The 144,179-nt window shown below is 27.7% G+C and overlaps 1 protein-coding gene across 2 annotated transcripts; it reads right to left on the minus strand.

The window, feature by feature from the left end:
* Positions 1–4,220: 4,220 nt before the first annotated feature.
* LOC129967094 (ras association domain-containing protein 10-like) lies at positions 4,221–88,404 on the minus strand. Of its 2 annotated transcripts, XM_056081760.1 has the most exons (3): positions 87,543–88,404; positions 29,907–29,957; positions 4,222–5,765 (listed from the first exon to the last, which is right to left on the minus strand). In XM_056081760.1, exon 3 carries the CDS (start codon positions 5,735–5,737, stop codon positions 4,478–4,480), a length of 1,260 nt encoding a protein of 419 aa, XP_055937735.1. In that variant the 5' UTR covers positions 5,738–5,765; positions 29,907–29,957; positions 87,543–88,404; the 3' UTR covers positions 4,222–4,477. The 2 variants fall into 2 exon arrangements, with proteins under 2 accessions (XP_055937736.1, XP_055937735.1); XM_056081761.1 differs by lacking the exon at positions 29,907–29,957 and having other exon boundaries at positions 4,221–5,765.
* Positions 88,405–144,179: the final 55,775 nt, after the last annotated feature.

Here is a 144,179-nt window from a genome sequence, read left to right on the forward strand (position 1 = left end):
TTTACTCTACTTAGAAACTCTTGTCAACTGCTGATCAAGAAGTAATTTATTGTGACATTTTGTAATTATTGTTGCAATGAATAGAAATCCAAAACCTTGTAGAGTGCTTTGTACGTATTTTAATTACTCTTATTAATTCATACAATTTACAGATGTTACATCAGTTTTAACATTATTATGCTAACAGAAGATTAAATTTATGAATTAAACAGTTATTTCCTCGGTCATATATTTAAGTGAAATCTCAAGGCTGTTTGCATTCAGATGATACATTTTTATAACTATATTTAAAAAAAAAAATGTATTTTTAAAACTTTTTTCGCTTGATAGAAATGTTAGACAGCATAAACTTAATTCACGAGCTCTTTATTTTTTAAAAATTATTTTATTATAAATAATGAAATATTTTTATTAATAATAATTTATTTTATTATTATTTAAATGTTATATTATTTATTATTATTATTTTATTATTATTTTTCAGTTATTTTACATGCAGGATAGGAAATATTACAAGCTTTATATAAATTTAGATGGAAGATACCTGGCCTAAAGTTAATATTTGATGTTTATAATTTTAGATTAAAAATTTTGTATTTCTTTCATCGCTTTTCTCGAACTTTAGTAGGTAATATTTAAGTAAAATTAAACATTATAATAATCGTGTTTTTTCAAAAGGAAATGGTTCTTCATTTTGGAAGGGTTTTTAAATGTTTTGTTAGGAGACCGTTCCAATTGTTCTTTTCAAGAAATAGTTTTTTTAGAACCTTCACGTTTGCTTACTTCTACATATTAAAAATAACATTAAATTTTAATCTAGAGCTATTTGGGTTGGATATTGCAATATATTTGTATTTGCTAAAACTGCTTTGCAGAACAAATTTGGCATAAATGTTATCTGATTTATCGCACATTCTTGTTGCTTTTGGGTAGATACAATATTTTTTTTAAATGCTACAATTTTATTTCCAATTATATATATATACAAGGGGTGTTCAAATTAAAAGGTACGGAACGACACTGTGGATATAAATGAAGACTTTATTCAAAATATACACCATAGCCTGAGCACAACGATCCCATTGATTAGCTGCCACATGAATACTGGGAACAGGGAATCCTACGGCTCGTTCCGTACCTTTTCATTTGAGCACCCCTTTCAGCTTTACTACCACTTGTAACCCTTTTTAGCATCAATTTCATTGTATTTGTAGTTGCAATCTTACTATGAATGAAAGTCATTGTGGCTATGCATGTATGTATGCTCCATATCTCTTCCTAAACTAATGAGTAGAATTGAAACATATTTTGTCCATTTATTACTTAAGACAAAAAGAAAAGTACTATCAAATTTTCAAAGTATAGCAAATAATTAAACATTCAAATAAATAGAAATTTTTCCAGCAATAAGATAGAAGGATATAATGCCAGAAAAAAAATATTTTTACACCATCTTAAAATAAAATTTTTGCTTTTTCTATAATAAAGATTTCGATTCTGCACAATTTTTTTCTTCATTTGCTGTTAGTTTTCTTTAAAACTAAGCACTTGGTTTTGATATAAAGATAATATATAGGCTGTACAGGTATTTCTTTGCTAAGCAAGGACAAGAATTAACGATTCTACCATTATCTTTTCAAAATTTCTCTTTTATTTCAATACATATCTATTATTATCGTTTTTGTTGGTTTCAAAATAGTGATTTATCGGTGTCGGAAAGCAAGCATATATCAATTGTTAAAATTCAAACAAAAGCAAAAAATAATAATAATAATAATAACACATAGGAAAACTATGTTAGATTGCTTCATGTTATGATAAATTAGCCAAATTCTTGCCTTTTTTCATAATAACTTCGGGAAAAATTGTCTTACGAATTTTTTTATCCTTTCTTAAATTTCAAAATTTTATCTATTAAACGATACTACTTGCATTTCTGTGCAAATTTTCATTCAATTGTTATTATTTTTTTAAAATCAACACAGAGGAGTTTAAAATGATGAAATTTATACATATTCTTTTGTTATGTAATATTAAGATTATTTTATCTACTATATTATTTACTTTTATTAATTCCTTTTTCTTTTATTTAAGTACTTATCTTTTGACAATGTTTTTGTTGGTTTTAAATGAAGTAATAAACTCAAAGGCAAGTCCATCACAACAATTCAAAGGAAGACAAAAAAAAAGTTTTTGTGAATAATTGAAGTTTTTTTTTTTTCTTTTCTATTTTTGAAAAATGAGAATACACAAAAAGATATATTGCCAGAACACATTAGTAAAACACTAAAAAAACATTTTTGAGGTAGCCAACAATTTCTAGGTGAAAGAAAATGTTTATTTGGATTTTTAAAGATTTTTCTAATAAAATGTAACAATTTAATTCATTGTTTCAAAAAGAACTTTAAAGCCTTTCAGCATTTGTAAACAAAATTTATAATTTTAATATGGAAAATATTGAAGAATGGTGGGAACAAATTATCTTCGGTATTTTAAAACTCCTCTGGATCATTGATATTCTATTCATTATCAAAAAACATTTCAGGTGTCGAAAAGAATTTTGTATATAATTCTACAGAAAAAGTGTTTTTTTTCTTGCGTTCAAAATATATCATATCAAAAGATTATTATCACAAGCCACAGTGGGTATAACAAATGGTTCTTATCTTTAATTGTAATAAAGATGAACGTGTAATGTATATAAATGAAGTTTCTATTTTTAACCAATTTTTAAGAAATCATATTAGGCATATTTTACAGCAATTTATTTCACGCACATACAAAAAAAAAAAAAAAAAAAAAAAAAAAATGCACGAGAACGCTAAGCATGCATGGGGGAAAAATTTAGATTTTATCAACGCGTTTCCATCATGTTAACAAAAGCCCAAATTAAAATTCTTACTGAAAACTATAATTTTCATCACGTGTCTATAAACATGAAATTAATATAAAAAGATTTTTTTCTGCAAAAATAAGCTTAAGAAAAAAACGTTTATGTGAATTTTTAAAATATTTGTATTATTAATTCAATAATTCCATGGTATTTAAGACGAACATATATATATATATATATATATATATATATATATATATGAAATTTTAAACGAATTTAGGAAATCTTACATCAATATACCTAAAATATTATTGTATAAAAATAAATTTTAGATTGTTTTAATTTAAATAAAATCTCTTTTTTAATGATATCAACTTGATAGTCATGCGAGTTTTTCCGAAATACAAGAAATTTTTTTAAATATTTTTTAATCTAATTCCAAACAACAGATTAATCGTTTCTCTGAAGTTCAAACAGTTTTCATTATATCATTAAGTATTGAATCGTAAATTTCCTTCCATTGTTGAAAGCTGAAGAAGAATGTTTATGTTTAATATTTCTGTGCTTTACAAAAACGGTAAAAAAGTGATGATATGTAAAATGTTTTAAATAGATAGGCAAGAAATTTAGGTTTTTAGGTCTATGATGTTATGGCAGTAGTTAATGTATACAATTAAAATATGTTATATGAACCATGGATAATTTACATTTAATGAGAATATGGGAAAATTGTTAAAAAAGCAATAAATTCACAAGACAAACTGTCAAGTTTATTTCAAAAATTGACATCATGTATAATAGATACACACATATACATTTGTGGTAAACATACATTTTCAAATCATTGGTAAAATGTATTGGTTTTGAACAAATTGAGAAATATTTACAAACATTAAGATATTTTGCCATAGAATTTGTATGTTTATATACACTAATATATGGCAAATACTCTGCAATGCATAATAACAATATAATGTGTTTATTGATTTCATAATTTTTCTTCAAGTATTGCATGAAGCAAATTTACAGACTAGAAATAAAAATATAAATACATACAATTTCAAAAAGGTACAAATGAATTTTTTCCTAAAAATTAAGAATTAATTTCCTAGAATCTGTTTATTAAGATTTTTTTAAAAAATTATAGAAACTAAATATTTAATTTAAGATTTTGTATATACAAAAATCTTATTAATGGAAACTTTAGATATTATTTACTTGTACATTTTTGAAAACAAATGTAAGTAATGAAACCTATAAAATGCCTTTACAAATGAATATATAATCACAAAATAAATGCAAAATGTGCAAATACGCATTAAAATTAAAATTCTGATTTCTATTAATAAATAAACCTGTGAAGAACTGAAGATTTAAATTGACATGGAAATTCTATTGTTTATTCCCAGAAACTAAAAAAAACTATAAAAGACTTCTAAATAAAAGTGTAAGAATAAGCTCAACTTCTACTTATTGTAGATATATATTTAATGTTTGAATTCTTAAATAAAATATATCTATTTATTAAGCGTTAAAAATAACCACACTTCTTTTAATAGAGTTTCTGTAAAATACTTGAAGAAATTACAACGCATACATATATCTGCATAGAAACAAGAAGCTTTTCTGATGTTTATCAAGTGGTTATACTAATGTATCCAATACATTAGCACCATCATCACTACTGCTATGAAGTGAGCTTAAGCCAGTGTCAGAGTTGCTATCACCATTTTCAGGAGCATCACATGTGCCACTTCGATCAACAGATATCACTTGTATTGCAGAAAATTCTTCTTGCAAACGTAGGTTGTCTTTGTCGAGCCTGTCCAAATCCAGTTTTAAATGCTGCAAATAATAATGTTTATCTTCTATTATTTTAGCGCAGTCCACGAGTGTCTTTTCATTTTGTTGTATTGTTAGCTGCTGAGTCTGATTGATCCTTAAAAGTCTTTCGATATCGAGCCTGGTTCTGTTGAGAATCTCCTCTAGTCTTTCAGGACTTGCAAATGCAAGTTCTGGATCGTCACCTATTAAAAGCTTGCAACCGTTTTCTTTGTCTTTCATCTGGAGACTCTGCTGAATTTTAAAAGTCAACTCTTTGATTGTCAGCTCTTCCTGATGGACCTGGTCACAAATCTGCAGAACTTTCTCGTACAGTTCAATACAATGATCGAAAATATCACAGGTAACATTGTTTGATTTTGAGTTCATCCCATCATCAGTAGCAGCTGTTGCAGTTCCATTTTGGACACCACTGGAATTGCTTGAATCACCTTCACTAGACTCCGCCAAGTAAGTGTCCAGAACATAATTGGCACCAATTTGGTGCATTCTTTGAGTATGGATCTCATTCTCGATCTGTTCAATTTCTTCATCCTTGGCGTGAAGTTTCTTTAGCTGTGATGCAATGGCGTCACTTTGGGATGATATAAGATTCCTGAGTTGTTCCTCGGTTGCCGGAAACTGGTCATCATCATCAAGACAACAGCCAACACTGCCATCATCTTCAGATTCAGACCTCAACTTCCTAGGGTGCCATGTTTTGGCAGATTTTGTACTGACTTTCCGCCTATGGGATTTGATATCACGAGGTGTCGAACCTGAGGTTTGGGCATGGTGTGCCCTTTTGAGTAGAAACCGGACATTGCACTGCTCCAGACCCCAAGTGTTCCACACTTTGAGGAGTCGGGAGCGCGGATCCAAAGGTTTTTCCACTTTGTGCCAACGTTCAACTATGATATAATTTTTATGATCCCGCTGTGTTTTTGTCCCGTTTTTGTGGTAATGGTAGTTTTCGTTTGCTGATAGCACTGCTTTGATGACTTCCTCACAGGTAGTTTGTTTCGTGACTCCAGTCACCCACTTTTGAAGACCGCCTATCCAGAGCGGGATCTCTGTGCCCATTCCTTTTTATCAGCATCCAGAATTGTACCTATTAAAGAAGAAAACCAGAAATGAATAAAGGCATGTAAAGAGAGTTTGTCACTTTTAAATATAGCATTTACCTTCTTTTGAGTTTTACATTCATGTATTAATTTTAATATATGAGTTAATGTATTAATGTTGAAAAAAGAATTAACCATTTAAAGATGAGTACCGATAAAATTCATAATTGTTGAATCCCATATAACAATTTATTAATGGATTCCTCCACATGGAAATTGAAATTTCACCGTTATAGATTATTTTAGAATTTTTTTTTTTGCCTTACACATTTTACACTTTTGGAGGTATTGGATAGATGAATTGAACAATCATTCATAAATCATTGTATAATAATAAGAGAGATTATGATTTAAAGCCAAAACTACCAAAAATGAAGTTTTGTATGCAACCTTCTTCAACAGTTTATGTTATCAAAAAATATAAATTGCACTCTTTTCATTTTTTAATATAACGAATTTTATAAACTATAATATTACATTTATATTATGCTTAACACATAGTATTACATTTATATAATTTTTAGCTGTTTTAAAAATATATAAAAAAACTGTAAAAATGAATTGTAAAAACTAAAGCTAAATAGCTGTAAAAACCAATTGTATAAACGCTTTATTTTGTAGTTCAAATAGTTTTAGATTTCATAATCTATAGCATTCTTAAAATTAATTTAATTGTTCTGTATAATTTCTGTTTTTGATTTCTCAATATTTGATCTTTTTATTTACTTTCCATACATGCAGAAATTCATTAATATTTAATACTGAATATATTTTGTACCGTTATCTTCCAAATATATTCCCAAAATATATATTCCAAATATATTCCCAAAATACATATTCCCAAAATTGTATAAATATACAATTTTGGGAATTGTATCTTGTGAGAATATTTCCAATACTTTTCAAAAATTTTCAAGATTAATTCAAAGCTCTCTTTCCCTATGCATTTTTATGTTAAAGATCTTTATCTGTTTTCAGTAAATTAAACATAAATTTAAAAAAAAAATCAATAGATTTCATACGGATAAAATTGCAAAAACTCTATGGCGGCTATAAATATGTAGAACACCATAAATACAAGAAATTTTATATCTAAATGTGTCATGTTGGTGCAAAATTCAGATAAAAATCTCAAAATGATGGATTCATTGTTCTCATATCTTTTAAGTCCAATAAAAAAATATATTTTTTGCAAATCAAATTGCAAATCAAACGTTGTTATATGCGTAAATATGTCACAAATTCAATGTTCAGCAAAATTCAGATGGAAATCTGAAAATGACTGATTTATTGCTCTTACATCGTTTATGTTGACCCGGAAACTTGGTTAAAATCAAATACCTTGCCAATACAAACAATATACCATGCCAATCACTTCAAACATTTTTTTATAACGTATAATTGATCTGTAACACGCTATTGCATTTACCAAAGGAGTAGGGCACATTTTAGATATCGACTCGGAAGGTTGGTAGCTTTAATATAACCTACTTTAGATTCCAGATGTGTATAGACTCACGAGCCAATCGCTGTTCGACAAACCATTCGTCTTGTTCGTTGAAAAGTTCATTGCTCCTGATCTCGCCCCGTGGAAACAATAGTTTCAGAACAAAATGTAGAGTTAGAAAACAAAAGGACGTTTGAGAATGCCCAATACAGGAGCTATAAAAAAGATTGATGGATGGGAAGTTAAGAGGGAAATGAATTTTTTAAAAGATATATCGATCGAAAGAAAAAAAAACCCTTGTTATTTATTTTTTGGTTTATCATGTCTTGTTTTATAATGATTATAAAAAAATCAAACTTTCTGTTATTGTAAAAATTATGTAATAAAAGTCATAAAACTCAAAAGAATAAAAACTACAAAACTTTGTTTATGAGGGTTTTGAGAATTCGTGTGTTGACAGGCGACCCTATTTATGACCATAAAGTAGATTTTCTAATACCTATATATTTAGATTGAAAGCTTTTTTTTTTTTTTAAATACCTGCCTAAAATCTGATGTATGAAATGATTTTTAGCTTAAGGGTACTCAATACCTAAACAAAAAAAAATGTGAAACATTTTTATATTCATTTTACGATTCGAATTCATTTTTTATACGCAGTTTTTCTTAAATTTATAACAGAGATAATAACTGAACTATGAATGAATGTCATCTGCTAAATTTTTTATAAACCATATTATATGAATTTACTTTTATATATTTAAGAATAAATGAAATCCCATATACAATTATTCAAATTAATATAAATAGCATTGTGTCATTAGTAATGTCTAATTAAAAACAATGATACAAAAAAAAATCTTTAAAAATAATTTTTAAACTAAATTTTACATTTCGGCGAGCGCATACACACACACATGCACGCATGCTAATTTCATTCATAACTATATAGTCTGGAATAAAACATGCTTTTGTGTATTTAGTTACAGGTATTTAAAGACTTTATCTAAAATTACATCTTTAAATATAAAATTGGGCAAATTACTAACCATTCCGGTAGCCTATTTAGTTATAATTAAATAGCTAGTTTTTGAAAAACGCAGCATTAGAAATTTTTCTGTATTTTCTTGTTCCACAAATATAAGTATTTCAGATGTTTTTCTAGTTCCATATATATATAAGTCTTGTTCCACAAATATAAGTATTTCAGATGTTTTTCTAGTTCCATATATATATAAGTGTTTCAGAAGTTTTTATTTGAGTGAAAAAGTCTATTTGTCATTTGAAAAATAAAATTCTAAATAAATGTTGAGAATCTTATATAATAATGTTGAGAATTTTATATAATAAAAAAAATGGACTATGCTATCTAGTTTTAATTGTTATTTCTAAATATTTTAAAGAAATATAGTATACTCTGATTTTTTGGATATCATGATAAAAAATAATTTTAAACAATTATTAAAAAAAATAATTCAACCATGAAATAAAAAATGATTTTAGCAGGTAAACAGCATTTTGCTGTCATGTAAATGAAATATAATGACAAATGAAGTAGAATCAATTTAAGAGAATAAAAAAATATATAAAATAAAAAAAAATCTTTTTAAATTTTGTAAGCAACTGACGCCATAATTCAGCAAAATAATAAACTGCTTCTTAAATAAAGCACTCCGGCAAGGAAGTCGCAATATCCAATTTTTTTTGTTGTTGTTTATAAATTATATACATTTATGTATATAGTTAATAAATTGTTAAAATGTTGATTTTATTAAATATATACATCTGACAAGTCAGGTGTAATCACCGTAGGAGAAATGAGTTGTGAAGTCAAAACAATCTTTTTGTTATATTCTAAATCATGCGTGGTCGGCTCCAAAGAAAAACTCTAAAACCTCGAAAACCATATCGGCCGATTGCTTTCGTATTCCAACCACCAACTCCTTCACCGATAGCCATCAGCATGGAAGGTGCGATGAGCGCGTGATTGCTTCTTAAATAGCGGCGGTATCGGCTATTTTTGTCGGTCAAATTGAGAGATGTTATCATTGACTCCAACCATCGGAATGCTTTAAGTGTCGCTAATACGGCGACAGTGCAGTCACGATTGAGCAACGCCCGAGACACTCATTTCACGACTGATTCACCACTTAATAATTCGGTGAATTCAGATGCCAATGCTCGGAGGTGTATTACGTTGAGTATCTCTAAGGAATTGCTGATAAGTTGGGAGAAGATAAGAAGATATAAAAAAAATTTCAGGACTGAAATTTAGAAACTTTTAGGATGCGATTTCAAATATAGTTTGAATATATCATTTAAATTATAGACGCTATTAATTCTGTAAATTTAGATTCCAATGCCAAACGATATTTAATTCTCTTTGAGGGATTGTACTTAAGATTTCCATATTCGAAAAAAGACTGGAAGATATAAACATTTTCAGGAATGAAATTTAGAAAATGTATAGGATGTAATTTCAAATATAGTTTGACGATGTCGTTTAATTTGTTGTTATTAAATTATCATTATCGACATAACGTTTAAATTATCGTTATCGACGATATTAAATCTGTAAATTTAGATTCAAAAACTAAACGGTATTTAGATTCTTTTTGAGGGATTGTTTCTTAAGTTGAAAAAAACGCACACATACTTTATTATTTTGAGCCTGTAAAAATCCCGCTTAGTAGGTGTTTAACCACAGGTCACAGTATCAGCCAACCATATAAAATACATTGTAGGGTCGTTCAGTACAATGCGACATGGATATGAAGACATGATATGATATGTGTGCGACGTCGTCCACTGGGAAATGTTACTGTTGTTGATTTTCAAGTTGAAAAAAAATTGGAATATAAAATAAATTTTAATGAATAAAATTTAGAAAATTTGTAAGCTGCATTTTATAACGCTGTTTAGGGAACTTCGCTAAATTATATCATTTAATAATTCAGTGAATTTTGATTCAGTTTTCAGCTATATTTAGATTATACTTGAAGGATTGCCATTGTGATAATGTTGGGATACGTATAAATTTCGGTGCTTCTCCAGAAAAATATTTATTAAATTTATGATAAAGAATAAATATTGATTTAATTAAGAGTTTTCGCCTCATATTTTTAAATATTTCGAAATTTGAGCCAATTACTTGGGCTAAATAATTAAAAAAAATGTATTAATGGACAGTTCAACACATTGTGCGCCACAGTCAACTGTAATAATATTTCCTCAGACTTTTGTTTTTGTAATTCACATACATTTGATATCAAATAGGTTGAGTGATGTATGTTTCAGTTTTATCAGTTGTTAGCGCATTTTGATGACGCTCACATACGAGTGACGTAGCGCACACATACTTTATTATTTTACGTCTGTAAAAATCCCGCTTAGTAGGTGTTTACCCACAGGTCACAGTATCATCCAACCATATAAAATACATTGTAGGGTCGTTTAGTACAATGCGACATGGATATAAAGACATGATATGATATGTGTGCGACGTTGTCCACTGGGAAATGTTACTGTTGTTTTATCTGCACGATGTGATAAATATTACCTCAATTAATTTAAAAGTGAATTATTTGTAAAATTTGATTATGTAATGGTTTGGCATCAAAACTTAATAAATTAATGTTAATGTTGCCCAATATACTTGAAACTTTCTTCTCAAGTAGATAAATTAGAAGACAATTGGAAAAACTAAAAAAAACAACTTAAAAATAAAATTGAGTAAAATACTGTTAATATAAATTAGTTATACACATTACTAAAATTTTAGCCATAAATATATGATTCTATGCAATATATAAATCATTATATTTTATATAAAACAATATATATTGTAAATCAGTTTATTAGCATATTGTATAAATCAATATACAATATATATGATTCTATACAATTAGAAATCTTGAAGTTTGTAAGAAATTGAAAAAGAAAAAAAAGGTCAGTGGGTTATATCAAATTTCTTGGTGGTGATGTCACGGCTACAGAGTAGAATTATTCCAAGTTTAAAACTTTATTCCATTTTGTATGTGGACACGATTCATGTTAAATCTGACAATAATGATCAACTGTTCCTCTCATTCTCGAGAATGTGATGCAGAAATTCGTAAAGAAAAATGCTGGCTGAAATATTTCACCATTTAAAAATATTTTAACTTGCATGGTTCGTCCAAAAATGGCTTTCGTTTTGGCTTATAGCATTTAAATTATTGCTCTATTTTAGGATTTTTAGAGTTTAAATCTAGAATTTTAATTACTTGTTAAATTTTTCCGAAGGAAAGTAAATGTATAACTACTAGAATGATATATTCTGGAGAACAATGCAAATATAGATATGAAACTACGAAGAAAAAACAATAAATGATAATAAATCGATATATTTGCTGGTAGGAAGAAAATATTCATCACAAATATCTTATCTTAAACTAGATGGATGACATTATTCTTTTGTGATGTAAAATCCAATTAAGGGCTGATTAAATTCTACCAGAATCAAAGGTAAAATATTTATTTTCTTTTTTACGAATTTTAGGCAATTATTGACTGAATATTAAAGCAATTGCCTCATTATTTAATCCTAAAATCAAGATTGCGACTGTGCAAGTTAATAACTATTATTTTATTTCTATAGATCACGATGGTTTATATTAAAAATAACAAGTTTTTCTTTGTTCTTTTGTCTAACCTAATTTAAATTTATTTAATTGATAAATCAACTGAAACTAACACCGAAAATTCTATAGAAAAGGCAGTAAAGAATTTTTAAAATCAAATATAATAAACACATGTGCATTGATAATACATTAATTTTCAATCAATAAAATGTTTGTTCTGTAAATCAAATTTCCTTGATGACAATTTTGTTTTCCACATACGTATAATATGCAATTAAAAAATAGATATCTCACGAATTTTCAAATTATTATTATTATTTAATAATCAGTTTTGATCGAAATCATTTTTCTATTTTCATAACTTCTCTTTACTCTAACTGGACTTTATCTAGAATTCATGGAAGGTGTTGCCCATTTTGAAGCCGAATAAGTAGTTACTTCCAACCTCTCGACATGCATCACAGAAGCAGCGATTTATTAGCCAATCTGCAAAAGAACTCGTGGTATGTGATAAACGCATGTTATTGACGATTATTTGGCTAACTGCATGTTAAACTTTAGACCAGATGTCATTGGCGAACATTTGGCTGACTGCATACCATTGCCAAACTTTAGGCTGCATATCATTGACGGACATATACATTAAACTAACATGAATCATTGGCGAATTTTCTAGGCAATTAATCTTTTTAATGCGTTTCATATGCATACATCGAACTCGTCATTATTATGTTATGCGTTTTCTTTCAAAATAAATTATTAAAAACTTATATGTACCGATCAAATTTTATTATTATTAATTTACGAAACTACACATCTTTTTTTTCAGTATTACCTAGAAAGTAAAAAGCAGATACGATTAAGAGGTATCACGTATTTCATATGGTCTCTTTTCCGTTGTGTTATAGGTAAAAAGTGGCATACAGAAAATTTGAAACATGAATATTTCTTGAAGCGTGCTTCCCAATTTATATCTACTGAAACCATATTCATAATGTAAATAGCCGTAAAAATGAATATTCAGGGAACATAGACAGAACCCTTTTCAATACAATAAATACTATGATATACATAAATTCTTTAAATTATTCGAAATATCGCATTGAATTTGATAATTACAGCTTTGTGAAGAATTTACAGGAAAGCATAAAAAAATGCGAATCAAAAGCCTTGCAGTTTTGTTTTTTTGCATCAATGGTTATTTCCCTTTCTAAGAGACGTTTTCAGAATTAGTAACTATATAATCTTTTTACTCAGCTCGCGGACGCAAATTAATAAAATAAGGAAGTCGGGGGAAAAAAATTAAAAAATTAGAAAAAAATGGCCTAATATGTTGGAACAAAGACGAAATAGATTTTAAAGAATAGAAAAAAATTCATTAAAAAAATAAGTTTTTTGTAAAAAAATATCAAAAATAACTGAAACTGAAATTATTATATCTGATATGAAAATTACGGTTCTAAATGAAACTGTAAACACTGAAATTCACTACGTAGTTTAACAATAGAAACAAAATTCCTATCTGTTGTTAAAAAGTTATTTGAACAGCATGAATGCTATCTTTTATTTAAGAATGAATCATTCTCAATTAATATTTCCAAAATAAATAGTAGTAGCTATTAAGCTGTTGTTATCAGTTTTATTACCACGCTCTATTTGCCAAGATCCGTGCTTCATTCACTTTTATCAAGACAATGAGTCCCTTTTTGTTAGCTGAACAAATTAAATGTGCATAATGAAATGAGTCAAATACAATGGCTCTTATTAATAGAATGCATCATACTACAGGTATCAAGATGTAGATATATAATTTGAGATTGAAGCCAATATTCTAGGTAAAATCTGATATGTTTTAAATTTAGAGAAAGGTATATTTGATGAGTACATATCAAGAAGATAACGAAATGCGCTCTAAAGAAGTGTTCTTTAGTAGTAAGATAAATCAGACACTGTACATAACACAACATCCACACTGTACACTCACTATACGTGACATCACTGTACGTATTATAACATTTTGCTATTCTTTTGCTGTCCATTATAAGAAAAAAAAATCATATGTAAAAAGAAATGTAATTCTGCCTTCATGAATTGATCCATCAAATATTAGAAAGCCGCTTACATGAAATATTTATCTTGTCTATTGAAAAAGCTTTAAAAGATGGCAATTGATTTGGATGTAAATCCGATTGCATTGTTTGTAACTTTGACAGACATTTCAACATGTTAATAATATTGTTACATTCTGCATGGAGGTCTTCAGTTTCGCACGCTTTGAAATCTTCTTAGTGAGGTCAGTATTCTATGATGATGTTAATAAAACGCTTTTAGGTTGCAAATAAACGAGATTAATTTCTTTTAGTTATACGAGTTAGAAATAAAGTAAGTACGAAACGTATAAGCATTAGTTCATAAATTCACATTTGGAAGAGAATTTCAAACTTTAAAAACAAACAAAGAATTAAAAGGACTAAAATTAACATTGTTTGAAAAATATGAACATAATTTTATTTTAAGTAAATTAATTATAAACGTCATTTTATTTTTAACAAATAAGATACTAAAAATATTAGAATTAATTCAGAAAAAATTGATTCAACTATTTCACGATTATAATAAAAATCAAAACGAAAGTTGGTATAGTAAATGCACACATTGTTGTATTTGGAAAAAAAGGTACAGAGCATTCAAATATTGCTGAAAAAATAAAATTTGAAATCCCCAAAACAAATAAAATAATTAAATACGACTCGTTAGATTTGAAAAATAAATATGAGATTTCAACAACTTAAATTTATTATCAGAAGAAACACAGTAGAAAGAAAATTAAATCAAATATAATGGTAAATATTAGTATTTATATAAAGGTAAATATTAGTATTTAGTATAAATATAATTCTAATTAATATATTTAATTAGAATTATATGTTATTATTATGTTATTTGAACTAAACGAAGATTTTATGAGAAAATAATAAATTCACATGAAAATGCATAAAACTCAGTTGAAATTACAAAATTTATTTAAACATACTTCAAGCATATCTCTGAAATAGGCTTATTTCAGAGATATACATGCTCAGCTTCATCAAAAATTCACTACTTAGAAAAAATAAGTGCTTGCTGAATTTATTGAATATAACAGCAAGTCTTCTGTTTCTAAATGATAAATTAAAGCAAGTTGCTATAATATGTAATGTATTATTGAAATCGAATCTTTTTAGTACTTAGCTTAATGATTGAGGTGCTTGAAATTAAAAGAGAAATTTCAAATTCTACGTTAATAATAAGCTACAGTTTTATGGCACTTATATTTTACTAAAATAGAAGCTTCACAAGCAGAACTGTTAGAATTTCTATTTTTTACTGAAAATCACTTAGATTTTTATCTGTGCGTAGGATAACAGTGATAATATTTTTTTATAACAGCACAGTTTCTATATAAATGTTCGATTGAGCATAATATTTAAAAATCGTCAGTGATGGAAAAGGAGTAATGCTTTTAGGATACATTCATCAACATACCGATTCGAAATTACTTTGAACATTATGTATGGAAAGAAGGGTTTTTCATGCATTTATTCGTGTGTTATGATCACTAAATTGCGTTATATTAACTCATTGTGTATTTTATATACAATTTTTAGCAATGAGGCGCTTTGCATTTATTACGTAAAAAAAGAGTATGAAATTCAACATTTTCACTAACATTTATATGAACTTATTGGCTCCTTTTTGAATAACAGTTTATTAAACATATATTTGAATCTAAAATATACTTGACTTTAGGAATGATTAGAAAAAGGTAATAATGTGATATTAGATAATAAAGTATGATAAATGGGAAAAAGAATAATAAATAGTTAAGATTAAAAAGAATGATTAAAAAATAAATAAATAAAAATGGAAGAATAATAAATTTTAAATATAATTTCACTGAAATAAAAGAACTTTTTATTTTTTGAATTAGGGATTGATCTAATTAAATTAACTAATATGAATACAAATAAATGCATTAAATTTATCACGCTCATAAAATAATAAATAACTCAACGTTTTATAGATGATTCATTTCTGAAATTTCAGCATGAAATGTAATCTTTGATCTACATAAAGAACAAAAGCAACATGTATGATAAATAAAATTTGATAAGCATATATTCCTTTACTATTTCATGACCATCAAAATATAATTGTTTTTAATTTGATTTTCTTCAATAATCTGATTTTCTTGAACAACAAATGCCCTTGAATTTTATAAGAATTTTCGTTAAAGTTGAAATGGTTTCTCATTATTTAAAATAGCCAATTATTTTATTAAAAAAAGTTAATACATGAACCTTAAACAATAGCAAGTGGTAGAAAATGCACGAAATAAGAATCAATAGTTATTTCAGATCGATTACGAATTCAACGACTTTTCTCATGATTCTCAGATTAAAATAAAAAGGTTCAAAGAATCAGAAGTATTAAAGAAGACCAAAATCTATCATAAATTTGAAATCATATGTTATTGTGCATCCGTGTGCAGACGTGGAAATTGTTAAGAAGCCTCAATTAGATCAATTGGGAATTCTTTCACGTTGTCAAGAACAAGAGTTTACTGGATAAAGCGCGTCCAAAAAAGCGGAAATATTACGCTTGAATAAGTAAAAGAAGTTCATATCTGATAATTGGAACGCGCCTATTTTTCCTGGCGTTTATGTGGGCTTCCAAATCTTCCGAGAAGAGAGTTGGGTTTTTTTTAAGTGGTAAGTATAGGAAGAAAATCGGTTCCGTGAACAAGTTTAATAGCAGTATTCCAAGACGTTAGGGGTTCAGCTGTAAGATACTTAAAATTCTTGAGACACTCATGAAACGTTGTTGCAGGTTTCATTTTAGTGACTTCAATGATAAAATTGTTTTTGAAGCTTTAGTTTTTTCCCAACTAAGTCACGGAGAAATAAAACGATTCATTTATAACGCTAAGCCAGATTAACCGATAAAATGGTAAGGGATTGTTCCAGGCTATTGGTAGGCAAAGGCTGTCGATTTGTTGCCACATTTTGGCTAAGAACATAAACAACGGTAACGAATAACTGCCAAATTTATACGAAACATAATTGAAATTTTTCGAAATATATTATTATCGTCTGCAATTTGAAACAACTTAATCTAATCGATGCTATTAGGATGGCATCACTGAAATATTATATATTCCATAGAATCTCCGCAAATATCTTATAAAAAAGGAAATTTCTTTATAAAGTTATTCGAATACACGTAAAATTTAAAATAATTTTCTTGATATATATATATATATATATATATATATATATATATATATATATAAATTTCCATTTTTATATAAGATATTTGCGGAGATTATATGGAATATATAATATTTCAGTGATGCCATCCTAATAGCATCGATTAGATTAATATATATATATATATATATATATATATATATATATATATATATATATATATATATATTAAAATTTTATCTCATTTCGGGATCCAATTTCACTTTCTCTACTTAATTAATTCAAGAGTAGTTTTGTAAAATTGCTGAATCGGCTAAAAGCCTAAGTTTTCCACACTCTGCGTGAAGGGACAAATACCGCTGACGAGAGAAATTCTTTTTTAAACTCTCCCTGTGTTTCCCTGCCCTATCGAAATCTATTATCGAATCCCTATCGAATTATATTAGCACTATGAAGTAATATTTTCTTTATCAAATCTCAGGTTATATAAGACGAGGGATAATTTATTTCGGCCTCTTCCCCACTTCTGCCTTTATGCCGCGCTCTGCTTGTAAATAATTATGCTTCCCCGGAATGGAAATTAAAATTAATTTTAAAATGTAAAAAGTTTTTTCACTGTCTTCGAAACTGCATTATATATATATATATATATATATATATATATATATATATATATATATATATATATATATATATATATATATATATATATATATATATATATATATATATATATATATAAGTAACCAATCTAAAGTAAGAAATAGTTTGAAAACGAAACAAAACAGTTTCGAAATCGCAACTAAAATTTATTACCTATTTAAACTAAAACCAAAAAAGAACTTTATAGTATTTAGAGAGCGCATTTGCAGCTACTTCTAAAACACAGATGAATTGATACAAAAGTATTAGAATCAAGTTAAAAAGAAAATCAAAAAATCAAATAAAAATTAAACCAAAAAAATTATAAAAAAAGAATCCAGCCTGAAGACTTTTTCAAGGGTCACCCTCAGGCAGGAATTTAAAGAAAGGGATTTTTTCTGTGAGGAAATACAGACATTTGTCTAATAATGATTCCTCGTGACCCGAAAATTCCTTGAAATTATGTTCAAGAGATATACCATTTTAACAGAAAGGAAATACAAAACAACAAATTAGAAGAAAATAACCACTACAAAGTAAAAATACAATAACAAAAATAACAGTAAAAACAAAAATTAGCACTAAAATTAAAAACGAAATGCCAGTACATACCATCAACAGTCAAGGAAATTTTAAGCTATCGATTGTGATTCCCGCTTTTTAAAAAACTAACGGTAAATTATGTAAACAGATGTAGGCTCCCAGTGCCATCTATTGAGTGATCCAATATGCAAGGAAAGTTCTATTTTCATTTAAGCCAAAGGATTAATCCCAGGAAGTGTTATTTTGAAAAAGAAATTATTAAGTCAATTCATTATGTTCAAGGGAAAGACACTAAAAATATGACTTAAATAATTAATACTGACAAAAATATATTAAAAACGTTTCTAGCAATGTTATAATTCTAAGTATGCTGGGTATCACTGAAATCTAATGAAAACTCATTGCTAAATATGCATTATTTGCAAATAAATTTATATTCTACATCATTTGAGATTTACAAAGGTATTAACAAATACATGTTTAATGGAATACCTAGGGGATTTTTTAAATTTTGTTTTTTATTTCAAAAACGGATAGTATCCTTTTTATTCTCTTAAATTTACTGGTAATGAGTCTAAAAATTATAAATATTATTATTTTTTTTATTTTTTCGAGACACTTGTAATTCACATTGTGCATATCTGTATTTTTATATTAAGTTCATTAAAGAAATTTTATCACGTGACATTACTTAAATATGAAAATATTAGCTCGATTTTTTTTAAGGAATTCGCTTTGATCCAGTACATTATATACTCGGAATTCCGATAAAACCACAAGGCGTGATACCCAATCAGTTGAATGCATGTAGATCAAAGGTTGTAACCACAAGCTTATTTTTTTCTTTTTAAAATATCAAAAGCAAAAGAAAATGTCAGGAAAGTAACCAATAAGAAACCTAGCTTTAAAAATATCAAAAATACATTGCTACAACAATTCATGATATTCATCTATGAATATATGGATTTTTCACTTCATTCTTCATTGAAATAAAATAAAATGAAAACGAACGAATATAATGGAAGGCAAAGTTGAAGGACTTACCAGAATATTATAATAGATTTAAGTGTAAAACTGCTTACTTTTGCATGCTTTTTTATTTATTCTAAATTTGTGTTATTTTTTATCAAATAACTTAGTAAAACTGAAATATGTTTATTAATTCTACAAGAAGATCTATCGGATTAATATCATTTCAATATTATGTCTATTATAAACATAGACTAAAATGTAAATGCCATTTCATACAAATTACTTAGCAATTTTAAATGCATTGTTACTATCGTCTCTTTTATTTTCTCATTATTCGCTTTTATACATTGGCTATTTACATTTACGTCTATACCCAACTAAGCCCACGGGGTCACTCCAAGATGAAAAACCTTAGAAACATTGAATAAAAGAAGTGGACGATTAATCTTTCACCAACTTATTCAATGGATACAATTCCAGCAATTTTTTTTAAAGCCTACAAATAAACACAATGTGTGTGGGCACTTCAATATAATAATGCATAATATCCCACTCTATGAAAGGCTTAATTCATATGAAAATGCTTATATTATGATGAACAGTGAAGTACGAGGTATCAAACGGTGACCGCGATTTCCAGGTTAATTCGAGAACAATTGATATCCATTTTTCCTCACTCCGTCGATGGTATCAGCACGAGGAACAATGAATAAATTAGTCGGACAATGGACTTGTACGTTAATCGCCTGTGCATCTGCCGACGTCATGATATCCGGATGGTAACTGAAAAGGTTACGGCTGATCACCATTTGCATAAGAATTACGACAGAATTCCTGCGCCTGGGGATAGACTAGGAGGGGGTTGTGATTACCAAGAAATCGATCAGGCGTCGCGTGTTGCACGTTTTGATCTTGTTCAATTTTCGTGAAACTACCCCCCTCCCCGGTTGCGACTGCAACTGAGATTGCTTTGTTGGAACAACTCGGGCACGAGAAGATCTGCCTCGTTGAAACTGATTTTATATCGTTGGTAGTTTCATCGGATCATGTCTGGGAATGCATTATATAAATAATTATTAATAAAAGTTTGAATGTAGGATAAAATTTATCTACAAGTGGCGCATCAAATTTATATTCATTCATTCAACGTTTATTACGAGGATAAAGTAAAGCTGCCTTGTTGCAACTAGTTTTAAATCGGCGATAGTTTTTGTGTATCATGCTTGAGATTAATTAATACAAATAATTATTTATAAAATTATAAATAAAGAAAAATATTTTTCTATAAATGAAATGTTTTATCAGAAATTGCATAAAATATATAAAGTTTGGAAACACTATAAATGAAGCATAAAATTTCAAATAAAAATTATGATTCAAGATTTATGTGGTAATTAATTATTAATAATTCATCATGTATTAATGTATAAGTAGTTAAAGAAATAACAAGTTTTTCATCCTTAGAATCAGTCGGAGTGGTTACAATGCATTGTCAGTAATTTTATTCTTCAAATGTGCGCATACACTAATAAACGCAACTTTTTAAAATAAGTTTTGCCTTAAAAAGATTGTATATAATTTTATTTATTCGAAAGGAAAATTAAAATTCTGAAAAAATTGAATGTCTTACTAAAAAATATGAGTAAAACAAAGATAAAAATGAAGCGCATTTTAACAAAAATTTTTTATGCCGAGTTTTGATTCAATTCATTGATTTTTAATATTTTCTAAAATTTTTGATAAATTTTAATATGTTTTTTGTCAAAGAAAAATGTTATTATCACCAAATAAAATTAAATTGCCAAGCAATTTAAAAATGAATACTAAAAAAATTATTATTTCAAGAAATGTAATTTTCTTCGACTTTAATATCGAATTTATCTTAACATTTTATCATAGTTTTACTATTGATTTTTTTTTTTATTGAGGATAAAAATTTTAAATTTCAAGTTGAATGTAATTTGGAAAGTAAATATACTTCAGAAACTTCAATATAAGAAACTATAATTGTCATATAACTAATTAAGCATGGATTGATTTCTCTGTTTTGACGAGAAGGACAAAAATTATAAATATTTTGAAATGCCAAAAATAATAGGACCTATTTATTTTATAGAGAAAACATTAAAGTAAAAGTTATATCCTATTTCTTTTTTTATAAATCCGGGGTTATTTTTGTTTTTTAATGCTTTCATTTTTGCCAAAATTCTTGTAGAAAGATTTTTTATCAGGTCATTTATACGAACTAAATGAGGGCTGCGGTGGCCTGGTGGTAAGGTCTCGGCTTGTGAGCCGTAGGGTTTCAGGTTCGAGACCCGATTTCTCCGAAGAACCGTCGTGTAAGGGGGTCTGTTGCACGTTAAATCCGTCATGCCAAACGTCCTCCCGCTGGTGTGGTGTGGAGAGGGGATGCCAGCTCAGGTGTCGTCCTCGTCATCTGACCGCGGTTCAAAATTACGAAGTCCGTCCCAAAATAGCCCTAGTGTTGCTTTACAACGGGACGTTAATATAACTAAACGAAATAGACATTTCTGTTCTCATTCTCTTAGAGGACTTGACTATGTATCTATATAAGATATATTTGGCATAATTGAATGATAATGTTGATTGGTTAATTTAAAATTAGGCTCAAAGAATAAAGGAAAGAAAGCGTTTCACTGACAGAGAGAAGAAGAAAGTTCATGTAAGCTAAAATTGAACTTTTCATTCCTCTTTATTTATATCTTGGATGCCCCTTTTTTAACGGCTCTGTTTATTTTTCCGAATATAACCAGTAATAAAATATGAAAAAGGTTACAGCAAAAGCAGGCAAAATCTAAATGCGAGCGATAATTCAGAGCTACTTGAACTAAGTTACATCATCTGGCTAATGTTCTTAATTACGGAATCTGAACCATCCCTGCAGAATAGAATTCTTAACAGGTGTGACGCAGAAAAACTCACTAACAGCCGTAATTAATCTTTTTATATGGAGAGGACCCTTTGAAGACCACCCACTAGAAATGGGGGAGGGCGGTATAAAAATAATAAAAGGCATGACGTCATTTTCTAGTTCCTCACCTAAGTATCACAAGGATAATGGCCTTTCAGTAGGAAGGCCAAGGTTGTAGCGAAGAGATTGCGGAAGTCTCAAGCACTGGTCAGCTGACCACACCCAACAGTTGGTCTTGCGGTTTTTAATCATTTACTACTACTTTACTTTGTTTCAGAAGTGTGAGATGATGTGTTTGTTGGTGCCTTCGTCATTACCATTGTTTCGGGTTTGTGCTGATTTGTTGAAGCAGTGCGTGGACGGGTGCGAAATACTAAATAGAGTCGGGCACATTTTTAAAGGGTGGGATCCAGGTGAGATTGGTATGAAATATCTGTTTTGCAGGCATCCACCCTAGACCTTGAACTTTCAATTAGGTTTAATGTTAAAGGTATGCTCTTTGAAATGAGGAAATAACAATTGCAATAAACATTAGAAAAAAAATATGTTATTATTTCACAGCATGGAATATCTGCTTACTTTAACAGTTAAATTACCTGGAAGCCTGAGAGAATGCACATATTTTTTATATGAGATTAAAAAAAATCAGAAAAAGTATATATATATATATATATATATATATATATATATATATATATATATATATATATATATATTAATAAAATTCATCACAATAATTTTTTTATTTAAATAGATTAATAAATTTATATTATTATACATATTTTTAAAAAATTTTTTATATAAAAATTATTTTTTATAAATGAATTATTTAAAAAAAATGAAATATTTTAAGAGATTTAGATTAAAATATTACATTTAAAATGCAATATTTTGAAGCCCCGTTTCTTAAAACATTAACAAAAGCTTTTAATTAGAGTTAAAATACAATTTAATTTAGCTTAAATTTTGAAAAAATTTTCCATTCATAACATTTTTAGATTTTCAGATAATCCAGAATTACACTTATGGAAGAAATTGAGTTTTCTTTACTACGCAAATATAACTTTCTTAAAAGTAAAACAAAATGAAAGGAAACAATCTATATTAAGGAATAATTATAGATTGATATACGAAAAGAAATTCATTTTCATGCTTTTATTTAAAAATATTAATGTAATTCGAATAAAGATGATCCAGAACTCCTGCCAATGTTGATGAAATTTCACCAAGAGATTTCTCTGCAAATATTTTGATTGTTAAAAAATTTATTCATGCAAGAAAAAAATCCATAATAAAAAAAACTTTTAAACAAAATTTTTATTAAAAAAAAGGTAAAAATTTATATTTTATATCGTATAAAAAAAGTCTTCATTTAGTATTCAATTTCATGCCTTCAAAATAAATAATATATGGCAAAAAAATAAAAGAGAATAGAGGATCTATTTAATTTACTGCATGAAGATAAAAGAAAATTTTAATGTCGAAAAAATTACATAAAATATTATTATATTTTATCAGTTAATTTACTATACTTTAAAAAATTGTAATAAACTAACATAATTATTTGAATATCCATCCATGATTGGTTACATTAAAAGTACTATCATATTTCGCTGAAATTAGAAGGAAAATCTGAAATCTTCATTATGATGAAATTAAGTTGTGTTAATATGCTCGAAATAGGTATGGAAATAGGAAATTGAATAGGACGATTGTAAATAGTAATACATATTTTTTAGAAAAAAAACAATATTTCAAAATCATATTTTAAGAAGATAATTTAATATTCATAATTAATTATGGTTTTGATAATACTGTTTACCGAAAATATTCCTTTCAAGGTAATAGTCGCAGTACAAAAAGTTTATCAGAAAAATATATGATTAATCCATTTGACATTTCAGAAATAACGTGTTTTATTTGCCACAATTTTCAAGATTTTAACAATTTATAAAACTTTTGAAAAGAAAGAAGATCTTGAAAAGAAAATAATTGAAAATAATTTTTTATTTTTCCTTCGTGAAATGAACTTTTGTTTCAAATGTGTGTGTGTGAGTGAAAAATTCTTTTCAAAAAGTATTCTTAATATTGAATCATTATATATTTTTGTCATATCATATATTTACTAAATTTCTCTTGAAAAAAAATATCTCTCTCTTCTTTTGGTTTCTTAATAAACCTCGTTAAATCGCTCGCGTTAATCCCTAATTATATGTTTGATAATTTCTTTCTGCAGTGTACCTTCTAAATAAATTCTAATTCAAGTACCTTCGAAGGTGATGCATTAATTAAAGTTCCCAAAGTCTAGCACCTTTAAAAGTAATGATTATGAATCATTTAATTTTTTTAAAGAGTTTATGAATCTTCTAAAAAGAATACGCATTTTTTTAAATATAAAACAGCATTTTTTGCTGCACATTTTCAGGTCTTTTTAACCCAGGATCATAAAATTTGAACTAGAATCTTTAAATCTGAATATTTTATAGAAGCATAGCAAATAATGCTAAGCTGATTGGCAGATATATCATGGATTTAGAGCCTATCTGATAAAAAACATGATTATTAATTGTATGATGGTAATGTTTTACAATTTTGTAATATATGAGTTAAACGAGATTTAAAAAACTCACAAAATTTTACATAATCCAAAGGTGCGTGATTGTTTAGAAACATTTTGAGAAGCACGCGCTTTACATTTTAATGGGTTACATGTTGGGCGTATTTTTATAAGGGCGAGGCCATAAATGAGATCAAGATGATATATCTTCTTTTGGGTCATCCACCCTTGACCTTCAAATTTAAATCAGCTAAATATAACAAGCTCTGCATCAATATAATAAAACTAAGAATTTACAATAAAGAAATAAATGTTGTCTCACATTTTGAACAAAATTATGAATACTTGAAGAATGAGAGAAAAAATTATGATTTAAACGTTAAGCAATTGGAAAACATCTTAGGAACATACCATCTTAGCTTTTAAAAGAGATATTCTTATAAGTAAGATATTTTATTTTTACATTGCTTTAAAATAGATCATAAATTATAAATTAAACATATAAAATAGTTAGGATAAAAGAGAAAAGATATTTGACATGAAATGTCTGTGATAAATGTCAGCTCAGCCATCAAACTGATTTTTAGCATGGAAAGACTTTATAAATTTTTATTCTTAAAATAGAATGAATAACTGTTACTAATTTCCTCACTTGTTTTAATCAAGTTTAAAATCCAAAGACTAAATGTAGTCCTAGATGAATATGCGCAAACCTATCCAGTTTGGCTGACAAATAAATTTTTCGTGCTAATAATTATGTCACTACTAAATCATAAACTTCAATTTGTAAATTATAAATTATAATCTTCTGAATTTCTAATGAAGAAACTGTAAATCTTAAGGCATGGAAATATAATCAAAATATGATGAAAAGAACATTACAAACTATATATATGTTTAACTATACAAATGTGAGATTTATCGAATTAAGCACATTCTAAAGCCTTTTGTTCCAGAAAAAGTGGAATCTGTATTCGTTTCATATATCTTCTTTATTTATTAATTTAGAATGGACTTTTAAATTAAACTGTTTATCAAGCCCAGATAATAAATTTTATGCATTAAAAATATGGATTTTTAATAATTAAAATTCGATTCTTATGTCAACTGGATAGCACAGATTTTATACAAAATTCTAACAAATTTTCAGAATTTCTTCAAAATATTATAGGCATTTTCTTAAAATTAAAAAAAAAATGCTTGCTCCTGGTGTAATAAGGACTGAAAAAAGGAATATTTTCTTATTAAGAAAATAATAACATAATATTTTATATATCAATTATTATTTTCGTATACCTTTCATATAAAATTGTTTCCCTGAACGAGTATTGAAAGATAGAGGCTTAATGAACAAATTTAACATGTAAAGATGCATGTGTGCTTTAAAAAGTGAAAACTTTTCGTATTTACTTAACTTGGGAAATTTTAAGAATCAAATGTGTATGCTATTATTTATGTTTGAAATTTAAATAGAATTTTTATAGCTTTTTTCGCTTAGACAAAGGAGATTTTTTTTTATAAAAATGATGATACGAAAGGATATTATGCGTTTTAATCTTGGTAACATATTTCTGAAATATTTTAATAAGACTTTAATAACGTACGTATTTTTTTTTTAGCTTTAGGTTAGGTCTCTATGCAGAATAATACATCTTGGTTTTCCTTAAAGTCACTTAAATGATTTCAATACCCCTTTATTGAAAATTCACTAAAATATTAATGAAAATATAAAATGTGTCCTTGTTCCTAAAACATTTAAAATATTACAGATTGCGGCTTGAAATACCTTCCAAAACATGTATACTCTGGAAACAATGAGCGAACATCTTACAATATCGAGAAAAACTCTTCATGAAATTAATATATAAAAATAAAATCTTCATACTGTTCAAACTCATTAAATGTCAGGAAAAGAAAAAAAATGAATATGGCTCCATTTATAACGGATATTTGCATATGCAATATGATGTAATAGACTGCAAGAGACTACTTAAGCTCCAAGATTGATAGAACTAGCTTCTAGAATAGAAACGCGGGCAAGTGTGTTGGGTGTGACACAACCCAAATGTAAAAATAGCAATTTGAATGCAAATTATCTCGGTTATTTTTCCAACCAACACGCGTGAGGGGTGACAAAATATGATTGGATAAATAAATATCAGCAAAAGAAGTTACATCTGCTTGAAAGAGTTAATGTGCGTGAAAATGGACCTTGATATTAAAAAGACATAGAGTTGTCAAAAGTACTAAAGTGAAATCTTAACAAAATCTATAGATATGGAAGTATAAATATCCTATATTTATATTTGAATGGTTTTTAGACATTGCCCAACTTTTCTTAAAGCAATGAGTCTTAGTCTTTTCAAATATATGCATACGTTGAGACTCTGCTTTTGCAAATCAAATTATTTTGACGTATGTTCTGCTTTGCTTTATACGTTTATACGTTTTCAGAATTTAAATTAATAATAAAAACAATTACTTTTTAATGTATATTTAAATCGGATTATATGACGTTATTGAAATGTTTTCATAATCTGAGTGTACATATCCAATTAAGTTCGTAAACTATTTCTAATTAATATTTAACCATTTGTCAAGTTATGCAGAGCATTGTTTCTCAAAAATCAGTTCCTTTTATATACTGGTTCAGAGAGGTGATCTAAGCTAAAAGGATATAAGAAATAATAGATTTGTTGTTGGAATGTTGTTGGAATTTTAGAAGTAATGGATTCGGATATTCTTTTTATATGGGTTGTTTCCTACAAAAGTTGAAATTCATTTTCAGATAGAAAAAGTAATTCTTCTAAAGAGTTTTATGCATCTTTATACAAATATGTTTCCCTTTATGATCCTTCTGAGATATACTTTCTTATTGAGTACTTATAAGTCAATTGAAAATCTGTAAAATATTTAGACCATGCAACGAGTCGAAATTCTTCTAAAAATGCATTTTGAAAAACATTTAATATTATCATTGTTAACTTGTTATACTCACTCATAGTTTTAAACAAGTAAAAATTTATGAGAAGATGTAATTTCTTGGTAAGGCACTTATGTAACATTTACTCACTTTAACATCCGTTGACCACATATTATTTTCTTTCTTATATTATTCATATCTCGTTTCATATACCTTTGCCGTAAAATAATAATAAAATATTTTTTTATAATAATAAAGCATTTTTGTAATAAATAATAAAATATTTTTCTGAGTATGATGTTTTAATTTAATATAGGGAGAGAACATTAAAAAGGAATTTTTCAAAAGGATTTATTTTGAGTTCTTGAGTTTTAATCTCTTGTTTTGTAAAAAATGTTTAGGCCTTTATGAAAAGAAAATTCCAAGAAAAGATTTAAACAATTATTCTTTTTTTTCAGGAATTATTTTTCTATCTAAAGAACATCAAAAATATATCGATATTTTAAGCACTATTACAATGTATTATTTTTTTACATCAAAATTATAAATTTCCCTAAGAATAACATTATAAATTTTGCAAAGTGACTAGAAAATCGTATCTAATATCGTATAAAAATCCAGTTTTCTTACAGAGAAATATTATTTCTAAAAAACTGCATTGTGCCTTTAATGCTAACTGACAACTATGACATGTCAATAAAATACTCAAGCATATGTGACTGATTATTCGAATATTGTACAGTAATGGAATTCAAGGAATGAATAACCATTCATTTAATTTGACTGATTCAGATGAAACGAGAAAAAAAAACTGATTACATAAAGGAAAGAAAAGAAAAGAAAAAGATATCTCGGTATGCCACACAAAGATATTTTTCACAGTGATTGAGGTGACATTAAATGGGCAAATGATGCAAATTAATAGCAAAATGATGAGTTAGCAAATGATGAAATATGGATATTAGCAAATGATGCAAATTGATGTGTTACAAATGATGTAAAATGATGAGACAATTAATAGCAAAGTGATGTTGTTCAATTAAATTTACTTATATGTTATTTTTTTAAATTTTATATTGTTATTTTTATTATGCGATATCTTTTACTCAAATTGGACGACATTGATTTCAACTAAAAAATGAAATTATGTCCTTAATCTTAACTGAAATCTATGGCATGCTAGAAATATTCTTTAATCTTAACTGAAATCTATGGCATGCTAGAAACATTCTTTAATCTTAACTGAAATCTATGGCATGCTAGAAATATTCTTTAATCTTAACTGAAATCTATGGCATGCTAGAAATATTCATGCATATGTGAATAATTCTTCAAATATTGCACAGCAATTTTTATAGTTGTTAAGAGATAAAAAGACTTTTTGATGTTTCAAAGTAATTTTTAATGGAATTCAAGGAATGAATAACTATTAATTTAATTTGACTGATTTAGATCAAAAAGTAAAAGAAAAAAAAACTGATTACATAAATAAAATAAAATAAAAAGGATATATCGGTATGCCACATAAAGATATTTTTCACAGTGATTGCAGTAACATTAAATGGGCAAATGATGCAAATTAATAGGAAAATGATGTGTTAGCAAATGATGAAAAATGGATGTTAGCAAATGATGCAAATTGATGTGTTAGCAAATGATGAAAAATGGATGTTAGCAAATGATGCAAATTGATGTGTTACAAATGATGTAAAATGATGAGACAATTAATAGCAAAGTGATGTTGTTCAATTAAATTTACTTATATTTTATTTTTTAAAATTTTATATTGTTATTTTTACTATGCGATATCTTTTACTCAAATTGGACGAGCTTGATTTCAACTAAAAACTGCATTATGTCTTTAATCTTAACTGAAATCTATGGCATGCTAGAAATATTCATGCATATGTGAGTGATTCTTCGAATATTGCACAACAATTTTTAGAGTCGATAAGAGATAAAAATCATTTTTGATGTTTCAAAGAATTTTTAATGGAATTCAAGGAATGAATATCCATTAACTTAATTTGACTCTAAGAATCAGCGTGACGGATTCAGATCAAACAGAAAAAAAAAACTGAGTGCATAAAGAAAATAAAATTTTAAAAATATATCTCGGTATACCATACAAAGACATCTTTCACAGTGATTACAGTGACATTAAATAGGTGGAATTTATTCACTGTGGTTACAAATTAATACAAAATTACATGACAATTTCTAAGAAACGTAAGGTTATACCTTTCCCGTCGTGATGAGCCAATTTTCATGCTTTTCCTTAGATAATCATACCTAGAAAAGGAGAAAAAAATGAATGCAATTACAATCACATCAGTTTACTTCTCAACAATCTGGTTAGGTAATCAGAATGAACAAAGGATTGAAAGAAATAGCATCCATCGCGGCGGTGACATATGATTGATATGTAGCAAGGCACTTGGGAGAGATCTGCACAAAGAAAATCAAAACTTCAAACAGCTCTCCCTCAGGCTACAGTAGGTCAGATTAATTTTTAGCCCTATTGACCTGGCTATTAAAAAGAAAAAGAAAAAAGCACACAGCTGTGAACAAACCAAACAACATATTCTGCGTCTGAAACAAATCAACCTAGATAAAGTAAGAATGCCGCGTACGTTTAGGGAGTCGAAGATTGCTTATCAAGACAGCAAGCAGTAAGGGAAAAGAAGGTTGATGACTGCATTACCTTTCAGCAGGAATGCAGGGTCTTTTTTTTATTCGTACGCTCTTTTTTCTTAATTTTTTTTTTCCTTTTCAAGAGATTTTTAAAAAGTATTTCTTGTTTTTCGACCCATATAATCACCTGAGGTTTTATTTTTTCTTTGCTTTGTTGCTGGAGAAGAATCCATTACGCAACATATTCAGCATAGAAGAGAATGAATAAAGAAGGAACTTCGTCATCATTACACTTCCGCCATCATTATATAGGATAGGAGGATAAGCAAAAGGAAAGTTTTTCTCTATATCTCTCTCATTGTGTTCACTCTTTCTTTCAATTGCTGAATGCGCTATTAGAAAACTTAGAAAAGTGGATTAGAAACGCCCATTTGATTATGGATTTTCTCATTAAATGCAAATAGGAATGGAAAATCTTGATTAAAAGATGTATGTCAGGTGTCTGTTTTAGGAGATCTAAGTGTCTGGCTGATTAATTGTAAAATAGATTTCCATAAATAATTATATGTTATTTTGAACTCGTATTGAAATTACATTTCAGCACACTTTCTATAAGTCATTATTTTTGTAGATACATTATACATATATTCAAAATTGTATTTATTTGTGGGAGAGGTAAAAATATGCATTCAAAGTATAGGGATAAACATATAAATGCATTTAAAAGCAAAATGATGTTGTTGAATGAAATTTACCCATATAGCCAGAATATTTTAAAGTTTTATATTTTCATTTTTAGCATGAAATATATTTTATTCAAATTTGACAACGGTTGATTTCAGTTGTTTAAATCACATAGAATAAAATTACATACGTTCTTCTAACTGCTTAAAAAGCTATGAATACAATTAATTTCTAACTTATGATGTATCCATAAAACAACGTTTTTAAATTTGTAGAATAAAGAGAAACATGTATATAACTTTAAAAAAAAATTAAAATCAATTAGATTAACATAAATCAGTAAACAGAAAAAAATTTACAATTTCTCAGAAATTTTTTAGTTATTTTAATGTGCACAGTTGGTAAAACAGTGTGAATAGATTTCATTTTTTAAAATGTATTAATCTCAATGAATTATAACCATTATTCGAAAATCTTTGTTTAGCGCCTGCACAATACCTTGTAACTTCTTTTGTCAAAAGCATTTGAAAGCAAACAGGATTAAATCATTCTTTTTCAATTTAAAAAGTCAAAACAATTTAAAATAATGTCTCTCAAAGCACTGTATAAAGCTCTTACATTTCAACAGAATTATATCCCAAAATGGAAATGCATATAAACAAAGTAATTTTTTAAGACTTCCCACACAAATCGACAAAAAGTAAAATACAATGTCTTAAGCAATTTAAACTTTGTTTTTAACATATCCGTATCGTTCTTTTTTAAATTCATCCAGTATTGTTAATCACATGAAATAACCCAATTCATTTGTAGTAATATGCAAATCTCTTATTTATAAAACAATATTGCACATCCCATTGATGATGAATAATTTCGCACAAAAACACATGATTGATGATTCAGAGCACACACTTCAACATACCCTCAACCCATTTGTGTTGACACTATATTAAGAAGGTTCCAGGGGATGGTAACAGGCCAAGCCTTTGAAAAGGCTTGGCAAACTGGTCACCCACGAGCGCGTGTCACAGGAATTACTAAACGCAGTGAGCAAAAAGAAATACAGGAAGAGTACTTACTCCCTATGCTGTGACTCTCAATGCTATCAAGAAATTTAAATATTCCAAACTGTGATTTATATAACACAGAGTTATTTCAAAAGAAGATGCAGATTTAAAATATTTATTTCTACGGTTCAACAATAAATATGATATATCACTTGGTAGAGGGATGTTTAAAATTTTATTCTGCGCATTCAACATTAGTTCGTCTTGTTATGTGACAAAAATCAATTCGGAAGTTCAATTCTAACTCTTGTGAGCCAACTGGTCCCTGATTGTTGAACTCTCTTCTCTAAAAAGTCGATCCTACAGATTCTGTAAGATATCAGGCATATAGTTGTTGGTATTATGGTTGAGAAATTCCAAGTTCTCCGCTTCCTCTGCTTATGAATTTCCGATAGTTACTTTTGAAGTAATTCATATGCATTCAACATTTTTATCTGCCATTGATAATGGACGATGCTTTTATCTTTGCATACGTAATTATCTTCTATGCCGGCATAGGGGTAGAGCGTCTTCCCCGTGATCTGGGCATCCCGGGTTCGTGTCCCGGTTTGAGCATGGTTGTTCTTCCGCTGTTCCATCTGTGAGATGTGTGAATGTGCCCTCCCGTAAAAAGGGGTTGTGCAAGTGATGCGTGAGTAGCAAAGGCCTAGTTGGCGATATTAAAAAAACAAGAGACGCTCCCCCTCTGGCTTAAATTGCTGTCTTCGTAACAGCAGGCTTGTCCGTGGTAAGTTCCATAAGAAACAACAACACAACAGATTATTTTCCATGAATTCTTTTTGTACCAATTGGAAATTGGTTTATGATAAGGTAGTACAAGGTATGCAATCAAGAAATTTGAATATTCCGAATTGCAATTCAAAAGACAGAGAGTTATTGAAAAAGATGATGGAGATTTTAAATTTTTTTTTTTGCAATGAACGACAAGAGATAAAAACACAGATGATTTATCATTTGATGGAGGGAAATTTAAAATCTGCGCATTCAACATTAGTTACATTTGTTATGTGACATAAATCAAATTAGAACTTAATTTTTAGCTCTTGTGAGCCAACCGTTCCCTGATTATTGAACTCACTTCTCTAACAATTCGATGCTGTGGATATTGATAGATATCAGGCATATGTTTTATTCGGAAAAAGTATTATTTATTGAGAAATTCCAAATTATCCGTTTTTTCTGCTTGTTAATTGTTCATAGTTGCTTTTGAGCTACAGATACTGCTTCTTTCTGTAGTGGCAAGGCGGCCGGCTGTCATAAATTACTTCTGAAGTAGTTCTGGCGCGAAGTTGAAATTTTTATCTGGTATGCGACAATAGCCAGTGCCTTTTACCTTGCACATGCAAATATTTTCTATGAATTTTTTGTGTCAACTGTAAATCGGTTTATGTTAAAGCGGTACTTTGATAAACGAAATACATGCCGCAAAATCACAATAGATTTTCTCTTTGCAAACTAAAGCATTACTTTTCCTGAAGCATTACCATAATCTACTTGTACCGTATTATCCAAATGCAAAAGAAAAAAAAAACCTTGTTTTTCTTTCCTGATTTTAGCGATGTATTTTATGTGTCTCTATCTCTTGACATTCATTAGAAATGAATATTTTAATGCAGCTCTTTCTTTTTGAATAACCTTAAAAGAAAAAAAAATGATTGACAGAAATAATTCGAAATATTTACGTAATTTAAAGTTTCCTTATTTTTGCAGTACTTTGAAAGCATCCACAAATATAATAACGCTTATTTATCCTGTTTATAATTTATTGTAATAAATATTAAATACTGCATTTTTAATGTATATTTTCATATGATAGAAATTGTATACGTTAGATACGCTGTGAATCACGCCGAAATTTCCTGTTAAATTCAGGGAAATGGAGGTTGATTGTAAAAACAGCGATGAACAATTTGGATGCAATTCTTAATACGTAATTGAAAGTTCACGGTTATGTTATTATTCTGGTAGTACACTGTTTAAATACTATATCATTCAAATGAAAGGAATTAAAGGTATTTATTCCAAACTATGAAATTTATTAAAAACATGTTTTTACTATGCGCTTTGAATCTTGCATCTAAAACAAAAAGATACTTACTCCAAATCGTATAGAAAAAATAACACATAATGGATTTTGAGTAAATGAGATTGCTTCTCAAATCAAAAACTTACACAGCATACATTTAAACTAATGTCTAATTAAAAAACATGAAATGCATTACATCTCTTTTTAACAAAATGATTAAATATTATGGATTCACTTATTGCCTGTTATAAAAAATAAAAAATGGCCAAATTAAAACTTGACGACGCATTAACTTTGAAGTCTTGCCGTGAAAAACATGATATCAGCAATATCCGGTCTTGAAAAGAACGAGGCTTCAAGCGTTTTATTATTTTTTCCCTCTTTTTTTTATTACTTCCCGTTACGACCTACATTGATAGCTCAGGCATAAGATTCTCCCCTAATGATATACTTAAGCCTTAAAGATTTTAATTCAGGACGGCACATACTTCTTTCATTAAATTCTACGCACGTTAAGGCGTAAAAGAATGAAACAAAATTTAAAGAAAAACAACGTCCATGTCAATCGCTAGCTATCGCCTCCAAAGTACGATTTCCACCTGCCAATAGGTGTAGTACTTGCTAAAAAGAAGGGTCAAAATGGTGAAAAAAAAATATCTCCTCATTTGCATCTGTTAAAAAAAGGATTGCGTTGATAAAAAGCGCGTGGGACAGAAAAGAGGATGAAATGTAATTTCGAAAGCCGGCACAAAAGCCAATTAGGAGGTTCAACATGAATGGTCAGTTTCAAACCGAGTCTCGAGGATGGGATTGTTGACACCTCATTTATAAATTGGAAAGAATGTATCTATTTTAATTAATTCCGAACTAATCTGAATAATTGCTATTAGCAATTTGCATTCATCACTTGGTATCCTGCTTCCTGTTTTGAGTAATGAAAACTCATTTGCAACTTCGATGTCTTTATAGAGTGATGTAAACAGTATAGATACGAAGAAAAACCTAATAAAATAATGCTAATTACAATAATAACATAACTATTAACTATCTACAGCAGCAAAACAGCTTAATTAGTGATAAACAGTTCTTAACCATTCATAAATTCATTTTCAATTTCACTAATCAGATACTAAAAGAAAAAAAAATTCTAGATAAAATACCTTCTATCAATTTCTATCCATACAAATTTTATTATTATATTCAGCAGAATTCCTAAATTATTACCCATAAACTGGAGAATTATTAAATAATAGTTCTAAATTGCATTTTTGACTTTCCCTAAAGTGTTTAAATCTATTCCTCGAAAATTAAGATTTATAGAAGGTGTTATAGCTAAAAAGCGTATACAGATCATGAAACTTATCTAGAGTTCTGAATAATCTCTTTAACCCTTTCTAGGGCCGTGGGAAGTATGCTTCCCACCAAATTTATCAATCTTTGTATGAAATTTTGTAGGTTGGCATAAGTTCTGACAAACAGATACTTCAGTTCTTTTACTCACACAAAATGATGTGTCTTGATTTGTACTTAATTATTAATTAACCAAATTAAATTTATCTAATAAGCTAAATGAATCCCTTTTCTTATTCTAATTTCAAGTCTCAAAATATTTTAACATAATATGACTAGAAAAAAATGACCTTTTACAGGGTTAACTGAATATATATTTCCTGAAATAAAATCGAATCTATTTGAATTATAATTCAGTAGAAGCATTAAATAGATTTAAAATATAGTTAATCACAAGGAGTGAATCGTTTAGTAAAATAAAGAATACTAAAGGAATTGTGGTCAGATTTACAATGTCTTAATAACGTTGCTTTTAAAATAAACCTTCCAGAAAAAAAATGAAATTAAACAAATCTAAAGAGAACATAATAAAGAGAGAAATTAAAATTGTAGATGAATCAAAATTGAGAGTATGAATATTTTTACCTAACCAGGAATCAATTTCAAAAAGAATTAATGTAAGAAGAAATATGTTTGAATTTCGTAATGTCAGTCATGTTAACTTCTCAGCATCTGTTTGCTACTTGAGCGCAGTCATATGCTGTCCATTGATTTCATGTGATTTCCACCTTTATAGAAATATAAAATACAGAAATATCTGCGTAGTCTGCTTGACATCAATCATGTTACTACATAAATTACCTTCATTGTCAGTGGGTTGTATCAAATATCTTGATATTAAAAAATCATGCATTACTTCGAATTAAAAATAAATGTTTTATAAACATGTAATATCACACATAATTAATTTATTTTTACAAGATAATTATATGTTTTCTCTTGAGCTATTAGGGGCCGCAAAGAACCTAAGTGGAATGATATGAAGAAATGAAATAAAACTAATTGAGGTATTTTTTTATGTTCTTACAATCAGTGTAATTAAACGTTTAAAATTTTATTTTCATTATTTTTAATTTTTCATTGTTAAAATTATCACTCTTTTCTCAAATTCACTACTAGGTGAACTTTTGGATTAAACAAAATCTAATTTAACAATTAATTGGCTATGCAGCTTTAAGAATATTAAAGTAGAATTTTGTTATCCAGAACATATAAGTGTTTAAATTTCAAAACAATAGGGCATTAGAAAATGAGTGTCGATTCGATCTCAAAATTACATTTTTACAATCATTTAGCAAATCAACATAAAATGTACAAAAATACAGTTATTCAGCAATATAATATGTAAAAGTAAAGGAAATACACAAATGTCAAAAATAAATTATGTATCGTGATTTCCTGAGAAAGGACTACAATTATTATACAAATGGATTGTATGTTATTACTATAACAAACAATTTTGAAGTTATTAACCTATTTATGAGTAATATAATGTTAGTTTATGAAAATTATACTATTCTAGATTTTTTTTAACGTTGCTTTATTGTAAATTCAGATTCAAACGATCATTTTTTTTTCTCCAGAGTTTTGATAAATGAGCATATGAAAAGGTCCTTATAATATATAATATCATCATATTGATAAAATTATTTTCAGAAAAGAGGTATGAAATAATATGATATATTTCTGCAAGAACTAAATAACTTTGAATGTTTAAATTTTGAACAAAAACTCGCTTGCAAATTATCAATAATTTATTATACTTTCATGGAACGGTTTGGAAATATACACAAACAACGCTTTATTGAAACTAGAATTTACTTACAAAGATTTTGGTATTCATATGATTGTTTAATTTTTTTCGTAATAATGACTAGATATAACGAGATTTTTGTTATTTTCTGCCTTTTGTGAAAGTATTAGAAGAAGTAAAATAATTTTATTAAAATAATATACAGCAAGAAATTGATATGGGAAAAACTATTCCGAAAAGCTCTGAGTTTCTGTTAATAAAGCGTCAATTTTCACTAAATTTATTTTGATTTGGAAATTTATAAAATAAATCAAATGAACAAGGTCATTAAAATCATAAGTCATGTAACCAACAAAAAAATACGTTAGATATTTTAATGAAATATTTAAAAAATCTGAAATTACAAACAACAATCATAATTGGAACATGCATTCAATCAAAAACAGGGCGAGTTTAACGATAAGCAAACACAAACAAATCTTGCAAGTTTAAGAATAAATTCATTTCAAAATTAGAAAAAATGATTTTACATACTGACAAATTGAATTTTAAGACTGTTGTTTGCAAATAATTTCGAAAATAATTTTTTTTAGTAGCATAGAAGTTCAGATTATATTTTAAATTGAAAATGTCTGTCTTACCTGTTCGGTAAGGAAAATAAAATTATATATTGAATATCAGACATAACAGAATAAATAATTTAATAATTCATTTTACTTCCCATTTTCACGCAAGGTTTCTACAGGAAATCGGTTTTTCTTGAGAGTGAGCACATATATATAATTCCATCTTCAAGATTTTAAAATTATTTTATATAGATAAAATAAAGTGAATTGAAAATGATTTTTTTCTGAAAAAATCATATACAGAAAGTAACATTATTTCAACGCATCTTACAATTTATTTCAAACTAATTAATTCAAATAAATTCAAGATTCTTATTATATTTAACGGGAAATAAATTGATATTATCTTTTTTCTAAAACAGAAATGAAATTGTTAGGTTTAAAACAAATTAAACATGGATCGAAATATAGATAACTGCATTTTTATTCGTACATTGCTTTAACGAATTTCTCTGCGAACATGAACTTTTATTGAACAAAGCAGCATCTCCTCGGTACATTGTTCACATGTATACAAAGAAAAACTATGTAATAGATGCTTCTATTTATTATGAATTCGGGAGAGCCAGTCTTGAGGAAATGAAAATGTTTTGACAATCTAACTAACTACGTAAATGCAATGAATTATACAAAGTGATTTAATTTTGAATATACTTATCAAAATTTAATTCTAAAACTTCTTCAAAGGATAATATTATTTCTGACATTCTCAAGACTTCTAGAAAGAAAGCTCGATTATTAACTACCTTAAGAAGATATAGGATTTTTCTGTATTATAGTAATAAATAAAAAAAAATAATCGCGAATCTATGATAAAATAGTTTATAAAATTACTAAATTAATTTACAAATAAAAGGTATCATAAAATTTCCGGATCCAACAGATTTCGCTATCATAATTTTTTTGATACTTTGCTTTAATATAATTTTCTAGTATAATTTCCATTGCCACATAAAATTATCTATTCTGTTAAGTTATAAAACATTTCTTGTAAAACTAGATTGACTACAAATAAAAGATTAAGAAACACTCATAATTAATTTAAGAGGAAGTATTATCCTTAATTAAGTTAAATAAGCATCAACTATTTAGATTTTCATGTATAAATACGATCGAAATTTATTTTTCGAATACTTTATGCGTTTCTATTTCTTTTATTTGTTTAACCTTTAAATTATTCACATGATTATTGTTGATACTGATTTAACATCTCACTATAAAGTAATATTTCGTATGCGCTGTATATTAAGTATTTTAAAATTAATTGAAGAAAGGTAATTCTAGTAATAAATATTATTCCAGCACAGTAAGAAAGTACGAGCAGTTAGAGCATTACAGTAGGAATTTATAAAGAAATTACTTGCTTTAATAATCATTCAAACTCCTGTATGATAAATTAAACATAAATTGAATTTGAAATATATATATATATATAGTTATTTGGTTGTAGATTTTATCAGAAATAAGATAGAAATTATTAAATCAATTCTTATGTAAAAATATTTTAAGCTAATTGAAAATTTTTCTATGATAATGCATGGTCACACTCATATCCTATTTTTGGAAAAGAAAGATGTAACCAAATACCATATTTTTTTTCTCTTACAGTTCAAGGTTACTAGAAAGGCATTTAGTCGTTGCAAAAGTAGGTCTATGATAGCACTTCACACTTCCCCCTTTCGAAGAGTAGTCATTAAACAGAAAGAGGCCAGCATTATTAATGGTAAACAAACTGACCTCAGACCTCAAGCGAGGCAGGCATGCCTTAACATAAGAACTCTCTTACTTCTCCCATATATGCTGAAAAACATATTAAACATCACCTTATGATTCCTGCATTTAAACAATATAGGAGAATATAAACAGTGATATACTTAAATGTTTAAAGAAGAGCTAAACAGCGTACATTTATGTATGCTTCTCAAATAAATAATGGTATAGAATAGAATAAACTAGCATAAGGTTGTGTCTGTAAAACATATGGGTTTGGCTGATTTAATGGTTATGACCTGTATTTTAATGTAACTATCAATTTAATGTTAATGTTAGCAATATTTTAGCTGTTTTGAAATTTTCCTTATCAGATGATGTTGTAATAATTATTTAGGACATTCTCATTAAAAGAAACCCCTTTGCAGTAAACATTATAATAAAATGTTTTCCTAGTATGGATAATTTTTATTAGAAGACTAATGCTATCATTTAAATAATTTAGTTCCATACGAAATATTAAAGGTTCTATAAAAAAGAAAGGAGTGTTTCAGCGCTAAAGGATCCGCGGATTCAGTTCATTTCGTATAGGAGATACGAAATTTTATTTTTTACTTTTATTGATATTACAAAAAGAATTTCTATTTTCATAGATGATAGCAGATTTGGAAAAAATTTGTATACTTGGTATGCATTTCATTTATTTTTCTGCAAATACGTAATCGGAAAAATCATAAATGATGGTGCTTCTAATTTCAGTTGTTTTAGCATATCTATCGAATTCTATGAGCCAAGGAGTTTTAAAGAAATGGGAAATGTTGCATATTTTTTTGATCAAATCGACCCGAATCACTTCAGCATTCCTAAAATTGAAACATGAATTATACATGGGTATAGGTTACATAACTATAGTGTTTTTGAAGAATAGATTCAAATTTATGTTTTGTTTTGTGGAATACTGAGCAAAACTTCTATAACTAGCCAGACACGTCGAAATGATTCGTTACTATAATGCACATCAATTTTGAATAATTCTAATTAAAGATACAGATTCAAAAAATGGAACTCATGAACTACTTCTTCCAATTTCTCGAGCCTCTGTTATGCTAAATCTTAATCTATTAGAAAACTGGTGGGCAATAATAATAATAAAAAGAAAGAGTAAATACCAGTAATTGATGTTAACAAGATACCAATAGTAGTAATGTCTTGACCTAATTTATTTTGAAAGGAGAAGTTTGTTTACTGTTATTACCATTATTGGGAAGATAATTTCTGGTTTCAGAGATTTACATATTGAATCTGTCTTGCTGAAAAAATAAAGAGTAATAGTTTACTTTTAAATAAGAGAGAGTAATTAATGTTATAGGAAATGGAATTCCATAGCAAAGTGAGACAGTAACTTAACCAATCCCATTTTGAAGAATAAAATATATTATTAGTTAAAAGAAGATGAACGATTATTTATTACAGTTATTGGTTCAGTAACATTATGAAAGAAACTCTTCGGCTTTAATCCGAAATATTTCTTTCAACTTTTTTTTTACGTCATGTCTATTTTATGTTCGATTGGAACACAATGTATATAAAATATTTTAGTTGTATATATTTCAATTATATTTATACTATTATATATAATCTAGAGAATAATTATCTATCATTGGAAAAATTTATAAGTCACTTATACTTATCTATATAATCATTCGTTGTTATCACTTGTTTGTTTCCATTCAAAATCATTTGCTTTTGCAAAGGTTACTTTCGTTTTTCCCTACCTTAGTGGTGTGAATAGAAATCTTTTGTTAGCACTGGAACTTGTCTCATAAACTAATAACTTTTATGGTGGTTATAATAGGATTATCTCACATATTCAATCGGTAATAACCTGACTTTTAGAGTCATTAAAGCCTTGTTGACGAAGTTATTGATTCCTTTCTTTCAACATGGCAACAATGGTAGGAAAAAAACTATCAGCTTAGGTTAAGCGCCGAAATAATAAGTGCTGTTAAATTCTGACCTGTAATTACGTTAAACTGACCTAGTTCTTGTGTTAAGATGTTGAATGCTTATTTATACTTAGTATTACATTGTATGGTTACAATATAAAATTAAATGCAAATCAGTAATTTAAAAAATATATATATTTTAATGGAAATAATTTATAAAGTTAGTGATTTGAAGGAAATGTTATATATACATATTTAATAATTTGTCATAAGTTATAAACAAAAAGCTTTCATTCATTTACTTAAGTTTACGACGAGAATTTGAGCATTATTTCTTTAGGAATAAATACTGTTTTAATCTTTAATAAAAATAAAATGCCTGTATTTATAAACAAAATGGAAGATAAATAATTTTTATAAAATGCAACGTATTACAATGAAATATTTTTTTGTCTGACAACCAATTTAATTTTAATAATAGTTGTATTAAATGCTAAGAAAAATCTTAATTACAGAAATAGAATTTTTCTCTAAAAAATATGATTTCACCTGCCTTTGATATATGACCTATATTCACATTCAGTGAAATTACTTTAAAGTTTCAGTTGATTATAAATTAGATGTTCAGAATCCTACCTTGTAACTAGAAATGAAACATAGAACACGGAGCGTATAGTACAAATTTTAAATTAAAAAAATCTCAGAAATTATTGGACATGCTAAAGATAAAGTAAATCGCACATGGAAATATCTTTGTGTTCCTTGCTTTTTACTTGAAAAAAATCAAGAATATTTTTTTCAGAAATTATTAGGAGTTGTTTAATGAAAAGAAACTTATCAAAAAGAGTTCTTAACAATTATGTATTTGAAAGGCTTTAGTGCCTCTGCAAGTAAATATTTCCCCAAATTTTTTTTAAAAAAAATTATCATCCATATGAGCAAAATTAAATCAATAAATTTCTTTGGCTTCAATTTACCACTAACTCATAATAATAAATTCATTGTCATTTGTTTTACAAATAACTCTTAATTACTTTCATTTAATCACAAATCTAATTTCATTAGAGTAAATTTTAAGTTTAAAATGTTTCGTTTACTATGGTTTTTAATTTTAATTTTTATAAAAATAATTTAAAAAAAGTAAAGATCTGAAAACTCAAATGGTTTCTTAATTAAAAATAGATGCAAAACTTTAATAATTATAATATTAATGAAAAAATATAAATATCTTTAATAAAAGCATTAAAAAAGCATAATATCGTTACCATAAAATAACAATATCGTTGTTTTCCATTATACAGTGAACATTTTGTAGTACGATCTATCGCATAACAGGGCACAGAAGTGTCAGTAGTCCTTGCCAGTATGTTATGCTAAATAGCACGGCTTTCTTATGGTACAAATAACAAACTTGATATCTCTTCCAGCTTCACAAATTTTTCCATAATTTTCTTTTGATCATTCTGTTTCTATTAAATATATTCATTTTTTTATATCACAGAAAGAATTTACGTCATACAAGGCTGGTATTCATATTCAGCTTTTCCTTAAAAAAGTGCTTTTTTTGTGATTCATTTGAACCAATTCGTTTGCAATCAAAATAATCCTCATTCATTTAGATACCACTAAAGAAAGAAACTTTTCTAATATCTAGAGAATTAAAATGCTGGTCGTTTGTTCTTGTCTTTCTTACATGGTATACTCAAGAACAAAGTTTTCGCATTCTTGCTAAAAGTTTATGCACCTGCGACGTTTGATATGAAGAATTTTCAGCTTTCCCTCCACGTTTCGAAGTAGTTGATATTTCTTCTAGTTTACCAGATGGAGATAAAGATAGAAGGTCAAAATTCAGGGTTAGGTCTCTTAGTATCAGTTCGCTGCCTCGCAGGGGTGCGGCACGATTTGAACTCTACGACTGGGATCTAAACCCACTCCCCATCACTCTGGCCTGTCATTCAGAGGTTAACATGAAACAAGGGAGAGCAATCCATACCTTACCCCCCCCCCCTTTATATTTCGTGGCACACACTTCCGAATCCGGTTATATTAGACTTGCGAAAAATCCTCATTTCATGTGGTAATGATGAATAATTTAGTTTTACAAATCATTCTGAGTTAGTTTTGCATAACAGTTGCTTCGAGTTTAAAATATTATTTTTTGTGGTTTGGGAGTAAAACTTCAAAATGAAATATTTGCAATGTTTTTTTTTAATGTCACTTACATTTTATCAAGATTTTAACTATAACTTTATAATTTAAAAAAATGGGATGATTTAAAATTTATGATATTGATTAAAATCCTCGAAATCTTTTTGAGTCTTGTAAGACTTGTTTCCTAAATGAGTTGAATAATTCAGTCTAAAAGCCTAGCAGCTTTAAAAGAATTATTTTGGCTCATGTCATAAAATACATTATTAGTTTCAAACAAAAAATTTCAAAATCACTTTATGATACGTCCCCCCCCCAACAGTTCAGATTTTAAAATTTACTCTAGACAAAGGATAAATAACAAGCGAAACAATATCTGACAGGATATATTTGATTTCCTATTCAAGAAATAATTTAAAGCATAAGATAAGGAAAGGTGGCAACACAAGTGTAAAAATTCAAATAATGTTTATAATATGATTTTTTAATTAAATAATGACAAGGAACAAAATGTAATCTGATATATTCAAAGATTTATATTCTTATGAAAAAGACATTACTCTTTTACTAAATTTCGTATGTGCAATTTCTTTTATATTAAAAATGAATTTTTTAAATGAGAATCATATTATTAAAATGAATTAATGTTTCAGAACAGCATTTGTCAAAACTTTAAAATAAATGTAGATTTCCTTCAGTAAAAGTAATTTAATAGCTTTCTCAGGCTAATCATAAATATCTTATTTAGAGTTTCTTATTTCAAATTCATTGTCTGTTAATTTCAGATTCAATAATTTAAATCTAAATAATTAAATGATATAACAAATAAATTAAATTAAATATCTATAATTATATAATCTTCACTGAAGTTATGGAGGTGTAAAATTATTCATTGCATCACAGCTATTGAATGTTATCTTAATGCTGCTTTCTGTATGTTAAGTCAAGCGTCTAGGAAAACTTTAATATATAGTCGATGTGCAACGTAATGTATATAGTTAAAAATACAGTGGCTGTTTTATCAGATTGACAAATTTATCTATAAGGTGAAAATAGGGTACAATCCAATTGAAGATTTCTTAATTGAAGAATGCACACTTTACTAATGCTGGAAAAAAAAGTGGCATTGCTAATATTGTCAATAAATCAGAAAATTCATAATTCACCGTAAGAATAATGATATGCATTATAAAATGGAATCGATACATGCCGAAATCTAATCTTAATTTTGTTAAATGCATGTTTTTTTTGTTTTTGTTTTTGTTTATTTATAAATTTCCAAAAATACAAAATTTGTTTCTGAAATGAGCAAATTTTATATTGGAAGGAAAATTCATTAAAAGAAAAAAAAAGAACTTAGTCATTTAAAAATTTTGCAATATAATTTTTTTTTTTAAATCCATCAGTAATGTCAATTTGCAAGTGTGTAAAGATACATTTTGCAGTCATTATTTTTGCATTTAGTCATGCAAAATACTAAGTGATGAATAAAAGTACAAATAATATTCAGTTTCAAAATTCAATATAACGCCTTTTTTTCAAATAGAAATAAAACAGTCAAATTTGATCTTAATTATTGTAATGTTTCTTTGACTTCCTGCTAAACATTTATAGGCCTAAAAATGTTTTAATTATGTAAGACTTTAGGACATGCAATACGTCGAACTGTCTAATATTATTTAAAAACGCGATGAAAATTTCTTAGGAAAACATTTTTTTTTTAATTTTTAAAACACAGTGCCAAATTTTAATTAATATACCGTTGATGATAAATCAAAAGAAGTTATTTATCGACAATCAATAATTGAGAATTCATATCCTATGGAGAGTACATTAATACTATCATTTTTGGTAAATATTAAACATTATTTAATTATTTCATTTTCATAATAAATTTTATTTAAAAAGAATTAATGGAATTCATCATTTCATTATTTCATCATTAATTTATTTTATTTTCTGCACCTATTATTATGGTAGTGAAATATAAAAATGGGATGTTTTATCTTAAACATTTCAATATTTCAACGTAAGTTATGTTAATCTATGTTCGAAATGTTCAGTCATTTACAAATCATTAAAATTATGCAAAGTTTTTTATTGCCCATTTATTTTAAATAAGATTTTGTGCATTTATAATTTGAATTTTTTCTCTTTAGGTGTTGAAAATCTTAAAAATAACTTAGTTTGTTGACATCCTGTCATTTTCATAGTTAATCAAGAAATGAGTTAAAATTTATGTTTGGAAACTAGTAAGGTGCATTAATTTTCTGAGGCAATGAAAATGGTCAAATTTTGTTATTGTTAAATATAAATGTCAAATATAAATTTGATCATTCTCTAAGGAATTGTGGAAAAACAAAAGTTGATCAATCTCTTAAAGAGAGAATAGATATCTAAAAATAATACCATTAGAAAACGAAATGTTCCAATTTTTGAATTATTTCTAATCAATTGCACATTTATTGCTTTTTGAAAAAACATATTCCTTTTTGCAGTTTGTAACTTTTGTTACCGATAACATATTATACCAATTATTGTATAAGCAAAAATAAATTTTTATTCATATATTTGTAAATATAAGAAACTGGTATTAATTACACTTCGTAGTGAGGAATATTTATTTTCTTATGAAGAACGTATTATGGTGAATATTTCTCAAGAATTTCGAAATATCAATGAATTTGTTCCTTGAAGGAATTTTAATTACATCTTCAGCACTAATTCAAAATAAAAAAAAAAACGCTCATTAAAATAAAATTTCTTTCAATTACTCTTAATCGAAACAATCCAACAACAGAAGATTACGATCCATTGGAATAATGAAGACAAAATACACGCAAGAATTCTCCTAATTCGTCTAAACAGTTTCAATCAATTTCAGAACTTGTCAATTACGACTGTGATTGCAAATCTTTTCCCACTGCAATTACTTCTAAGAAATCCAATAAATCATTATTGCTGTTAACTTTGCCCTGTTTTCATTAGAATAAGCAATTGTCCTAAAGAAAAAAAAATCAGCCCTGTTTAATTGCCGAATTTCTAAGCGATAATATTTCTAACTGATGTATCGATCCTTGCAAAGAGAGGGAAGAAAAAAAGTAATAAAAATGTACCCTCTAAATTGCACATCGTGATGCCAAGAAAGAAAAATAAATTCGAATTTCAAACTTCAAAAACTTTACGCAGTAGTACTTAATAACAACAGACTGGGGCATGATAAATAAATAAAAACAATCCTGCATCACCGTATGTACTGTTCCAAACGAGCAAATGGTCACGAAGGCGTCTTAGACGCTCGCCTTAAGCGACGGTTTGTGAACGTAATTACAAAGCAAGTCGCAAATCGTGGCTGCGTCCTGTGGAACATCCCTAGGAGTTTCAGACCGTGTGTTCTTCCCTGTCCCCCTTCCTTACCGTTTTTCCCGAACGTGCTGTATGACCTCTATCCTCCAGGCGCTGCAGTTTTTTCACATTGTTTTTCATCTTCCTTTTATTTATTTTTTATTGCCCTTTTTACCCGATCTTCGTTAGCTTCCTTCCTTGTATGTACTATTTTAATTCTTTTCATAGCATCTTCGGATCGCCTCCAATTAGTCCTTCACCGTTCTGTTGGTAGTCTCTTCTGTTTTATGAAATGAAGATGTTTGAGACAAGTTCGGCAGGTTTCCTGCGTAAGTTTTAGCAATGGAATTCAATACGGAAGTAACTCGGGATATTTTTAGTTTCGAAATATTCGGATTTGACGAAAATAAGGTTTTGCTGTCCTTGACATCACATTAAAAAGTAATTTTTCTTAATCAAAATAGGCAACTTTAATATATATATATATATATATATATATATATATATATATATATATATATATATATATATATATATATATATATATATATAGAACGGACATGCCACATTGGAAAAATATCACATTCAGATTTCATTCAATAAACAAATTTGTTAAATTTAAATGGAAATGAAATTTTAAGAACAAATGGAAATTAAAGTATTTTTTTACAGTATAGCCGAACATATATATTATGATACCTCCTCCCCCAAAAAATGCTTTTCGAAAATCTTTTTTAATTATGAAGAAAAGTATAGGAGTGCGTCGGTATTTCTTCAGGCCACGTTGCTTGACCTAAAGCAATCAAATTCAAAAGAATGTGAATATTCACATTAAAACGATTTCCTTTGAAAGAATAATTATGACTATTATTAATTAAAAGTAAAACGAAATTTCGATTTTTCCGCGACTAATTGCGAAAATATTTATACACGAAAACAATTCTTACAACGTTTAAACTGTGTTAAAAGATCTATTGAATTCTAACAATTATTTGTCGTGTCTTTTTTTTTCTTGAATTTCGACTTTCTAAAAAATTGTACTTCCTTTTCAATAAAATATTTCATTGTTACAATGAAATTAAATATTTGTTATGGTTTAATCGATTATTAATCGCGTGATTTTCTTTTATAGTTGAGAGGGCAAGAAAGATAGTGTTTATAATCTGCGCAGTTCAACCGATTGAAGGGAAAGTGAAATCACAATACTTCAAAAGACGACATATTAGGCAGTAGAGAGATTATGTAATCAATGGAAGTTTTAATCGAATTATGATGGCATGAGATCTGCTTCCTTTTGATCAGTTCATTGACATAATTATCAGGACCGTTGTAAGAATAATATAATTAACATGGTTTAAAATTTTATTCTTATAAAATCATTGTTGGTGGAATCATGAATATTAAATTATACACAAGATTTATACATACAAAATTAAATTTTATACATACAAAAAATTAAATTTAATTAAAGATTTATTACCATAAATCTTCAAATAAAATTAAAAAATTATTTAATATATATCATCAAGAAGCTCTTATTTTTTAAGTAGTTTTAAATAGTAGATATGGGTTTTACTTCATATACTGTAGAGCTTCTTAAATATTTTGTATTAGAGATCTGTTATTTCTGCAAAACAGTTTATTTTATAAATAAATAAAAAAATAATTAATAAATGCTTTAAAAAATAAATTTTTGAAGAATTAGAATACAAATTTTTAATAAAATGCCAGCAACCATAAATAAAATAAGAAAATATGCGTTAATATAACATTTGGAAAATGCTCAAATATCATAAATAAATAAGGTTAACTATTTTAAATCATTTAATTAGGAAATTTTATTGAAATAGTTTATGTCACTGGGGATTTCTTTCCCATAATTTTGCTTAAATTATTGAAATAAATAAAAAAAAATCGCATTAAGATTCAATGTGATAGCTTTAATATTCTTGTTCAAAAATGCCCGTTTGTAAGCCAATAAGACAAAAAAAAATTAAATGACTTGATTCAAAATTAGAATTTCAACAGAATACCATTAGAGATATAAGAGTTCATCTGTTTAAAACAGAAAAAATTATTATTTTTATTAATTTTTTTACTCAATCAGAAACTGATTTGATCAATTTGTAAATTAGAAATTTGCTGTCATGCAAAACTAGTCAAATATTACAAAATATTTTTTTTTTTCAATTTCGCCACTATCCGCTAAATCAACAAGTGCAAACCAAATTATTCTATTTAAAAATGTCAGAAACTTTTAACAGAAATAACATGATATTGAAAACTTTAATCCTCATAAACGGACATTTGGATTGGCAGAATAATGCAACAAATACTACCAGCTATTTCGTAGAAGTTAATATCTAGATTCCTATTGCTTAAGGCATCGAACTCATTCTAAAAATTGTTTAGAAAAACTCTTTGAAAGGTACTCACGTTTCGTAAGTAATATTTCACACTGTCTTGCAATTCATTCTTTTATATTTCTAGAACACATACTTCAGTGATACCTTTCACTCTTAAGAGGTAGAGGATTCCGCTATTGTTTTGCTTAACAAAGAAAGCTAGAATGCCATTGATATTGCTACATGGGGTGACCTTTTCAGCGAAAGACATTTTTCATGAAGACGATGCTTAATACGCTTCAGATTTATGGAAAATGTCGTGAATTATCGAATGTAGTAGTATTTGCTTGGCTGTTATGTTTAGCATTGTCTTTTAGAGATATCTGTATTTGTACTGTCAAATCTCTATATGCGCATCTCTATTTCAACTTACATCTTTTTTTTCTTAAGATTTGTTATTGCAAACCATATAATAAATGTATGAAGCATTTGGTAGTAAATAAAGCGATATGTTTTAATGCTACAAAGAGTAATTTTGAGATAATTGTTTTTCTAATATGAAGCATCATTATCTGTGGCGTACAAAATATTTAAAATGCAGAGTTAAAGAGAGCTGTTTTTTTCATTTTCTACCGTAATGGAAAATTAATTTACATTTTTAGCATTACATTCTTTTTTATAATTTGTAATTTAATTATAAACATATATATTTTATCTTAAACTTCGAGTTAAAGCTGTTTTTAAAATTAATGAATTTACTTGATGATGATGATGTTTCTTCAAAAGAATATGAAGCTTATTAGTTATGTAACTAGTGTACTAATAATATTAAAAAAGTATAGGAATAAAGTTAATTTTTTGTTGACAATCTTATTATTTTGAATTTATTATACTGTAACTTTAATATCATATGTAATAACAGGTTTACAAAAAAGATTCTTTTAAAAAAAATATTTAAGTAACATTTTTCATCAATATACTTTAGGATAAAAATAATGCTTTTTTATAAAAAAAATAATGTTTAAAAAACATTTAAGTAAAATTTTTCATGAGTATACTTTAGGATAAAAAAGAAAACAACCTTTTCATTAAAAATAGAGAAACATTAAAAATTCTCAATACGAAATTTAGAGCATTTATTAAAAATTGGTATCTTCATGTATGTGCATAATAAAGTAAGTTAACTAAAAATTATAGCGGAAACTTTGAGAACTATAAAAGGAAAGTAGAGTCTAAAAGAAAAAAGTCAGTATATAGTAAAAAAAAAGAAAGAAAACTTTGAGGAAGAGTACCTAATTGAATCGTCAGAATTTTCTTTAACCCTGTGTGAACGTGGTTGGATGGAGTTCGTACACTCAAAGGGAGAAGCTTAACTTTGAAGTCTTCATTATCATGTTCGGATAGGAAATCATGTTCGATATAAACTTCTAATGTTTTAAATTATTCTTTTTGCACACGTGATTTATGCATTGTTTAGATATGATATGGATAAAAAATTTACTCGTGATTTCTAAAGCTGCAGGTCCTTTGTTTTTTTGTTATAAAATCACTTTGCAGTTTATGCAATAAAAAGTACCAAAAAGAGTAAAGGGAAACCAGAATATTAAATGCAACAAAGGTAAGTTAATTGAAAGAAGGTCAGAAAGTAGAAGAAATGATATTATGATAATTAAATCAAAGAACTGAATAAACAAACGGATTTACATTAATTAATGGACGATTAAAGATGAAGTTAAGTTTAGTGTTATGTTATTAAGTTATTAAATGGTGATTTAAATGTTAGACTTGTAGATGTGTATCTATTAAAATGAATACAATGTCTTAATATTTATTACGATAATGTTTTGAACGTTAAAGTATCCAACTAGTTTAAAATCGGCCCTTTCAATAAAATTATTGAAATATTCTAACGTCTTAATTTTGTGTCATGCTTTATAAGCGTTCTAAAACTATTTTACTTTTTACTCAATGCGAATTAAAAATGAAATTACAGTTGTTTTTTTATGGCTCATAAGCATTATTTTGTGTCGAATTAAAACTTCAAATGCATTTTTTTGAGAAATGATATTTTTGAAAAAAATAACGACCATCCGTAACAACGACTTCTTCATACATTAATAGCTTAAGTACTTTTTTTTTAAAAAAAAGTTGCAATTTAAGTAATTTGCATTATTCTCAAAATTATTCTAAATTGCAAGAAATATTTTAAAGCATAACATAGTAACTGTAATAAAAATGTACTTCTGTACGCAAGATTTGTAAAATCTAATAATAAATTTTGCAATAAGTTGTGAAATCCCCATAGACACAAGAAAGAGAATCCTTATTTTTTTAACGTTAAAGTATCCAATTATTACATACACAGAATATATATTTTTCATAATAAATTCAAGCTCATGTGAATTTCATATTATTTTTGTGTGAATTTCATTTATATTTTCAGACTTTTTTTTCAAAGTATAAAGTATGAAAAAAAATCAAATATTAGGTATGAATTTTTTGATGATAAATGAAGAAAATATGGCAATATTTAAAAAAATGTTAACATTTTGACATGCACCTGAATTATCCATGAAGGGAATTTCTTAGCAAAATATAACTTTTCTTAAATTTGATAAAACTTTATAACGGAAAAATAATTAATAAGTTTAGCAATGAAAAAAAAATTCTGATGTTTTTAGAATCTCAAGAGAAACTTGTTTACAGATATGACAAATACATTAGTAGCCTTCTTCTTAATGGACATTACTTAAGGTTATTTAAATAAAGTTTAATATAGCGAGTATGAGTCTCTTAAATCTTCACGTTGCAACTAATTTGAACTATTTTTAATTAAACAAGTTTCATTTCAAGCATATTTTAAAGTCAGTAAAACCGGTAGCGCAAGAAAAATAAAACGTTAATTCAGCAACCTTCTTCATTTACATTTAAATTAGTTTTTACCTCTAGAAGAGCCGCACGCACGGACATTATTTTGGTAATTACTCGTCTCTAAAACTGAAATTATTTATTTTGGACGATAGTAATTAAGTTCACTACAATTTAATACTTGCAATAAATAAATAGCTTGAATTGTGAAAGATAAGATAATTGCATAATCAGAATGAATATTTTTCAGTAATAATACATAATTTATATAACAATACAGCTTGTTAAGAAAAGAATATAAAAAAATATTTCATTAAAATATGATTTTTCTTATTTTTTAACAGTTATAAAAGATTTAGATCAAACCAATTTGTCGTATTTGATCAGTCAATTAACTTCATAAGACTTAATTTGTTAAAGGAAAAGTTTTCAATTTATTTTCAAAACGCTCTATTTATTTTTGGAAAAGCAAATAAAATTATTGAAAGTAGAAGTTCTTTCCAAGAAAGACCTAATTTAATTATCAATTATTTAAAAAATAATGATATAATAACTAATTTTTAAATTCTATTTTAATAAATAAATCATAATTATTTTTAACTATTTATTAAGTAAAAATAAGAAAATGTTAACAAAAGTTACGTTTTTTTATATTATAAAACCTAATTTATGCCTAAAGTTTCATTAAAATTTTAGTTTTATGATATTAGTCATTTGAAACAAATCTGTAAATTTAATTGTAATTACTGTTTATTTTATGATATAGATTATATACCTAATTATATAATATAATAAATATATATAATATAACATCTTATTCTATACATATAAATATAAATTTATTATTTAAAAAATTATTTACTTTAAAAAAAAATTTTTTTTTGAATATTTAAAAAATAACATTGAAAGGCAGAAAGTGATTATGGATACCACTATTTAAACATTTATCTAAATTTTATTTTATGTGTAGTGCTCAATATATATTACATATTTGCACCTCAGTTGAAATGAATATGAAATCCATTCGAAATATACCTAAAATGCTGCATTATTTTTAAATTCCACTTTATTTATTAAATTCAACAAATGAATAATCAAAATCTGTAATTAACATTAATCTTTAATTAAGGTAGTTAATGGACTACTTCGAATACAAAAATGTATTAAAACTCTTTCTCGGAAAGAGAGATATTAAACCACAACCGCAAAAATTCAGTGGAAATCCCAACAGATACTAGAATTACTTCATTGTTTGGCGCCATGAAAACTATTAAATTCAAGGCTTATCAGCTATTTTTTTTAAATTAAAAGCCATTTCAAATTCAGGATGTTTCTTTGATTTTTATCTTAGTATTGTATGGGAAAATATTTATGTTAGAAACTTCAGTGTTTCGCAAAGAAGCGCTCTGCTAACGTTTCAACTGTCACTGTTCCGAGCACCCTTGGAAGAAAGGTGTCAAGGAATCGTGTTTCAGTGAAAGATAATGGGAAACGTGAAACTGAAACCGATTTACACAAGAAAAAGTAGTTCCTGGCAGGCAATTAATTTCTCAGTTTTGAAGGTATTTCTCTTCTATTATCTATCACGCAGCTTTTATTCAGTTATACATATTGAAAAAGCACTCATTAAAAATCAATTTATAAATTCAAAAAGGTTAACATGATATATGGATGCAGAAATATTGGTTACCTCTATTCAGAATTCAATGATAATCTTTTCCTGTGATTTAATTTCATCTTTCATAAAAATGAGAAAGAATAATTTAATAAGATAATATAATTTTTCTGATTTATTGATAAATATGAAACCTAGAATTTAATCAAATTTATTTTATGCACATTTCAAGGTCGATTTTTATTCTCTTCGTTCCCATTACAATTTGATATTTTTAACATCCTTTATAATTTATTTTTTAATTAAAAGAATAAATGATAAAATCAATCTTATAAATGCGATAGAATTATGCAGATTTTATACATTATTTACAATTTAATGTTTCTAACATTGAAATTTCAAACAAAGAGAAAGATTTTCTTTCTATAAAAATACATGAATTATTAATCATATAATTATGGTAAAGACAAGTATATTATTTAAATATATTATTAACCAGAGAAAGTTTTCAAAAATTGAATATTTAGTCACGATATGTATTATAAATAGCAAATAATTGAAAGATTTATGAAAAACAATAAGATAAAGCAAATGATATTAAATAAATCAGAAAGTAAAAAAAAAAAAAAAAACAAAAAAAAACATATTTTTATAAATATCACGCGAACCTGCTTTGATGTTGAAATGTGTATTGAACAGCAATTATTGAAAATAACAGGGAAAATTGTTTTTATTTCAGAATAAGTTCGTTTCACGCCAACTCTTTTTGATTCGAGAACTAATATCTTTTGACTTAAAATTGAAATTGTTTGAAATTAATTTATTAAAACTATATTCTTCCTTTGTTTATAAATCTATATAATTTTTATAAAAAGAAATAAAAATAATATGAGGCGGATCTTTCTACACTTGATATTTTAAGAGAATATTCATCAAAGAATAGCATGGTTTTAAGTACAATTGTACCATAAAAGCTGATTGTTATAGTTATAAATGAAAGTCATAATTAAATGGATAAGACAGTGGGAAAAGAAAAAGATATAACCTTTTTACTATTATTTTGTGGGACATAAATTCAAGTGAAGAAATGTTAAAGAAAATTTGCTTTGATTGGGCAATTAGAAAAAAAACTGTTATTAATTTTTCATATTTAGGTTTTCTAAATTTCTTGTTTTGTTAAGAATGAAATTTTGACCTTTCTGCCTCGTTGATTTTTTTTAATTTGATATGCAGTTATATCCTGGTAATCTTATTTTACTGCTGAAAATTATTTAATAGAAATAAAACATTAGTTTCTTTTCTCATAATCTGATATATTCCATTATTTCTCTTTGGTGATAAACGAAAGTTAATGGAATAAAATTAATATGGCCTTTTAGTGCACATTCTAGAATTCATTACTCAATAATAATAGAAAAAAATAAGCTGGAAACAATTAAAAACAATTCTGGTTTAATTTTCTACAACACACAAAAAACTTCTAATCCAATGATTTATTATTTTACAAATAATAAAAATGTATATTTCAGAATTTCTTTCTTTCATTAAAAGAAGAAATTTCTACAATCCATTTAAAAGAACCATTATACAACAGTCATTTTATCATATACATGATATCTTTGAATAAGCTTTATAAGATTGTCTATTGCATAATGGTGCAGAAAATATAAATTTAATCATGAAAATGACTTTAAATATTTACTTTATTATGAATCTTAGTATATCAATCAAACTACAGGTTAATACTTATCTGTGACTACTTATTTCACAATAATTGTACAACAAAATAATACAGATTAAGCATAATAAAAAGATCTGAAAAAATTCTTGGAATAGAGTACTTTGAATTTCTTTCAAAGGTATTAAAATTTTAAAAATATAATAGAAACAAAGTTCTTCTGACAAAACATGTGAAACTATAATCTTAGATAGAAAGATTTTGAAATCGGTATTATGGTTTTAATCATTGTGGTTGTCATTTCAGAATTTCAAGATGAAAGGGAATGTTTATTTAACTTATAAAAGATGGAATGAATACATTTTTTTAAAAGCTTATGAAGGTTACAAGTTGAATCAGAGTAAGATGTAATAGTAAAAGCTATTTACAGGCAAATTTACAATTTATTTTGAAATCCATCCTTTATAATCCTTTTTATCCTTTTTATAATTCTGTAACTTATAAAATATAATTTATTTTAGTAACTGCAATTTTTTAAAGTGGTCTTTCATCTTAATTTGAGTTTTTTTTTAAATGCTTGAAAATCCAATAATGTGTTTAATATTCCCTTAAAAATGTATCAGTCTAGACAGGTTGTTATCATGTTAGTACTATTTCAGTTCTGATTAAATGCCATTTGGCTTTTTATTGTCTTCTATCGTGCAGGGCTTTATTTCTTTGCAGTGAAATCTTCTCTATAAGGAATGTTGACTAACACTCAAATTAAAACTAATACTTAAAATTGAATGGAAGCAAATAGTGATCCGCTAATAGAAAAAAACTCATTACTATGTATGGAATAAAAAAATACAGAAATAAAATTTTAGTACTAACATTTAATTGATCATGGAGAAGGAATATAATTAGCACATTATTTTTTGCTACAATCCAACATAAACATATAAATAGAATGATAAGTTTGTGATCCCATATTTGATTTTTATTCATGATTAATTTTATTCATACATAAATAAATCAATTAACTGCATATTTAAAAAAAATACATTGAAGTTTCTCTTGATACAAAAGCAAAAGTCGGGATTTGCATTTCCGATAATATTGCAGACCAAGACATCTCCCAACGCCACAGACGAAGATGAGCAATTATGCTGGTCATACTTGATACTGATATCTTTTTTTTTTTGTTCTCTATGTATAAACTCCTTGTGTGCCAACAAGTATACCACAAGGTTTAAAGATGTAAGTCAGTACGCAATTGACAATAAAATAAATTTCAAATATAAAGTCGCAGGCACAAATGCAAAAAAAGAAGAAAGAAAAATAGGGGAAAACAAGTAGATACACAAACAATAGCAAAAATGAAACAAAATTGCTCACATAGTAACAGAAACATACAGTAAATGATATAAAACAATTGAAGAAGCATGATGAAATAAAATATTCAAAATACAAATACAAAAGTAATAATAATATACTGATATCTACTGATAATTTTTAACTCATAATTCTACATTTTTTCAATTTACTTTATTTCTTTTTTTCAGAATTAATCAAGTTATGACAATAAAATGAGCAATGAAAATAAATTTATTTAAATAAATCGCCTAATTCAATATCCCGCTAATGCGCATTACAGTTTTTTTAAATAGGGTTAATTAATTGGAAAATAATGTTCAATTTGTTTTAAATACAATTAAAATATCGATAAAGACACAAATGTAAATATGATAATTTAAAGTATGAAATATGTCTATGCTTTATACGCAATTTTAGAGCTTCACACAATGAAATAATAAATTTGCTAAAGGTATACTATATAAAAAAAAATTAAAAAAATACTTATTGCAAATAATCTATGAAATGATTATAGATTTTAGAATTATAGATATTAATCGATTATAGATAAACGAAAAGAAATTCCCTAAAAAAGGTTTTAGGTATATTGATTGATTATAATATTGTCCCTTAAAATAAATCTAAGTTATTGTTTTGCTTTTATTCTCAGATATTTTTTAAAGGACACTTTTGAAAAATATATAAATAATGCTGTAATCGAAAAAAATCAGCTGTATTGTGAGGGATTTCATAAAATGTATTGTCTATACTTATTGTATATCTAAAAGAAGGTATTTATGTAATGAACCGCATCATTTAGTAATCTTTTCCGACTACCATTATGCCAGCGTTTTTCGATACCTCAAACCTTAACTTAATTTCCGCGATGCCTCTTCAGAATTCGTATCATATTTTCTTTCATTGCACTAATAGATTCAACAGATTATCACAAATATGTAATGTAGTTTCAACAAAATGCTGTAAGAAAGTTAACATTTAAATATTTTTTGAATATATAACTTATAAAAGCATATTTAAATTGTTGTATAAAACAAATAATAATTATATTCTGAGAAGGTTCATTATCAAAACCTATGAGTAATCTTGCTCTATTTTGGCTTCTTCTTGACGAAGTCCTACATGTAAATGTTTCAAAACACTCAAATAATGTTCTTTATTGACATTTCTGATGTGTTGGTAGAAATTCAAAATACGCTACACTACGACATTCAAAGAAAGCTGTCAACATTACCTTGATTTTTCTGCGGCATTGACCTGATCTGTCCAATCTTATTTCACCTTTCAAGCATCATTCCCGAAATTGTTGATCAGTTTCTGTATCAAAAGCATAACATCCAATTTTCAACACCGGTAATAATGTGTTTAAAAGAGGTATCGCCTTAAGAAATCTTCTAGTGGGACATTTGAGCTTGTTGTTGTTGAAAGAACAACTTAAGTAACGGACACGATGCAAAGCTAAATGTCCAATCAAAATTACTTAACAGGAACTAAGTAACATAAATACTTGTTTAAAAAATGTCTCTAAAGGTTAAACAACAATCATTGAGCGCAAGTCCTTGTTTTATAGACATTTTGATGGTTAGACTAAGTGAATGGTCCACCTATAATGGATTCATCTACAACGCTGTCTAAAGATTTTTCTCATTTTATCTCTTTATACACATTAATATTCTTGTTTTAAAAACACTCCTCTTTAAAGGATCTTTATAGTGTTTCAAATGCTTTTATGGAGAGTTTGTACGTTGGAAACACGATTTAACACATGTTCCTTGCTCACTTATATTACCATTTGAAAAACAGACAAAATCAAAATTATTTTCCGATTAAAAACGAATTTATTTTCAGATAATGAAACAAAATAGTGTATTTTGTTCAGGTATTTCAAAAAGTTGTTAAATATTGGATCCAAGTTTGTAAATGATTTCTACTAAATGTATTACAAATAAAGCTGTCAAATACTTCTTGTTGACAGTAAAATAAATTTAAAAAGCATTTAATGACATTTATGATCTCAGTAATATAAATTTACAAAATATTAAAAATTATTTTAAGCTTTTCAAATACGCAGATACCTTATAAAGAAGTTGCAATATTTTTTTTTTTTGCTGATCTGCTTGATAGTAAAAAAAATTTTAGTAGAATATATTCCAAGTGACAATTTTGTATTTATTTTTTTTATCCTGAATACTAATTTCTGCCTGATTATTTTAATTCCATGATTACATCCATTTTTGAAATTATATATATTTTTGATATTATGTTTGTTGCAAGGAGGAAAATGATTTATTACTCGATTAAATATCACAGGATATTGAATACATCTAGTCGAAAATTATATGATATTGTTCAACTGCATTAAAAGTTTTATCATAAAAAAACAGCAGGATAAATTCAAATTTATTATTATTATAAATTGATTATTTATTGCATGAATTATTTTTAAGGAGTATTATTTTAGAAGGTTTTACTATTGAATATTTTTACAAATTTTTTTGTTTTGTTTCTTGATTAGAAATTCAGAAATTATCCCTCCTGTCAGTATAGACATGATATTTTGGTCATACGAATATCATATTTATGTTTTGCACTAGATATCGAATGAATTCATATCATTCTTGTGAATTACAATTTAGTCACGAAATTCGTGGCTACACGTTTTAAGCCTGTTATAAATTTCTATTACAGATAGAAAAAATTCCAACTGGATTTCAAAAGCCGCATTTCCGGATAGGACGAGGAAATATTTCAATGAAAGTAATATGGTGCCCAGCGTGAGAACAAAGCGACATCAAGCAAACTGAGATAATACAAACATAAGTGAAAGCTTTAGATTTAAAATATAAATGCCATTTTCAGAGATAAGTCAGTTTATTCATCGAAACTTTTCATAGATCTTTTGAAATCATTGTGTAATGTTTTTTTGAAAAATCAAACTTAAATGAAATTTTTTGATGGAATCAACCTTTCTGAAAGCGAAAACATTAGGATTAAAAAAATCATTCGTGAGAAAGGAAGTTAGCGAGTTCATCAAATTGTAGTACTATTTTTCTTTTTCATTTATAAAACGTGAGAAAAAAAAGAAAACATAAAAAACGTAAACATTGTGATTTTAACGAATCTCTAAATCTTCGGCAACAATGAATCAAAATATAATATTTTTCTATGTCTAAATGATCGTGAAAAAAATGCACTAAACAGACAAACGAAATTTAATATACGGAATTTAGACCAAAATTGTTGATTTCAATGAAATTCATCAACATCAAAATCAATTTCTAGAGGCAGTCTGTCTATTTGTTTTATTGTACGCATGTCAACACAATAACTGAAAAGTAACATTGATTTACATGGATGAAATATGGCATATTAATTTCATAGCTAGATCGTAGATTTATATCAGATGTAGACCAAATCTATGAACGATTTGTTATTCTGTATATTCACAGATTTGAAAAAAAATTTGTGAAACATAAACCCCCAGAAAAATGGAATATAATATGGAATTTTTACGTCAAAATTATATATTTGTATCAAGGTCTGGAACGAATTGATCAATAAAAGTAAGGACTACTTCATAATAAGTTTTCAATTTTACTTACTAGTACATCTACAGGAGTACTACTCTACCACCTCAAAAATAAGGGCGAGAGTCTTCTGGTATTGTGGTCAGTTCTCGCCATTCTTCTGGGTACAGAAATGATAGGAGTTAGCTACCTTCTATCGATGATGGGACTTTGTACCGTGACCGGTCATAGCATTTAGGGCTCAACAATAGTTCCGTAGTTGGTTGAGCCCTAATGCTACGACAGCAACCCATTCTTAGTTGCTGTCGTAGTTGTCCGATTATTCCGGTTTTTTTAGGTACCTAAGAATGGGTTTGAATAATAAATTTAGGATTTACTAGTGCATAATAATTAGTACCTGCATATTAGAAGCAGTACATTTGGCACTTCACATTGTATAAGTATACAAACAAATCGAAGGGACCATTCTAGCTGGTTATAAAAGCACATCGCAACAATTACTACAAGAATCTAAAACATCCAAAAAATTCGAAAACCTTCAAATATTTCCAAAAATGAAACTGAAATTGCTGTTAATGGGCAGTTGATTATTGGTGTTCTATAGGGGTTCCCCTCCCTACATTGTATCATGCGGAGAAAATGCATCCGAAATGAAATGTCGACTCGTGAGAGGTTCACACGCGAGGCGCTCAATGGAAGACTGCGTCCACGTCAGGTGACCGTGAGAGGCAGGATGGGCTTATTTGGGCAAAATGTTTGCAAGAGGAGCAATGCACAGATGAAGATGGGGTGAAATCTCTCACTGGAACGTGCATTCTATCGACAAATAGGCGAGTATTAGTATCTGTGCTGAACACTACAGTGGGGATTAGTGATAATTAGTAATGGGAACGGAAGTGAGCTCTTTTGAAAAAATATCACATACGATCTTTCCGTTAGACAGGATGATCAAGATTCGATAGCAGATTTAGGATTACTTCCGTTAATGGATGTTGTATAATGAGGAAGTATATTGAGGCCTACAATATCATTTTTTCTGTACAGAAAGTAATTGCACGTAATTAAAAGTCAGTTTTTTTTTAAATATTGTTTAATTTGATTCTAATCTCAATAAAAGTGACATATTGTAAATTCTTAGTAAAAAATAATCGAACAATCACAATTTTTGCAACTTTATCAATTAAAAATATGAAATAAAATCCAGTTTTTGTACATTTGAAGGTTTCAGCGAGAGAGAAACTGAAGAAGAAAAGAAATAGATCACACTGGCTACTACCCCCCCCCCCAATTAAAGGCATTCAAATTAAACTTGAATGACATAACCGCTACGGCAGTAAAGGCGGGAACTAATGTAGAGTCATAAGGGCCATCACCAGACAAGGTACAACCCTTCTCCTGGGCAGTAAGCCCCCTCATCAATTGGAAATAGCCGACCTCCACCATTTCTGTACCCACCAGGTTGGCAAAAACCAACTACGATACCAGAAGCATCTCTTCCTCTTTTCTGATGTGTTCCCCGGCTACAAGAAAAGGGAAAGAAACGAAATTTAAACGTCCCATTTTAAAAGTTAGTAAATAAGCATATACATTTTACTAAATCTCAGAAATGATGTGCAAAATGGAATTGTCCATGCTTGTTATAAAAGATCTTTAAAGTTACCAAACCTATTACAAGGTATGAAGAAATTCTTTTCTATATTTTTTTTCTGAAATCTAAAAGTTAAAGTGGCAAAAAAGTAAATGTCAGAAGAAATTTAAATACAATCTTTCATATTAAAGCACTAAAGAAGTTATACTTTATAATATTGCAAACATGCTATCTGCTTATATGTTTTATAAGTAGTTAAAAAGAGCTTATAAAGAGGTAGCTAACTTGATATCTTTAAGGGATAATTGAATTGGATAATTTTTTTTTCCATTTCGCTTCAATAACAAATAATGTTCCGGTTATTAATTCATTCATTTATGTAAGTTTTACTCATAAAAATAGAATAAAATATAAAGATAAAATAGAAAAAGTCCTTTTATGTTATAGCGAGAATGAGAAATAGATGGAATAAATTCAATCCAGTATTATCAAGTTGCTAACAAGAATAATTTTGAGAAAAATATGTATTTCCATTATTACCAGAATTAAAAACTCATTGTACATTCTAACAGTTCTTTTTTGTGATAATTACGAGAGTGTTGATTACGAGATTTTGGGAAAAAATAAAATATATATTTCCATTATCACCAGAACTAAAAACTCATTACAAATCCTAACAGTTCTTTTTTTATGATAATTACGAGAGTGTAATTAAAATTTAATAAAATTAAATATTTTATCTGATGAAAAAAGATTTTCATCAGATGAAATCATTATGATTTGTGGCACAGAATTCAGCATATATTTGTAATTCTGGGAGAGTGAACCATTTATTATCGCCTAAATACTCACCAGTGTAAATAAAGAAGTAAAGGCACCAAAAAAAGTGAATGCTCAAGAAACATAAAGCGGCATTTTAAAATATCGCCCGAGATATGAATTTAAGAAGACGAGTAAGCATTTGAATAATAAGGAAGAGGATTGCACGAATAGAATAATAAGGAAGCATTTCTGTCATGGCGGGAAATAATAGAAACTCTTAAAGATATGCATATACTTTACTGTCGCTTTTCTTTTGAATTCGTAAAACCAGGAAAAGGTGAAGTATATCACACGAATTCCATTCTAGGATGTATATAACCCCTTAAGAAAGACAGGAAAGTGAAGAACAATACGAAACGTGTCGGCTCTTGAAGAACGTATCAGTTGAGAGGAAGTTCAAGAAGTTCACTCTCGAATAAGGTTGCGTAAGCTTTTGTGTTTACAACCTGTTAACGCTGGTTTTGCATAGTTAAGAATTTTCTCCACTCGATCATCCTATCTATACTCTGACATAAATCAAATTTCCTTTATTCACTTTCGTTTGCTATGTGTTTGTTGACCAAGAATTGGATAGATGATTACCATAACAAGGATTTATTGAGTTCACCGAGAAAAAAAAAAGGAAAATGGGATTCTTAGCTCTTTTGTGTATGGATATTGTCATGATTCATGAGGTACAGAATTGAGGGCACGTGTTAAATTCAATGCTACTTTATTTTTAAAAATCAAAAACAGAAAAATAATCGATAATTCAATATGATTGTGGGAAGGAATAGTTTTCCTATTAATTAAAAGTCGGATGTAAAACTTTATTTAGTATATGCAGCATTTATTAATTGGAGTTAACATTATTAGCATTGATATATTCCAATTAAAAAAGAATGTTTTCAATATTTCATAAGACTATTCTTGCGAAGATAATAAAGGATGGAAGGTATTAAAATACATCTAAAAATGCAAAATAATAGTCTATTTAAGTTTGAATGTTAATTATTTTTTATAAAATATCATTTAATTAAACTTGCATTTTCATGATTTTGGGGAGCTTTTCGGCGCCTTTCAGCTATAACTCTAACTAATAGTACCCATTATTTCATTTTTTAATGTAAGTAATAATCAAAAACGTGCATATTAAAGTTCATTCTAATAATTAGAGACTATGCTGGTTCATCTGCTTTACTATTCATTTTCATCCACTAATTACGATTCTTCTTGTTGTTATTTATAATGGCAATTGCCATGAACAAGCTTGCTGACGTAGTCAGTGATTTTAATCCAAGAGAGCGTCTCTTGTTTTAGTAGCGCCAACTAGGGCCAAGAGTACGTCTTAGCTACTCATGCATCACATTCGCTTGCACAGCCCCTTTTTACATGAGGGCACATTCACACATCTCACAGATAGAACAGATGAAGAGCAGGGCCAAGAGCACGTCTTAGCTACTCATGCATCACATTCGCTTGCACAGCCCCTTTTTACATGAGGGCACATTCACACATCTCACAGATAGAACAGATGAAGAGCAACCATTCCCGAACCGGGACTCGAAGCCAGGACCCCCCTATGCCAAGACGCTAACATTATGATTCTTAAAAAAACATATACAACGGACATGGACAGCAGTATAAGCTGGCGTCCTGGTCTAGGGGTAGCGCGTTCCCCGTGATCTGGGCGTCCTGGGTTAGAATCCTGGTACAGGTATAGTTGTTCGTTACCATGTGTTCTATCTCTGAGGTGTGTGAAAAAGCCACCTTGTAAAAAGGGATTGTGCAAGCGAATGTGCGTGTCACCTTCATTTGAGATATTTCTGCCCGCGAGTTCTCAGGGGTGCTTACCATCAGAAGCTACTACACCTTCTTTCCCCGATCTCTTAAACTTGGTTTGAATTGGAGTTCAATCCGAGGGGGATAAGCAACAACAACAGGTTTTCAAGCTTCAATGAATTATTCTTATAAAGGTAATGAAGAACGAACAGTTCGAAAGTATTAAAATACCCCCAAAAGTATGAAACATAACTGTTTCTAAGCATGAGGGTTAATTATTTTTTTAAAAAAATATCATTTAATTAAACTTGCATTTCATAGATTTTAGAAAGCTGTTCAGCACCTTTCAGCTACAACTCTAATTATTAGTATTCTTTACTTCAATTTTGAATATACGTAATAATCAAAAACTTGCATACTTACGTTCGTTCTAATAATTAGATACTATGTATGTTTACTATGGTATGTAGGTTTCCATTTATTTCTATACACTAATTATGATTCTTAAAACATATACAGAATGCACTGGGCAATAGTATATATAATTTATTTTCTATACGAAAAAGAGGAAAATTCTAAAAACAATTATCGTTAAAAAAAATATTGCTCCTAGAAGGAGCAGCAACGTTCTACAAAGTCTAGTGAATTTTCTGCTTGCACTTAAAGAAAATGAATTAAAAAAGAAATATTTTTTTAAAATCACATTGACGACATGTGATAAATGAATGCCAACTTTTAATAAGAAGTTACATTAATCTGCATATTAAATGAAAAGTCATTTATCAAAAATGCCTAATGACATCATTTAATCAACCAATAACTATCCGATTTGATGTTGAAAGTAAGGAACATTATTCTTTTTTTTTTTTTAAAAAAATCTAGTGGTTTAATAAATGGCAGACAAGAATTTGTTAAATTTATACTTTAAACAAATTAAATGTAACCTTTGAAAGTACAATAAAGTAGCACCACCTCTCGCCGCAAATATAGAAATTTAGCCATAGTATTACTACTTGCTTCCGAAATTACTAACGACGATGGTCATAGCATTGAGAAAAACTTTCTTCACCACTGTCATTAAGTCACGGTCTTTAGGTTTGCGCATCTTCACGCTCTCTCTATCTCCTATTCCTTAGCATTTCTTATGACTTTTTTGCAACTTTTCTTTTTTTTCCGACTTCGCCCGAAATCGTTCCGTTCCATTACCACTTTAAAGGAAACACGATCTTTCTTTGTTTGTGGTTCTTGAGATATATCCTTTTTATTCCCAAAGGGCGGGGTGCGCAACGGAGTTACGGTTGAAAAAGTACCACAATTATAATGACAGTCGAATTTGAGCTGCGGTTGCGCTTTCTGCAAACGTCTGCCATCTGTTCACTTACCTGCTAAGTAAAATGTCAATACTATTTCCAGAGAAAATGACTCAGTTGTATGTTGGAGTCACGTGCTGATGACTTTGGAGTTCTGTCGTGAGATACTTTACCTACTTTTCCAATGTTCTGAACTAAAAGGATTTTTTTTCTTTTATTTTTGCCTTTTGGTAGATAAGCTTGAACGGTTTATGCCACTTTACAGTAGGTTTAGGCAGTCATTAAAAACTTTTTACAGGCCAAATAATGTTGCTGATTAGTTCTGCTTAGCTAAATTTCCATGATAGAGACAGTTAAAAATAACATGTAACATAGTTGATTATTCCAAAAAATATTTTTTTTCATATAATTGCTATTTCCGATTATAATATAAGGATCCATATTAAGGGCTAGACAAAACCGTAACTTTAAGAATTATTTACCAAGTTTCTAATTTTCTTAAACTGTACATTAATAAAAATATGTGGAAAAGGAAATAAATAATATGTAAAAAACAGTGCTTTTGATTTTATAGTTTGAGTTACTCATACAAATTATTGTACTTAATGAAATTAAAAAAAAATTATTGTTAGTAAATGATATTGTACATTACAAATGTCAATTTTAAAAGACATAAAAAGAATACATGTGAGCAAGATTCACTTGAGAAAATGCAACTTCTTTTATTGGGTTTTTTTCATTTGCCTTAGGCAAAATTGCTATATGTTCTGATTCATCTAATAAATTTTATCTAGTTCAGTGGTTTTATGTATAAAATAATAGATAAAAGCTCGCTTTTAATTATCATTTGAATCCTCGTAGTATGCCCATAAAATGTTCTCTGTTTAGTAAATAAGGAAGGGAGGATTACTAAAATAGTGAAGCCTTTATGGAAAATGTATAAGCAAGAAATAATTTTAGATTTAATGGAAATAATATTCTTTATTACCATCACATAAAATGTTTGTATGATGATTCATATGAAGATATTTTAACTGGACTTTTTTAATGTGCACTTCCATTAATATATATTTACAAACTTTCATTTTTTTATTTCTAGAAGAAATATTTTTCAAATGTAATTAAATTAAGTTTGGTCAGAATTTTATCGAAAATGTCTTAATTATAACAAAATAGCAGAACAATAGGAGGGTATTGAACTCTCAAAGTAATAGTATGAATTGTAATATACTCTTCCACTCTAAAAGTTGTAATTAACAAACAAAAAATAACTAAAAGTAAATAAAATGTTTCAATTTTTGCATTTATTGGTAATATTTCATTCAAAATCTTCATGTGCTATTAGTTCCTAATGTGTCTCAAACATGTAAAGGACGTATTATTAAAAGTATTATTATTATTATAAATTAAGAAAGTATTATTAAAATAGCTAAATTTGATCTCGATGAGAAAAGTACTGACTCATAATCTAATATTATATCCATAAATATCAATACGTTAGCAAATATTGGCATAGTAAGCTACAATAATTTCTTTTAACTATGGCTATTATATTATATCCATCAATGTCAATTCATTACCAAATATTGGCACAGTAAGCTGCTATAATTTCTTTTAATTATGGCTATTGTTTTCTGAAATAACATCACAAGCACTAAAAATCAAAATAAATAAATGTATTCTCCTGCCAACCTTGAATCTTTCTACAAAAATTAGAATGACTTGACAAAAGCAAATTCAAAATAGCATAAGGTGACATGTTATTTGGATTGATTGCATTTAATTTTTTGTTTCCACATTGTTTGGAAATCTAATTACAAGTTGATTTCCCTCTTTTAAATTAACTCATTTAGTTCAAATTGTTTCTTGACTGATGGGAAGAATGCCGTAGAAGAGAATAACACACTAGATTAATATCGAGATCAAGAATGGGAAGATAACAGCTTTCAGTGTTTGAACTCTTGCGACAATGATTTTCCCTCAACAATTCACACCGAAAAGAGTTCATTAAAACTCCCAACCCACGCATTATGAAAGTAATAAAGGATCGGTTCAGTGCTCCAGCAAAATGAGTTCACCTAGCGAATTATTGTAGGAAGAAAGTTTAAAAAGATCGTTTTCTCACAATTAAATCGCATTTTTCTCCTAGCCCTCGATTTTGCTGCCGGGTGCTACAACAAACACTGCCTGCACTTTTTCATCGTTGAGTTACCAGGTTAAAACGGCTTCGTGCCTCGACCACAAACTCTTTTTCTTCTCTCTGTCTGCTTTCCTACCATCATTTTTGTTATCTCTTATTGTCGAGATGGAGTAAATGATTCGAGATTTTTTTTTTCAGCTGGATTTCCTGTCATGTTGTGTGCATGCCTATACTGACACTGAATACAATTTTCCTAGCAGCTATTAAATGCATAGACTTATTATTTGCCTACTAATAAGGGAATCATTACCATTGCCTGCCATGTTTTAAGCTTTAGGCAATTTATATTTCAAAAATGCTGGTTTTTGAATTGTCTTTGGATGCCTTTAAATTCAATAAATATTCTAATTTATTAAATTTATTATGATTTTGCATTTAAAGATATTTTAATGATATTCTGTGATACTATAAGCAAACACATCATTACTTCCCAGGTAGCACATCCTGTTGAAATATATTATACAATATTTTGCGATATTACATTATATTATTTAACATTCAACAATATTATAAATATTGTTTAATATCATATAATGTTGCACAATATATGTGTGCTACTAGGATGGTTGGTTTGTGTGTTTTATTGGCACAAGAGCCATTTTTGGCTAAACTGCGCCAGACTTTTATTGGTGCGCTACTAGGATTTTGAACTTTACACAGTTTTGAAAATAGATTTCTGTTATTTTCTGTCTATAACTTTTTAAAATTCTTTTTTCCAATTTATATACGTCATACCAAACATGTGAATTCTAAAAATATAAAGTAAAATTATATACTAATAAAAATGCATGCACATTTATTGCCATGTCTATAACCTTTAATGGATCATGGAGTTAAAGAAGCTTAAAAATTTCAAAAAGATTATTCCTCAATTTAATTAAAAATTAAGGTTGGTTTTTACCAACAAATTTAAAATCTCAACGTATTTTCTTTCAATATCTCAAACTTTAATTACAGTAATTTTAGAAATAGATAGTTCATTCAATTCAGTAAATTCGTTTTAAATCTGGTGTGTTTGATGGATTTCAAATTCTAATTTAATTAATTATTTTTGAATCGAACCTAGAAATTCGCTTTAAGGAAATTTGACAAAGTTTTTGCGTCAACCATAATATATAAAAAAAAAATATTTTTTCCTCACATTTTATTTTGTTCGTATTTGCGTCAACCATAATATATAAAAAAAATATTTTTTCCTCACATTTTATTTTGTTCGTATTACGTTAGTCATAAATCATTATCACGCCTTTAAGAATTTTTTTGATGTTAACGCAAAATTCAAGCTCAACGTTTTTTTGCAGCCATTAATTTATTTTGATATTTGCTTCCAAATTATTTGTCTTTTATCTCTCTTTTTTTTTCTTATTCATTATGCAGGAACAACGTAGTGAATCAGCATTTAGGGCTGTCATTTTCAATTATGATTTTTTGCCATTTTGAAATTGATATTTCATTCAGAAATGTTAATTAATAGTGATTACATTTAACTAATATAGGCATATTACATCAGAGGACTATAAATATTTTTCATATCAAAAAGTAAACTAACTAACTGCAAATATCAGGAGAAGATATTTAGAAAAAAAAGTTGTGAATAACACTCAAATGAAATTACTTCAAAAAGAATGCCAATTAATTCTTAACTCATCTTTATTGGAGATATTTTACTAAGCACATGCAGCTGAAATCTTACACTGAAAATTATTTAATTTGTCCAAACAGAGATGTTATTGCTTCTCCCCATTTTTACATTTATAGAATTCTAAATTACACTGAAAGAATTCGAATATTAACAACATTTCTTGTACTGCTTTGTGTTATATATTTTAGTATTCGAAACATAATTTCATTGTCAAAAACATAGAAACTACTATATTATATTAGTTTATACTTGCGTAATGACAGTAAGTTTTAAATGGCATTATAAACTTTACCCATTTTCTATATTATATCTCTGATTTAAACAAGATTTAAAACTCGAAGTTAAAGCAATAGTGAAAAAAATGCCAGAACTTGAAATTGTGACCTATTTATATGAAAAGGAAACAAAATGAATCCCTTTGATGATAGAAAAACAAAAGGAATTCTAAATAAAAGGTATTCATTCATGGAAATTGTTTATTTTCTCATGGATGTGACTAGGAATGTCCATATCAAATATAAAAACAATGATATTTACTTGAAAAAAAATATTCAATTCATTAGTTCTAAAGACTTATAGCCTTATACCACAGATATAAAAAAAGAATAAGTCTCGGAACGAAAAGTTTAGTTAACAAAGAATCACAAACCTTGAAAAGAATAAATTTCCGCTTCCTAACTTACAACAACTCGATGGTGCAAAAAGTTAACTATGAAGAATGAAGTCTTTTATGCAAAAGAAAAAAGGATCCCATGCTAAAAAACGACAGACAAAAGGAGTAGGAAAAAAATCTTCCATTGAATGAACTATTTTTATGATGAGAAACCTATCTTTCATATACAGCACAGATGGTGTAGAGTTTGGCAAATGTGGTCTTTGTTTCAAAACAAGTCCACAATCTACGGTTGGCGGCATCGCTTTTGTATCGATTGTATGGGTTGTATATCTTATGTATTATCTTATAAGCAATTTATTTCTAGCCAGGGTTAATTAAATGTAGCTTTTTGAGATATAGCATGCTGTAATAGGAAATACCTAACAAGATTGTAACAAGGAGGAGGTCAGGTCAATCTAAAAAGTGAGTATAACATATAAAATATATATAGATATATTATATTCCTATTATCTGTGATAAATATTTTAACACACCTTATTCAAGTGTTATTTATTAGTTAATTAGTTTCAAGACATGCGTTGAAAGTAATACAGAAAAGCAAATGATTTTTGTACAGATATCCAACATGATAGCAACATACTATCAGAAGACATGAATCTATGAGATAAGACAAATTATCGATTACAATATTTCACTTTATTTAATTTGAAGATAAGACAACGTGCTGAAATATCTCCACTAAATATCAAAGTAAAATTTGATAGAATCTATTCTTGTTTAGTGAATATATAGTTGCTTGTAATAGGATATTAAATAGTTTTTTTTCTTAATTTCGAAATTTATCAATAGTATATTTAGTTATAACAAAAAGAATGCTATTTACCATAGTTAGAAAATACTTACTTTTAGAAATACGGTGGTAAAAAGATTTCTACGTCATATTCAAATATATTTTATAAAGGATCATTTGTTGAATTAAATAATTATACGCATTAAAAAATCTATTTAAAAACAACGTAATTGATAATTCACCTATCATGCAAAATGTTGGAAAGAGTATTGCTTCGTAGCTTCTTCTATATATAACATTATAATTTACGTAATGTCTTCTTATTCAGCAAAAGCATTTCTATTCAAAACAAATAAAAAAATCTATAGTTTTTAAAATGTATCGAAATATTATTTAATTATTACAAAAAGAAAATTTCAGGAGAGAAAATTATTATAAAGACAATGACTTGCTTTAGGTGAACGAAGAAAATCAATTAATATATTGCATTTTACCTTTAAAAAAATTACTTAAACATAAAATAATTATGCGCTTTAAAAATCAAGATATATTTTTTCCTCGGATTTTAGCTGAAATATTAATATTATTTTTACTAATATCCTTCTTAATCACTTTTTATATATTTATAATCCCATTAATAAAATATTTATAATCTAATAATATATCTTATGTATTTATAGTCCCATAATCCATAATATTTATAATATAAACCCGTTTCAAAATTCTATGGCATGAGACCATTTCTACAATTTTTGCTTATTGATTGTGGAGATTAGAAACGGAGTTTATAAAGGGGTAGTAGTTTATAAAGATCAAATCCAACCATAATACCTTGAAACGCCATTTTGTTTTATTTAAATAATTCATCATTTATTACCTATGCCAAACATTAATGATTAATGATAAGAAAAAAAAATCAGATTTACAAATCATTTATCAATTTTAAAAATAACTGAAGTCACATAAACACATAAAAGCAAGTTAAGTGAGACGTTTTAGCAATATGCAAATTTTGAGTAATCACTTCAAAATCATTTCTGTCAATTGGGGATAATATATGAAATGCTTCATGACAAATTCTGATTTTATGTTGCTGTCATTTCGCATTTCTATAGCCTTCCTATACTCAATCCGTGGAAAAACTTCAAGGGCATTCAAGGACAATTTCGTTTGGCAGACTCAAAATTGGTAAAAAAACTTCCATTTATTTTTTGTATTTCATTTGATTTGACTGTTTTTATAGGCTTTATTCTGCTTCAGACTTATTGCTTCAAACTATATGATCAGAAACAATTAATTAAAAATCAGTATGGCACACAACATTTTAAAAAGTTGGGCTCAGTAGCTTTCAAAAAGTTTTATATTTTTATATAAAGTCATCTTATATAAAAATGGGAATCTGAGAATGAGAGAGTTTATTTTAAATCAAATTTTTTTTTTCTGGAATGTTCAAATTCGATACTTATTTAGTGGTTCGGCTATATTATTTTTTAAAAAAAATATTACAAATCGTTAAAAGATACATTAATTTTGAGCAATTGTTAATTTTTGGTGTAAAAATTGCACCATCACACCAGTACACAATCATATGTCCATGTATCATATGTAGAACACCCTTGCAATGTATGAATTAAACGTCCTAAAATTTAGAGATAAAATGAAAATTACATTTATTCTAAAATTCTGTATAATAAATAACATTAATACATTTACATGCGGTTTGATTAATTTTACTAATTTTAAACAGAAATTTAAATAGTTGTAAATCGACGATTCTAAGAAGGTGATTAAAGGTGCTGAAATAAAATAAAAATAATTTTTACAAAAAAAAATCAATAAAAGTTCGTTCAAATGGCACTTTGGCATTTGAATTCGATTAAAATGATTGGAAAACAGGCCGCAGAGAAAGTAGTTAATTAACTATGCCTTTAACGGAAATGGATTTGTTCATTGAGTACCAGCGTGATAAACACGAAATTGTAATCTGCATCCATAATTATCGAAATATCCAGGCAGGTTATTTTTCAGATTCGTTGCTCATCAAATTCTTCTGGATTAAAATACTAAACAAATATGTAGTTCAAGGATGATGTTGATAGATAAGATGATTCCGCATGCTGTAGGTTATTTGATTAATAATAATGTACTTGCAGAAAACAAATTTATTGTAAACAAGGATAAACAAGTTGTAAACAAGTTTTAAACATAAGGAAAAAGAAAAATTGTTGGTTCTGTTATTGGACGTGATTCGCATAATGCATTTACAAAGAGAATGGTGCATCATTTTATAAAGAGTTGGAAATTAATAATTGTAGGAGTTGCGAACTTTCTCATCCTTGATTCTTTGTTATTTTGATCCATTCATAATGATTTTTAAGTATCATTACTGTTTCAGTATGAAAAAAAAGAAAAGCTGAAGAGTCAATTTTAAATTATATAAATAATAAGGCACTTTTCATAATATGCCAAATTGTAATTGAATTTTAAAATGAATCTGCGCTTATATAATCGCAATAATGACAGATTTTTTAGAGACGCTTACATTTTTTTGCAAGTCTACATACAATTAATTGAATTATTATGGGCACATGCGCTTGAACCGGCATCCTGGTATAGGGGTAACGCGTCTTCCGCGTGATCTGGGCGTCCCGGGTTCGAGTCCCGGTTTGGGTATCGTTGTCCTTGCGTTGTTCTATATGTGAGATGTGTGAATGTGCCCTCCTGTAAAAACGGGGTTGTGCAAGCGAATGAGTGATGCGTGAGTAGCAAAGTCGTACTCTTGGCCCTAGTTGATGCTATTATAGAAACAAAGAGGCGCTCCCCCTCTGGCTTAAATCCCTGTCTTCGTAACAGCGGGCTTGTCTGTGGCATGTGCCATAAGGAAGAACAACATATGTTTGAATTTAACTACTCATTTAAGCTTTATGAAATTAGAAATTCAGATTCATATTGATTTCAAACATTTAGAATTATATAAACGACAAAAAGATTCGAATGCGAGAAGCTTAAAGTGATCCTCGATGATATGCAGTAAAACGCCGCTCATAATGCTCTGAGATAATGCTAATAACTGAAATGTGTTTAATTTAATTAGTTAAATATGCAAGTTTAAAAGTAAATTAGGTCCTGATTAATTTTTAGATAGTAATAATGCTTGATTTCCATTTCTATGAAAAATTTCTTACTCCTAATTGATTCCTAGTTGTGTGAATTTATTATGTACTCAACGATTTAAAATTTTCGGTAAATTTCTTTCAAATAATTTTAAAAAAATTGCTTTTGGCTATACCTTTTAAACAATTTATCTTAGTTTTAATGGACGGTATTAAAAAAATTATTTCATAAAATTGCATTTATACAAATAATAGAGCTACTTAATATAAAATGTAGCTTTGAAATTTTAAAAGACAATTTTCATATTCATATTTTGAGACAAAGAGTGTCTCAAAATAAGTGCATGCTGCATTCTTTCTTCCGAACATCACTATTTGTTGACCAGAGAAGAATAGAAACGTTTACCTCAATTCATCAGCTAACGACACAGTGAGATGCAATGCAGTTTAGCTGAAGAAGAAAAAAAGACATAAGTTTGAAAAAAAAGTAAACCATCCAGTTTTATTTTGAGAGAATATCAACAATAATTATTCACTGTCGCTTTCAATGCAATTATATTTTTCACCTCTTTGAGAAAACTAGCCTTAATCGAAAAAATGTTTTAAAAACTCTTACTCTCCAAATGGGAAGTAAAGGGCCTTCTTGGTGATTAAAGGATAGTCTAATATCTCAAGAAGGAATTCAAATTTCCAATAATTTAAAAATTAATATCTTTGTTTGTTTTAAGAACAGAAGTGAAAAGATGTTGATTGTGAAAACAAAGACTTATTGTTAATTTCATCATAAAATAAATTTAGATGACGAAAATTTCGTATTCTTTCAAATTTCTTTTTGTTAGTTCCGTGAAATGTCATGCCATTTCATATTTATCTAATGAACTGTACTATAACCATGTGTATGTAAGTAACCAGGACAATGTTACTCGGAGTTACGAGAAACACTAATAATTGTTTCTGAACAACCTATTCATATAGTGACACTGCAATTAATTCAAAAATATTAACAGCTTTAGAGATATTGCACTTTAAATAATGTACATCATACATGACTATCATATTCTAAAGCTTAGAGATCAATTCTGTTTTGTAGCATACTTCAATTAAAATGCAATAACTTTATGCTATATATATATTCATTGCACTAATCTGAAATAAGCGTTCATTAATTTCAGAAGTTGTTGTCATTATTTTCTGCAATAGAGTTTCAATGAAAGGTGTGGTTATAGTGCTAGATAGTAAATTCGAAGAAAACCAAAACATTATAATTTATTGTTTTGTTAAACTACGAAGTTTATCTTGGTCCTTTTTTTATTGATTATAATGAAAATTTTACGTGATAGAAAAAATTTCTTTTATTTCAATATATATTATATGCTTTTCTTATAATGTAATAGTAATGAAAAAAGGATTATTAGAATCAAAGAATTTATCTAAAGTTCTTAAAAATTAGTTTGCCATTCTATAGCATAAGAAACAAATTATTTGGATAAAATATTAATTTTTTATTATTATTTATATTTATCTTCCACCTTTTGGAAAAAAATATATAACTGTCTCTTTGAACAAAGAATAAAAAAATACCCGCTTCCATTTTTCTAATATTAGATTCTAATAATAGGAAACAAATATGCATTAAAATATTATTTTTAAAATATTTTATGAAACATCCTGTGTATAAGGAAATTGCACCTTTCGTCAAATTGGTTTAATAAATCTCAAAGCTTTAAATCAAAAGAAATTATTTTGAATGAGTACGAGATAGTTTTGAGTGCTTGATTTTAAAAAAAATAGCAATTGCATAAAACATTTTTCTGCTAAAATCTTTCTGCCAAATTCGAATAATATATTTAATATGATTTATGCTCAATAATTTCTAGAAACCAGATTCCCTCTATTAATACTCCAAGCAGAGATAGATGTAGAGATTAGACTGACACCACATTAGATCTTAATCATATCAACGGGTTGATATGACGTATGATAAGATCTTCACCATAAATACATTACGCTATGAAATTCTGTGGCGAAATAAAAAAAAGCGATTATAAAGTCAAGATAAGCGTGACTTAAGTAGCCTTTAGATCTCATATTAAAATATACTTAATGCTTGGATAAAGCCTTTGGAGGCAGGTTAAACAGCATCCCTTAAACGAAAACCGAACACACACACACACACACACACACACAACCGAAGGAGACATTTTGATTGCTGATAATTGTTTGAATGTATGAGCAGCAACTTTTTTTTGTCTTCTTATTTTATTTTCTTCTACATTCCAGAACGTTTAACAAAATCATTGTTTTTATTACTAAGATAAAATTAACTACACAATTTATGTGATTTTAATATCTCAATATATGTGGAATGCATATTATTTTTTGTTTAAATTCTATTTCAATTTTCAGAAGATTTCTGATTAGAAAATAATAAGCAAATTCAAAAAATATATACGTAGATGTGTGGATATATAGAAAATTTCCAATTTCTTGAATGGCAAATCTTTTATACAGAAACAGAATATCGTATTTCATACAGATAGTATGGTTTATTTAGATGAATTGCACAAGGTGCATGAGCGCTATTTTGTTAAAACACTTAATCTGTCGAATAAATTGAAAGATAGTTCATCTTCGATGCATATAACACATACAACTCTGATTTAAGTTATTCATTTCCATTAAAATTGGCTCCATATTTCAGAACTCGAGACAGTTAAGGTCCTTCGTATAAACGCAATTTTCTAGAAAAACTATGAAATGTATTTTAACCATTAATAGGACTCTGAGATGCAGAGTCCTATACGTTGCATTCATTTGAATCATATGGTAAAAAAGTGCAATTTATCTCCTTTAATTGGTGTAGTTACCAGCTGCAACTCACTTGCCAAATAGAAACGAAAACATATGCGTTTGTAAAAATTTAAAATACTTTTTCTGTATAATAAATAATTTATTGAATTATGTAGGAAAAGTTTATGTATGTATTATTAAAGTTATATATATATATATATATATAATGTATGTATTACTACGTAGGAAAAGTTAATGTATATATATATATATATATATATATATATATATATATATATATATATATATATATATATATATATATATATATATATAATGTATGTATAGCTTTGTAGGAAACATTTTTAAAAATTTTTTTGAAATTCGATCAAAATGTAATGACAACTAAATTTACTTCATTATGAAAAGGTAAGAAATAGTCAAATCCTCTCACTGACGTTTTCACTTATTTAGGTACTCTGATAAATGTCTTCTTGTTTAACAACAAAAAAATTCTTTTGAAATTCGATCAAAATGTAATGACAACTAAATTTACTTCATTATGAAAAGGTAAGAATTAGTCAAATCCTCTCAGTGACGTTTTCACTTATTTAGGTACGCTGATAAATGTCCTCTAGTTTAACAACCAAAAAATTACCTTAATGTTAAGAAAGTAAATATTATCATGCAGTAGAAGAAAGTCATCTCAGTTTTTTTCCTTGTTATTGCGATCCCATGGAACAAATACCTATATTCCTATCATTATCAATATACCTATCATTCTAAATCAGTTCCTTAGTGTTTAAGAATGAAATAAAACAAAAAAAATTATTTGATCCATAGCAGTTTAAAATATATAATCGAGTTTTATTTTTAACCCTAGTGACAATTTAATTTAATTCAAATGCTTTTTTAAAATGGATGTAGTCAATAAATTAGAAAAAAAAAATATAGGATTTTGCAAATTTTGGATAAATGATTTTAAACTGTTTAAAAAAAATTACAGTTTGTTCCAGAAATAGAACTAGCTTCAACATTTGAAACAATTTATAACGCAATAATTAATATAAAGAATGTACAATACATTAAATATTTCTGCAAAGTTTCATGAAAATACGAATTCTAATGTACATTTGAGTTATTTCTTAATTGCATGAGTATCTTCTATTTGACTTACTATTAATTTGCGAACAAATAATTCTTGATACAACAGATTGCACGCAATAAAATAACCAGGTGCACTTTAAACCAAAAATCATTGTCTTTGTGTAATATAATATATATGACTATCTTATTGGTGGCTAATGATTTTTGAAATAATCATCGATTTGCGTGTCGAACAATGAACTGCAAATCATTAACGAATTCAACAGTAGCAGGAATCCCCCGTGGCCTTAACCTTCAAAATGGTGAGCCTTTAACAACATCGCCTCGGCGCGATGAATCACTTGACGCAAACAAGACAGCATCCAAAGGAGTCGGTCACGTTCGAGCCATGAGCAGTTTGTTGAACATGGAAAAAGTAGTGAATTAATACACTTGTCTCAAAACGCGATGGGCAGATGGCAAAAAAGATTAAGCCTTGCTCTTCAACAGTTAATGAGAGGAAATTAAATTCAAGGCACTATGCGAGTAAGATTCCTATCATAAATTGCTTGTCCTACGTGATTTTTGAACACGGCCGGTGATGTCTGTTATAGTATAATTTTTGTTTATGAAGAAGTTCTGTTTTGATGATTTAAGACGCATGGAATCGGATATGAAATATTATGCCTGAAAAATTAACTAATAATTATTTTTGGTGCTTTTTAACTAGCGATAGTTAAGGATAAGTATACGACTCAAAACTTTATCTAAGATTTTCATGTTATCATTATGCCAAGTACTAGCTAAATGATTTTGATATAAAAAATAAAATGGTTTTTAACTAACCCGTATCACTTTCTCCAGAACTATAGCAAAAATTATTGTACATTTTACAGACATAATTAAATATTTTTTGATTCAATAATAATAATTTACTTACATTTTATAAAAAAATGAAAATAAGTATTATACCTCATATGTCAATAAGTTATTTTTTACATAATAATGAATTCATAATCTATCGATGATTAATATTCAGTAATTTCTGATTTTAAGAATATAAATTATGATGTTATGTTCATCACATTAAAATTTTTTTATGATTGTTAGAGTGCAAATAATATATTGAAATACGTTAATAAAAATATACCCAGAAGTTTAGCTTATATTTCAGATAGTCTTTCAATATTTTTATTAGATAAAAGCAAAACGGTAACATTAGTAATTATTACATTTAATAAATAAACTGAAAAACTGTCAAATCCTTCAATAAAATAATAAAAATAATATTTAAATTTAAAAACACACTTCTTATAATTTCTAAAAGATTAAAAGTCTTCAGATTATTTTAGAGATCAGCATTATTCGTCTTACTTTAACTATGCAATAAGTAATTTTCATATCATGAGGAATTCGTACCCCGTCAGTTGATAATATTTTATTTCAGTACAGAAATTTTAATTCTAAGCTCAAGTATATCCTAAAAATATATAAAATTTCTAATCACAATTAAGCAGTATCTCCTAATATATCTTCTAAAAATAAATATTATTTCATTTTGATTCAATTATAAATTCTATGAAATCCATACTTGACTTGACAAGACATTTCAGTACACATTCTTTGTTTTGCTGCAATTCCAATATATTATTTTGAAATAAACTTTTCACTTAAGTAGAAATGCATGCATTTACCATAAAATGAAACATTATTGAAGCTAAAAAGATAAGAACATACATAACAAGTCCTGATGTTGAATTATAATACCTAAAGCACACTATGGTAAGAGAAAGCAAAAATAAATAATCTTCAATCATTCTTAATGCTATTCATGTATTCATCAATGTTTGAAATACAATCAAGAATAAATCAAATAGATTAATTGTATAAAATCATACAGATTTTATACAATACTTAAGATGCAGGAAATACATAGAGTACGATTTCAAAATAAAATACCAAAATCTCAGAAAAAAAATACAATTTTATCTAGGTTGTATAAGAAATACGAAAGAAATTAGAAATAGAGTTTCTACATGCTTCCTTAAGCATATAAAAAAATACTTCGTTTCTTTTTTGCAAATTTAATATAAACTTTAATATTGAAACAATTATCGCTTTTCATACACACAGTTCTTACTTCCAAGTCTAGGACCACCAAACTACATTTCCACTGCTGCGGTGCCTGTTAAATGCCCCATTAAAGTGTTGAGAGACATCTTGTGTGTACAAAAAGTTGATCCCTATGCACCTGCTATCACCAACCAAACTTCATTACGTGAGAAAAAGTGTCTGGTGTGAGAATCTTCCTTCGGTTCATTAAAGTCTGCGAATCTTACCGCATGAGATGACACTAAAACAACAGGCAGAACCTTCCACCACTTACTACCTGATTTCACACCACCATAAAAAGAGGGAAGTGCTCTTTGCGCTTTTTTTTATATCAGCCCTCCTAGAATTGCTTGGGCGATGCTTTGTGCCCAAGGCGAATTAATCAATTAGTTACATCCTGACCACCTGTTGCTTTGCTCATAGAAGCGCAAAAGACTGCTGGTTGCCTTTGCACTAGGTCACCTCAGCGGTTCGTTTTGGGAAAGCTAAATGGGTTGCAAAGATAATTGGGATAAGATCTCTTGTTACACTGTCTTTGTAAAAAAATTTTATCGTTGTAACCGGATGCATTAATAGAACGAGTTAATATTTAAATCATGCACATAATTAGAAGAAAAAGCGAATAACCTTATATATTAATATTACAAAGAATTTACTTTATTATAATTTCATGCTATATATCGGCATGAGATTATTATTAAAATTATAGATAAAATTTAATTATTTTTTTAATGAAGCCTCATAAAGGCTAAAATGTGCACTTTTATGGCATAATTTATGATTCAGTAGGGGCGCCAAATAATTTAGAATTTAAACATCGGTAATAAAAATTAAATACTTTATACGTTATTCATTTTAAAAATTATTAATATGGGATATATTTGTTATTAAATATTATGAATAAAAGCTCATACAAGACAGTTTTTAAAAAAATCGCAAGGACTTTATTACTATCTCTCTGAATCTTTTAATAGTTTTTTTGAAAAATTAAATTCTATTAATCAACTAACAAAGGCTGACAAATTATATTTTAAGACAATTCCGGAATATGGATGCATGAAATGCATAAAATAGATAAAGAAAGCATCATAAAAATAATTAACGTCTGCGTATGATCAAATTACTAGTATCACCCAAAATAAACGCATAACAGTGGATTTAAGGAAATTGTGTCCTTTATTTCAGATTAAAGTACATATAGTTTTTGATAATCTTTAAAAAAATGTAAATATTTTGGTACCAAACATAAAAAGATGAAAAGGGAAATTGTGACTATTCTTGAAAGTGGACGAAGACAATTCGGTACATTATTAAATTAGTTTTTGGTAGAAATCATTCTAAAAAATGTTTAGTAACTTTAATCATTTAGATAACCAATAAATCTTATTTTTTCAAAATCTGCATACAAATTTTGCAAGTGAAATATTACACGAGAAAAAGGATTATATGTTTAATTACTAAAACTGAGCATGTTATAATGCTTTCCCTTTTTTGAAAAAAAAATTATTTTTCAAGATTAATTACAAATTGCAGTAATTAAATTTAAAGCCAATATATTTTCTAAAAATTATGTAAGGATTCTTATATAAACCTTACAATTTTGCTCATAAAATCAAATCGAATTCATTAATATAAAATTTTAAATGCTGACGTATATAAAAAGTCTGAGCAATTCAAAATTAGAAAAAAAAAATCATAAAATTATTTTTAAATTAAAAAATATATATCTATATCTCATATTTAATTATATATATATATATATATATATATATATATATATATGTGTGTGTGTGTGTGTGTGTGTGTGTGTGTGTGTGTGTGTGTCACATATAGAAAAATGCATTAATACTTATCTCCATTTATTTGTTTCTTATAAAACCAATTTTTCACGACGAGGCTAAAATGAACAATAAAATTATTAATATTTTCTCATGAGAGTGAAAATAATAAACTCTACTAAAAATCACTATATGTGAGTCATTGAACCACAGAAGAAAAGCTATTTTGAACCCTTGGAGACAACAACAGTTCACATCAGCACCACAACAGTAAGCCCAACTTGTTGTCGTTGGAATACTGAAAGCTTTCCTTGAACCAGTCATAAATCTAATTCCGAAATGAATTTAGATGAATGAATGCGAGACGGATGAACAATAAAATAAATAAATATATGTTTCTTTTCCAAGAAAAAATAAATTCATGAATAATATGCCTACGGTCAAGGCTAGTGGACATAACAGCAGATAAGGGTGGCGTAGAAGAGTTTAAATAGGTGACATGCACTACAGAAGGACGCATGCTTGCAAGTAATGACATGCTTCGATCCACACTTGAGTCGAGGCCTTGATAAATTGGAAGTACATCCTTGTAGTTTGAAAGAAGACGGTCTAGTATGTGAGGAGGGTGAAAAGGTGGGTATAGAATGGGGAGAGAGAGTGAAATATTTTCTCATAAGAATATAGCTAAATTTAAACATATCGTGATGAATCATGTAAATTTCTGTTTATCTCAATGCTCTTCAACAATAAATTCAATGACTTGTGACAGCTCATCATGCTGATTCATGATTAATATGTTTGCTTAAATGAGTTTCAATAGCATGATACCGAGAAGAAATGATATAAAAAGTGACCGATTTGTAATGGATATCGTTTTATTTTTGTTTGTACATTCATTCAAAAACGTGATTCTTAAAATATTAATTTAGATTGTGTTTGGTTATTTGCATATTGCATATTGGAATATACTTTCTGTAAACAGTATTTTTATCACAGCAGCTGCTTAAACTACGTTTTGCATATTTTAGGATATCTATGCTTCTTTTGCTAGAATAAAATTAAGTTTAGATCATATATTTTTTAAAAATTTGTTTACAGATCTGAATTTTGCTAGAATAAAATTAAGTTTAGATGATATTTTTGAAAAAATTGTTTACAGATATGAATTTTTATATAAGAAAAAAAGTTTAATGAATTTTATTCAAATCATTTACCTAGAGAAATATATAATTTGGCAGTTGAGAATTGTGGATAAAATCGGAAAATATTCTTTTTTGCATGAAGAAATTAAAAAAAAAAACGGCTACTTTTATTAAAATACTGAAATAAAAATAAGCATGAATAGCTTTAATTAATTGCATATTCCTTAAATAATGAATTGTTTATGCTTTAAATAATTCCTTGCATATTCTTTAAACCATGAATTGTTTATTCTTTAAATAATTCCTTGCATATTCTTTAAACCATGAATTGTTTATTCTTTAAATAATTCCTTGCATATTCTTTAAACCATGATTGTGGAAATTTGCATTTTGTTTCCAGTTTAAAATTTCACTTAAATAATTTATAATGTAATAAATTGAAGCATTTTTCTCACAAATTTGTGCTTTTAACCCAAAAAATGTAATTTAATTTATTGGATATAGAAACAGTTGTTCGTTTTAATTTATAACTACTTTTTAACATTTCGTTTCACATATAAAAATTCATATGCGAACTATAAAACTTCCAACACCATTCAAATAATTCAAGGATATAAATAAAAAGACAACCATTTTTAATGAACCGTTCAGGCATACAGGAATAAATTATTAGACGCAGTTGCATTCTCTGAGAAAAAAATACTATCAATGATTTATTAAGTACAATCATATCATTGTAGCAATTATGTGTCTGAAATTTTACGAATCGGAAAAAAAAAATAAATAAATAAAATAGCTAAGTGCTCTCCTCAATAACCGCATGTAAGTCCTATTAATTTTAACACACATATAGATACTCCAATGGAAGAACATAATAAATGCATATGTACCTGATTAACATCTGAAAATTCAAATGACATGGTAAATTATTTTAAAATTATAAGGATAACAGCAGACTTAATCTTTGAATCCACTAAGTCTACTAAGGAACATGCGTGTTAAAAAATTATGCATTGACCTTGTATTTTTCCTCAAAGAATAATTACAAATTCCAATTTTTGTTAAAGACAGTTCTTATGAATATTAAGGTAGCGGAGAAAATGGGAAAAAAATGAAATAAGACATTCTAGCCCAAGGTCTTCCTTTCCTCATTAGTGGAATTATGCCATTGGCTGTTTTTCTCTCATTATAGATTACGCACCGTTATTTGGAGTGATTATGGAGCCAAATCTTTAAGGAACTTTTTAAAAAGTAAAGCATTTTTCTTTGTTCTTGTTTCGGAACTCGGCCACTTGGAGATTTGTGTATTAATAAAAAAAGTCGGAATTGCTCAGTGCGTGAACTTTCTTTATTTTTTATTATCAGACAAATTCAACTGTCTATATCTCTCTCTTTTTTATATGTACATATTTTTGATATGAGTTTATTATTTTTATTTTAAAATGATTTAAACAATTGTGTTATAGAGGTTGATATCTCCATTCTCAAATCAAAAAAGAATTTGGAACGGAATAAAAGTATGGGTTAGCAATGTACTGCTACACACGCAATGAAAAATATATTATTTTACTTCTAAGATAATGCATATTACTAAATATTGAAAACAGCCGTCTTTTATCGCATAAATGTTACGAATGAGAAAAAAGGTTTAAAGACAAAGGTTTTATAAAGAAAAAATAATCCACAAAATATCAGAAAATGAAGTATTTTCGGAAAATTATAATTTCTTATTTTATAAACCATCAAAAAATAAAAATAATTCTTAAAACTGGCTAACTTAATTTTTTTCTATATCAAAGATTTGACTAAAATAAAATTTCAAATCGAAATCGAAATGAAAAATATGGGTTCAAAGAAAATGAAACAAAGTAATAAAGTGAAAGTAACCATTTTTTTAATTAATAAAAGTAGTTACGGTATATGTTAAATTATTTCGCGCGTTAGTAATCCTTTACTTTCCTTAACTACACTTAACTAGTATTCACATTCATATTATTTGTTATAAAGTACATTAAATGACTACATTTTGATAACTCTCCTTCTAATAACTATCGGAAAATAGCGAATAAGTTTTATAAGAGTTCATCGAAAGAAATTAAATTAAAAGATGAATTTGCTTGTAAGCAATACGAAATCTATAAGATAAATAAAACTTAGATTCATTGAAATTAAGTGAATTTTTAAAAAAATAAGATTTCATTCATAATACTAACAATGAAAAAGAAAATTAAGAAATTGATTTTATGTAAATACATATGTCCAGTATGTAATCTATTTCATCATCATTAAAAAATGCAGTTTTTTTTAAAAATATATATATAACATTTACTTTAATGATCTTTTAAAGTCTCAGATTTAAATTTAAATATATTTTTTTTCATAAAAGAAAGTTGTAATTTATAAGTTTATTCAATTCCTTCTATTAGTTCACGCTCTCCCTATATATATTTATACATCTTGTTCAAATTTTCAATCATTAATAAAATGCTTTTTATTCATCCATTCAAGTTCAGATACATTTTTTAAACTTGTAGTGGATGACATTTAATGTTATTACAGTTTTTACAAATATTAATTCATTAATTATTAAATTTACTTAATTTTAATATTTTAAATAGAGTTTTAGCAGTTTGTAATGAAAGTTGAAACGAACAGGCAGTAGCTCAATCGGTAAAATGCAAGGATTTCTGTGTTTTTCACGTTAAGGTGAAGGATGCGAGTTCAATTCTTGCGAAAGTAGGAATTGATTAAAAAAATTGTTTTATATTACTTGTTTTTCAAAACCAAAATGTCCATTTCAGAAATATCTATAAGACTAATTTAATGACATTTATTATGGATAAAATTCGTTTAAATATCATATGCATATAAACATTATTGAGAGATTTAGAGTTTTAAAATTATTGCAGAATTATACTGCAAGCTCCAGAAAATGGATATTTAGTTCGAATATGAATAACTGAGGATAGAAATAATTAAATAATTTAGTTTTAATACGTGAAGATCGAAATTTCATATGAGTTGTAAAATGAAGAACATATTGTGATAGAAAAACTAAACAAAGTTACGAAAATTACAACTACAATTTATTTGATTGAAAAATTTGTATATTTGTTGAAAATCTGTTGGTCTCAAAAAGCTGCAACTGCAACTGCAAATCAGACGTTTTATAGACAGTTTACTATTTCAAAATTCCAAACGGAGGAAATGCAAATAATAGTTGAAATTAATATTTCAGAAGAATGCGTGGGTGTAATTCTGAAGAAACCACAAGATGATAGAGGAGAGAATTTCATAACCACTATCGTGATAATGTAACTGCGCTATCTTCTATTAGTGTACCCACATATCATATAAATTTTTTTCTGATATAATATAACTTCATTTAGTGTTAAAATTAAATTCTTAATTTTGTTATCATCAAAATATGAAATTCAGGGGAAAATAGAGAAAAAGAATAGATTAGGTTACAATAGTTGCCTAACGTTGAAGTTAATTTGACGTTTGTGAATAAATGCTTGCTTTTTAACAATAAAGCAACAATATAAATCCCAATAATGTTAGGGAAAATATCATCTTTTCATAATACTTTTGTAATCTGATAAAATATGTATTTCTTATGAATATTTATTCATTTATAAGATTTTTCGAAAGCACTGCTTTCACACTTTAAATAATTAATAAAACTTGCGATACTCCTTGATACTGTTGATATTCTATTGAATCAAATTACCAAAAGAGGTTTACTTAGCGACTTGAAATTTTGTAATATATCATTAAGAATGGATAATTCTAAGAACAAATTTTACAAGACAGTAAATGATTCTGTGTCTTAATTTCAAATTAGCAAATAATGATATTCTAAAAGCAAAATTTTAACATCTATTTATTTAAAGACTCTCGCAGTAAAATTCTTGCAGTAAAATATAAAGTAATATTCTGTTTCGAGTTACCAATATATCTCTTTATACTCTCACTTTTATAAGCAATATGTGCTTACTTATCTAGTACATTTAAACCCGAATATAACTATGAAGGAAAGCTTGGCTCTTAAAATAGTAGATTTATATAAAGAGAAAGAGAATAAAAATTCCTATTCGAAATTTTATAGTATAACAACATGTAAAAATAAATGTTTTTTATTTTTACATAGAATTTTCAAATGGAATCTTAATTCTTATACTTAAAATTGTAGAAACATGTTAAATATATAAATCTATTAAAATATAACTTATTCGAAATTTTATGACATAACGCCATTAAAAATAGTTTTAGTAAGTTTTGAACAGTAAAGTTTTTATTTCATGGAACATTACATATTAAATTTACTCAAGGTTTCAAAACCATGTATTAAAATATATTTTACAACACTGCTCACGTATTAAGAATAAGCCCATCGAATACCTTTTTTCCCGCCCATGAAAAGTACTAATAATGGAAACATGTACTTACTCTGTATCTCTGACGATAGAAGAAAAAAAACTGCAGAGAAACGGCTGTTAACACCCACCGATTTAATACTGGTAATCCTCCTAGGGCAGATATTACGTGTAATATCCGTTGGAAGTGCACTTCTTCGGTGGTATCAAGGTAAGCAAGATTTATGAAGATTCACAAACAAACAAGTTGTCATTGACCAAAGCTACGTTCCCTTTATTATTGCAACTATATATTTTCACGCAGCAACATAAATGCAAATAAAGATCATCAGCGAAACATAACATGAAGTCGCAGGAAGTAGCCTTATTTCTATAACTAAAATTAGAGAATAAATACAACTGTCAGTTCTCTTTGTAATTATCCCAAATTCACGGAGAAGAAACTTTTGAAATTTGTATATCCTGCTGATAAATTTATTTAATAATTCTTTTAGAATAAAGTTAAACAGTAATAATTCAGTAGAATTCCTTCAGCTTGTTTTCTTTTCTCTACTTTTAATCTCATTAAAAATATCGTCTGCATAAAAATCATTTCATATTTAGAATTCTAAATGACAACAAGCTAATTTTTAATTATTTTCAATGAAAATAAAACCACATTCCTCGTTAGTTTAAGTAACCTGCCGAAAAATACTTTTTTCCCCAAAAAACAACATAATATTGAAGGTGAAAAATTCTTTTATGTCATTTCATCTTGGAAATTCCAAATCATCTTTCACACGAAACCGACACGTAAATATGCGCTCAAACGATCTTCTGAACCGCAGCGAAAGCACTAAAAGGAGAATGTATAAAATCCAACGCTATAAACACACCACATGCATCCACAATACACGCGTCTCAGCGCGTTGATGGTTCTCTCACAACTAAACTCTACCACGTGCTTAGGAAGTCAACGCGCGCCACAAACCGAAGAGAAACAAATACGCGTAGCGAAGAATGAAGTAGTAAAAAAATAAAATAAAAAATGGAGGAAAGAGGGGGATAAGTCGACCACCCGGTTGAAACTAACACGATTGGTTTAAAATAATCACGTGGGTTGACGTAGTGCTTTTTTAATTCTTGTCTTCTTTACTTTAAAGAAACTTTCATTGTCATAGTTTTTGTGCTGTTTTTTGGAAGAGTGTAAAACGGTTTGCCTCAAATAAAGAAAACTTCTTTACGACTGTTCATTTGAGAAGTTATCAGTGGTTTTAAAGGGAGGGCTTTTTCATAAGCATATTTATGAATTGAATTCTTCTGAAGATATTACTTTTATTTATGTAGGAAAACAATCGAATTTCTTATTTTTATTTACTAGACATCAAAGTTAAATTATGGCAATTAAGCTTTTTTTAACAATTTGGTTATGTTTATCAGCATTAAAAAATGTTTTTGAAATTAATTTTATAAATTAATAAAATATATATATGTACCTAATATTGCTTAGAAATAAAGAACACTATCGATAAACATTATTTGGTTTCTAATTGCTTAACACAAATGCAAATTATATGCTTTGAAATTTACTAATTATGTAAAATTTATTTTAATTTGATAATTCAATCAGAATACAGCTGAATTTTACTTGAGCTACTTGATTTCTGTTGTCGAGGATTTATCAATAAGTTAATTAATTACGATGATATAAATAACTCTCCTAAATAATTTTCTGTTTCTATAAAAAAAAAAGTACGCTGCAATTGTGAAGATTTGCGAATATCAGTTCAATAACTATTTGTACTTTTAGTTATGGGCGTTAAATTGGAAATTAAAAGTAAAATTAAAACTGTGTTATAATATAATTATAAAAAAATTATATTTTAAACATAAAGCAAAAGTGATTCGATTTTGATAGATTATAAGAATTGGAAAAAAAGAATGAGAAATTTTCTTCTAATAGAAAAACATTTTTTCTATTAGAAGAAATTCAATTACATATACAAATTAAACATTTTTATTTAATTATTTTTTTAAATGAAAGCTATTTCAGAATTAATAGATTTGAAATATTTCCTATGCAATTTAATGAGGGCATATTTGCATATATATTAAAAAATAACAGAAAGATAATGGCATAAACTCGCAGCATGCAATAAGGAGTCAATTCCATAATCCCACTTTTAGGCAAAATTGTTTATGTAGAACCTATTTATTTTTTATTTTTTTATTTATTGCATTCCAAATAGAATACTGTGCAACTGATTACAGCTGGCTCGATTGCAGACAAAAATCACCTGCAAATTTCAACAGCGAATCAGAAATCCATGAAACGGCAGATGGTTTCTGCTTTCAAAAATATTTCTGTATTATTAGTCAATCTCATAAAATAACTTATTCAAACAGGAAGTTCTTGTACTGTTCATTTCATTATATTTTGCATTACAAAGTACGCTACTTACAAATTCTAAGCTCAATATATCTCAATATATCAAATTCTAACCTCGATATACCTGTTTTTTGCAAATAATAAATTCTCTTTTTTTTATCAAACTTACGCTGTTTTAAAGATCTATGATTTAATATTTATAATAATCTTGCATAGGTCAAATCGATTTTAAAGTAATTACACCTTGCATATTAACGAATATGAAAGAGTCGGTGACACTTTGATAAGAAATTCAAGAAAAAAACATTTATGTCGCTGTTGCAAGCTATAAAAATATCACTGAATTAAACATAGAAAAGAAAAAAAACATTTATAAAAGTAAAAAATTATAGTATATTTTAACATACATGTTCCACTGGCTCTTAACTTTAATTGCAGCAGCTTATAGTTTACTTGAAGGTAACCAAACGTCTGAGGATGTTAACAATATATCTCTTGGGACCTGATCCACATTTCGTTAACCTTGTTTTATGAGTTTCGCCTTAAGGAAGAAAAGCTGCCGCAACCGGGCAACTAAACATTATTAAAACTACCTTTTAGAAGTAAAAATAGTGCTTTTTCTATCATTCAAAAAGTAATAAAAGTCGTTTGAAGTAGTGAGATTTTAATTTTTCTGGTTTCCCTGTTCTTTATCGAATGTAAGTAGTAATGCGGAAATCTATCTATATATATATATTTAATTATTTTCTATTATTTTTATATATTTAATTATTTTCTATAATGAGATATAGATGCTGCTTCAATTACAATGAGGCACAAACAAGAATGGTCATCTTAAGTAATAAAATGAAATAAAATAATATAAAATAAGGGAGATTTGAATCTCTAATTTAAGACTTCGTAACATGAAATGTTTTAAGATCGATTAATTCATCTTGAATTTATTTTTAAAATTAGCTCTCAATTATACAACAGTATAGTGTACTTAAATATATATTTAATACCTTAGCGTAAACGGTAATTAAAATGACAAAAAATAGTGTTGCGAATATACTTGAAAGAAAATTTGTATCACTTAAAAGTGTATTTTTAAGGGGAATTTTAGTCTTATAAACATGATTTTGTGAAATAATTTTCTTTGAAATAGTCGAGGGAAATGTTTGATATATTTTTTAATTTGAAAGTAACCAATATTGTTTTCAATTTTTTTTTTCTTAGTGAACAATTATACCTTCAGAAATAACTACGTGCAAAATGTAAATTTATCTTAATGTTTTGACCTATAAATTGTTTTAAAAATATTTTTATGCAGTTTACAGACATTATATGAACCCAAGAAACTGCATCATATATATATATATATATTCGCCATCATTATAAAAGATTTGAAATTTTGTGCAATTAATTAAAAAATTATTACTGCAGGTTCATTTTGTCGTACTTTTCTTCTTGTATTTTTCTATAAATAAATTTTAATTATTATTGCTTATATTAAATCCAGAGTTGAAACTTTAAAGATTATTTGGTTTAAAATAAAATGTTTTCTTGTTTCCGATAACTTACTTTTGTGCACAGTCATGTAAGTCTATAAAAAATATCATGATAAAAAAATATCTATTCCCACGAATTAGTTCCCACGAATTTTTAACAAATTACTTCATCACTGCTAAGAAGTAATATCGCATTTATATGGTGAAGTCGAACCTTTGAATACAGGGTTCGCTGTGATTTTAGTACTTCTTAGATATTTATATTTGAACCAAAAACAGATTTTAAAACTGTAAATTTATATTTTTAAGACGTTCTAAATAGAATATATAAAGAAATACAGGAGACGAAAAGTGTCTATTTAACTCTTGACATAAATTATATGGAATAGAAGTTAAATACTAGTTAAATGATTAAGAATATTAAATAAAGTATCTCGAAGTATCTGATGCATCTCAACTGGTCATACATTCATGGACATACAATATTCGGGTATGCCTGAGATATAACTTCACTCAATTTCTTTTTTCAGAAAATTTCAATATAATTCAGACCCAAAAATCAATAAAATCATTTAAAAAACATTGTGAAGAATTTATCAAAGGCGTTTTTAGACAAACTGAATAACTTAAATAATATAACGAATATAAAATTAAATTAAATAACAGTAATTTCTTTACCTTTTTATGCTTTGGAAAATTTTACAGAAGATAAAAACGCACTTTTTACGTTAAAATGTATGACCTTTTTCGAAGTAGATTCCTTCATCAAAAGTTTTATTTTATGTGAAAGAGATGCAAAGCATTCTTTCAACACAATATCCTTTTTCTAAATCTAAAACAGAATTTAAATATAAAATTGTTTAATCATTTTTTTCTAGGAAAATATGAATCATGAAAGATTTATAACTATTAAAATATCGAATTTTGTCATCTTAAAACATTGTGAATGAAGCAAATTTTGAAAAATATTTTTTAGTTTCAACTTAAGTAATAAGTTATATAAAAATTAAATGTTTTGATATTTTTTTAAAAATCTACACAGAGTTAAAATAGCTTAATAAATGAGATTAATAAAGTGTTATTTTCTTTAGATATAATTAATGATATTTCTGAAAAATTTGCAAAATATTCTAAGTAATAAGAATATTGCTGTTTTAATAAATAGGATTAATAAAGTGTTATTTTCTTTAGATATAATTAATGATATTTCTGAAAAATTTGCAAAATATTCTAAGTAATAAGAATATTGCTGTTTTAATAAATAGGATTAATAAAGTGTTATTTTCTTTAGATATAATTAATGATATTTCTGAAAAATTTGCAAAATATTCTAAGTAATAAGAATATTGCTGTTTTAATAAATAGGATTAATAAAGTGTTATTTTCTTTAGATATAATTAATGATATTTTTGAATAATTTGCAAATATTCTAAGCAATTAGAATGCGGCTAGTTTTCAAAAGCTAAATTTTATTTACTTTTCAAAAATATGTTTCGTTTCATAAAGCGATTTTCTTATTCCGATCTTTGAAGAAAAATTCATTCCAAAAGTATAAATCGTAATTGATATATTGTTATGTTATAAAAATCACAATAAAAAAGCTTCAACCAAATTACACTTTCGTTCGTATAATTATAGACTCATCTGTGGTTAAGAAGAAGAAGTATTTTTTTTGCTTTCACAATTCTTTGTAATTATTCTAAAATTTGCTAGAATATTTTTATAGCTTAATAGTATTTTTTTTTTATATTTTGGTGTGCAGCTTTTTTGCATAACATCCAAATTCAAAAGTATTTTTTTTTTCCATTTCTTACAATGATTTTATCTTTTTCTTATATAATTCACTTCCAAGTCCTTATGAGTCTAAGTTAGCAACATTATTGGTCAACATCAACTAAATATCTTATTTTTAACTATATTGTTTTTAAATATATAGGTACAAATTATATTAAAAAAATAACAATATAATTTTTAACCAAAATTTGTAAAACTGATATCCTAATTGCTTGTAATTAGTAAACGAATTTGTGTATAATCTTACAATAAAATACATCGTTAAAAATTGTAAAAGTTTATTTTTCTCGAAAATGGCTATTATATGCATTCAGTGTTTCTTGAGGTAAAAATCTTATGTATCTTATGTTATGCTGTCGATCAAGAATTTTTAACGACAGTTAAATGTTATCAATTTCAATCTCATCATATGACAAAAATTCAAATTTATAACTTCAAAATTTACATATGTTGGAAAAAAATCACTAGCAATTTGTGTACAAATGACTTAAATGTGTTTTAGTTTATAAGTGTCAATACAACTTTAGTAGTTCAGTTAAAATTAGTAGATATGTAGTCCGTAATGCATAATTTTTTCATTTGTTGACATAACAAAGTGAGTAGCTTCAGAATAAAAATTATTCTGTTATGAAGAACTTATTAGAACTTGTTAACTTATGTAGAACGGAATAAAAATTATTCTGGTATTAAGAATTTATTAGAGCTTAACTTATGTAGAACATAATAAAAATCATTCTGTTCTTAAGAAATTGTTAACTTAAGAACTTAATTAAGAACTTATTAGAACTTAATAACTTATGTAGAACAGAATAAAAATTATTCTGTTATTAAGAAATTATTAGAAGTTGTTAATTTATGCTGAGCAGAATAAAAATTATTCTGTTATTAAGAACTTATTAGAACTTGTTAACTTATGTAGAACAGAATAAAAATCATTCTGTTCTTCATAAGTTATATGAAACTCCATTTTAATAATAATCTTTTAGATTTTCGCATCCTAAGTTTCTTGCCTTCAATATTATTAAACTTTATCAAGTAATAATACTTACCTTTAATGAAAAATGTATTAAAAACTCAAAAGGATCCCTTTAATTCCTTTTCATTTGTACAATATTTTGCATTTCGATAAGATACAAAAGAAAATGATGATGTGACTATTGCTTAATAGTGGAAGTGACACCAGGTCTGATGAACAAATAATACAAAAGTTGATAGCAACCTCTATAAAAACAAAAATGTTCTTGTGTTTGAGATGATATTATCCAAAACTGTTTCTAAAATTATTGTTTTAAAATAGTATATTCAAAATTCTTTGGTAGAGTGGTCATAATAGCTAGTTGCATTTTTATTTTTGTGTAAGTTGGTAGAGAGAGAAAATACAAAGATTTTGTTATAACAGTTAACTGCTGACATGCAGCACTCTTCCAGTCAATAAATTCCAAAACGTATTTAACTTCGTTGAAAACTATAATGTCGTGCAAAATTGCTGGGAAGGGGAGAGGTGGGATTTCAAATTTCTTTTCTGTAAGCTAATTCTGTTATCCTCTGGTTTATGCATGGTACAATTGATGTCATGGATGATAGTCTCCATCAAAATGTCTGATCTGGGACTAAATAGTTTTAATTGGTAGTACTATAGTCTATAGATTTTATCCAGATGTTTGCATGTTTGCATGCACTATTGGTGCAGTCCATTCTTAACAATGCTTCCTCAAATCCTTAATCGAACATCATTAGCTGCCAAGCTACAGATTCATGTGCTATACCTAACCTGGCTATTTGGTGAAGCAGAAAATGAATAATTGAAATGTAAGTTAAAATACTATTCTTCTACCGATAGTATGTATCACCACTCAGTCCGAACACAATATAGTAACTCAATATACTTTATCTTATGCACAATCTGTTGCGCTTTTCGATTGCTAAGATCCGAGAAGTCACAATGGTATAAAATTAGTTTCATGCTAAATATATTGAAACCACCACGTTATATTGAAGTCACCACGAAACTGCGAAAACAAAAATCAGATTGTTTCACTCGCTAATCTCGCCTGATAATTGTAAAATATCTTTCTAGAGAATGATTCTGTTGCTAAAGCTTTGTTGAAGCAATCATCTATTTTTTTAACTGTTTCAGAAATTATTTCTTTTTCCCCAACAATCGTTAAAGTTTTGTTGAAACAATCGTGCATTTTGTGAACTGGTTCAGATATAATTTGATTTTCCCAGTATTTTTAAGATGTGAGTCAATCCTCTAAAAAGTCTATAGCGAAGAAGGAATTTTTTATTTCACAGCGAGAATGCGTATAAAACATATCTCTCATTTATAGCTTAGTTAAGAGTTGATTAATTATTTTAAATGTGTTTTTAAGAATCACTTTTTAAACATACTTTGATATTTCTTGAGATTCATATCATGTGCTTTTCCAAACTAAAATATAACTTCTTACATGAAATTAAATTTAAATTTAGAATAAAAACAGAAGGTAATTATATTTTTTACAATAGTCATAGTGTAGTTGTTGATTTATTATCTATAACCTGATAACAGGTTATTGAAAGAAAAAAGTACAAGAATGAACTGTTAAAATATTATTTATGATAATTTTTTATGTATTTTCTTTCATTAGTCAATGCTGCTTATTTCAATAAAAACACTATTTTTTATAATATCAAAGAAAGACGCATTTTTTATTCCGCCCATTCTTTATATATAAAGAAGCATAAATAGAAAAAAAATCATATGCTATATCCTGTTTCCTTTTATTTTGATTTCAGGATGGTTTCTCATCTAGGGTTCCGTAAAATTGTTTATTTTGCATCGTTGCTAGTGGGAAAATTTTTTGTGGGTAGCAAGAACAATAATGCTTATAAATACGCTCTGTGTTGCAAACTTCAGATAAGGAACTGGGAATTATTTATAGTATTTTTTAAAGTTTTATATTATTTTGAAATAAGGAATTCATTGAATTAAAATTAAAAAAAAAATATTTGTACATTTTTGTGTAAATTTTTTTTGTTGGATCGTCCAATTGAAATGTTTGATGAAGCGTAGTTACTAAATAGAAGGACTAACTAACTTTTAGAATCACGTTCATTGTATATGTTCAATAATATGCTTAATATGAAGGTTATATGATTATAATAACTCGCGTTTTGGAGAAAATATCTTGCGTGTATCATCAATAAAAGTATCTTGTATTGTCCTGGTTCATAATATTCTTTAAATCAATAGAAGAAATTTGGAAAGTAAGGTGACAAATCAAATGTCATCATCGCTTGTTTAAACCTGGAAGTTCATACGAAGTAGATCAAGGACTTGGGAAGAAAGTTCTTGGAAAGAAGTCTTGATGGTCTTGGGAAGAAAGATCTTGGAAAGTAGTCTTGATGATCTTGGGAAGAAAGATCTTGGAAAGAAGTCTTGATGGTCTTGGGAAAATAGATCTTGGAAAGAAGTCTTGATGATCTTCGGAAGAAAGATCTTGGAAAGAAGTCTTGAGGGTCTTGGGAAGAAAGATCTTGGAAAGAAGTCTTGATGGTCTTAGGAAGAAGATCCAAGAAAGGGTTGGTATTTTAAAATCAAATTAGGATACCATTTGGTATTGCTTAAGACTTTTGCATTTAAGTTTCAATGATGTAATATTTAACTTCAGAAGGTCTCCTTACTTTGTTTAATGTTACAGAGCAAATATTTTAAATAATTTCGGAACCGTCAATTCAAGTAATACCAAAGAAAGAAACTGTGCTTATTGATATTTCTTGAATTTATTTATAATTTCATGATGTTCTTATAACTATATATTACTTGTTTCAAATACAGTCATAAGCAATCGATTCCGGTGTATTAATGTTTCATTTTAAGCATTTCTGTTTAAAGTTGCAATTTATTTGCTATCGGCTTTAAAGGGCATATTGACAAACATTCTATCGTTTCTTTCTGCATTGATCCAATGCCTTAATTTTCTGTCATTCGGTTAATTCAGGAACTGCTTAGGTAATTTTGAAAGTATGTAAAATGCTGATTGTTTAAATTTGCTTCAAATGTATTAGGAGTACAGACATTTTAATTCACCTTAGTTTTGCAATGAAATACAATGTATAGATAGATAATGAAAATAATTACGGTTTATAATATGGTCTTTCTAAGGATAACACAGCTTGCATATAGTATATGTACTTGCCAATCCCGAGGCAGATAAGCTTAAATACAGCATAATATTAAAATCTGTGACTTATTTTGGTATAATTTGCACATTAATTAGACATTATATACACATGATTTTAATGAGTATGCCTTCTTTTTCCTCGCTACTCTTTGTTTACTCTGACCGAACTTTAGAAAGAAGGCAGACGGGCGTATCTCTGATTTTTGCATTCACATGTAGGCGTTTTTAGGTATTTCTGCAGCTCTTCGCGGCTGCAAGTTCAGTTATGAACCTACCCGCCTTTTTCTTTTGTCTCATGACGTTTTTTGCATGTAACCTTTTGGAAATTCCTGGAAGGAAAAACCTTTTCGTCACAGAAAACCAGCAGGTATTATACATACACTGACTTACAGCCAATTTGCACAACACTGCATTCGACATTCAGTTGCAGACAGGTGAGATGGGAGAAAGAATGAGAATTTCATTATCAATCTTATGTAACACTGCACAAGCTCAGGGCCGAGGATTCACTAGTTCACCAACTGCTTTATTTAAATGCTCATATCCATATTTATAGATGGGATAGTTTATTTTCTAATAACAATTTTGGTTTTCAATCAAGCAATTAATCATTTTACTTGTATAATAATTGAATGAATATTCAATTACCATCTACCTCTTTTACCTCCCTTACGAGTGATACATTTACTACATAAAGGATATTCCCCTAAATTTGGGTTGTTTAAGATTCGTACAATTAACTTGTCAACAATTCATCCTTATGTGTAATTTATTTATTATAAACTTCTATGAAACCTCTTCTCTTCTATTCCATTGCATCTTCACATGTTTATTAATTGGAAATAACAGAGTACGTATCTCTGTAAAAACTCCTAAAGGATGGACAATCTAAATTATAATAAAAAGAATAGGCACTGTTTTCCTGTAACTGCATGTATATTAATACAGTTAGGCGACTATTTAAGTTCGCATTTTAACTACATATCTTTGAGATTTCTCCCACTTGCAATTTTAGAATTAGAGAATTCTTAAATAAACAAGTCATTATGGTGTAACCATTATCAGAAATTGCACATCTAATAATTTTTAACAGCTTTACACTATATGTCAATCTTACATAACTCCACTTCCCATACTACTTTGTTTGAATATTCAAAACATATTTAAAGCGAGAAAAGTTCCTTTACCATTAAGATTTCTATCTTATTTAAAATTAATTACACATTGATTTAATTTTTAGAAAAGTTGATGAATATCCTATGCCAATTATTCGAATTATTTTTCACGAAACATACATTTTCCAAGCAAAAATTATCACTGTTCTTTGCAAATTAATTGGAACTAAGCCAATTTCTTTCCATGCGTAATTTAAACAGTATAAAATCACATAAATGTATGACATATTAATTGGAAAATATGTTCTTCTATATAGACGTTTCGGCATGAATTCTACTAATTTAGAATATAAATTAATCTTATAACTGTCATCATGAATTGACATTTTAATGGTATTCTCAGTCATTTGTTTCTTGGCTGACCAGTACATCAAATTCTCACATCTCTTCACAATGCTAAACAAATTCTGAAAAGATTTGCATTTGGAGAATTATCAGACCTATTCAAAACTTTTAAAACTTCTTTACTTAAAAGTTTTTCTATTAGCTTAAAATTATGGTGTGATATAAGATTTAATTGTAACACACTAGCATCGCAAAAGAGAATTTACATAAAAAGGTACACTTTTGTCTTTTAGTATTGAAATTATTTTTAAGAGTTCACCATTCCCTGAAATAGCACTGAGCTGCCAATTTTCGGATTTAAAATAACCTAAAGTCATCCACTTTTGAGAGAGTATTTCACTATTTGATTAAGATGTTGTTCTTTTATGGATTCTCCAGCGCTTCGCCTAACAAATATTGTGCCCCCAACACACAGTCTTTGCACAAAAAGTGCATTTTATCTCTGAGTGCGACCTCATTCCAGTCTTGTGCATTTCAGGAGGAATATCTGAGCACAATACAAATGTTCTTCTCAAATGCAACTGTTAAAAATTGTTTTTGGATTCTTCTTGCCATCTTCCTTGCCATCTCTCAGATCCAATAAGCCTTCTTTATCTTTTCAACGAACCAGTGTTCATAACAGTAGTCAATAATTCTCTTTGAAGATCTCTTTGATCTCTTGTATTAAGAAGATGCACTTTACTATTTCAAATAAGAAATGTGTCTGCCAAGGTGTTTTCATGTATATTCGCCCGCATTTATTCTCCCATTTTGGAGAAAGTAACCTAAATTTATTTCACTCATTAATAATTCTGAAAACATCGGATTTTGCAATTCCAATGCTCTTCACAGTCATTAAGATGTACTGACATAAAATAGGAATTCTAGTCCTATTCTTACAAGTGATTTCTGTTTTTTTCATGCATTAAAGATTCAATCAACTCGCCGAATTTGTAATTCTTAACGTAATTAGAAACTAACAAGAAAATGCCTTAAGTGTGATTATCACATGGTTAAATCAAAGCCAACTCCTTTTCTCAATAAAATGCAGTAGAAAATTTCTGTGAATGGACGAATTTAATGAAAGAATGAAGCTTGTTCCAATTAATTTGCATAGACTTGTAAATTACTTGTACTGATTTTAATTATTTACTCAAAAGCTCTTTTTACAGAAAATGAAAGTTTCATTACAAATCTTCAGTAACAATCTATTTATGATGAATGCACTTATTTAGACACAATATTCTAATTCTAATTTCTGTGTTAAACATTTGTTTTTATCTCCTTTCTAAATTAGCTATGGTACTGTTATCAAAAGAAAAATAACACTCACATAAAATACTGGATTTATTCTCAGTAAAATATAATTTATTCATAGATGCTTCTGTAAATAAAAAGCCATGACAATCAGTAATATAATCAATAAGTTATATATATGAACCCATTATATCGAATATAACTACTTTAGTAATCTTTATATTCGACATTCAGATTCAGGTTTATTATTTACAAACTGAAATTAAAAACAAGAATTCCATCCCTGTTTTACATACTTTTCAGATTTTTAATTTAGTATAATTAATTTTAAGATCCCTGTAGTTATCTTACAACAAAATATAAATATAGTTTACAAATTTATGTGATATCTTAAAATTTCGTAACTTACACTTAATAACATCATTTAAAAGAATTGATAAATATTTATCTAATCTTATATTACTGTTGAAAATGATTTTAGTAACTGTTTATTATTGTTGTGTTACTATGTCCTACTCATCCAAAGGTTTATTTTTATGAATTTGCTCAACTTTTTATAACTTCTATAAAAAAATAATGATTGAATATACTTCCTTGTCGTTTATCAACAAAGGTTTAAATTAAGTTTTGATTGATAATGTGACTATCAGATATTTTTGTGATTCCTAAAAATTAATTTGGCCTAGAAATTCTAGAAGATTATGTTGATAGGAACAAAAGAAATTATACTTTTTATAAAATATAACAAATAAAATATACATAAATGCATGTAATGAGTAGGGATTGCAATACCGGTATATCGGTATTTTGAGCCATTTGTACAATTCTGTAATACCGGAATTCAGAAGTTTAAATACCGTTTTTTCGATATTTACTAGAAATTTTTTAAAATTGTCTCCACTATATGTTCAGGGATTCAATTAGGAGTAATAGATGTATTATACCAAAAAATAAAGAACAGAAGAATCCAAATATTGTGGATGTAGAAACTTCGGATTCCAACCTTGAAGAGAGTGAGAGTGAGAGTGATATTGACAATGAAGATAATGACAATGTAATTGTTGAAAAAGATATTGCTAATGATGAAGAAATATTAATCCATCAGGAATTACTTTCTATAATTTATAAAGTTCGAAAAATTGTTAAAATATTTAAACGTTCGCCTATAAAAAATGCCATATTACAAAAATATATCCTAACTGAAAATAAAACCGAATATATGTTAATATTTGATTCTAAAAGACATTGGAACAGATTACTGCTAATGATGGAACGATTTTTGAAACTGAGAAATCCAATACAAAAAGCAATAATCGAATTAAACCTACAAATTAATTTTTCAGATAGTGAATTCGACTTAATATCCAGAACTGTATCAGCTCTACTTCCAATTAAACTGTTGGCTGTTTAGGAATTATGTCGGAGTGATTCTAATTTATTAACAGCTAATGCAACAATAAATTTCATGTTGCAGTCACTGAAAGAACAGCACACTTTATCTGAAGAATTATATATTACGATGAAAAATCGCACAGAAGAAAGGCATATTGAAATAGAAAATGTCTTACGGTATTTACATAATTATAATGATTTTAAAAATGAAGATGAAAAAGAAGAAAAGAGACTAACCAATTCAAATTTGATCAAGTTTATTGTAAATTTTCTTAAAATTGTTTACCCACAAACCAATCCACATTCAGAAGAATTTGGTTCAGTTATCGAAGATTATGATGACAACTAATGTAGATAGTGAAAAGGTATTGTCTCTTAAAGAAAAATTAGAATTGGCGATAAATAAAAAAAAAAATCAACAAACCAAAATACAATACAGAAATTAGCTATATCCAAAATCATCCCACGAGGAATCGATTTATTTGATTATGAGGGATTTAAAGATAAATACTTGAAAAAAGTATATCGCGCATTGTTAACAGTACTACCACCAACTAGCGTAGATGCCGAAAGAGCGTTTTTGACAGCTGGTAATTTTTGAACAAATTTGTGTTCCAGGCTTAATGACAGTACAATTGATGCATTATGTTTTTTTAGATCACAATTCAAAAATTTGTAATAGTACCACAGACTGAATAGTGATATTTACACTTTTTTGTGATTTAAATAAATAAGATGTTCCTTTATTTTTTGTGATTATATACTGTTATAATTTATAAGTTACAAATTATTTTTGTGATATTTACACTCTCTAAAAAACCCTGGCAAATAAAAACAAAGAATCACCTACGTTTTCTATCTTTTTCAAAATTTCTACTACCGGTATTAAAACCGGTATCTAGGTATTAAGATTTAAAAAATACCGCACACTGGTATTGAACTTTTTTTCTGATATTGCAATCCCTAGTAATGAGCTATTTACTATATATTGTTATCTATCTCTTTAATATTCCAATCCAGAAGAAATAAAGCGATAAAAGGTAGTGAAATGACTTTACTGAGGAAAAAAGTGTAAAAGATACTTTTTGTTAAGAAACTAAACATCGAGTTTAATTAATGATAAGCATTTTATTAGCAGAACTTATTTTGCATTCTAATGACTGAATCATTGAAATGCATAAACCTATTTTTACTTTTTAAATTGTTTTATTCACCTATAATTTTTGTAATCAGTATTTTGCAAATGTCTTTACCTGGTAAATTAGGATTTTCCTACAATGTATTTTTTAGAATTACTGACTTCGTTTACATAAAAATGAAATTATTGCCATGATTATCTTTTGGAAAAGTTAATGCAAACAATTTTATGGAAAAATATCGGCTGATGTCTAAGTCAGCTGTGTAAACATTATTACCGTTGAATCCACTCCTACTTCATTAAAATTCTAAAAATCAGAAGCTGCTGAAACACCTGTTAGAAAAATAACAGCTGCTATAAATTGTCCTTTGTTCTTTGGATATGTCTACATCTTAGCTTCCTACATGAATATGAATTTTATTTCTGTGAAGCAATATTCTATAAATGTCATAAAAGTTAATCTGTATTTTTGTTAATTAAACTGTATTCATAGAAATATCCCCAATTTTGATCAAATTATATTTTTTAATTTTTTTTTGAATTGTTTGTTCAATCTAATATTTTTTTTTCGGTTTCCAGTGCTCAAGCTTAAAGAAAAAAATTTGCCAAGTAGACATTGTAATAACTTTTAACATGCATCAAACATAATCATTAAACTTGGAAAACTTATTTATTTCTGAAATTTTAATTGTTATTGCAAAATATGGCGATTTTTTCCAGTAATATGTATTTGGCTGAATTAAAATGTATTCTGTATAAACTGTATTCATAGAAATATCCCCAATTTTGATCAAATTATATTATATAAAGTTATAATATAAAGAAGTTATAACTCTTTTCATAAGTAATTGAAAAACTTGTTACTAATTTTTGAAAAACCACGGAGAAGGAAACTCTTAATAATTCTTTTGAAATTTGCATAAATGAGCAGTATGTTATTATTGTTATTTAAAAATAGGATTTACATTTTGGAATTTAGAAATTTGAATCACAAAATACTTTCCTTTGACATGGTGAACGTAAACGTAAAACTAAGTTGAAATGAAACACAGCTTATTGAGCAGTATAGATAACTTCCGCTAATACAAAGTGCGTATTAAACTGATTTTCCAAATTAATAAAATTAGTTCAACTGCATATCAGCAAAAATTGCTCCCATTTTTCTATTAGAAGAAAGAAACTCGATTTTTTTAAAATATTAAAAAAAACATTTTATTACATTAGTAAACATTTTAAAAGTGTTGAATAATTATATATATATATTAGGAAGCTTTATATTATCAGTTAATGCTACATCAGTAGTGAACTCTAAATATGCATGTGAAAAATTTCGTTTAAATAATTGCCAGTAAAGTTAACTTTAACTCATAACATTATTCCTTTTCTGCATGATTAAGAAAAGTTTTAATTTTCTAATAGCCATTAAAGTTTACTTTTTAAATCAAAGATTAAGAAGTAGGAATTGCAATACCGGACCAAAATTTCAATACCGGTATTCGGTATTTTTTAGATCTTAATACCGGGATACCGGTTTTAATACCGGTATTAGAAATTTTAGAAAAACAAAGAAAACAAGGTGTTTCTTTGTTTTATTTGCCAGTTTTATAAGAGAGTGTAAGTATCAAAAATAATATTAACTTATAAATTATAACAGTATATAAAGAATTACAAAAACGTAAAAGAACAACTTATTTATTTAAATCACAAAAAAAAAGTTTAAATATCACTATTCAGTCTGTGGTACTTTTACAAATTTTTGAAATGTGATCTTAAACAACATAATGCATCAATTGTACTGTCATTAAGCCTGAAAAGTAATTTTGTGTAAAAATTACCAGCTGTCAAAAATTCCACAGTTACAATGCCATTATCTTCATTGTCAATATCACTCTCACTCTTACTCTCTTCAATGTCGGAATCCGAAGTTTCTATATCCACGGTATTTGGATTCTTCTGTTCTTTATTTTTTTGGTATAATACATCTATTACTCCTAACTGAATTCCATGAGCATAGCACAATTGCTGATTTGCTCCAATCAACTTTCCAATTTTTTTTTTCATAACTGTTGTTCCATTAGTCGTTATGGATGCAATATCTTCTTTCAGGGATAATCCATGTTTCGCTAATTTAGATTTTAAATTTTTAGATTTTTAGAAAATTATCGTAATATAAAAATCCAGTTTAAATCAGAAGATAATATGAAATTTGAATTCAAAAAGTAGTTATTTTTTAAAATAAGGATAAACTATATTTATTATATTTGTATACATATATACATATAAAGGTTTATTGCATTTTACACACTCCAATTAATGGGGTTGTTTCGAGGAGGAATAGGAAATTCGCAAACAAAATATACTTCAGTGAATATTGTTATTATTCCTCATAAAAATATTTGCTATACAACTTAAAGTAATATGAATCCTTGTGTGAAAAAAGCAAGGCATCACTTTTGTAATTTTTTTATAAGAGAATATTTAAAATATTTGAGATTTTACTTTGTTTCGACTAAGTCCTTTACTCTTATATAATTCTTCTATAATTATGAAATCTTATATAATTCTCTTACTTATTTGAGTGTTCTTGTTTCAAATTTAATTTATTTTAAATAATCAAGATAATCCGAGATTTTATTTCATCACATTTAACAAAAATATACTTCTTTCCTTGAATATCCTGTATTTAGTCATGATTTATTATTTTCACTATCTTTTAGATATAAGAAAGAACACTGAACAACGGATGAATACACGTGAAATGAACGAGAAACGAGGTGCGAAATATACTAGTGGAATGCAAAATAAGGCACTTTACCAGATTTCGGGAAGATCGTTACCCTTTTTAAATACATTGTCTGGTTTTGCGTCTGAAAAGTTGAATTTCTGAGTTTATATAATGCATGCTGTTTTATTGCTCTTATATTTGAATACAAAGAGTTCTTTTGAAAATGAAGATAGTTGTTCATGTCTTTTGTCACATGTCTTTCGTTATTTTTTGAAACTTCAAAACCATAAATGAAATTTTTATAATTGAATACTAATAATATATTATACATGATTTTCTGAAAGTTTAATCAATAATTCAATTAAATATGCAAAAATTAAATTTTGTTTCTGTTATTTGAAGAAAGTACATGATTGCAGAATACAAATAATTTCTTAGGTAAGGGAATTCTATGAGATTACGATTAATACTATTAAATATTATGAAATTCTGATAGAGATTTCCTTACTCATGTCGGATTAGGTAAGGGAATTATAGGGATTTTTTAAAATATTTTTTTTTTAAGTCAACAATTTTTTATCCCTTCACTCGGAGTGTAGGACATGCTGACGAAAGTATTTTTACAGAGGTTTCTGTTGCATTAATTAAATAGAAAAAGTGGAACGGGATCAGGAAATGAGAGCATATTTTAGAATGGAAATATGTGCTAAATTGAGCTAAAAATTAGGAAATTAATTAAGTTTAAATTATATTTTAAAATATCATTACATATAATATATATGTATGTATATATGCCAATTTTTTGATAGTGTAAAAAAATATATCATGCAGTATTAAAAATTACCTTCTTCTTATTAAATATAAAAAATATAATTTAATTATTAAGACTTTTAAATGATACCGTGTATTAAAAAGGCTAATGCTAAACGACTAGTGCTAACACCATGTATTAGCACTAGCCGAAAATTTTCTTACATTTTAAAATAATGCAAACAGTTTTATTTCTATTTTTATTGAATACTAGCCGCCTTTGCCGACCAGCCGGTATGCCAATATAAATGCTCATTAAAATGTTCAATTTATATATAGAATTTTCAGAACAATATTTTTTAGCTTCGAATTTTGCAGTCATTTTTTGCATTATGCTATTATGCAGACCTTGAACTGTTCTGTTCATTGCATTATGCATCTCTCTCTCTAATTTTCAATCAGCACCCGTAAAATTCAGTTTTAAATTAAAATGGAAATGATCAAACTGCAATTAATATGAAACGTTTTTTAGTGAATCCAAGCATGTATTTAAAAGAAATATGAGAACTGAAAGCAAAGTCGATCGGCATTGAAATCCTATCTGCACAGTAGGGTAAAACGAAAACGACCCTAATTTTTTTTTTGTTATTTTAGTTTGATAATAGGGGGGAAAAGTTGCCTTTTAGGTTCATAAAGAATAATTGAAAATTTGGTTGCAATATTGCAACATCTTGATGTTCCTCAAACAGCTGAAATTTGAAAAAAAAAATTTAAAAATTTAAAATGGGACTTTAATTTTTTTTCGACTCCAGTTTGGTAATAGAGAGAAAAAAATGGCTTTTAGGTTCAAAAAAAAATATTTTTTTTAAAATTTGGTTGCAATACTATAACATTTTGAGGTGCCACAAAGAACTTAAAGTTTGTAAAAAAATTGAAAAATTATAAACTTTGATAAAAGGAATTTTATGAATTTTGCAAGGATATGACGTTACAAAAGATAGTTTTAAATATATATATAAGCACTACAACACGAAAAATACTTAATTATACAAACTATAATAATAAAAAAAATATATTGAATGTGACATTTTATTTCTTACTTTTGTATCCTTAATGATTTTAAATGCTACAATTCAAAATCTTTTCTTCTACTTCATTGCCAGATTAAATAGTTTTTTTTTGTAATAAATTTTGGCATATTCACACGTAAGTCAAGTTTTGCTCTGATGTATCCTTCTCTTGCGACTGATCCACAGACATTTTGGGCCGATTTGGTCATCAGTTTTACAGCTCTTTCCACAGCTTGCGTGTGACAAGGAAGTCGAAGAAAGTCGATAAACGATTTGGTTCAACTTCAGTTGCAATCACTATAAAGTCTTTGAGACAGTGACGGGTAACATGTTTTAACAAGGGGGTGGGGAGCTCAGTTGCGTCATTTTCAGATCATAAGATCATGTTCATGTAATCCTTTGAATCGTAGTTTATCTTTGGAACTTTGAAATTCCTAACTATGTCTCTACTTTCTGTTCTTAATTTTAAAACACGTTGTAAACCAAGTTCTCTTTGAATTTGAAGTTCATCACTTAGCATGGATAAAAGGATATTTTCTGGAGCAGCAAAGTACCCAATTCTTTGAATAATCGGATCTGTAACGTTCTTGAAATCGTCAGAGGTAGCTTGAATATGAGATAAGATTAAACAGATGTTTGGAACTATACATACATGATGGTTTTAACTACACATGAATGATGATTAAACTATACATGAATGATGGAACTATACATACATGATGGTTAAAACCACACAGGCACATACACTTTCACAATGTACTCAGCTAGAGTCTCAAGATTTTCAGTTGCCACATACAATCGAAGCAAGCTATTGGCTAATGTCAACCAATTGGAGTAAACAAGTTTCCAGGGTTTCTTAAAAATAAATTTAGTGAGCAATTTTCAATTGATACAGCGATACACATATCCAATAAATATTTTTGAGCTGTACTTAAATCCTTTTTGTCTTCCATTATAGAAAGGTTATTTTCAATTGGCAAGTAGGTAACTATGGGAAGACTAGCCAAGTTTTTTAGATGCTGACCTATTTCGGCTGTAAACAAATTGGTCCATTCGTTTTACCATCTAAATGACAAAAAAGATGTCGCAATTGTAGCTCATTACAATGAAACAAACAGATCAACCATTATAAAGGTATTCATATTTCCTTTCCCATCAAAGAAATAACACCATTATTATACCCAGTATTTACAACCGTTCCATCACACCCAACAGCGGAAAAGTTCAAAAGCTGTTTGTTGTGTTCTCTATTTAAAAAAAAATTCCAATATACTGTCTGCTATGTCTTTTCCGGTGCCAGATTTATGTGGTACAAGGCCTAAAAACTTTGAGTTTGATTCTATTAGTGAAACATGCACTTCTGAAACAACTTTTTCATACACCTTACTACCTCTCTATTTTTTCTATATTCTCTATTCTATTTTCTAAGCTATTTTCTCCCATCAAAAAACATTCCTCCATTTTCGGTTATCTGAGTATAAAGATTGTCTTTAATGAGAGCTCTTCGATTTGTTGATATTGCTCTTCTAATTTTCATTCTGTCTATTAAATTGGTTGTTTTGTCTTCTTCTGTGATGACACCCAAGTCCTGCAAAGCAGCACTAGCTATATCTGCAGCAGTTATATCTGATATTCCGATATACACAGCAATGAAAGCTACAGATGGCAATTTAATACACATTTGAGGGCTTTTCTCTTCATTCAGTTTCGAAGGGTCTAGTAGTTTTAACTCTTCTTGTCTATTTGATGGATCTGGTTGGTCTGTCTCTTCTTGTGTGTGCTCTCTTAGAGAACACTATTGCTCTTCAGCTCTGTCAATAACTATTTCTGGCACACAAGTATTTTTTGCCCGTTCTTGATTAAACTTAACTATTCTCTGTAGCTGTTTGCTTTTTCTTCCTTTTCTCTTCCGAAAAACGTTGTGGTAGCAATATCAATGTTACCTATAACCATTTTCCTGTTTTAGAGCGTTGATCGTTTACAAACTCTTGTTCCATAACTGGTACTTTGTTTTCTTTTATGCAAGTACAATTATTAAAATGTACACATTTACAGGCAGTAATATCAAATAAACGTTTGGCTTCTTCTCTAGATTTTCTGAGTGTGTGTATTTGAACCTTTTCATCTTTAATAATTCCTGCATTCTTTTAGTCTTTAATAAATTCTTGTATTTAGCATGATAAGCTTTTACCATTTGTAAAATTCTTTTTCTAAAAATAGCGGGAATAGAAGCCCTTGACCATATTTGTTCTATTTTGCGAACTAAAGTGTCATATATTTCACTTATAGAAGGATCCTTCTCTAAAGCAGTTTTGAGGTTATGTCTAATATAACAATAGCACTTCATAACAGAATCGTTTTAGGCAGTATAACTTGAGAAAATCACTTAATTTTTCTAAAATAGGGCATTCTGACTTTTGTCTTGTCTCCACCAACTTAACTTAAGTTATTTTTACTAACTATAAAGCACACAAGCGCATAAATTCACTAATTAGTTACGTTAATCTTTACACAACAGACGGAGCGGAGAATCAAACTCAACTGAACTCGGCACGAATTCTGATCTCATCACCAAACACAGACATAACTCCGCCTCCCCTCAATAAAATCTACTTCAGTGATTCCTGGATTCCATGCCAGTGCACGAGTAAAATTGTTTTTATATTTCTATTCATATTATAATGCTTATTTAAAGCTTTCTATTTCCTAATCAAGACTTGCAAAAATCTTTAAAAAGTTTCTAAAAGTGTGTTTTTATGAAAATTTAATGTCCTTGTTGCACCATAAATTGTATTCTAATAATTTTTGTTTATAATTTTTATTTATATTATCTATACCAAAAGACATCTGTTCCACGCTATTACAAATTAAAAATCAGAAGTTGATTATTTCGTAAAAAAAACTTTAAAATTTCTCAAAAATTTCACTTTTATGAGACTTAGCACTTTTGCGGCACCTCAAGACGTACTCTAATATTGCTCATATTTATAATTTATTTTATCTATACCAAAAGGCAACTTTTTCACGCTATTCCAAATTTAAAATCAAAAGTTTGTTTTTTTGTTCCATCCTAGTGCACAGAATAATTTTCACAATTTATAGTATCTGAAAAATTATTCAATAAAAATGTCACGGATACAATGAAAAATCCAGTTTTTATTTTTATTTTTAAAAGGATATAAATAATGTGAATAATAATATTATTTTTTTTTGGGTTTGTAAGTGTATTTCAAAAAATTATGAATTTTGAATTTTAGACAGTCTTTTGTGATCATATTCTGCTAAATATTCCTTGATACTCCAACTTTTAAATAAATAAATAAACGCTTGTATCTTCTGCATTCAAATCGGATCGATTTATTAAGTTTTGAATATTGTAATCATTACAAGTGAATATTACGATATTAGAACACTTGACATTATCAGAATCTAAACCAACCACTCTTGAGAAACTCTGGGTGATGATTGACTTGTTTGATATAATCGATGAAGTGATCTAAAATCATCCGATTTTAAAGAATAGTTATATTGAAATTTTCATAAATTGGTCAGCTTTAGTGATTGATTTAGTTGATTGGAGTACAACTCTTTTCATTTAAAATATTAGTTTCTTAATAATATTTTATTAAATACTAGCTGCCTTTGACGACCAGCCGGTTCATTAGTATTAATGATTATTAAAATTTCCAATTAAATATTTTATGTAACTTGGTATCTTAATAGTTGTTTTCTGCAAAAAAAATTTTAAGCTTCAGATTTTTATAGTTATATAATTCAGTCATACTATTATGTAGGCATTCAACAGTTCTATCCATTGTACTACTTTTCTCTCCCTTTAATTTTCTGTCTCATAAAGTTTCATCCTTAAGATAAAGTAGAAATGTTAAACTGAAATTCATATAAAAACAATTTTTACTGAAACCAACCATACTTTTTTTTAATATGAAAACTGAAAGCAGAATCGTTCGGCATTGAAGTTGTATGTGCTCTGCAGAATAATTTTCGTAATTTATATATTTTCTTAAAGAATTATTCATCGAAAAAAGTTTTGATTCATCGTAAAATTCATTTTTAGTTTTACTTTCAAAATGTTTAAATGATTTGTATAAAAATATTTTATTTTATTTCAGCCAATAAATGTACTTATAAAAATTATGAAGTTTAAATTTTATACAATGTTTTGGTTCTAAGGAATCATATTCTGCGAAGTACTCTTGAAACTTCAACTTTTAAATAAATAAATAAACGTTCCTATCTTCTGCTGTCAGATTTAACATTTTTATAAATATAGGCCAATCACTGTTGAAATTCCCTAGTAGAAAATAAGTGTATTTTCATTGAGAGATAGTCGGTGCAGTGGTCTAAAATCTCCAGTTTTTAAAGAAGAGTGATATTTAAATTTCATAAATTATTCAGTTTTAGTGATTGATGTAATTGTTTGGAATTTATCAATTTTTATTTAAAATGTTGGTGTTTCTAGAATATTTTGTTAAAATTGTTTCAAAATGCAGAGAACTTATGTAAAAATTTGAAGTTCGCAACTTATTGGAGCATTTATTCACTCAAGTTACATAAAATATAAATATTTAATTCATTTAGACCATTTCATAAGCAGATGTATGCCCCAAATTAGCTGACGGGCTCTGATTAGAGTGATTATCCTGTATAATTTAAACCAGGTTTATCTTAAATTAAGCTGTTTTATTAAACAAGAGATATTGTAAAAGATCATAGACAACTTTTCCTCCATTTACTTTTTAGAAAATATTATATTTCAATTTCTTTTTCACTTCATACAGACACGTGCTGAAAATTAAACTTTTATACGCTGGTGTGCATAAAAGTCCGTTCAGAATAATGCCCCCAAGACGACAACTCCCGGACCACCCTAACGGTCTCTTTACATGATGTTACTGGGATGGAACCGCGTTCGGACCTCTCTCTAAATCAACTGGCGTTGAGAATCACTTGTGGCACTGAAATGACTCTTATCCGTAAAGAGGACACAACTCCATTAATGAGATGTCCAGTTTTTGTGTTCCTTACACCACTAAATGGTGCCACCGATGGCTAACTTTCAAAGAAATGCAGCATTCAGGACACTGGGAGAATAGGCCATCTATGAAAAGGCGTCTGGTCGCAGTAAATCACGACACATATCACTCTGTTTCTGTACACAGTTTCTGAGCAGTGGCAATTTCTGATTGGTTTCGGACTCTTTTCGCCTTCAGGACGATATATCGATCATCCACTGCAGTTGTTTTCCTTGGGAGGCAACTACAACCTTTCTAACAACTGTACCTATAGTTTGGAAGGTTTACTAAGCGCGCGAAAAGACACTTCTGTTGTTTCCGAACTTTTCAGCTGCACTGGTCAACTTGCGCCCTTCCCCTAGCTTTCCGATCAATCTTCCGCGTGTAAAGTTGTCCAGGTGATTTCTTCTAGCCATATTTCATGAAAGAACTCACTTGCACTTGCAGCGAATGCCTTTAACTGCGCTTCCGATAGTCCTATCATTGTAGTCTTGAGTTGCACGCGCCGACGTTTTGCGTACACTCAAGTCTCCTATGACATTTTGTTCCTTATATTTGCATATGTGTAACCTTTCTACTGAATTGAGCATTCATTGTAAAGATCGCAATAACCCCTTTTCAGCAATTTCATGGCTACCTGCTTATAATTTGCATTGCTTGCTTAAGTTGCTTAAGTTTTTGCACACCAGTGTATATCTAATTTGCAATAATAATTAATTAATTTTTTTAATTTGAACTTCTGTCAATGTGATGGCAACACGCTGATAAAAGCTATTGTTCCCCATTGATGTGCTCGTGCATATTAAATTTTATTTTTTATTTTGTGCGAAATATATGGTTGAAAAATATAATTAAAATATGTCTTTAAATTCGAAACTTAAACTTAAAATTCTAAACTTAATTTATGGGTTAAAGCAATGGTATTATTTAAAAGAAATTTTTTTTATCTTTAACTTGATGCAAAAATCAAATTTCTACTGTAATATTTTCGAAAGTTATAGCGAAGATACGCTGAAATTTCGCTTAATCTTTATTTAATTAAAATTAAAAATTCAAAAAAAAAATCACTCGAGTTGCACATTTTTGGCCTCCAAGGTATACGCAGCCAAATTTGACAGTTGGCGTTCTACAGGAAAAACTGTCAAACAGTTTGTCCTGTAGAACGCCAACACACAAACACAGATACAAACATTGAGCTTTATTATAAGTATCGATATAGATGATTCATGTAGCAAAGGATATACGTAAAAATTTGAAATTCATAATTCATCAGCATTTGTTTATTCCATTTACATGAAATATAATTATTTATTTCATTTAGACAATTTGTTAGCAGATGTATGTCTATTACTAAAGGTTTACAAATTAGCTGTTGGGCTCCGATTAGAGTAGATGTACATATTAAATCTTATTTGCCTTAAATAAAACTGTTTGATTGAATAAGTAATATAGGCATTGTGAAAGATCTTAGAAAACGTTTCCTTGAATTTACTTTTCAAAAATATCATGTTTCATATTTATTTCATTTCATACAGACACGTGCTGAAACTTGCATCTTTGTAGGTTTAATTTAGAATTATATTTAATTTATTTTTCAATTTGAGCTTTTGTTAATATTATGGCAACACGTTGATGAAACTTAATTCTTTCCCATTAACGTGCTACGTGCTCGTTACAACTTTATTTTTTAATTTTCCTTTGTGAGAAATAAATTGTTGAAAATATAAATAAATTATTTTTTCAAAATTCATCAAAAATAGAAATTTAAGTTTTGGTTAAAAATTTTGCATCATTGAGAAGATTATTTTTTAAACTTCAATGGGCTATACAAATCAATTTTATGCTCTAATATTTTCGTATAGCGAAAAAACGCCGACATTTCACTTAATTTTTGATTAATTTAAATTCCAATTAAAATTCAAAAAATAGCTCAGAGCTGCACCCCCCCCCCTCCAAGGTATACATCTGCCGAATCTGGTGGATGTAGGTCAAACGGTCTGGTCTGTAGAGCGTTAAAAAACACACACATACATACATATGCATGCATATATATATATATATATATATATATATATATATATATATATATAAGAGAATAGTAATAAAAACCAAGTTAATAGGGAAAAAAAGTATCAAAATTAATTGTCATTGAAAAGGCTAGCAAATTAAAAATGTATCATTTAACCCTTAGCAGAAATGTATAATAAGATTTTTTTTTTGTCTAAAAATCATTGATACTGGAATCAAGCGTTAAATGCAAGGGAATTGTAGAAACAATTTCGCATAGGAATGAAATGAGCGTGAAATCACTTAAAAAAAAAAAAAACTGATACACACGCTTGTCATTATCCTTGAAAAGGTTAAAACAATTACAGATACCCGAAAATTAACTAATATATTTTTTTTCTTTACAGCTCATACTCAAATCAGAAAAACGGTAACAAGAAAACAGAAGAAATCAGTGAAAAAAAGGAAACAAGAAAAGTGTCGAGGAGACGCCATGTCATCGTCCGATTAATTTGGAAGATGAACTTGACGAGGCATTATGTCTTGCTCGAAATCTTCATGTCACCTGTTATCCAAACAATGCGAATATCTTCTCTCCCTTTCAGTTACTTTTCAATAAGAATTTGAATTCACCCAAGCTTGTAGTGATTATTGTTCTTTCTGGCGGTCAAAGGATGTGTAACATTGCTGCTTTTTCCGCAGCTCCCTTCTTGATGACAGTATTGTTCATTCATCTGAACGAGAATCGGCTGATTTCTTTTGTTCTTCGAAACTATGAATCCCAAGCTTGAAAAACGCAGCCTACACTTTTCCTTTGTCCCCTTTTTTATTAAAAAAGAAACTTATTTCTAGTGCTGAGCAGGCATGGTAAGCTCCGAAGAACATGAACATACTGATGCTATCTTCCTAATTAGGAGTTGTTCCGCAAGGTTTAGCTCCAACAAGATCTAACTTTCAGCCACTGCACAGTTCTAGAGAACTGTTGTTATGTGTGATAAGAATTTCGATTTGAAATCAATGACTTTTCAAATAACATTTTGATATATTTTTCCGTCAAATATAAATTCCGTCAAATTAAACATCTATTTCTCGACAAAGAATTCATTTTTTATGATTTTTATATATTAAAACAAGAAACGATAAAATTTACATTTGGGTGTTCAAATTCTTTTATATACAAAGTTCATTAGGTATTTGGTTGCAAATTGCTGATGTCTTTTTGTCTTTTAGAATTTCAATTCAACAGTTAGGGGTTCTAAATGTTACTTCAAATAGAACATAAATAAGATACACATTGATTCGATGTTTAGCTGTCATTGCAAAAATTGAAATATATAAACGAAAAGAGAATTGCACATTGATGTGCGAATCGGTCCAATATGTTGCGATTATTCAAAGTATATGGCATTATATTTTTATGTTATTTTTTACTTAACTTTGTTATCTACAACTGTTCAATGTGTACAAATTATACATAAGCTTATGTTGTCTGTATATTTATATATTATACATAAGCAGTTGTTATCTCCATCTGCTTAAAAAGTACATATTATTGTCAGTGATTGCAAATTCTTCACTTTAGTAAAACTCTGACGGTAAATGAAATAAAATTCTAGTGATAGATCCAAGATAAAATATTAATCAACTTCTCAATATGTACGCATTATACATAAGCAGTTGTTATCTCCAATTTCTTTATAAGTATACATATAAGCAAAGACGCAAAGATTAACAAAACATACGTAACAACTCACAAGAATTGTAAGCTTATTACATGGAATAGAATTGCATACAAAATTTAACACGCAAAATAAAATATAAGCATTTAATAAATATACATAGAAGTAAAAACTATAAATTAAAATATTCATGGTATAATAACAAAATTTAGAATAATACAACTACTAACTAAGTAAAATTGTAGTTTAACAAAATGAAACTAAACTACAAAATTTAAAAAGAAGATTTATATATTTATGATCTAATATTCAGGGACTCTATTCCACTACATATTTTTTTCTATATAATGATTTCATATAAGTAACATCAATTATCCGTCAAAAGAATAAGTTAGTGGCAACAAGTGGTAGAGAAATAAGTATTGGCATAATATAGACATTATCATAATACAATAATGCCCATCAAATGGCTTTAATAGGATACATTCTTTTATATATTTTTTTAAAGTAATATATCCTTTTCAGCAATATATTCTTTTATATATATTTTTTGGAGTGATATTTATAATTTCTTATAGAGTTATATTTTTATTGATTCAATATTATTGTGATATATCACAAAAAGTCACAAAATTAACCTTTTTCTAAAATCAACCTAGTCTGATATTTAATTCATTTTCTGAATATAAAATGAATATATATAATGTCTGGGTTCAATTTTAAAAAAAATGTGTTTATGCAATTGAGTCAACATGTAATTTACTAAAAAGTAATCATCGTTTATTATTAGACATTCACTCATTCAGCACAACTGTTAAGTTTCTGAATGCAATTTAGATCAGTAGTTTCTTTGTGCGCTTTTTAAAACCATTTTCGCTACACTCAATCAATCTTGAGTCGATGGGTCTCTGTCACGTAAAATTGGGAACTTAGTTGAATTTGTAGAACGTAATTCGTGATGAGATGTTCCACATGGGGTAATCCGCATGGAATTACTAAGCAGTTTATGAAAGTTGTTGCTAATAATAGCTCTTGCATTGTATTCATCTAATGACAAATGCCTGAAATAAGTTTAGAAAAATTTAAAGCTAGAATTTCTTACAATCTTCGAATCAGATTGTTAATAAACCATCCTTATTTGTTCATTGTACGAATGAGACAGCACAAAAATCATGTATTCATATGTCCTAGGTTTCAAAAGTAACCAAATGTGAAAACTCTATTGATTTAATTAATAGTGTTCTTGAAAGTTGCAAAGAAAAGTAGTAACAAGCCAACAGATTTGTTCTGCTGAAAATTTTATGATATTAGTAAAGAATGTGTCGAATGATTTTACAAGGATATAAAGGCAACAGAGAAATGATGACATGGCAAATGGGATATTTATAAGATCACTATTGTAATCAATAAAGAAACTGCGTAAAAAAAAAGTTCACTTAAGAATGTCAATCAATAGAAATTTTCAGAATGGGACAAAATGACTTTCCTCTTGTGTTTAGTATTTCTAATTTTTTGACTTATTAAAGATTTATAGAAATGTTGCTGTTTTTTTCTTAAATTATTTAAAATATTTTGCAATTCTTTTTTAAAAATACTAATCAAATGATTACTCAGAGGCAGAAAAAAATGTAGGAAACAAAATACTTAAACTATCATTTGATTGCAATTTGCGATTACAATACTGTTCCTTTATATATTTATTACAGAGCATATACTTCATTTCTCAATGAAGTTCTGAGAAACATTTTGGAGTTATTCGACAAAAACAGTTTATAAGAAAGTTAGAAACAGTATTTGTTGTTGATTTCAAATGTTGTCATGTTACAATGATTTTCTATTTTTCTATAATACCATGTCTTGGGCAACTTTGAAGATTATTTTCGAAGATTTTTATGACCACATAATGTCCCACGCATGACAGACTTCGAAAACAATACAATTTTGAAGTATTAATGCCCTTTATCTCCTCTTTATCGCATAATGACTGCGCTTTCGCAACCGTACTGTCTCGGCCATTCTCATCCAATCCTTAACATTTGTCCTTGAATTTTAAGCCCTTCCACCGGAAATGCGGTGTAATCGAACTGATGTATTGTTTTATCATCTGTAATGTAATAACTCCAAACAACTTCTATGGTAAAAGTAAATGCTTAGATTGACACCAAAATATGCGCTAAATGGGTTGGTGGTTGTAGTAACTAAAAATCCGAATTAGCACAGCTTGGCTTTAAAGAAAGAGAATTGCAATTATCACGCGTTTACAATTTATAGTTCAAATAACCAGAGTAAATGCTGTTATAACACATGTTGCAATGTTGTGCCAGGATGTTATATAACACTTGAACTATATTAGAATTGCATGTTTTCTAAAGTGAAAAGATTGAAATGCTGTTGTTGACGCAATTGATTTCCGTTTTGTTATGGCGAAATGTAACTCATTCTTTACAGCAACGATTGACAAAGTGGCTTAAACGTTTTATAAAAACAATACATAATATGTTGCATTAAATAATCACTCAACACTTCAATAGCCTAAAGTTGAAACTACTCAGAACTTATCACAAATAATTGCACTTTTGTGCATGAAAGATTAAATATAATTCTCAATAATACTTACAAAAGAATTTCAAAGACAATAGAATACCATCTTAGGAAAACATGATAAGCGATAATATGATCAAATAACATAATTTTGAATTTTTGATGGTGAAAACTTTGTTATTTTACATATTTGAATATGGTTTTTGATAAATAAAAAAAATCATAATATTCTTTAAGAGAATTTCGAATACGGAAGTCAGAAAGAATAAAAAAAATTTTCTTTACCTATTTTGATTTCATGTATCTTAGAAATCAGAAAGATTAAAAAAAAATCATCGTATGTCTAATAGGATTATCGAATAAGGATTTTTCTAAAGGTTATGACTTGCCCATGGCATTTATAAAAATAAATATTAATATATGCAAATTAGGTTTTAGCTTAGAGTCATATTGTTGTATGTCTGCAGTTTCAATCTTATGATATCTAAATCCTTGTGTGTGTGTGGAGGAGGGGGGGGGGGAGATTCGTTTCAACGAAAAACTTTTTTTTACTTACTATGAATGTTGGACAGTATCTACATTATTGTTATCTTGTGTATGAATTTTCATATAAAGCTTAAAATTAAATAATAAAATAAATTATACGATTTTTTTATGAATTCAGCCGTTTCTGCAAATGAATATGTTTTGTGAAATTTCAATGTTCATGCTTTTTAACACTCCGGCAAATATTGAAACTGAAGAGATATAAAGTTTAAACAAGAATCTAATTTAGAAAAAAGATATTTTTTTCAAATTACGTTATTTCGCAAAATAGATAAATAAAAAGAGAGAAAACAAGAGTGCGAAATGTTATTTAGATTCGTAAAGGTGTGTAGAAGATCTTTGTAGCCATTTTTTTTATTAATGAATGTGATTTTAATGCATATAGTAAGTGGTATAATTTGGATGATATATTATGCAGTGCGTTGTGATATGTTATATGATATGCAATGGATTGTGAGTTGTGATATGTTATATGATATGCAATGGATTGTGAGATGTGATATGTTATATGATATGCAATGGATTGTGAGTTGTGATATGTTATATGATATGCAATGGATTGCGTGTTGTAATATGTTATACAATGGAATGAAATATTAGATGAACATATTAAGCAAAGCATTTAAATATTTTTCAATACACTGTCTTTTTCTTGCAAAAATGAAAAAAAAAAAAACCCTGTAAATTTAAAATTTTGTTGACTAAATTTTGCTGCAAATTTTTACCTTTTTTAACTATAAACTTTTTAATCTTCGTGCTTATATTTCATAAAGTTGTCCAATTATCGACCCCAAACATATAAGCTGAAATAAACAAAAGCCACGGTAAATCGATACAAAAGCTACAAACAATTCTCAGCACTATAAGACTTTTATTGATTCATAAGTGAATCACTAGGATTGTAGGGATAATTTGCAGAATTGCAAAAGGGGTAATTTAGAAAGTTAAAACTACCAAAATATCTTAATGGAAAAAAGTGAGAAAGTGGATTCAAAATTTATACAGTTAAATTAAAATTTCTTCCCTCAACTCTGTATATAACTTTTATAACGGCATCGGATGTAAAAACTAAAAACAAAATCAAGTAATAATATGTTTATTTTTCAAAAATAAACTCGCCACTAGAAATTTTATTACTCTTACTCTTTATGAAAATGATATAATACTTAGTAGATACCATTTCAAAATTGCTCAACCTCATATTGAAACCTGGAAGAATATGAGGACTTCTCAGAAGACCCATTAGATGTGGAATAAACATCCTATAACTGCTAGTTATTCCCGTAATGATCGCTCTCTAAGAATTACCGAATCTCAGCTTACCACTCTATATTTCCTCCTGCAAGAGATGGCTATCATAACATATTTGCATACATTTAATGAGGTTTTGATGGGACCTTGGTTTTTCTGAACCAGCGAAACGTATATTAGTCGGCTTAATGCAAAGGATGAATGGATAGTTTCTTCAACTAGAAGTAGTAGTAACAAACGGATTCTTGCCTTCACTATTGCCAATGAGATTAATCAGAGATTCAATGACTAATTATTTTTTCTTCTTATTTTGCGGCCGTCCTCATAAAATATCTTATGACATTACAGCAGATACATTGTAGCTTTTTTTTCCAGTTCAGTCACTAGTTAACAAGACCTACGGCTATTTTCTTTCTGGAAAAACCGTCTAGTTAATGGTCTGTGGTAAATAAACCGGAAGAAAACTGTTTACAATGCGTGCGAGGTTAACCATAGAAAATAAATAAAAATTTCAGCAATGCTTAATCGATAGTTAGCAGCAAATGAGTATTAGTTAGCGCTCGGTACAAACGACATGCGCAAATTCTCTTTCATGTCTCCGTACGAGTAGAAAAGCTGATGATTGTAATGAATCATCGTTGGATTTCTTCCAATTAATAAGGAGCATTTATTCCGTGTGCAGTTCATGAAATTCTCTGATAATTTTAGACGAATTTTCATTAGAAAGACTTTGGTATGAAAAAATTCTTAGCAATTCAACATCAAGAAAAAGAATCATAACTATTATTAAATTCATAATAGATAATGAGCAATTACACCGATTAGAGTAATCAAATAAAGTTTCTTCGTGCTCACATTTTGTTCCGAATACATACTTAATCCTTCTTTAGTATCTCATTTTTATAATATTGTTTGTTTTTTAATCCTTGAATTCGGCACATAACGCAACGTGTCTCATTTTACTTTGTAAAAGACATTATACAATGCTGCATGTTTTCATTCATGCTGTAAATGACGCAATTCATTTATCATGTATTCTTGTACTCACAAAAATATCCATTTGTCTTCATCGCCAATTTTACATACAATCATTTTTTTTTCATTTATATGCCTCTTTACAATTGATTGCAATAAAATACTTATTTTCCCTTTTAATAAATCCCATCTACATCTATAAAAACTGAATAGGAACTGTTGAGACTGAAATTTGGTGTGTATTCAAATGTTAAGTATTTTGGATAAACTATATTCCGGGTTGAAGTTGTTTCTTTTATTTTTAGCATGTGTGAATCAATATGCTTCAAAAGAGAAAATGTAGCTGTTGAAATTTTATTGGATGAATCAAATACATTCTTGATGTATTGATTCATTTATTTGATTTGGTTTATACCTTATTATCAAAGATTGGAGAAATCTTAATTGGCAATTGGAGAAATCTTAATTGGCAATTGAAGAAATCTGAATAAATAATATATCAAAACAATATCGATTTTTCGTAGACTTTGTAATTCATTCGAAAATTGCGCAAGTTTTTCGGGCTATTTAATGAACAGTTATTTAAGATTTACTAACTGTTTTCTTGTGCCATTTCAAAAACTTATATTATCGAAATTTTAATGGTTGAACCGTCATCGTATTTTAAATAACTTTCCGCTAACTTCTTTACAATTTGTCATTCAAAAGATATGAAGTAATTATTTTTTACTTTTTCTTCAAATGGGTTTCCTTATTTTAACTGAAGATAAAAAAAAAGTATATGAAGTCAGCTCTTTATTAATAATGTAAGCTGATTACAAGTCTTTTAATACAAGAGAGAGAATCTGAAATATGATAAAATTATAAAACAACTCAACTCAGTTTAGTGCAATATTTACTTCACAGAAATAAAATATTAACACAGTTTCCGACATGCATTGCTGCATTCACTGTTAAAAATATCTTATTCTGGATCAAAGGCTTTTTAAGAGTAAATTTTATATTTTTCCAAGCCAAAAAAAATGATTTTTTTTAAAAGAAAATAAATGATAAGATAACATTTTACTAATGGTTTTAAGGATTTCTTAGTATAACTATGAGGAGACAAATAATTACACTAAAACTTATAGTCAATTTATGAAAAAAAACTTCATTTTCATCCCGAATATAATTTCTTTAAATCATTTCTTTTTTTATTTATTGAATTTAAACAATTCAAAAACTACTAAAAATAATTAGGTTTTCGCATAAAAAGACGAGACAAGAGATTAATTAAACTTTTAACTCTTTTTTCAAGATGTATATATTTCTAAAATTACAAAACATTTTCCGATAAGTTAATGCATGTAAAGTTTTAAAGCAAATTGGTAAAGTTTTGATTCCTCAAACAATTTTAAAATTATTATATTAAATTCGTATATTTTTCGAAAATCGTGGGATGCAAAAATCATTTGGCAGAGAAGGGGAAACATTCACCGAACTTAATTAGACACACAGACAAGCATTCTTTTTCTAAACAGCTGTTGAAAAACTGTTACGTACAGAATGGTACAGTTAATACAATTAAATTAGAAGAGGGCAAAATAGAAAAATGAAATTATCATGCTAGTTAATAGATAATCATTATCATGCTAGAAAGTTTCTCATTATCAGCTCTAGCATTTTTTGTAATTGGTCTTGTTTGTAGATAATTATTCATACTATTACTAGTCACAATACTGTAAAATGTCAGACTTTTCATGTAAGTATTTAGATGCGTGACAATGTGACTGTAATTTGCGCAATCAACTTTATATTAAGAAAATAACAAATCATTTCCTCACTCCCCAAAGTAATTTTTGGAAAATTCTTCCTTCTGGAACAAAACCTTTATCTCACGCATCTTGGCAGAATTCAGCCCCTTTTTCTGAAGCACATGTAACTTATCGGCACGACAGGTGCACAGTAATTTAAGATATCTTCTGAATTTGTCGGATTGTCTGCAGATGGTATCGTCCCTTCTCCCACGACATGAGGGTCAGTGGAACTCTTGTCCGTACATGTAAATTAGCCATTGTGATCCCTGACCCGTAGCAAAGGTCTTGTCAGTAATCGGAGGACTCTTTTCCTTTCCTCATTTTTCTTTTGTTCTTTACTTTCCTGCTTAATTTCATTGTTTCTTTCTTCTTTTTTTCACCTGTGGCACCATCTTGATGCTTGCTACTGTGAAACGCGGTTTGAAAAGAAATATGGTGCTCATTATTTTAAGAGCAAGATGGATATTTCTTTTCGACAGGAAGGATGCGTCAAATTTTCATTGATCGGATGATGCCCAGCCTTTATTTTGGCACTATTTTAGGAAAATTTGTAGAAAGTGATATTTTTTAGTTGTGGAATGTAACATAACTCTGAAAATGTCAAATTCAAGATTGTTTCTGATATAAAGTTTTTGCTTATCTATATCATTTTTCAAAATTTTAAATTTTAAATAAAATTCGATTTTGATGCTGATGGTCGCCTTTATTTCAGTACTTATTTTAGAACATGTGTAGAATGTTTTTTAAGGAGTAGAATGTAACATAACCCAGAATACATCACATTCACGATTGATTCAAAGACACATAAATCGATCAGAAATTTTTGCTTATCTTTATCATTTTTTATAATTTTAAATAGAATGTCGTTTTGATGGTGACGGCCGCCTTTATTTTAGCACTTATTTTAGGAAAAATCTGTAGAAAAGTAATTTTTAGGTGTAGAATGTAACAAAGTTCAGAAAATGTCAGATACATGATTGTTTCTAAAACACATAAATCATTCGAAAGTTTTTGCTTATATATATAGTATATATCTTAATTCAGAATTTTTTATTTTAGATAGAAAATCATTGTGATGATGATGGCAACCTTTATTTTACCACTTATTTTAGAAAATCTATCAAATATATATATTTTTAGGTGTACAATGTAACATAGCAGGGAAAATATCAGATTCACGATTTTGTCTGTTCGAAAGCTTTTCCTTATCTATGTCATTCTTCATTTTTTTATTTTTATTTTAAATGGAATTTCATTTTAATAATGATGGTTTCTTTCATTTTGGCACTTATTTTAGGAAATCTGTAGAAAGATTTAAACCATTTTTATTAGGTGTAAAATGTAACATAGCTCGGAAAATGTCGTATTCACAATTGTTTTTAAGAAGCATAAATCAATCGAAAGATTTTGATCTATATCATTCTTCAGAATTTTCAATTTTAAATACAATGCCATTTTAATAACGATGACATCACTTATTTAAGGAAATTCTGTAGAAAGGCATTTTTTTAGGTGTAGTATGTAATAAAGCTCTGAAAATGTCGGATTCAAGATTGTTTCTGATTGGTACTTTTTGCTTATTTACATCATTCTTCAGAATTTTTTATTTTAAATAGAATTCCATTTTATATAAAGTAATAAAAAGTGCACAATATCTTTTTAGCTATAATGTACGGAAGAGTTTCCTAAACTTTGATTATATAAATATCAATACATCCAAAGGGACTAATTTTATTTCGAGTAGAACTAATATTTATTTAATTTTATTCTTTTTTTCTAATCCATGAATCACTTAATGAATACAGTAGAGAATTAAAATGAGTTTATTTCAAAGAAAGTGAAAGTAATATCTGCCAAAATATTGTTGCATCTCTTAGTTTCTGCATTTAATTTATTAAGATAATTATGTAGCTAGTTCCATTCATTAAATGTCAACATGTGACTTACTCCATCATTAAGGTCAGTTTGAGAGCTTAGAAAAGAATTTTGTTGACCGTGTCACTTTCTCCGATTTGAAATGATCGCATGCTATGGAAAATAGGCCAAACGATTACGTAAGTGCGTATTGATATTCTGGAAATCTCATTAAATGGTATTTTTTTCTAATTTTATTAATTGACCAGCTCTTAGTTACAGAGAAGCTCATAATTACTACGATATATTCCCAATTACCCCAAGGATTAAGGGGGTCATTGGGAACTTCTGTTTAGCTTCTGTTGAAAACTTTATCAGGAGTGACATTTATGTTTCTTTCATTCATTCCAAACTAAAAAAGAATCAAAACACTAATCTTCAAAGTTACAGCCTCAGAATATAGTGATATCAGATTTTTAAGCACAGTTATTAAAAATAAACTATTATTCGTTAAAGGTAAAATGCGTGTAGATCACATGATAGATACTTTAAAGATGTTGGGTATGAATTTGATTAAAATAATGAACATTATTAGAGAGAAGAAAGTCTATCGCATTCCTATGCTAAATATTATTAATATTTCAAATGCCAAATGGCATAGGGGGAACACGTTTTCCCCTTGTTCTGGGCGTCCAGCGTTCGAGTTCCGATTCGGGCATGGTTGTTCTTCATGTGTTCTATCTGTGAGATGTGTGAATGCCCCCCCCCCCGAGTAAAAAGGGGTTGTGAAAGCGAATGTGATGCGTGAGTAGCTAAGATGTACTCTTGGCTCTAGTTGGCGCTTCTAAAACAAGAGACGCTCCCTTGGCTTAAAATCGCTGACTTCGTCAGCGAGCTTGTCCGTGGCAAGTGCCATTATAAACAACAACATCAACAATATTTCAAATGCGTGAAAAATGCAGATTTTCTGGTTTTCAAAGCCTTTTTCTAGCTAACTCATGATGAAAATTGACGGAATTAAGTGAGAATATTATTTCGTTTCACAGGCACTATTTTCAAAAATGAAGATTGGAACGTATTTGTAACCGTTATATCCTACAGATTCAATAAATGTAGTTGTAATTTAACTTGCAAGTAATAGATGAAGGAAAGGAATAATAAAACATAAAATTGTTTTATTTTCGCTTTTTCTGAATATTATTATAACTAAAGAAAGCAAACGTTATAAAATAATTCTAAAAAAGTAGGAAAATGATCTTCAATTTTCTTTGGAATGCGCTAAAGAATTTTTAGGCTCCCCATCTCGCTAATGTTTCACCTACGAGTACATTGCAGTAATTGTATAGAATTACTCCAAACTTTCAATATTAATTACAAATTTTAGTTATAATCTCATTCCCATATTAAAATAATAGTAGACAGTTGAAAACATGGTTTTAATTCCTTTAAATGTAAATAATTATTTTTAGAAAAAGTTAAATTGTGGGTAAAGTTAATTCAGAAATATTACTCATTATTTTTTTTTTCATTTTGCTCATTAGTTAATGTAATTTATACACTCATTATTTTGTTGTATTTAAATCAGGTTGTACTCTATTTAGAGCAATATGAATGCAAGTGATTATTTTTTCTGGGAACAACTAATGGCAACACTGAATCGAAAAATAAGAATTAAAAAATATGGGTGAATATTTTTTTTTTGTCTTTTTACAATACATTTAGTATTTTCTCAAAAAATGGGGGGGGGGATAGCACGCGCATACTGTTTTTATTTGTTATGATAAACAAATGAGTAGGATTTACTCGTCACGATTATGCAATGTGGAAGTTTAACTCTCTTTTTTGAATCAGATAGAGATCTCATCATTTGAGCATATAGCTCTAATGCTTTCGCTAATTTCTTAATGAGATGTTGAAATAATTAAGCTGATATAATTGGTATATTCGTAAGAAAGATAGAAAAAATAAATATTATTTTGTGAAAAAATTATTATATAAAACTGTTTAAAAGAAAATAATGTGAACTAAAGATGAATTCTACAGTATTTGAGTATGTAAAACAAGAATAAAAGAATAAAAATTTCAAGCAAACATGTGTTTACTCAGAAAAAAATCGTCCCTACCACGAGTAAAGTAGGAAACGTTAGAAACTACAGCATATTCATTAGTCATCTTTGATTGTATCGGTTATATTGTTTCAGTGGATATATTCGAATGAGAATGACTGCTAGTTTTCAAATAGCAGTTACGATTTTATCTGTTTTGACAAGCAGTCTTCTATTTATTATTAATAACACAATTTAATCCTTAAAGACATATAAGTTCTTTTTCGGCAGTGCTATGTTTCCAAAATAAATTAACTTTGAAAAACTTTATTTCATAGATAACATAAACTTCATAGGAAAATCACTTTTCTTTTCAAAGAATCCAGCATCTAATACATATACTATTAAAAACCATTAGAATCTTCTCATCTAATAATGATTACTTATATCAGAGCCGATCATTGGAAGGTCATAATTAAAAAAATTGCACTCAGTAAATGCTTCTATGGGTGAAAATTGAATTATAATTTGCTGTGTGTGTGTGTGTGTGTGCATGTATGTGTGTGTGTGAGAGAGAGAGTGAGTGTGAGTGTGTGTGTATCTGTGTATGTGAGTGTGTGTGTATTTGTGTGTGTAGGGTATCCATCAAGATTGTCCAACTTTGTGCATCCATATTTGAATACTTTCCTATCCAAATTACAATGTTCATGTTTCTTACAATGTTTATTTTGTACACCAGATATGATTTCATGCTTTTCTCTCGCATTTTTCTCGTAAACTATGAGCCGTAGATGTAGAGTTCTTTGGACAACTTTTAATGTAATCAACAATTATAAGGTAAAATTACGTCAAACGCCTTACAGACCATTCAAACAATGTTTATTAATATGACCAACAGAAAACATAAAGGACATAATGGCAGTCCGAGGTAAGTCAATAAAACTTTGACGTCTTGAGGAGGTGAAATACTTTTTTCCTCACATGTATATTTCAAAATGTGTGAAATCATGTTATGATCATTTACAGGAGTATATTGTTGTATCAAAATAAGTTAGAGTGTCAGAGAAAACTGGATCGATTTTATTTTCGGCATTGGTTGCTTCCTTCCGAATACAGCCATAACAAACGGGTGAGAAATGATGCTGTGTTTTCAAGTACAGGGGCATATTTTTGGAGTCAAATTACTTAGAAAGCTGTTAAAGACCGCATAAGTTGATATTGCAGTATGTAGTTCCACTAATGTGAGGATTATATAAAGGATGACATCAAATTATTTTTAATGGAAAATTTCATTGCATATAATATCGATTGTAAATTATTTACAAGCTACTTTCAATTGGATTAATAACACACATAATCGCTTTTATAGAATGAAACTTCCTTAAAATTAGTTATTGCGATTGAAAAAGTGATTTTTAATGACTGAATAAATATAATATTCATTTTATTTTGAAAAATCATCCTCGAATCACAATCCTGATTCGAAAGATAGATTATACAGAGTAAAATAATGTATTCCGAGAATCTTGAGATTTTATTTTTATAGCAGAAAACTTGATAATCCTAGGCAACCGATTGTTCTATCAGTTCACCAAATAAGTGATACAGTAATGACATAAGAGGAAATTGTGGTTTTACGTCTGAGCATAGGAATGACTCACTTACACATTGCCATTAAATCATTCTCTGCTTTTCTAATCAAAATTCAAGGTTTCTACTTGGCGACATATCTGAACGTGTTCTTTCGATTCAAAACATAAACAAGAAAACAGGATTCTACTTTCTTGAAGATGTATATGAAAAGAGATATTAATATATCACTATTCAGATAAATACCTATAATTCAAATGAATTGTATGTATTAGAAGCATATATAATTTATAGCATATAAAAAATATTTCCAGGCAATGACTTTTTAAGCATATGCTGATATTTGCTCTTTTATTTTTACTCAAGACCAGACAACATTTCTTAACAACATTCAAATGCAATAAGACTCGTTTCCATTGACGGAATTTTAAGAATGCGATTTTATCTAAGTTGACATTTCAGATTTGAAATAAACAAATTATGATTTTTTTTAGCTCATGATAAAATTTCTTCATAGTTTTAAGGTGAAATTATTTTTGTTTCTGATTTATCAAGAAATGATATTGAAATTCAGGCTGGTTGTTTTCAAACTACAAATGATTAAAATACTTTATTTTGAAATTCCATCTAGAATCAAGTCATCTGAATTTTCATTCATTGAAAACTAGTTAAAAGATGAAACAATTTTAACTTGATTGTTATCTAAAAATCTTACTTAATTTGCAACCATTTATCATTTTAAAAATCTGTCTGAAAAATTACTAAAAATTAAAGAAGATGTAGGACTTTGGTACAAAATGTGCCTGCACATTTACCATATGCCTGGCGAAGCATGTCAATATTTTTGATTTATTCGTTTATTTTATATTGTTTTAAAAATTTGTTCTTAAAAATAGTTACGATAACATATATACGAACATTGTATTAAATATTGTTGTAATAAGCGTATCCAAAATGTGATTAAAAGTATGATAAAAAATTTATCAAATTAACTAAAATTAATTTCATTAAAAACATTTTGGGCAGAAGGAATAAAAGTGATATAAAGACATTTTTGTTTAAAAACATGTTCCAATGTACTAAAGAAAATGTTAAAATTTGGATAATTTATTTATTAAAAAAATCTTCTTAAAATTTAGAAAATATTTTCTTAGTAAGCACATACTATCGAAAATTAAATTCTGTCAAATTTCGTAGCTTTAAATCTACAAATCATAACTGTAAAACATTTTGCATTGCATTTAAACGTTCTGCACTTTACAGATAATACGCCAGCCTGTAAACATCTTCAGTTTGAAAAATAGTTTAGAAGAAAATCAAGAAAAAAAATTAAAATATCAATATATTATAGTTTAAATACAAAAGAAGTAAAAATACTGTCATATGCTGTATGATTCAGTTTGATATAAATTAAAACCCTTCAGTCCCGTTGATGCACCTCTATACTGCAATTGGAAATGTATTTGTATCAAAAATACCAGAAAGTATTCGCCATCGAACTTTTCATTTCATATCTAAGTTTAAAGAAAATTCGTAATGTGAAGCACTTAAAGCATAATTATATCATTCATCAATTACCTCTAAATTATTATCAGCTAGTTCGCCAGGAATAGTGTTTATATTTGATTTCAGATAAATCATTTAGATACAATTTCATGTACATAGTTCTGAAAAATTCTCTGACATTAAAGACGTGTTATTTTAACTCTCTTATTTAATTATTGTGCGTGAACGTTTCTGATGAAGACTGTTCCAGCTAAAAAAAAGGGGGTTTGTTTGATATCTGTGCATTTATAAAATCAATACAAAATGGGAAGTTACAGTACAGGGTGTTCATTAATTATTGTCGGGGTTTCCGTACCTCATAACTTTCGAATAAAAAATATTACGCAAAAACCGATTACATATTGGTAAATTACAACTCAAAGAATTTTATTAATGGTATTAAAGTGTAAAGCTTGCACAATTTGCACTTTGTAGGCATTCAGTTGAAGGCGATTATGTATTCGTCAACTCAAGGAATTATGAATACGTAAATTACAACTCAAAGAATTATGAATACATAAATTACAACTCAAAGAATTATATATTCGTAAATTACAACTCAAAGAATTATATATTCGTAAATTACAACTCAAAGAATTATGAATATGTAAATTACAACTCAAAGAATTATGAATACGTAAATTACAACTCAAAGAATTATGAATACGTAAATTACAACTCAAAGAATTATGAATACGTAAATTACAACTCAAAGAATTGCCTTCAGCTGAATACCTACAAAGTGCAAATTGTGCAAGATTTACACTTTAATATCATTAATAAAATTTTTTGAGTTGTAATTTATGAATACGTAAACGGTTTTTGAGTAATATTTTTTATTCGAAAGTTATGAGGTACGGAAACCCCGGCAATAATTAATGAACACTCTGTACTGTAACTTCCCATTTTGTATTAATTTTATAAATACACAGATATCAAACAAAACCCCCTTTTTTAGCTTTCAACAATAGAAGAAAATCATGCTATTAAATATTTGATGAAACAATGAAATCTCAGAACAAAAATGTAATTTCTGGGAATTAGGCAAAAAGTACGTTTAAAAATTGTCAAAAAAAAAAAAATGTTCACTAATATTATATTAGTATAATTTAAAATATATATTTTGAATTTCAAGATGACGTAAAAATCAATTTGTAACATAATATTTTCAAAAGTTATCACAGAAAAATCTTATAATCCCATTTAATTTTTAAATAATTTAAATTATCATAATAATTTCAAAACAATCAATCAGAAATGTACATTCATACCTTTCAAGTTATATATGTACCAAATTTGGTAGCTATATGTCAAATGTTACAGAATATAGAGTGCCAGCACACACGGTCATGGTTATTATTAGTATGTATAAACACAGAAATAAACGAGTTAAATTTTATATTAATTTATAGATGCGAACTTAAATTCTTCTAAAGATCTTCAAGAAAATACTTTAAATTGTTTGTATATTGGAAATATAGTTTGGTATTTAAATTATCGATTTTAAGAAGTATAAAATATTAATATTTGTATTTAAACACAAGTATTAAATGATAAATATAAGAAACTTAAATTTATAATTTAATTTTCTATAAAATAGAATATCAAAAGTTATGAAATATTATAATTTGCTTTGCAATAGTATAATTTGCTTTTCGTAGTTTTATAATTTTAAATTTTAAAATATTCTGCTAATTTTTAATATTAAAATGCATTTAATTTTCTAATTAAGATTGATTAAGAAAAGTATATTTTATTTTTATTTGAACACCTCCTGTCTGAAACTGGTTTATAAAAAATTTTGTACAACATTAATTGAATTATCTAAATTTCATTATATAATAATGTAGAAATAAAACTTTGCTTTTCCAGAAAGTAGTGGCACAAATAGCATGTAATGTCTTAATTTGTTTCGTAAAGTTTACTTTTTATAATTGTGTGATTTTTCCACAACCTAGATAAAAATCCTTTTTTTTTTCCTAAATTCCTTTCGATATCATGTAGATCTCAAACAGAAATTTGTTTTCTTTTATAGAAACTGAGAAATCGCGGAAGCCAACAGAGAAATACCTTTCTGTTCTTTCTGTCCTATCATTTTCTTCTCAAGTGAAACCAAGAGATAATAAAAGTACGCACTTTCATCCAAAAGGGAATCCATTATGTTCATCATTTGTTTTCCCACAAATCTACGCAAAGATTACGCAATTCCGTTTGGAACGCAGAATCATTCAGGTGTGTTAGTCGTCTGAGAATGTTTCACTAAATACGCAGTTTTTTTCTTTTGTGATATTCGGTAGGATAAGAATCAGTTCAGTTATCAGTCTCTTCCATATCCTGAAACCCAAACATCTGTGAAATATTTTAGCATGAATTTGTTGGTGTTTTTTATGATTTATCGCTGGGAGCTGGCAGCGTCTTTTCTTCTTCAAAACATTCGTTCCATTGTTCAAACATTCATCGTTGGAGAAAATTTTCTCTGAATACACTGTTCATTTTAATGGTAACTCAGCACATAAAAGGCCATAGTAAATTTTCATTTTCCCATACTTGTAAATTTTCTCTCAAATTCGATATTTTGTCTAAATTTGTAACAATAAAATACTTATTATAGTTGAAGTAAAGCCTTTAAGAGTCCGTAACCAATCTAATAGGCAGCACTTCAAATATAATAATGGGTAATAGTAGTATAAATAAGCAGGTTCTCGCTTCCTCGTGGGTATAAAAATAATATTGAAAACCGTTCATTAATTTCACCTGTGTAATTAGAACGGTGTTCCTTCATCAAAGTTATGAAAATTTTATATGTTTTCTTACCAGAATTTCATAATGTTTTAATAGGAATATGAATGAAAATTATTATTAGCAATTTAAATTTGCCAAATCGGATGTGTTGCAGCTTTTGGAGACTTTTTCACTTATTTTCCTAAATAGAAGCCAGGTTTATGTCAGGAGTTGGGCTCGAAGGAAATGATACTGGATATGATTAAAAAACATTTTCTCTATTGGTTAGCATGTAAAGTTTGTATTAAATAGTGTAAGACAACCGATATATTTTAGTTTCTAATCTTTATAAAAATTCGATTGTTTCCTTTTCTATGTATACTTTTATATCTCATTTCGTTGAATAAAACGCCTGGAAGTCTTACGTTGAGCAAAACGTTTCCAATTCTTTTCAGAAACTGAGGAGTACGTCATTACCGAGTTTCATAAATCCATTGTAATTTGGTTCTGAAAATCATACAAGATCATTTACAATTATAAAATATGAATAGTACATTTATGCGAACCCAAAAAAGTAAACTAGAAACCGTAAGATCTGGAAACATTGTAGTAAAATTCGGCACAACTTAAAAAGTGCTAAGATATCAGCGCACACAAGCTAATCAAGTCCCTTGTGATAACAAACAGGTGCTTTTCTTTAATTGTTTATCAAGAGAATGCATTCGTATTGTTTGTTATTCGTATTGTGATTCGTATTTTGCATTCGTATTGTGATAATTCTCGTGATTTACTTGGGAAAATGAATAGAAGTGAGAACATAATTAAAATTTACTTTTCGTTCTTGAAGAATATGATTAAAATTTTTTTAATTCATACAATTTCAAAACACGTTCATCATTTTGTATATACTCTTATATTGCAAATAATGTAGCAACATTTTAAAATTCAAAAATAATCTTGATTTGAGGATTGTTACGATGTATGCTTATATGTATCAGCTAAAATGGCCAATATGTGTTGAAAAATTAGATTTTTTTCCCAATTTTTCTCCTTTAATCTATGATTTAGTCATTAATAATGTTCAATATATATATATATATATATATATATATATATATATATATATATATATATATATATATATATAATTGCTACTTCTTTAAGATGTTTTACAAGATAAGACATTTAAACCTAATGTGAACGATATGTCATTACTGAACTTTCGAAATTAATAATTTTTAATCCGGATTGTCGTATAATTTGGAATTAGAAAAATAAAATTAAATTGATCATAAATCTTTCATATACCACGTACAGAAAAATAATAATATTATTTTAAAATTTTGTTTTTAATATCGAAATATTACGTTAACAGATTTTATACACATCACAAAAAAATGCAATTAAATTTTTTAAAAATTAATTTCTGATTTTAAAATCCTTTTTTCAGTTCATTTTTAGAAGTTTATGTGAAGTTCCGCCAATACCTTATAATATTTTTGAAAATGTTATTTTTTTGTTGTCAGAAGATGACAATTGTATGTATATAAATAAATTAAGCGCATATTCTTTGACAATGGATTCTAAACCCTCCTAGCTTTTGAGCATGCGTTAGAATGGGTTTAATTCGTCAAAATAGAGGTGAGAGGAAAGATGAAAGGAAGGGATGTCTACATTTAACAATAAAATAAACTCGGATTACTCGCGGACTGAATTAAAATAATATGGTTAGGAACGACATGATATTCGCACACACGTAAAAGAAAAATTGAACAAAAAGTATCTAATAGGGCAAAAATCGAAGTCAAAGAATGATAAAGAATTCCAGAAAGGCACTATCTTTCCACGTCTCACCCCTTAATGAGATAGAATCGTAGAAAAGTGGTCGTCTCAGAATACTGAAACGAACAGTAAATGACGACTGCATTATATTTTTGATTAATACAATATTTGGTATGCAAATAAATGTACGTCAATATGACGTCATATTTGAGTTCACCCATAAAGATCTGTTTCCAATAAATAAGATGAAATTCGATTCTGATGATTTATTTCAATGCTTCAATACTTGAGTGGCACATAAATTAACATTTTTTTAATTAAGTACGAATATGAAAATGTGTATACGTAATGTTAATTTTTTAATTATTTAATAAAATTAAATACTGCATCGATAGTTTATTTTCCATAAAAAAGTAACTGGAAGTGACAAATCATTCACAAAATAGAGGAATTTTTGATAAAACATAAAAGCCGATGGTTCAAATTCTTACATTGTAACAATATTAATAAACCCTCTTTTTAACATTTAATCTAAATCAAACTTACTATGCCCTTTTTAAAGTAAACACAGGCTTTGCGAAACTTTTCACAAGTTGAAATTATCCTCAGTTCACCTTTTGGAGCTCAGCATTTGATGTGCCGACGTCTGATACACAGCAATTAAAGAACTGTCAATATTTCGCTAAATTCCTTTACCTTCTCAATTTCTGGCAGAGTGCAAAAATATAATCAGTGATGTTCAATCATAATTTGTCTAACAGGTTAGACCTAGTTTATTGCAGGGAAATATGAAAAGGGCGGGGAATACGGCCTCGGGCATAATGAGGCTTTTGATATTCCCTCTATGGTCTTTCCCCAGCTCCCTTACTTGCCATCAACACTTGGGTGGTCAGTTTTTGGAACCAGAGATCAATACAAGGTGGTCTGCCGAAAAAGGAACGTCAGTTATACCTTTCGTTTCAATGTGTGTGATATTTATCAAACCTCAACTGCCAATAACAGGCTTAAACTTCTGAATATCTGTATTGCTATTCTTAACTCTCGAATCTCTGTTTGACAGCTGTGTTTGGGTGGTCAATTTGTCAACTCTTTCAGTGTCTATTTTGCTTTTAAATGCATTTGAAGATGAAGAAATTTTCTTCATTTTTTGTAATACAGAGAATGTCTGCGATTTAAAAGACGTTGAGAACTTATAAAGTGGAAAATTAAAGCTTTTTTTAGAGTTACCTATAAAAGAATAAATAAATCTTTTTTCTTTATATACTGTTGTATAATTTGAATCTTCTAAACACAATATTGATTAAATTTTAAATTATCTCAACTCATTGAAATTTCCGTTGTATGCATGCATTCATGAAAAACAAGTTACTATTTTTGTTATAATATTGGATATCCTTATTTTACTATGCAAATATCATTGATTATTTTCTATAATTGAAGATGAAAAAATTCCTTTCATTTTCTTAAACCAAAGGGTATATATAAATCAAAATAAATTTCAAACTTAAAATTATTTTTATTAAACTTACAAGTAAAAAGAGAAAAAAAATATTTAATGTTTTAATCACATCGATTATTAAATGTTAAATTAACGTTACTTGTCGAGTTTCCATTACATTCAGGAATAGAAGGAATAAAATACAAGGTACTATTTTCGCCAAATTTAAAAATGTTATCAACCGTATGTATTTATTTATTAATAACGAAGCTTTTGAGTTTTACTGTGCTAACTTGATGTTTTTTTCTATTTAGAGATGAAGAAATGATCGCCATTTTCTTGCCCTAGAGGGTATCTATGAATTTAAAAAAATTGCGAATTTTGAAAATAGAAGCTCAAAATTATTTTAATTATATATAAAGAAAAAAAAAATATTTTGAAATTTATGCTGAATGACCTTGGATCATCTAATCATAATCTTCATTAATCTTTTCATGGCTAAGATCGTTTGAGTTCAGGTACTTCAAAATACAGAAGCGCTTAAATTTCTCTTTCGAAGAGAAAAACTACAATTACAGTTTATAATCTTAAATCATTCATATAAAAATGTTGATTACATATCTGATGACTATGAAGCAAATGTATGTTCGGACATCCTTTGAAAGTTCTCAGAAAAGATCACCATCTCCCAAAACCTTTTGAGCGGGCATCTCTAACGAACCAAGAATGAATGACTGGTGTTTAATTACGTACATTTAACTAAAGATAATTTTGCAGTGATATCCGAGTGTCTCAGGCTTTCATCATAGTTCGTTGAACGGGCGTTTGGGGTATTTCAATATTGATGGAGTTATACATTAATTAACTTTAACCACCGACATTTATTACATAAGAAATTTATAAGAATTTTATTCAAGTTAACAGAACACAAATTATAATGTTTGTCACATTTAAATCATACTATCAGCCTTATACATTCATTTAAGATTCAAAATATCATAATTTTTTTACCATGTAAAACTTATTTTTGATTAAAAATGTTTAATTCTGTAGTTCTTTAATTAATTTAAAGTTCTTCAAATCTTAATTTGGCAAAAATAGTAGCTTGTATTTTATTCCTTCTATTCCTGAATGTAATGGAAACTCGACAAGTAACGTTAATTTAACATTTAATAATCAATGTGATTAAAACATTAAATATTTTTTTTCTCTTTTTACTTGTAAGTTTAATAAAAATAATTTTAAGTTTGAAATTTATTTTGATTTATATATACCCTTTGGTTTAAGAAAATGAAAGGAATTTTTTCATCTTCAATTATAGAAAATAATCAATGACATTTGCATAGTAAAATAAGGATATCCAATATTATAACAAAAATAGTAACTTGTTTTTCATGAATGCATACATACAACGGAAATTTCAATGAGTTGAGATAATTTAAAATTTAATCAATATTATGTTTTGAAGATTCAAAATTAAACAAGAGGATATAAAGAAAAAGATTTATTTATTCTTTTACAGGTAATTCTAAAAAAAAAAAAAAATAGCTCGTTAACTTATTCTTTCACTGATTTTTGCCTGATTTTACCTCTGATGCTTTTCAAACTGCCAATTTCTTTCAGTGTTATAATAAATTTATTAGCTTTATTAAATATAAATTTAATATTTCCTAAAATGGGGTTTCAGAGTGATATTATAAATCGCAGATACAAATCGCTTGGGAATTATTACATAAATGTAAGTACCTGCTTCATCTGTAATATAAAAAAAAAATTAAGTAAGATTTCTGAACTACATATAGAGTAATATATATTTAAATATGAATTTTTCACTTCCTGTTCTGTTACCAGAATGCTTAGTAGAACCCAAGGATGTCCTTAAATATGCTAATGGTTCATTGCCGATCGCATGTTTTTAAAAATCCTATGATGAGCCCATGGGAAACAGCATTCTAATAGTAACAATAAATTATGTATGGATTATTATTATGAGGAATTCTTATCGATATAAATAAACTTGGTTTTAAAAAGAACATATTGTAGATTACTTAAAATATTCCACACTATTTACAAATTTTATATTTCTATTGTTTATTTCCCCTCGATGTACAATATGCCAATGCTTTTTGACAGTCCGACACATTCTTATAGAGTGCCCACGTTTTAACTCTCAACGAGTTCAAAGTTTTCTTTCGCCTCACCTTGTTTGAAAAGACATCCTTAACAAACATCCTCATCCTCATCTTTTTACCTTTTTGAAAATGATAGGCTTCTTCTATTTTATATGACTATTGTTCATTCTCTTTTAATGCTTCAAATCTTTACAACAGTTTATTCAAAACCTCTGCTCTAGAGAAGAAAAACCTTTTTAAAATGTAAACATGTACCTTTTTAATGAACCATATGTATGCATTTACCTTATGATTGGCGTTGCATAATCAGAAATGGTTGTAGTGCCAGTAAACTGCATCAAACTCAAACTCTATTGTTTATTTAAAATACGCTTATGGGAATAATAAGAAAACTCTGTATATATATATATATATATATATATATATATATATATATATATAGTGGTTACTTGGTTAAGATATTTGTGGCCCCAGTGGTATTTTTCTTCATTGCTGCAAAAATTATAAAAATGGACTGTGGTTGCGATTAATTCATTTATACAGAATCTTTACCTCATAAAAATTTTAACCACGTTTCTTACATTTCATTTATATTATTCATTACTAACACACTACAGAAATTCTCCTTGAAATAAAATGTAATATTACACCTTATTTAAAGTAAAGTTATTCTAGGAATGACTTAACAGCAATGTCAGTGTTTTCAATTATCATTTTTTATTATTTCAGAGAACATTTACCGTGAACAAATATTTTCATTTTTACATTCTTAGGTGAATTTAATTATTTAAATGTGGATTAATTGATCACTTAATTAATTTTTCAAAACTATTATACTTATTTTTTGAACATTGCATTGAAGACTTTATAAAAGATAAAGTGAATCTATTTTTCAAATTTTTTTGCTTCATAAATTATTTTAGTGATTTTTCTGATTTTTCATTTCATTTATCAATTATTAATGGGCTATATAATTTCTATTGGGTATGAAACAGAATTTAAAAAAAAATGATATCTCGAATCAAATGGAGATAATTTCTTTATTTTAAATAACTAGAAGTGATCTGACACCAGTTTTAGTCAAAAATGCAGTAATGATTTATTACTTTCTTGTTATTGCTTGCAAACCTATGGAAAAGTTTGCAACCATAATTTACGGTCATGTTTTTTAACATGCTTAACAAGCAAATATAAAAATTTGAAAAATTGATATCCAAACGTATAAATTTGAATTATTAATTGAGTCTCAACATAATAGAAGAAGCTAGAGAGTTTAAAATAATGGTTGTAAAATTTTGAATTTCCAATTACAAAATATTAAGAATGATTACAACATGTCTAATTATAAATTAAAATGTGTCTATTTTATGCTGAGTTTTATTTTGCTAAGTATTTATTACTGTAAATAAATAATTCTGGTTAAAAAAATTGCCAAAACAGATGTTAAATATCATATAAAATAAAGGGAATTATTATTCCTAGGTATTTTTTTTGTTTAATACATATCAAAGCAATATTTACTTAATATCAATAAATATTTTAGCAATGCTCCTTTTAACACAATAAATTCTTTAAAAATGTAATAAAAATCATTTAATGTCTGAAAAATATTTTAATATTATTATATATTATTAAAAAAAATCAAAATTGAAACTGTTTACCTCATGTGATTTTATTTAAAAATTGAACCATTGGATATAACAAAATTGTGATTCTAACCTCATTACTTTGGGGTTATGAGCATGTTTTTATAGAGCAATGTGATTCTTCAAAAATTAAATTACATATAAATACCCCCTTTGCAAAGCAATTACTATCTACAAAGTTAAAATTTATATATTGAGATACAGTATAAATCTTATCCATAACAAATAGGAAGTTTTCTTCTAACATTAAATGTGATACTACTATTTTACTATTCTTGCATTTAAGGTTATTTAAATGTATAAATTACTATAAAACAGCCGTGAAATCATTAACATGGCTGAGATCCACTTTACTAATACATGCACATCAAATCGAAAAAGAGGTCTTCTCTTTATTACAGTTCTTGATTTATTTTATTAACTTCTGAGATCGTAAAACCTATGTATTATCACTTTAAACTATCTTCCTTGACACTCCTTAATCCAAACACTTTGGTTTATTTGCATTTATTTAAATTCTTTGTTTTGAAAATGACGCGACTGTTAGTTACAAATGTCTTTTTATTAATAATTAATAAAAGCAAGCAAACAATCTCTAAAAAAGAATTAGGTCGTCTTACATGTATAAACCTCTATTAAGAATAAAGAAGTGTATGCTTTCATTAGCATAAGTAGTAATGAGCCTGCTTTATTACTTGATTTAAATCTTGCTGATATTGAATATCTGTATCAACTACATTCAATAATATAATTCAACTGCAATAAAAAGGATATATAGTATGCAAAACTGCAATTATTTTCTTAAAATTTAAATAATTGAAAATTTAGTGAGAGGTTGGTGTTTTTCCATGATAATCTCCGATCCTATTATAGAACAAAAATCGCTGCTAAAACATTTTAAAATTTAAAAAAAAAAAAAAAAAACTTAGTTTTAATCATACCAAATGAATTATTGGGCCATTTCTTTTCGATGTTGGTCATTTTAAATATGTTTTTTTTATTTTTATTTTTTAACAATAAATTATTTTGTTACTCTGAGATTGAAGATTTCTTAACGTGATTTTCTTTTATTGGTGAAAGCTGAGGGCGAAAGTTTCTGTTTAATGTACCTGGACTTTACAAGGAAAATAAAAAGTGAAGTTATTGTATCGTGAACGTTAGAAATTAGTTGAACCGGACAATTGGTCTATCATGAGACATAACCCTATTAGGATGATTCATATATGCTATGACTTAAACAAGTAAAGGTTGTTAAAATAATACGGTTTTTAATGTCTGTCACAATTTTGTTTTAAAAATATATTTTTGAAGATATTATAATCACCATGTTATGCATAATACTTCACATCATTGAAATTAAATACAACCAACAATGATATGAATAATCATCAAAGATTATTTCTAATAAATGAGGATTCACAAGAAAATAAATTATAGAACCATTTTTGGAAAAATGGTTTATGTTTATTGTGTATTAAGTACTACATTACCAGTGTCAAACTAGGTTTATTAATACAACATTATAGATATACGGCTGATAAATACGTCTTTAAAAAGAAGTTTACTTTATTCCTTTTCCTGAAAGATAATGTTTGTGATTTCGAATTGCGTTTTAATGAAGATATCATTCAAATTCTTAATGCGTTTATTAGTAGGAAAATTTAACATTTAGGGTAAATTCAGTCTCAAACTAACCACACAAATTTCGAAAAAAAATACAAGATTTTTTATAAGATAGTTATCAAAAAAAATTGAAAGGCAGAGATATGAATAAAGACTCAAAATAATCGAATAATTTTTAAACAATATTTAATTTCTTAAATTATGATATTCTTATCATTTCTCCTTGGTTCCGATCATTTTACCAATAATTAGTATTTTATTGAAACCAAACTAACATTTCCAATTATTATTCTGATTAATATAAGTAGTAATGAGTCTGCTTTATTAATATGATTTAAATCTTACTGATCATGAATATTGCTTTGAACTCCGTTCATTACTATATTTCAAAGGTATGTTAAACAATTCTCAATAGAATGGAAAATGCAGTGAGCAATGAAATAGGACATGGTATGGAAAAAGGCCTCCTTCTGAGCATATAATTGTTCTTATTTATAGTTAGATCACAGACTGATAGTTTTTGTATAACTGTGTACAACAATTACTTCATAGTCGTACACTTTCAAAATCATTTAACCAATTCTTTTTTCAATAGATTTTGTATTTAGGGTTCAAAATGCATTACACTAGAATTTCGCTGAACAGAGCGTTGTTAGAGAGTTGGCTATGGCTATGGCTATGCTAATGGCTATGTTTATTGGTATATGGTTGAATGGCTACCAATAAACATAGCTCTCTCTGTTCCAAAAAGATTCCAATCTTCTTCAATTTCAAAAACTATGCATATCGAGGCTTTGCGTGATGTAAATTAGTATTTTATAATTAAAATGGATCTAAACAAATTGAGACCATGAGGAAACATGTATAAAGGAAAACGTATAAACGGTGCTTTACTGTATTTATTTTTAGAAAAATAGATTCACAAGGCGCTTCAAACAAGCAGCATTTTGCGGTACGATTATGCTTCAATGATCTTCACATTTACTGCCTGCGAAAAACATTCTCATGCAGTTATTTCTTGCTCTTTTGCTGATGAATAACATGCAGAGACGAAATGACAGAGCCTAACACGCCATATTGCGATTAAAACCTGGCATAACTAAAAACATCTAAACCGTAACGGATTGCTGTCGCTAGAACCGTAGCAGTCTATTTTTAATTGTCTATGGCTTAAAGATAGGGAAAAATAATTTGGAAGCCATGCGAAAAAGATGAAAATCTTTTGCTTGCGCGGGTACCATGTCTGAAACCGTTCATACCAGCCGTGTGAAACGGTAGCGCCCTTTCATAAATAAAGTATTTAACAGGGTTTCCATATTGGCGCTTTAAGGGCCAAATTTGGGATTTGAATTCTAAGTTGTTTTTGGCTTCTTTAAATTTGTACTGGGAGGAGAGACATTTTCATTCACCAATTTATGATTAATTTTGATGTTTATTATGGTTGGTTTATATATATTTTGCTACTTTTTAATGCTTTCAATATGTAATTAATCTTCGAAAAATGGAGCTGCTATTATTTAAAAAATACCGTGCTATAAAAAATCCTTGTTTAATCAATTAAGTACGTAACATATCAAAATAGAATGAAATTTAAAATAAGAAAACACAATAAAATATTTTTAATAATATCTTATATCTAATTTGACGATTACTGAATTAATCAAAACACCGGTTTAGTAGAAATTTATTAAAAACATCGCAATACAAAGCCTATCTTCATCATGCAAAATATAAAAAAATGCACGGAATTATACAAACTTTTATTATACAAAATAACTATTTCAAAATGTAACTCAAAATTTATTGTTAAAGCTAAGCCAGAATAACCGGAATCATCGTTCAGTAATTTTTATTTTCCTTTTCAGATCTCACCACTCATTCTTTTGAAAATGCCCGAATATAAAAAGAGTTGGATGTGTACAGCGTCAGTTTACCAACGATGTACAATGTTTAATACTGATGTACAGTGTCAATTTACCAAAAACGTGCAATGTTTAATACTGAAAGAGAAACACATTGGTTTAAACCAGAGTTACTAAATATTTACATTTTCATTTGTATTTAATTATTGATTTCACATTGCTTTTAAGTGGCAACTGAAAGCTTTTAATTTTTGATGATATCTTAATTTTTTGGACTCTTTTAGCCATCATTTTAGCTTATATTATGTTCCATTTATTAAAAGAAATCCTAGTATTTTAAATGGTTTTCTGCTAAAGGGTCTTTAAGCATTTCATTATAATATATTGAGAGCTATTTAGCTCTATTAGATTTAATGCTCCTTTCATTCGAAAAAGTTCCACTTGGTATTATTGCTACATCATTTGACACTGGTGCATCTATTATAGATGTTTTGAACATCATTGTTAGAATTTTTTTGAACTGCTTCCAAAGCTATTAGTATGTTTCGTGTTCGAGTATTGCATCAATTCTTAAATACAGTAAGAGTGTAAAAGGATTTTATCTCTAAATTATTGTGTATCGTTGTTCGGCATATTACCCTTGTGCTACTTAGAGTGTAAAACGATTATATCTGTAAGCTATTGTGTATCATTGTTCGGCATGTTACCCTTAGGCGATATGGCACCCTTGTACTATAAAACCCTAAATGATCATAATATTCTTCTTAATGATTTAACAAACGTTTCATTTCTATCAGCTCTTAAAAATTCTATGAAAAATCCCCTATTGTAACTACACAATCTAATAAAGCAATACATAAAGCAGAAAAAGAGACCATTGGAATACATTCAGAGTTTATACAAGTTTAAAAGGCGATTCTCCAAAATTTAGATGAGTAACTTCTTATTTTAGCTAAGTAATTTTTCAAGTGATTTTGGAACTTATCGTTGGACAA

Source organism: Argiope bruennichi, chromosome 4, assembly GCF_947563725.1.
Source record: "Argiope bruennichi chromosome 4, qqArgBrue1.1, whole genome shotgun sequence".
Lineage (NCBI taxonomy): Eukaryota > Metazoa > Arthropoda > Arachnida > Araneae > Araneidae > Argiope > Argiope bruennichi.

Excerpts from the sequence above, each read along its gene's own strand:
- LOC129967094 (XM_056081761.1), bottom strand. The coding sequence starts at position 5,737 with ATGGGCACAGAGATCCCGCTCTGGATAGGCGGTCTTCAAAAGTGGGTG.